This window comes from Globicephala melas, chromosome 14, assembly GCF_963455315.2.
Source record: "Globicephala melas chromosome 14, mGloMel1.2, whole genome shotgun sequence".
Classification (NCBI taxonomy): domain Eukaryota; kingdom Metazoa; phylum Chordata; class Mammalia; order Artiodactyla; family Delphinidae; genus Globicephala; species Globicephala melas.
This window is the reverse complement of record NC_083327.1, coordinates 53,092,930-53,237,108: the sequence shown is the minus strand read 5'-3', so window position 1 is coordinate 53,237,108 and position 144,179 is coordinate 53,092,930. Positions and strand designations below refer to the sequence as shown.

Here is a 144,179-nt window from a genome sequence, read left to right as displayed (position 1 = left end):
CTTCACTGTAATTCAGGTATAGGAATGGTATCTCGGGCTTCCCTGGTGGCGCAGTGGTTGAGAGTCCGCCTGCCGATGCAGGGGACACAGGTTCGTGCCCCGGTCCGGGAAGATCTCACATGCCTCGGAGCGGCTGGGCCCGTGAGCCTTGGCCGCTGAGCCTGCGCGTCCGGAGCCTGTGCTCCGCAACGGGAGAGGCCACCACAGTGAGAGGCCCGCATACTGGGGTGGGGTGGGGTGGCGGGGGAGGGAGGAATGGTATCTCTCCATTAAGTTGTTTTGAAAGTCAAATGAAAAACAGAATTAAAGTGCTTAGCACATGTAAGTGCCTGATAAATACTTGCTCTTTTATTACCAGTAGGACTGTTAATACCTGCTAGAAGAAGAGACTGCAGTTCAACAGAGAGTCTCTTTTCACCAGACCCTTTAGCCAGCTCAGAGGCAAGTTAAGAGTCTCAGCCTCTCTCTCAATACTGGGGCCATTTCAAAGAAATGCTGCTTTCCACTCTGGCTTCCTGCCTTGTGTTGTTAGGCACTTTGATGGCAATGAAGTTTCCCTGTACTAAACCCCGAGTGACTTGAGGACGAAGGCCTATTTCATCTTAACTCGCACCAGGTCCCAAAAAAAGCTTTTCATGTAGTAAATCCTCCGAAAGGGGTTTTGTTTTGTGTTTTTGTTTTTTCAGTGATGATTAGGGCAGCATCTCAGGAGTTGGGAGGGGGTTGGGAAGTGGTAAAGACATTTCTTAAAATTCTAGCCTCTATCCTAGGTCCTTTGAAATACTTTGCTTGAAGTTCCAGAATTTAAGCCCACCCTGTCCAGCTGCAGGGAATTTTCCTGGCCCAGTTAGTAGTAGTTCAACCTTTTATTTTTTTGTAGCATATCTACTGCCTACCACTTACACATTCTTCTCTTCTTTTCTTTCAGGATCCGTCTTGAGAAATGTTCCCTGCTTGCAAGTTTCTCCACAATAATCAATTGCTATAATCAATAATGACAGCGATAACCTGTTGAGGTCCCATCGATTTGTATTTTTGCAAGCTCTCACTGCCTCCATGGAGAAAGCATACAACATCTCTATCATACTAAAAAGTCAAATTTAGACTGCATTACATCTATAGAAAATTTATAAATATGAGGCATATGTGAGTCTTCTGGTTAGGTGATGGAATTTACAGTCTTCCTGTTGTTCGGTGCTGACACTGGAACATCAGTACCCAGGAGTTTACTTGGGAGAGTTTCATATGGTCAAATATTACGCATACATTTGGCATCCTGGTGTATTTGAGGAGCAGTGTGTCTTCACACAGACAACTGGCATCTGGCTTGACTGTTAAAGAGTATAGAGGGAAACAGAGATGCCAATAGGAAATCAAATGAAAAGAGAAGCATGGAGAATGGCCTTTCTCCCAACCAGAAGAGAAATGGAAACACTATAGCTCCATCAGATAATCAGCTGTCCAAGTCTGAAAATTCAGTGTACCTTCAGGGTACTTTTACTTAAAATTAATCCAGAATGTTGTTTCGTTAAAATAAATGAAAAAGACCTAAACAACAGAGCTGATTTATTTTGAGAATTAAAGCCTCCAGGAGGAGGATGTGGTGGTAAATGCATGAGTTCCATCTCTAACTTACCAGCTGTGTGTCCTTGGGCAAACTGCAACCTCTCTGCACATCGGTTTCCTCATCTATAAAATGGGAACAGGCACACCTGCCACCTGACTGCATCAAGTAGTTGTGATTTGGAATTAGATCATGTAACATATACAGACGGTTCCTGACTTATGATGATTGGACTCCTTTTTTATTTTATGATGGTGCCAAAGCAATACACACGCAGTAGAAACTGTACTTCAAATTTTGAATTTTGATCTTTTCCTGGACTAGTGCTGTACAGTATGATACTCTCTCATGATGCTGGGCAGTGGCAGTGAGCTGAAGCTCCCAGTCATCCACGTGATCAGGAGGGCAAACAACTGATAGACTTTCAACCATTCTGTTCCCACACAACCATCCTGTTTTTCGCTTTCAGTAAATATTCAATATATTACGTGAGCTATTCAACACTTTATTATACAATAGGCTTTGTGTTCAATGATTTTGCCCAACTGTAGGCTAATGTAAGCGTTCTGAGCACGTTTAAGGTAGGCCAGGCTACGATGTTCAGTAGTTTAGGTGCATTAAACGCATTTCAACTTACATATTTTCAACTCCCGATGGATTTATTGGGACAAATCTCTTTGTAAGTTGAGGAAGATCTGTATGGCCTCATAAAATATTATTATTAGCTTCATGGAATCATTTTGTAAGTGGGGCATACATTATAATAAATACAAAATTATTATTAACTGTAATAAACATTTGTTGGCCAAAGAGAATACCTTCTTCTGGGAACTTTTGCCTCAGATCCTCCCTGCCCCTCCCCTAGCCCAGACATCATCTGTAGTGTAGAAGCCACCATGTTGGTATAGAATGAGTCTTCCTGGCCACAGACGATCGGGACAATGTTCCTGAGGCTCGGTCCCATTCTTACCCTCAGAGCATGTGAAGTCACCCCCACATCTATACAGTAGATTCCATTAGCAAATTTTGTTTTGCTCAACCTTGTTTAAGTTGGGTTTCTGTCACCTGCAACAAGAAAGGTTTCTAAAACCATAAGGGAGACAATAATGAGATAAGGATACAAAGAAAAGGGGAGAATTTCAAAATGGGAAGACTATCAAAAAGCAGGAACGTAACATAAGAAATGAGACTGCCTAGGGTATCTGGTTACAGCTATTGAAATCTCAGCATTGTGACTTACTAGTTATGTGACATTGAGCTGGTCACAACTTTAATCCTAATCTATAAAATGGAACTCGTTTGAAATGCTTATACAATTTTGGGTACAAATGAGATCCTTTCTCTTATTTCACCAGATAGGATTAAAACGAACTCAAGAATCTTATACTGGCTTCATCTTCTACTTCACCTTCTTCTCCTTCCCCTGCATTACCTGAGAACCCCAGGTTTACAAAAACCAATTAGGAGGGTCACCTAACTTCCAATCCAAAGCATGCAAAAAGTGCCATAGGTTGCAATGGCCTCTGGAAAGAAGGGAAAACTGTCAGCAGCACTACCCTCTCGGCACCGCACTCCACTCAGGCTGCCAGACCTGCCAGGCACATGCTCAGCTAGGCCCTTCCAAAGTCCCTGCTGCTCTAAAGCCTCCACGCCCAGACTGGTACAGAGGCCCATCTTTTCCAGACCCACAACCACATATTTCTTTCCAATCCCAAATATCACCTCAGAAGTCTGATTGATTTCCTTTTCAATCTCTGGAATTAACAACAACAACAACAAAAAAGTCTTAGGCCATTTCTTCCCTTGATTCCGGAGCTACCCATGTACCACCCTCCTTCATTAAACCTCTTTCCCAGAGTAGCTACCTGGTCTGTCCTCCCTTGTTGAAGTACCTCCACTTTAAGCCTTAACCAAATTATCCTCTCTACCCACTTCCTGGAGACCAGGAATTTGGAATTCCTCTCATAGCTCAGATCTTGAGGCTTGTTCCCCTTCTAAGACCATGAGCTCCTTGAAAACTGGGAGCACATTTTTATTTTTCTTTGGGTCAAACCATACCCACCACCACCAGCGACCAAAACCTAGCCAAGTGCCAGGCACATACTCAGCTCTTAAAAGTGCCTAATATGAAACCGCAAGATCTTTATCAAAAAAGAGAGTTGGTTTGTCCTGATACTTCTCCAGCTACTTCCTCGATCATATCGACGTGTGGCTCACTCTTCATGGGCAGGGGTCAGTCTTCTTGTTGACCTCAGAGAGGTAAGTTATGCTGCCTCCCCTTGCATTTTTGTTTTTGGCATCAGATGAGAACAAAGAAGCATGAAATGGAGGGTGTAAGGTGTACTCACGTGAAGGGCAATGCCTATTTTCATCATGATTTTCAAGCAGAATTAAAAAAGACAGCTTCTGTGCCTCCTTTTGGTAATATATTTTGCATTCAAGTTTGACTCTCCATGTACTATTTTATCCTCTACTCTCACCCAAGAAACTTTGTAAACATCTTATCTTTGGTCTTGGTGTCTTCACTGTAAGCAAAGAACTTAAAATAAAAGGTTGGATCGTATAGACATTATAGAGTCCTTTGGACCTGATACACCGTTTCCACATCATTTTACATCCATAAATTACTATGGTTGTGCTTCAGAAGTGAAATTTCTGGAACTACAACATATTCATGAATATAAATCTAGCTTTTGTTTTCCCTCAAAAACTATATTTCAGAAATGAGAGAATCATCATATACCGAAGTCCTTACAATATCTCTCATACTGCAGGGCACTTTCTCAATTGTTTTAGTTTGAACAAAAGTAATGTTGGCTGAAATTGTATCAGACAAGACTTATAGAGGTCACCTGAAAGAACTGATTTTTAAAAATTAGGTAGGAGGCAAAGAAACTTAATACAGATTTAACATTGTAAGTAGGCTTTTTGAAAATAAGTTATTATAATACAGAAATTACAAACAGCGTAAAATTTCCAGTATCGGCATCATATACTAAATTGAACAATGTTATAACTCAACAGTTAGGTGCAGGTAAATATGAAGTTGTTGGGAAAACTCTGGTAGGTGATTCAAAAGTTCTTCTAGTGATGTTGAAGATGTATGTAAAGCATTTCAGTGAAACTGTTTCATGAAAAGTGTGGAAAAAATCATTTCTAAATCAATATACTAGTTCATGTATTATTTCATATCAACATATTGACTCTAAAATCAATATATTATTTCAAATATGCATGAACAACTAATTAATCAATCATTATTATAGGCACAAATTACCTATTTTATCTATCCCTATAAGAGCTATGTGTTCAAATTGGCCACAAAACTGATTTTATTATCTTTTCATTGGAGAAATGAAAAATGGCCTAATACTTGGGGTTGTGTAATAATCAGACTTATACAATATATCAAAATGAAGAGAGATTTAATAACATCTACAGGTTTTTTTTTAACTAAGATCGAATCCCTGCCCTCCTTGTTTTTGCACTCAGTGTTGCAAAGATGTGGGAAGGATTTCACGATCCTTAAAAGTATTTTGTTTTCTTTTTCCTTCTCAAAATATATTGAGAAAAAAATTATCTTACTTTACCTTTATTATGTCTCAGATGTTAAAGAAGAATCTGATTTTTCTAACACTCCCAAATATATCCACTAAATTTGACTTATCATTATGACTTAACCTAAGTTTACATTTCATCTAATGTAAAATTGGGAAGAAAATGGACCCAGCCTCACAGGACTAGCATAGGTTAAATGAGATACTACACATAAGCCCAATCTAGTTGACGTCAATAAATTTTAACTGCTATTATTATCAGGAAAAGTACAGGGATCCAACTTCCCATGCACGAAGTTGATCAGAATTACCTGGCAGATCTCAGCATTAAGTCTTGTTTAGCAATACACAGAAAGTCAATTACGTATAGTCTATTAGTTCTGATATCAACTCACAAGCATGTGGACAAATTTTGAGTAATGAATAAAATTTATTTTCATTTTGACAGAGATATGTGGAACAAGACTTCTAGACAGAGAATTCTGCTGAACAGGTGGTGTGATTGGATATAGAGAATGTGAAAGTAAAGGCTAAGAGGTATGGTATTAATATTACACCAAAGAGTAGGGCTTTACTGAAATCTGGGGAAATTTGCCCTCCTGAATTCAAAACACAACACATTTGAAGCAGAATACACAAACGCAATATATTCTTAAAAGGCAACCAAATGATGCGCATTGACTACAGATAATTTAAGGGTGCTACCAACTTCCTAGCAGTGAGAAGTAACTCCCAGAAGAGGGAGGTTGGGAAGCAACTCCTCGGTAGATTTAATGCTACATGAGCAGTTGCCTAATTTAATTATCTGCCAGCTGTGTCTGGCACATAACTGGTATTCAATACATCCTTGTAGAGTTAATGAATGTTGAACACCTACACTTTCTAAATTAATTAGTAGTTTAAACCCATAAATTTTTTACCCATTCCTTAAAAAAAAAAAAAGAAATCCCCTTTTTGGACGTTTCTTAAGCTGCTGAAACATGAAAGAGCAAAACGGTGTAGGCATCTGTTTATGTAGGCCCATTTGATCAAGAGGGAAACTGATCACTAAAGTGAGGGACTGGTACATATTAATATTCCTTACTGGGCTTCTACTAACTGTACTGTTCTCCAGCTTGTCCTGCCCTGCCCCCTCCTCTCTCTCAATCTTGTTTCTCAGATCTCTGCAGGAAGGCTAAAGAAAGGAGATGATTGCAACTATGTTGGGGGAAAGACAGAATTGCTGCAGAAGAGAGAAGCAGGTTGAGGCAGGAATGTAAACGGGTTGTATGGCACCTGTGGCCTATATGGAGTGATACAGGCACACTTTTAAAAAGCTCAGACTTTTATGGAACCCAAAGTAACCACCATTCATTTCTTTGCATTCCAATAATGCATCTGACACGTACTGTACTCTTAATTAAAAGGCAAGTATATCTAAGAGGAATATATACAAATAATTGAATAATTCTTTTAAATTTAAATAGCACCCAAGACAAAGAGAAGACAAGTCGTAATGGGAAGTTCAGAGTGGGCAAGACTGAGAGGAGGCCTTATAGAGAAAGCTTCCATAGTGCAGTAAGGAACACCTGTGCAGAGGCTGTGCCGCACCTGACTAGGGAAATGAGGGCAGCAGAAAAGAGGACATGGAGGGGAGCAGAGACGTGAGTGGACACCAAATGCAATACGTAATTACCCCAAATAATAGCTTAGAGGGCAGGGGAGGCAGAAGGGTTCTTCAATGAGAGGAAAGAAGGACATCTCCTCTGGGGTGGCCTGCTGAATGTAGAGGTGTGATCTGTCCAGAAAAACAGTGCGGAAACTCCAGACTAGACCACACGCCCTTCCATTTAGTGTTCTGGAAGAAATTTTGAATAATTCTCAGGTCATTAAAATCCAGGGAAAATTTCAGGGAAATTATCCTACCCAGCACTTTGTAAAACCACTTACCATAAGAACAAACAAAGAGAGCTTGGAGATGTTTCTTTAAAAGGGTAAGAGGCATTTTTAAGTGCTTCACTCCACTTCCTCTCCTTACTGCCCACACTCCCTAGCCCTTGCCCCAAGAACACACACATATTGAAATGTAAAGAAATTAAAGAGTTCAGAAATAAAGAGCTTAAACCAATTTTAGTCTTCATAAGCCAACTAAATCTCTAGAGGCAAAAGAAGATGAGATGAAGAAATCTTGGCTCAAGTTCAGATTTTCTAAAAATTTCAATTGATTAAAAAGATTGGGGGCTTCCCTGGTGGCGCAGTGGTTGAGAGTCCGCCTGCCGATGCAGGGGACATGGGTTCGTGCCCCAGTCCGGGAAGATCCCACATGCCGCGGAGTGGCTGGGCCCGTGAGCCATGGCCGCTGAGCCTGCACGTCCGGAGCCTGCGCTCCGCAACGGGAGAGGCCACAACAGTGAGAGGCCCGCGTACCGCAAAAAAAAAAAAAAAAAAAAGTTTGAGAACACCCAGGATATTACAAAAAAATTCATGAATCACGCTTCAGAAACCATTAAAAATATGAGAACGTTTCACACTCAATATGCATGCAATAAAATAAAGATTATGTCATATTTCTCAGACAAGTTCCATAATATACTATTGCCCTAAGGTAAGGAAAGTTAAAATGATATAAAATGTTCCTTTTAATCATCACCTTGGCACATCAAAAACATATTCTCTGGAAGTTTGCTTTCCCTTGAGTAGTATTTAAAATAATTATCATTTATTACTATATGGTCTTTTTTTTTTTTTTTTTTTTGGCGGTACGCGGGCCTCTCACTGTTGTGGCCACCCCGTTGCGGAGCACAGGCTCCAGATGCACAGGCTCAGTGGCCATGGCTCACGGGCCTAGCCGCTCCGCGGCACGTGGGATCTTCCTGGACTGGGGCACGAACCTGTGTCCCCTGCATCGGCAGGTGGACTCTCAACCACTGCGCCACCAGGGAAGCCCTACTATATGGTCTTTTAAATACAGAATGGAGGTCCCATGATGTAAGCATTATTTATTGCTGCTTTTTAGCAGCTAATGAGACACCATCAGTGCTAACAAACAGAGAGGCTGAGTCAGGGAGATTACCTTCCCAAGAGAGAAAGTTATTTTCCAATCTAGATACTCTATTAGAACTCTGAAGTTAATAACTTTTCTTCTAACAATACCATCAGAAGGTTCCTCTGTTTCATAGCCATCACCGTCAAATCACACCGTTTTGGGAAAATATAAACCCACTAATTTATGTATCTAGTCATCTTTAGTTTTGATACGTTAATGTCAAATAAAAGTTAAGCTGTTTGAGAGGAAGAAAAGCCTGCAAGTCGGAATAGTCTGATGAAACAAATAACATTCCGTGTAATTACAAATGGTTCCAGCCATTGACTGTGGTTATAAACCCCAAGCTTGTATCTGTAGCAGTGACTCACTGCCTTGTGTTCTGTTCTCCAAATTTTAGCCTTTCATAGCTCTGATATAACAAGCCTCTTCTTAAGGAAATTCTCCAAGAAAGTTGGATCAATTTAAATCAATTTCATATTAATAGGTAAAGCAAAATAGCAAGAGACAGATCCCAGATGCAACCCAAAAATTATTTATAGAAGAAATATGATTGTGAAGTCAGCATTTGGTGAATAGTTACTGAGCTCCTACTACATGCACAAGACTAGGCATGATGGGGGGTAGAGGGGAAATACAAAGATTAATAAATCCCATTTCCATTTACAGAGGTTTAAAGACAAGGCAACAAACAGCAACAATGCCCTAATGGTCATGATCACCATACCATGCTAGCTAAAGCATTTGATTCTCATGAGAAAGAGACTGAAATCTAATTCATATGGGCTTTTGAAATTAGAGATAGCATGACGTCTATAAATAATTAGTTAGGATTAAGAGGTTCTAGAGTCTAACCTCAATCTGCCACCAATTGAGAGTTGGAGATAAGCTGATTAAGGACACAGGAGACATCACAAAGGGATCAACAGGAGGGTATTCCATTGTGCAGATCCAAAAAACACAGTTTTGTGGCATTACCCAGAGCCAATCAGGCCCAAAGGAGACTGAAAGTATCAAGACTTAGAATAGACTGAATTGTAAAACAGAACACTACTTTACCTATTTGCACTGATCAGGTTACTTGCCAATGAACCTGGAATTCTATGGGTGTACTGGACCAAGAGAAAGACTACACTAAAAACCAAAATACTCTACTCTGTAGTCAAGAGTTAATTTCCAAGACAACCAGAATTCCCCTATTGGTTAAATATAGCAAACTCTTCTCCCCTTGTTGGCTCATCATTTGATGCAGAAAAACCTTGGCCTGGGAATCAGTCACTCGATGTCTGATGTCAGCTTGACTCTAGTTTTATCTCTTCTTTTCTCCCACACCTGGCCATAACCCCCCCAAAACCAAGCTCCAATCACACGAAATCTGCCATTCTTTCCTTAAATAAGCCATGCTTTCTCATGCCTCCATCCCTTAACAAATGGTTCTATTTAGAAAGTTCTTCTTCCCTTCTCATACTGTAAGACTTGGATTAAGTATTACCTCCCATGTGAAAATTTTTCTTATTCCTTCTTTTCCACTTAAACCTGGGCCCAGAAGAGTTAATTGCTCCCATTACAATCTGTTCATATCTCTGTTATAGCAGGTTCCCACTCTAAAATAATTATTTTTTATGTTTGGTTTAGCTCCCCCTCCCCCACCTCAAATAGGTCATGAACAAGGACAAGGACAGAGACCACATTTCTCAACTCTGAATATGTGGACCTAGCATTTGGCAGACTCAAAAATTTTTTTGCTGACTGAATAAGTGACTCTATGTGAAAAGCCAAGTTGGCATTGAAAAGTTATATGGCAAACAAAGAAAAAAAGCAAGGGAATTAAATATTCTTAATGAACAGGAGGTCATCCAGCCATTCTAGCATTATGCAGTCAACTCCATTCTAGACCATTACCTCACACAAGGACCAAGGTGACCACAGCTTCCTCTCCCTTAGAGTATGTTTAAAACCTTCACAGATTACTGCAAATAATGCAGCTCTTCATCAATCCTCAGTAGGCAATACAACTGAAGAGATTACTTTCCAGGTCTGTACTTCTCAGTGAAGGCTTCATGCTTAAATAATCACATAGGAGGGCCAGTCTCATCCATTACACATTGATTACCACTAGTATCTGTTTATCAACACTGCTAGTATCGACATTCCTAGCATGGTGTTTTTAAATTCTACAGGTCAATGCTATAAGCTCAGAGCCAGCCCTAACTGCATGGAAAAGCATGATCTTGAAAAAAATAACTTAACTCTCTGTGTTTTATGAGTTTATCTTTAGAAAGTGGAAATATTACAATGAGAGTTTTAGAAGTATCTTAAACATGAGGAGATTTAGGCCATAAAATTAATTACTAGAATCTAGATCTGATTCTCAATCCAAGCTTCTTTAGCTACCTCAAAAGGCAGATCTCCACCTGCCTTACAAATTCATTGTGAGGGTAAAATAAGGCAGAATGTGTTGGTGGAATAAACATACGTGAGAGTTCTTTGAAAAGACTCTACATAATGTACTTGTTATTAATTAAGTAGAAAATAGGCCACAGTTAATGTGACCTACAGTGTTCACCCCAAGCCTGTTCTTGAACATTCAGCTCACACATAGTAATTAAAAGGTACGAAAAAGAACCATCATCTTGTTTCTTTCTACATTCAAACCCAGGTCACGCCTATGAGATCCCTGGCATTCTCCATGCCCATCAGCCAGGGAATAACCTTTCCTATGACATGTCTACTGTGTCCCAAGGTTTTGGCATAAAGCCTTTGGAAGACACAACAGACCAAGGGTTTTCTATTTCTCCATGACAAAATCACAAGTATTGAATCCCGGCAACTAGGGCAGTAATTTTAAAGCTCCTTGAGACTATGTCAACACTGACATATAAATATATAACACTGCAATAATTTTAAATGAGAAAATTTCCCTTCTAAAGCAACATCCCTCTCCATCCTACTAGATATATGCTCCTCTTTGACAGAGTTTCTACCTCCACACAGGATTAAAGGATACAACCATGCTCAAAATGACACATGAGATTTTATTACTCTGAGAAGCACAAACAAAATTAAATGAATATGAGAATACCACCTCCCCAGGCATACTTCACAAAAACATAGTAGTCAGAGAAAACTCAACAGACAGCTCTACTAGTTTGCTTAGTGATGTCCCATGTATACAATCACTTTTTCCATTCCACCACTTAAATAACCATGAATCGAGGAACAACTGTTCAAGAACATACCACCCTGAAAGTCAGCTCAAAAACACAGTTCCAGAAAGCACTCAGTCCTCCTGCTGCTTACATCACACTTTGGAAAAAACTCTAGAGCTAGGTGAAGCATCCTGGATAAGTCTCCTAACTCAGAAAATTTGCAATTATTCATTGCTAGTATTTAGAAATGTAATTTATTTTTATATATGGACTTTATGTCCTAGGAACTTGCTAAATTAACTTATTAGTTGTAGGAGATATATATGTCTTGTAGGCCTCAAGCTACTTAAGTACCTGATTAACTGTACTCTCCCACTAACCTGTGTAAATTCTATAATTTAACTCTCTAACAGAGTTCCTCTTATTTTCTGTTTCTAAGTTCTTGAGAAAGTTCCAGCACCCAACTGATCATCCAGTACTAGGGAGAAAAAAATATGTCCTATTTTCTCTACTAGGGTACCAAATGAAACAATCTTGGCCAGTGTACTGAAGCCTGAAGCAGCATCACCCCTAGTGTGTCTGGAACCCAGTTACACTCAGAAGAAAGGAGTTATAAGTCCTTTCTACTGGTCTCCAAACTTCTCATCCTACATACTTACATTGGAATTATCTTTATAGTTAATTTATCTTGACATTCCAAACACATAACATACAGAGAGTGTGCAACGAGGAAAGAAATCTTGTAGTGTTGCAAACCAGAGCCAACAGCGTTTACATCTTCCTCTCAGGTGTCTGAAGTTCAAAGTAGGCAATGTGATGGAGTTGACATGTTAGGAAAAATCACTAATTTGTTATGTGTTTTTATCTTACCCACATAACTCAGATTTGTGATCAAACAAATGTGAGGATAACTCATAAAACTCTCAAAATTATACTTGGACTTTTAAAAGATAATTTAACACCTTTCTGGGAAAATATCTCCCTCTTTCCACCTCAATTAAATAAGCAATGCAGAAAGTATTTCATAAGTAAGAAACAGTTCATGGAGCAGATTAAAATGTAAGATTCCTTTTCACACAGACAAACTCTAGCACATACGAGATTTGAGTGAGGGGTCCAGAGTACATTGGGGTAAACTTAGAACTCTTGTACAGTTTCTAGAACTGTATCATTTGGCTCCACCAAGATTGGCAGAGCTCACATACTTTCTGAGTCACAAATTAAGAATGTGTCATTTTTACCTATTTGTGACAATTCTGGTATCCAGTTATCAGCTAACAAATAAATCTTGGAAGTAGAACCACTGAATTGGTCAAAGTCCCTGAAATTTCTAGAAATCACCAAGACAAATGCAGAATTTCACAGTCACCACAGACTCAAAATATCATAACAAAATGGTACAGATGAATCGGTTTGCAGGGCAGAAATTGAGACACAGAAGTAGAGAAAAAAATGTATGGACACCAGGGGGGAAAGTGGTGGGAAGGGGGGTGGTGGTGTGATGAATTGGGAGATTGGGATTGACATGTATACACTGATGTGTATAAAATGGATGACTAATAAGAACCTGCTGTATAAAAAAAAAGTTAAATAAAAAAAATATCATAACAAAAATAAAGAAATAAACAAGCATATGGACCAGCCACAGCGAAGAGCAAAAGGCCTCAGATTGTATTCACTGTGTGCTTCATTTCCTCTAACAGTTAGGAAACCAGGTGTGGTACTTAAATGAAAATGAAAACTAAATCTACGCAGAGAATTCAACCACTATGAGCAAGTAATTATGATTAATCACACCAAATAAAGTTTTTATAAGACTAAACTTGAATCATCTGAATAACTACCTTAACGGGCTATTTGTTTCTTGCACAGCTTCTTACATTTTGAGATCATATGATTGTATATAACTTAAATGCTTCTTAGGACTCGTAAACACAGTGATGAGTTATTTTTAACTTCTCTCTTCTGAGTAATTTAAAAACATGGAATATAAATTAATAAGTTAAGAAGCCAGAATTTGAGCAAACTGGAAAAATCTCAAGATATTGAATGAATTTCCATACAGTCATTTTAAGGCCAGAATATACTGATGGAAAGCAATTAATGTGTCATCAAAATGCATAATCTTCTGTAGCCTGAGATAACTGTTTGAGTTTTAACATTTCAACCCCAAAGAAGGTAACCAGTGCTCCTTAGGCTTCTATGTAAACAATCAAGTTGCCACACTAGATTGCCATGCCCTTTGAGGTTGAGGACCCTCACGGTGCCAGGCAGATGGGACCTGACCCAGTGTACCCAAGAGACATTGCCCCAAATATCTCTCCTCAGTGTGAGAGAGCACATCTGTTTCAAAGGAAAGCTTTGAAGAAGATGGATTCAGATGCTGTTTCCCATATTAACAAACTAACACCCACACCCCACATGTATGGAGTCTCTCTCAAAGTTGTTATTTTAGTCACAGAAATTGCACAGATGAATGTCAGGATGAACCAGTCTTATGTACTAGAGCAAACAGTGATGTACGGATGTCTTGGTTTTCTAAATTAAATTAAATATCAAGAGACAAACAGATGACATGAGATAAAGACTTACATTCATACACACCCACGTACATAAGCATTGCTACCAATGGCACTGTAAATCAACTAATTGCTTTCAGAGAAGGCTTTGATCAACAGTAAATGTGTTTATTTGTATATGCATACCTATATTTCCCTTAAAAATTTTTTGGGGGGAGGCAACAGGTTTTCAAGCAGAACAGAATTCTAATCAGAAATGGATGGAAGCTTTGCTCTACTTGCACAGCATGGTCTTTTTGGTCAATTCCAATTTGTCTAAATCACAATTCATTCAAAAATTCAACCATCCATCTCCTGAGCACATACCCTGTGCTAGGCACTGTGGATAGAAAATCAAGAAACAGTTCTGCCTCAAAGAAGTTTCCCAGGAGAGACAAGTGAGAAAGGGTTGTCATGAGAACTGTAGAAACTAACAGAGAAAGTCATAAGGTCTAGGCTGAATTAGGGAAACAAAGAAAAAATGTTATTTAGTTTCCTGGCAGGTAGTAGTGAAAAGAGTTCAACAAGAGGAAAGATGCTTGAGCATCTTGGAGGATTAGCTGGAATTTGACAAGTAGACATGACCAAGGATAGCGGGGTATAGGGCCTGGTAGTGCAAACAGCATGTGCACATTCACAGAGGCAAGAAACAGCACAGCATGTTCACGAACCAGTAGTTGAACTGTCATTGGATTTAAATACAGAACAGTTGTGTTAATATATTCTATAATTTCCTTATAAATAAACCATACATTAAAGCCACATTGCGGTTTTTCCCCAACTTTTAGTACTGAGAAAAAAATCCCATGAATTTTCTTTGAAATTTTACAAGATCATCCAAAACACATTCTAGGGGAAAGTTACAAACACAATTACAGTAGATATAAATTCACAAATGACTTACAGTTGAACTTCAATGAGGAAGAAACTCCTCCAATTTATTTCTTTTCCATCACCCTTGGATTTCAGGTTAAGCATTTAATTCAATTCTTTGCTCAGAAGCACCATATGGTAGAAGTTATTCCTGAAGCACAGTGCAAAGATTAAGAACTTTGGACCTGTTCCCACCTGGGTTTGAATCTTGCCTTTGTTTCTCAGTAACTATGGGACCCTAAGTTTCTTACCTTTTTGAGCCTCCGTTTCCTTGTGTTATACCAACACACGCCTCAAATGGATAGTCTGATAATTAAATGAGATTATATGTAAAGAGCTTTGCAAAGTGTCTGGCATGTAGTAAGATTTCAATAAATGATTTAAAAATAAGAACAAAACAAGACAATACAATACTGGTCTGTAACTGCAAGCAAGACTAGGAGTTTATGTAATTATCCAAGTAATTGTGAACTAATTCTCATTTTTGAGAAAACAGCTATTTTAGATATTTAAAAGGATGTGGGTTTCAGATGAAAATGGTTTGGGGGTTGATTTTTCTAGCAAAGTAAGTTAATTCTCTTTTTTCCTGTAAGTGTATAGAACCAACCTAAACTTCTGCTCTCATTAAACTCCCTAAACTTCTTGAATTTTGGTTGTACCAAATTACTCTTTAGTTAAACGCTGCTTGTATTATTATAAATAGATGAAAGAAAAAGTACCTATACACCAAAGAGGGGGATATTGAGATATCTGAGAAGCCTAAAAACTCATGAACAGCATGGCACACTTATAAAAGGCAACCAGTAGAAGCCCACGTGAGCAGTTTCCAAGAACACCTTAATAATTAGCACTGTCAACTGACTGACTCTTCAACTGATGCAACTGCACAGTATTTTTTAACTCTAGCTGTATTAAAATCACCTGGCGATCCCTTTATGCTCCCTGTGCCTTCTGGTTGAATTGGTCTAGATAGCAGCCTTGGTGTCTGCATTTCAAAAATTCCCCACTCAATTCAAATGTGCATCCAAGATTTAAAACCACTGGTGTGGCATAATGCCCTCTTATAATACTGAAAACAAGAAAGAGAGAAAAGAAACTATTTGTTATATACAGGGACACGTGAAGATGGTCATGTTCTGATTTTTGGTTCTGTTAATTTTTCAAGGAAAAAATAATGTCATAAAATGTCTTTTGTTTAATTTAATTCAATTTAATGGCAATGTTTACTGAGTGCTTGCTATGTACACTGTACATTGTGCTAATAACTGTCAGGAATATTTTTTTAAAGTCAGTGACACTGTTCTTGGCAGAGGAAATAATCTGATTGGGAAGACAACATTCACACACAAAAACATAATTAGTGATAGCTATAACATAATAATATGAATAATTGAATGGTCTGATTCTAGAGTCTCAGGAAGGTCAGGAGAAATGACCAAAGTGGCTGAATTTCTAGGGAACGCTTCAAGGACATTGGGGGAAACTGAGACAGATCTTTAAAAGGTAGAATTGTAAAAGCAGAGAGAAAAGAAGTTCAGCATTTCTTTTGGGGGATGTACACTGGGAAGAATCCAGTTTTCAAGTCATCTTTCTAGCTGGGCTTATTTATCACTGTCTAGTTTAAAGACATACCCAGCCTGCCCCTGGCCTCCAACAAGGCTCTCCTTTCTTCATAATTTGGTGCCTGTGTAGGATATGAACAGAACACACCATGATAATATGACAGCCATGGCCTCTTTCTGCAAAGAAAAAGTCTCTGAGATCAGCTCATAGGGAAAAGCAAAACCAAAAACAATGGAACAACCCTGTAGAAATCAAGACATTTTTAACACCTTGAGTTTCATTTTCACTCATTGCCCAGGTGGGTTTCCTGACTTTTTATTTTCTTGGCTAATGTTCTTTAGTTTACCATTTGTCTTCCGTCTACAGTCTTGCTCACTGGATTTGGTTGTGTCCTCCCTTTAAAATGCTGGCAGTATTTACTTTAAAGGTTTTAATACTGGTTGAGGATTTTTCTTCTTTAATTTGCAATTTGTGGTTGGGAAATGATCTGCTTAATATTTTCCAATATAATATTCCTTCTTGCACTTCAGTGGGTCCATTTACAAAATATTTAATGTCATTTGTGTCTTTGAAGAACACTGTATTCAGTTAGAACAAAAGCGAGTTCCTGCATTGAGCTTGTGATGGTTTATAATTGGAAAACTACTAACTTAACTAGGTTTGTGAACTAATACAGAATAGGAAATTGTTGGACGTACACTCTATTACTTTTATTCATTAATTTATTTATTCAACAAATGTTTACTGAGACACCCTCTCTGCATCAGGCACCAGGTTAGGCACAAATAAGGCTCAGCTCCTGCCTCCAGAAAACTTATGATTCTTTTCGGGGTGGGGAGGAGATAGAAAAATAGAGAGTGCAAACAATGTGAATAATGGCATGACAAAGGTAAGCACAAGGAGCTATGGGAAGCCCAGAGGGAGGATAATCCCACCCCTGAGTGGTGGAAGCGGTTTGTACAACGGCCTAATGTCACAACAGATCATGAAGCTCAAAGCATGGAAGAAGTAACCCAAGATAAAACTGAAGAGATGAACAAGAACCAAGTATGGAAGTATGTGGTACCGAAAAAGCATGAACTTACCTCTATAGACAATGAGGAATCATTGAAGAAGTTTAAGTAGGAAGATGCATGATCTGGCTTAATATGGCTGTGATTTGGAGAACAGAGTGAGGACAGGGAGAAGAACAGATTAAATAGATGCAGTGATCTGAGTGAGAAATAACGAGACTATGAACCAAAAGAGTAGAAATTCATACGTAGAAAAAGGGATGAATTTGAGAGGCAGGAGAAGATAGAATTGACAGAATACACAGAATGATCCAATGAGGATAGATATGGGAATGGAAAAAAGGCAGTCAAGGATGATGTCTAGGTTTCTAGCTTGAGCAACTGTCCACTGTGGCACCACTAACTAAACATTCCTCTCTTACACTCATTGTGGCTTAAGTAAATTTTGCCCAGAACTAAGCTAAGCAAATGTGTTTAAGTAGTAATGGGAATTTAAGTAATTCACTCATGATTCAATGAATAAAATGGGAAAAATTTCATTTGTAATTCTATTTGGATGATATTTGTATTGAGTATTTCTTAATTTGAATCCATTACTTTTAAATAAATCAGCACAGGAATTAGAGACCAGAAAATGTACCCTTCTCATGTAAGCAATCTAAGGACATCTTCCTCCAACTGTGAAAACCATAGACCTCTGAAACCATTTGTTTAACCTCTGAGACCAGAAAAGGGACAACAGGCAGGCATCACCTTGAACACAGCCAGGATGTCAACTGACTGAATAAATCCACTGTGTCAAGGATTGGCCTATTATAGCTTACTGATGCTACAGGCCTTCATGAGTACAAAGAAGACATGGAGACACATTCAGGGCCACAAGGAGCAGCCTTCCTCATATTAAATATGTTATGCTACCTCAATATCAAAACTTTTTCTAATGTTTGATATGCTTAGAAAATAAAGGAAATTGAAATGGCAAGAGACGGAAGGAAAATGGTAAATGGGCCTAGTCTCCTATGAAATAAGAATGGGTAACTACCTATCGCATGAATAACTAATAACTAACTAAACCACTTCCTGGCATATGTTAACCAGTACTATGTGTCAGGAACCAAGTCAGATTCCTGCTTTAGTGGAACGTATAGGCTAGTGAAAAAGACAGACGTTTAATCAGTGATGAAAGTCTGCTGAAAGTTGAGGACAATGGAAGTAAACAGTAGAGGACCTCACTTAAGGGATCAAATCTAGTGCAAAGGGTCATAGAAATCTCTCAGAGCAAAATTTCTCTGAGCATATTCGTGCTCAGACTCAGGTAAACTGGGATCGGGAAAAGGAAGAGTACTCCAGGAACAAGGAAGGCCTAGAAACTACCACTGATAAACTCAATAATGTGCCTCGGAGAGCCTCATAGACAGAGATGATGATGGGATATCAGTTTGTCAAGGTCTGAACGCACATCAGATAAGTGAAGCTCTCTAAATAAGCTGAGGCTTCCAAAAAGAATGCTCAGCAAAAATCATGTTAAATCTTGTTAAAACATCTTGTTAAACATCTTGTTAAAAAATCTTGTTAAAAACAAGATCAGTGGATGAGAGTGAATCTTTCACCTGCTTCTGCATTATGCATTGAAAACAGTGATCTCTGAATTGAAACCTAGAGAATAATTTAAATATGAGGGTATGAAATTCCCAAATGTTAAAAAAATAAAATGAAATAAGAGTCTCTTGGTTCATTTCTAGAACACTGGGAAACCTGATATAAAGTAGATCAAAATTGATAGTAGTTAAACAATTTTAGACAATACAGGACATGCCTAAAGACCAATTTTCAAAATGAAAAACAAATTATAAAAAATGAACATGATCATAATTTGGGGCAAGATTCCACAGTGTGGTAACCAAGTCTCCAAAGAAAAGAACACAGAGCAAATGGTTAACTGATATTACATTATTACATTTATATTAACAATATACAATTGATGTTACATTACAATTCCTAATATTGAAAATACCCAATAATATATTGACAATATATTACAATATATCACAATAATATCATCTATTGTATTACCCAGGTTTCAGAGAAACAGAAACCTGTTGACATATTTATATGTCAGAGTCACCCCTAAGTAGGGCTATAATGATGCAGCTGTCCAGCTTCGGTGGTATTGGCATAACATGCAGAACCGTCTGTAAACTATGCTCAAGATTTTTCTTCTTTGTTCAGCTGGCTTTAAAGAATTCCACTGGAGGTCATAGGCGTGAATCGAGGATGAGGACTCAATTTTGAGGGTCTGAACAATATGCTAGAGCAACTTACCAGTACCTTCTAGACCTGCCCAAGCTTGGTTTCTTATATATCATTTTCACATGATGATAGACTGCGCTGTACACACCCAACTTCGTGGGTCAGACAACATCCAGTTCATGATGGGAAGCTCAAGCCACATACTCACTTGGTGTCCTGTGGTTGAGCTTTCAGTCTTTACATGGTGCAGTAGTAAATAAGCTTTTTCAAAAGAATAATTACTGGGCTTCCCTGGTGGCGCAGTGGTTGAGAGTCTGCCTGCCGATGCAGGGGACACAGGTTCGTGCCCGGTCCGGGAGGATCCCACATGCCACAAAGCGGCTGGGCCCGTGAGCCATGGCCACTGAGCCTGTGCATCTGGAGCCTGTGCTCCGCAACGGGAGAGGCCACAGCAGTGAGAGGCCCGCATACCACAAAAAAAAAAAAAAAAAAGAATAATTACTTGTAGAGGAAGGCACAGATCTGCCTCAAAAGCCTAGAGATCTACTTGCCAGAACTCCATACAGCATCCCTATTTGCTATGTACACATTGTCACTGGATCTCCTGGATCATAAGGCTCAGGTGGTGGAGCAGCAGGCCCTGAGGCTGGAATTGCTGCAGAGCCTTCTCTTGCTCTGGTTCACATTCAAAACTGGCAGCCTTAAGGGGTAACTCTAGACATAGCTAGGAGCATGCTCAAATGTGGTATATGTGACCTCAATTTTTGTTTAGAAACCACACACCAAGCACTGTACCTCTTTTTTTTTGTGGTACGCGGGCCTCTCACTGTTGTGGCCTCTCCCGTTGCAGAGCACAGGCTCCAGACATGCAGGCTCAGCGGCCATGGCTCACGGGCCCAGCCGCTACGCTGCATGTGGACTCTTCCCAGACTGGGGCACAAACCCATGTCCCCTGCATCGGCAGGCGGACTCTCAACCACTGCGTCACCAGAGAAGCCCCCGTACCTTCTTTTATTCATGGCGGATGGTGCAAGGTGCAGCAACTTATCTTTCACCTTACTCTAGACCATTAAGCCCCCAGAAACTTCACTGAAATGCTGGGCCTCTGAATTTTTGTGGGATTTATGTCCCACTCTCGTTTACACTTTTTTTTTACTAAGGCATCTGATTTCTACTTTCTGCTCCTTAGATACAATCAACATGATATTATGTAGAACACCAGTGTAATGTTTTGTTCAATGTCATGACAATCTATTTCTCTGCAAACTATCTTACAGCAGAGAGCAGAATTGACATAGCCCAGACTCAAGTGTGTGAAGGTCCACTGTTGGCTGTGCCAGATAAAATCAAACCGCCTCTGGTGATCCTTGCAAAATAGTTTGGAGGGAAAGGTATTATTCAGGTCAATAGCTATATTCCAAGCTCCAGGGCCTGTGTTTATTTGTTCTAGTCATTTTGGGACAGCAGCTGCAATTAGAGTTACCACCTGTTTAAATTTATGATTCACAGTCATTCTCCAAGATCCAGTCAATGTCTGCATAGGCTAAACAGGTGAGTTAAATGGGCACGAGAATGCGCACTCTGCACCTTTCAAGTCTGTGATAGTGGCACTAATCTCTGCAATTTCCCCCAGGGATGTGATATTGCTTTTGGTTTACTATAGTTGTAGGGGTGGGAAATTCCAGGGGCTTCTACTTTGCTCCTCCTATTGTAATGACCCTTTTCCCATGGGTCAGAGAGCCTAAGCAGGGATTCTGACTGCTGCCAATTATACATTCCAATTTCTACAACTATACATTCAGGGGAAATAACCACAAAATTGGTCAGTTGAACAACTGAGCTCACAGTGAGTTAAACTTGGGCTCAGATTTCATCTGTCTCCTGACCACCGAAAACCCCTATTTTAACTGGTGGGCTATGGTGGGTAGTTTAGGTCATAGTAATTAACATAATTAAGAGCCACTATCTAGTAATTCCTGCAAGACCTAGGTATTTCTTTTTCCTTTTCCACGTGCACCCTCATTCTATCAAATGGCTGCAGGTCCCTTTGGGAAAAGACTTGCAGGAATTCTATGGTATTTACTAGAAGCAATAATGAAGGGTCCTTGCTCAAGGGGGCCTGGACTTTCCTTCAATCAAGGGACTCTGAATCTGTGAATTGGATTAGGTTAGAAAACTTGGTGAGTGGCCTTTACTCTCCACTGTGGCAACTCAGTCAGGCTTTTGACTACCCGAACTAGAGTTTTTCTACTATATAGATCAAGCAATACTCTAGTATACTGCTCATTCCTATTTCATTCCTAGGGACACCATGATCAATTAGCCATCACCAAAGATCTCTGCAGTCCAATGCACTCTGATGATTACTATGTCCCTGTTGCCTACACCTTCGGTAAAAAGAAACCCCATATCATGGGGAGAAAAAAGAAGGAACTGTCCTATCGGGTCCTGGGATTTTCACAGTAAAAATGATTCTCTCTTTGGCTACCTCATGCAGGTCTGAGGTTCTGATTTATTCTATCTTTATGGTCCAGGAACTCCCCGGCCAAAAAATTAACAAGCAACTATACCTTTTTACGGTCATAGTTTGCTCATCTGAAAGATGTAAATAATATTTACCTCCCTCAAATGGTAGTTGTAAGGATTAAATGTGATAATGTATAAAAGTAATACATTTCATGATGCAGAGTATATAGAAAAAATTTGAGAAATATTAGCTATTACCATTACTCTATAAGAGAAGAATATTATGCATCAATTTTACACACAAAAGTGCACCTCAGCCACCACACACTGTCCAGAGTAGCAGGACAAAAGCATGCAAACTTCCAGATGTCCCCGGGTCAGTTTTTGCCACTTGTCTTTTCTGAAGCAGCTGTTCTCCCTCAAGCTGACTGAAGTTGTATACCTCTGGCTCCTCTGGCGGGGCTACGTGCATACCCCTCAGTGCTGGCTGAGTTTGTCCTCAAAGCAGCTTGACTCTCTAACCTTAAGTAAACTCAGCGATCCAGGGCCTATGACAAATGCACAGTAAGGACGACATTACGACAGAGGAGCTGCTTGATTTATTGTGCCTTATGAAATAGAACCCTCCTCACATCATGGGAATTAGTGATGGAATTTTTAAAAGAATAACAAAATGAAATCATGAACGGAAGAAAAAAATGCCCGGATCCAACTCAAAAAAAAAAAAGTTTCTAATAAAAAATGCAAACCAGATGCAGTTAGAGATGACTGATAATTAAGGATGATAAATGACTAATGTTTTCTATTGAATTATCCAGTGCACACTATTGTTTCTACATGAGGGAACAATTTACATATGGCTGCTGGGATATCTTTTTACCTAAATTTGATTTCACAGGCAATTCTCCCAATCCTAAAGTGCCCTCCATCACTGAGTCCTATACTCCCCTCAGGAAAGTGACTATCTTACCTTTCCAAGATCTCTTTTATAATAAAAAAGAATAGGATAGATTATGCATAAATATCCTCTCCAATGAGCATAAAATGTACGCAACGAAGCCACAATAAGTAGGATACAAATGCTGTTTCCTTGCTGGGGATGACACATTAGCATGAGGCTTCCCATATTCCCAAACCAATCTACCTTGTGACTAAGGGTGTATATTGTTCAGGCACACATAGGAGGTGAGGTGCACGGTCTGTGATTAAACCTTTTTTAAATCCCAGAACAATCCCTCACTCTCGCTGTCAATTTATCATGACCACAGCCTGTTTTCTGAGCTCCTAAAGAGTTTTAGTCTATATTACATAACACAGTTTTAGTGTTATGCTGCCTTTTACTAGTAACCATCGTTTATTCTGTGCTAATATTATCTCAGCAACTAGATTACCATAAGGTAGGGACTTGATCCACTGCCCCCATCCACTTAGTACCATGTGAGCATGAAGGGTATCCTCAACAAATACTCAGAGGATGTGTGCTCCATCCCATATGTCCATATATATGCTAATACTCAACTGAGACAACTAGATTCAACCCAGACTTGGTTTATGTAACTTCAGGATTTTTTAGACATGAGGAGATTATGTTAACCACATAAGAAGCAGAGTTGTAATGAAGAACAGGCTAATAGTCAAATGATTAACACTCTCTCTACCCCTAGAGAATCCCACTTAAAGTTTAACATTAGCCTTTCCCAGTTGAAGTTGCTATAGATCAAGTATTGTCATTTGAAGTTTTCAGCTGAGTTGTTAAGTCTCCACTCTCACATAGGGAAGAAAATAATGTTTACTTTATATATGTTGAAGGAAAAACAGCCCCAATCTGGGAAGAAAAGAAATGTCTTCTAAGAGGAAACTTGATTCCTCCCACTCACCACTCTAGGGCCAGTAACACTTTCTGTCCAGCCAGTAAGAGGATTTTTTTTTTTTTTTTTGCGGTACACGGGCCTCTCACTGTTGTGGCCTCTCCTGTTGCGGAGCACAGGCCCCGGACGCGCAGCCTCAGCGGCCATGACTCACGGGCCCAGCTGCTCCGCGGCATGTGGGATCTTCCCGGACCGGGGCACGAACCCGTGTCCCCTGCATCGGCAGGTAGACTCTCAACCACTGCGCCACCAGGGAAGCCCAGGATTTTGGTTTAATTCAACTTATTACCTGAGGAAAATCTATGGGGAGGGATTTAGGGGATTTTTCATTGGATTCTTATTCAGTTCATTTAACTATCTTGGACAATAAAACTTTCGTTACATTTGCTGCCTTGCTTGTAAAAGAGGAGGAATTCTGTTTTCCAGGTAGAGGTTTCCAGCAAACTTTAACAGAATCAGATGAAAGAAACTACATAAGAAAGGAAAGTGATCTGTTGGAGCCTCTTATCTCATTTTGGTTGTCCACGTGTCTTGTTTGATTTCCTAATCATACTCTTCAAAGCCCAGATGTTGCACATCTGAAACAGAGTATGTTGGACACTGTGGTGATGACAATGTTAAAGGAAAGTCACTCTTCGGTTCCACATCAGACAGCCAAATTGCTCTGTTAGTTTTAAATTTAAAAATTGACCCCAGCTGCTTCAACTTCTTTTGGCTCCTGACTGAGAACACTAAATAAAGATAAATAATTAATCAGCCTATTGGAAAGAAAGTAAGCAAATGTCATGTGATTTAGAGACTGAGGTTACAATAGTTTGGGTCACCAGAAAGTTACTGCGTATCTTCTTTCAGACTTTTCTGCAGAAGTGTTGGGTTAAATAGGACAGACACCTGGGCCAAATCCCCCGACACAGTCTGCAAAGTTTGGTTCTGCCTATGGGATCTATACCTTTGTGGTATTATGGCCAGAGAAAACATTACTCAGATTTACTTTAGATATCTGCAAAACATTCTATTAACTAACAGTCTGATTTTTGTGGAGGTGATAGGGATGGAGGGGAGTTTCTCCCTTAATATTCTTAAAGCTGATTTAAATATTTGACTTGTCACAAGTGGAAATGATTAACTAACAGAATTAAATCCATTTTGACTCAGACAGTAATCAGCCAACTAGTAATTATAACTAATAGTTGAACTAGGATTAGAAGAAACACATATAGGACAATTAGTCACTCTTCATTTATATGGTATCTATATTACAAAAGCAACAATTTTGTGATGTAAATGTATGGGTTATAATTATCAGTACTTTCTTAGATAACTGCTAGTTATTTGGGTTTAAAGACAAAGGGGTACAAGGATGCTATTTTGGAGTTTTGTAGAGTGATAATTACTAGCTCTTCTCTTTTAGTTGCAAGTTACAGAAACCCAACTCATCCTAGCTCAAACTAAGGGAATACGTGGCTTACATAACTGGTAAAGCCAAGGCATGAACTGGCACTGCTCGTTCCAGGGATTCTATCAGTGTCATCCAAATCCTGTCTCTTTTCTCTTGCTCTACAGTTTCTTTGTTTGGCTTCATTTTCAAGCAGACACATCCAATGATGGCACTATATTGGCACAGTTACTGGCATTATTAGGCACACAGAGCACCTAAAGCTAGGGAGGTCTGAAAGAAGGGCTCTCCTGTCTCAGGCTGTCTCTGCTTGGTCAGGTGTAGGGCACATGCTCAGCCCTGGAGGGAAAGGAAGGGTCAAGTCAGAACTATATGAACCAAAATTGGAAGACAGCTGGCTCTCATAAGGAAATGTGGGTTCTGCTACCAGAGGAGATAATAAATATCTACAACCTATGTCCTCTTTTCCTCAGTTTTTCCCTACCTCCTACTCCTACCTCATCAACTTTAGTAGCATATTAAGCAGGCAGAAAAAGGGGATGAATGAAAGCTAGGCCAAGACAACTAAGACTCATGTGTCTTCTCCATCTTCCTCCGTCTTTGCAAGAGTGACCTTGGAGACTCTGTGGTCCAGATGGGATGGGACCAGATGGAGAAGCTCTCCCCGACACAAACTGGCCTCCGTGTGAGCAAGAAACAAGCTTTATTACATTAAGTTACTGAGATTTGGAAATTTGCATGTTGCAGCACCTAGGGTTAATTACCTAACATATTACTATTTCTTAGCAGTAGAGAGATGAGAGGTACCATTTAAATAAAGCCTTACTTATGGATCTCACATAGTCATTTACTCTCTGACTTCTTGAAAACGGAAACTTGAAAGTTTCCTTTAATAAGAGTTAAAAGCAATTGTTTTAAGGTGTCCTGCATATGTCTCCATGATTAATTTATTAATCAGGTTTTCTTTATACAGAGCATTTAATTGGCATTTAGGACTTAACTTAGGAAACTTGATTCCCAAAATACGATGTTCTGTTTACATTTAAATGATTTTTTGAGTTTTTATTGAGAATCTTTCTAAAATGTATTATTCCTCTTATCAGCCATTATTTTTCAAAAATTAAGAAATTTTTGATGATGTAACATCACCATGAAAATTGATTATTTGTATTTACTTCAGTAAATGAAGAAATGGATTGAATGAGCACTGACCTTCAGACTTTTTCTGGCAGCCCGTCTTGAAAATAATTCTTTAATTACTTGCTCTTTGTATTTTTCCCTAAATTCTGGTTCAGGCAGGATCCAGTTAATTAAGGATTCTGCCTAATTAAGTTCCTATTTATCTGGGTTTCACTGAAATAAGAAATTAAGAAGTTGTTATTTTGGATGCAGTGTAGAAAACATTGTAGAAAAACAGACATTGTTCCAGGGATCTAATAGTAAAAAAAAAATGGGATAACTGCTAGACCCTAATGTCTTTTCTCTCCATTGCAACGGCCCTTCTGATAATTTCTTTTAGCTATAGCTACTATTCAAACTATTTTAGCTTATATATACTTATCCCCACCCCAAGAAGTCCATTTTGCTGAGAGAAACCTACATATCATTTATTCATTCAACAAACAGCATGCTCCTATAATAAGTAAAGAAGTCTGTGCCAGTGGGGCACAGGATTATAAGCAATTATGGTGTAATAAGTGCTAAGTACTGTGTAAGCTACATGCACAGGAGTACATGCAGCAGAAGCGTAGACAAGACCTTCTGGCAGAAGAGATACCTCAGCTTGTCCTCAGGACTAGCCTGGTAAAAATGCAAATTTAGGGCATTGAGGCAAAGAGCACAGGCACAACAGAAGTAGACAGAGGAAGAAGGATTGGCTGGTTTTACTTATTAATATAATCAGCCTTGGAATATTTAGGAATCCATTTGCAAGCATGGGCATCTTTACAAAAGACGATTTTTAAGGCACAAGTAAGTTGTGCCTTATCTCTTGGAAGGACAATTCACAGCATGTTCAATGAATCCTTGGTTTGAAAACTCGTTGTGCACAAATTGATCCCAGGAAGCTGAGATACGGCATTGTTACCCCTGCAAGGACTGTTAGGATCCCCAAGAGAGGTAGCCAGAGGGCAGGTGGAAATCCGTAGGCTAAGCTGATTGGCTCCACGGGTTAGCATGCAACTGATAAGAATGAAACTGGGCCTCAGTCCTGTGCGGATCAGTGAGCTTTCTGCTGATCCCCAACTGTGGGACCTCTGACTGTGGAGTGGACCTTTGTCCCAGCTATGTCAAGACCTAAGTGTGGTACAGATCTGCCACCCTCATGAAAACACCACTTAGAGACCATATTTTCTTGTGGATAGGTCGGTAATGTATTTTGACATGAAGGGTGGCCTATATATGGAGGATATATATTGTATTCATTTCTCTATCACAAACAGCATTGCTTAGGGAAACTACAGGGGATCTCATTGTATTTTTTACCTTTCGTTTGATCTCGATCATTCCTTATCAATCTGTATCTAGTCACCAGATACAGGTTTGTTTTTTTAAGTGTGATTAATTCACATTTACCCTTCCTTGTTCTGAAAGGATTTTAGGTAGTTTAAAAGATATATAAACACAGAAGGATAGCATACATTAAGAGTAAGCGATGAGAGACATGCTGTTTAAAGAAAAAAGTGGCTTATAACACAGTTACATACTAATGTACCAATTTATTAAAATGGAAAGATGTATACATGTATAGAAAAAGACTATAAAATATTCTGGGTTTGTTATTTTTGCTTTTCCATATTTTCCAATTAGTCTAAGATAAACAAGAACAGTTTTACAATTATAGTCTTTTTTATAAAGTACATAAGAAAGGAATAGGAACACACACACACACACACACACACACACACACACACACACACACACACACACACACAGAAAGGCAAAAGCACATATCCTGTAAGTTACCTGACTGACTAGTCACAAATAGGGCCCAAACTGTCTAATAGCTACTGTGAGCATGGAAACTTGGTTAGCAACAATTTCACATTGTTTAAAAGAAATCAGTTGTTCAGGAAAAACACTGATATTCCTGATATTTATATCCAAGAAAAATATCTCCCTAAGACACTAAAAAAGAATAATATACTCATAATAAAAAAGAATCAGTTTATTACCTAACCACTCAACTTTTTGATACTCACTAACTGTATATAGGATAATAGAATAGGAATTATTTTATATTCATGTCACAGGAATTGAGTATGAGGCAAGGAACTATTTCCAAAGTGGGTTTATGTTGTAACTTTGCAATTCGTGTATCCATTTGAGAATGGATAACAAGAGTGGGTCGCGCATAATGTCTCATTAGAGGACTTCATTTATTAACTAGAGAAATGAAGGAACCTGCCCTGACATTTAAAAATAGAAAATGGAATTATCCACGTGTATTTGGTGTGCTAGGTGCAGTGATTCAGACTATATTTTATAAGAGAGTGGTTTTAGTAATCTCTCGTTGAGTCCTCACGAGCGAAGACTCAGGGAGAGTGCCCATTCTCCTGGCTTCAGAGTGAGCAAAAATCCTTCTGAGGTGGTACTCAACTGGGGCACACAGCGTTTCTACTATGACACAAATCTGCATTTTCAACTATGTTCAGGATCCAGCCATCAATGGCTACAGGGAAAAGCCTCCCAAAGAGGCACAGAGACAGAAGGTTACTCCTAGAAATCCTGGTAAGGGGAACACTAATACGCCTCAAATAGGATCCTCTATGATCTGAGCCCCAAATGCTCAATCATTACATTCAACTTTTATAAAGATTGAGGAAGACAGATAATTTCTTCTCCCAATTCTGTATAAATTCTAATTCACATATAAAGTGTACAAAATTCAGATTATTTCTATCTACACAAAGGCTATAATTTAACAGATGAGTTCCTGGCACCTAGTTTAAATTTAAAATCCAATGTTTCAACTTAATAGCATTTATTGAACACCTACTAAACTTAACACATTCTATTAGGTGCTGTGGCGTACACAAGAACACAAGTATGTGACTTTCAGAAATAATAGTGTTTTCTTTTCAGAATATAAGTGCTGAAAGTAATTATCAGGCTTCATGCGCTATGTTCAACATGGCTACATGACCTTATACTGAAGAACAGCATTAGTTAATCCTTAGAACTCCCCAGGAACAATGAAATAAATATTTTTATCAGCTGGGATCCCAGCAGATGCTATTACATATATCACAGTGGTTTTTACAGTGATTCCTAAACCTGCACTAGACTAGGTGCAAGTGATTCAAGGAAAAAGACACAAGACACTAAGCAGTGTTCACATCACACAGCTGGACAGCATGGAGCTGGGATTGTAAATCAGACCCTTGAAATTTGGTACCTGCCCCAGCAGCATCAGCATCACCTGAGAACATCAGCAGTGCAAATCTCAGGCCCCATCAAAGACCTATTGAGTCAGAAACTCTGGCCTGGGGCCCAGCAATCTGTGCTGTGACAAACCCTCCAAATGATTCTGATACATGCTGAAATTTGAGAACCACTGATATGCCAAGATGTGGAGAAAACTTTAGCTGATACTTGATTTTTCCAGCTGTGGCCATTATGTTCTGAACCTGATCTGACGTTACATCTTAACACTAAAGGCCAATTGTAATGTGCCTTCTAATCCCATATTCTTCTCCCCAACTCTCGGAAGAGTTCATTTTAGCTTCTGAGAAAAAAAAAATTCTCCTTCACTGATCAGTATGCCAGCTTTTATTCTTAGAACCAAGCCTGCATTGAATTATCTGCAGAGATTTCAAAGATCTTTAATAGCCCACCAACATATGGGAAAATAAACTACTGACAATGTGTCAATGTTTTCTTTTGCTTTTTTTTTTTGCTTTGCTTTTCTGTGATTGAGTTACTGAAAACAATGCATAGCTTTTGCAATCCTGAGGTCTGTGGACTTACACAAGATCTACTAAAAATGTCATAAATTCAAAGCAATTTGGTAAAGGAAAATAAGAATTCAAGCTATCACACGAATGCCAATGGCCCAAGTGGCTTATGATTAAAACATGACATCGGGACTTCCCTGGTGGCGCAGTGGTTAAGACTCCGAGCTCCCAACACACGGGGCCTGGGTTCGATCCCTGTTCAGGGAACTAGATCCCACACGCATGCCACAACTGAGAGTTTGCGTGCCACAACTAAGGAGCCCGCCTGCCACAACTAAGGAGCCCGCCAGCCATAACTAAGGAGCACACGTGCCACAACTAAGGAGCAGGCAAGCTGCAACTAAAGAGCCTGCCTGCTGCAATTAAGACCCAGCACACACACACAAAAAAACCATGATGTCTATTTTACATGATGTGTACAGCTAATTAGGAAGATTTATCAGCATCCAAAAGAAGCCCCCCAGAGGAAACAGGGCTGCACGCATTGATTAATGATAACCAGTTCTTACTTAAAGTGGAAAACTACTACACTCCAAACACTCATGTCTGGCAATGAGACTATTTTTTCTGAAGAGAAAAACTGATCAGAATTGAGGGCATAATAAGGCCATAAATGACACTCACTTGCCTACCTCCTCCATATATTCTTCACCAACTCAAGTCGCATCAACTCCACAAAGCTTCACTCACTGGCATTTTATTTCCTTCTTTTACAGACCAAATTATTGTAGCCTATGAGTCAGAGTGTAGGGCTGAATTATCAAAGTGGTTGGAAGTCAGACCAGTTTGGATCCTCCACTTACTAGGTGTATGGTTATTAGGCAAGCTCAACCTCTATCGGCCTCAGCTTCCCCATCTGTAAAAATGTGGGAAATAATACTACTAACATCACAGAACTGTTATAAGAATTGAACGTAGTAAAACATATAAGATGCTTAGCACATTGTTTATATAAATGCTGAATAAGTGGTGCTGTTATACTGTCATTATCGTTCAAATTTGGTTTATGCGTGATGATGTAACCAACTAGAATGTTAAGTTCCTGGAAGAAAAGCACTAGGTCTATGATTCCTATAGGAAAAAAGGGAAAAGTGGAAAAGAGAGAAAGGGGGAAAGGGAGGAAGGAGAGAAAAACCATACAAACTTTCCCACCGACTGGCTGATTCCTGAAATTCTACCTTCAGAGGTTCATTCCTTTATTTTTGGTTTTTGATCTCACGAATCCATCTGGTTTTGCAAACATCTCTCCCTTAGGATGAATGTAAGATCTGAAAGTCAATTTTTATTCAAATTTTGGAGAAAGAAAACATGTGAGAATACCAGGTACGTGATATTGGGCCAAAAAACAAGGGAAGAGGGTGTCTGTGCAGCAAGGATAAGCCTTGCAGCTTCCAAAGTTCTCTGGACCCTAACCACAAGCAGCAAACTGGAAACTACTATGGAAACCAACATGTCTCTTGATTCTGATGTAGGAATCCTAGACAGAAAGCAAAAGAAGTGAAAGTTCCTTCATTCTCTGATGGGCAGCACATCTCCATCACTGTCTCCAGAGATTAGACCCCCTTTCCTGACTGACTTTCCATCCAGAATTCAGAAAAGGAAAGGGACCCATGGCTACTATTTATTGTGTCATCTGTTGTGTTTGCTTTTATTTTGATCCATGTGGTTCTACTTTTGTAGGACTCTCTAACTGCCCCCAAACCCTCCCAGAGGGATCCACTGGGAAGTAGCCATACCTTAACTCCTCTATTTGACTCTTCAAAAACAAAGGTAACTTTAACAGGGCATTTATGATAGATCCTTTTTTGTTTCAATGAAACTAGGAAGAAACCTTCATTTACAGAAACCAAAGGTATCACTATTGTCAATCTCTCCCTCATGTCCACAGTTACAGCCTTCAAAAACAAAAGAAAAACTGTTCCTTAGAAGTTTCCAATAACCAGAGAAGACGATGCCTTTGGATGCTGGCAGGTCCTAGATGACAGGTTCCGGAAACAGCGACACCCTGCTGGCAGCAGCAGATGGAGAGCTCCCAGCATGAAGCTGTTAACAAAGGGGAGCTGGGATAACATGCAGCTTCGCAGCTTGCCAGCTGTCTCCAATTGCAGGGCTCAGACATAGGTCCAAAGCAACTAAAACAGCAAGAACACTTAGGTACAACTCAATGTTGGAGTTTTATTGTTTCTTAAGAAGTTTGCCTCTTTTAAGAAAAAGAAACTATGTAGACACCAGAGAAACCCAAATGATCATTGCTTTAGGGATGTTTTCAGAATTCTCCCAGAAACAGTAAAGGTACAGTCAGTAAAAGTTTGGCATTTTAGTGGTTGCTCACAACTTTGTCTCTCTGGCATCACAGACAACACATCTGCTCAAAGGAATTTCCTATATCTGATCACAAACTACCAAGCCATTGGTTTACGGCTGCCTAACATTTGTAGCCTAGTCCTGCTGTGTGTTCAGTCAAGCACAGCCTTACAGGTAGTTGGGGCAAAGCAAGAGAAGGGAGGAAGGTAACTCATTTACTCAACATCTTCTGTGACTTGGCATTGTTTGGTGCTGATAGAGACCCTTCACTCATTCAGTTATCAAGGAATCAGAATGACTGGATTTCACCAGCTTCCAGGCACACACCTTGATACCTTAAATTACAGTGACTCCAAGTTCTCCCTCCCCAAACTGGCAGACTCTCTCCTTTTCCTTGGTCCTCGAGGACCAAGAATCCCCAGATATGCTGACTCATCTCCTAAATGAGTCCTGGCTCTTCCCATAGGTCAGGAACTCCAACAGCCCTCAATTCTGGATAACTCCACAACTGCTGGTCTGGAGGTTGGTTCCTACAAAAGCCAATGCCAGACCGCAGTCACCACCATCATAGCTGTAGTGCCTGGAATACGGTCACTCACAAAGTGAGAAGAAACAATTCTTTTGGGATCCACTTTGTAAAACTGGAAAAAAAAGAAAAAGAAAAAAAAGAGGGAATGAAGAAAGTCTTTCAGTCAAAATTCTAACAGATGCTTTTGTGGGACTTGATGAGATGAGTTTTAAATTCATAGGAAAATGCAAAGAGAAATAGTCAAAATGCTCTTTTGAATAAAAACAAAAAAGAAAAGAGAAGATGACTTGCTTTTCCAGATATCAAATATCAAATCATATTCTAAAGTTACAGTGATTAAGATAGTGAGGTATTGGTCCAAACACACACAATTCTATCTATGGAATAGAAAAAGTCTTAAACAGACCTGTGCATAAATGGATACTTGGTTTATGTCAAATGTTGCCCTGCAGAGCAGTGGGGAATGGATGATGTTTTAAATAAATAGTGCTAGGAAAACTGGATATCTTAACAGAAAGAAAATAAAATTTGATCTCCTTAACTCACACCATACACTAAAATTATTTCTGAGTGAATCAGAGCTCTAAATGTGAAAGGCAAAACAACAGATTTTCTAGAAGATAATATAGGAGACTAACTTCATGACCTGACTTAGGAAAATAAAGTATTTCTAAAACAGGACACATAAAGTTCTCACCATGAAGAAAAAAATTGTTCAATTTATACGTAACAAAAATGAAAACAGCTGTTTATCAGATAGTAATATTAAACAAGTAAAAAGCCACAAATTGAAGAAAGGTTCAGACTCAGAATTTTTTAATAACTCCAATGAAACAATTTTAAAAAGATGGACAACACACCCCCAAAAATGAGGCAGAGACTTAGACACATCGCAGATGAAATCCAAATGATCTATAAACATGTGAAGAGGTGTTCATCTACTAGAAATCAGGAAAATAAAAATTACAAACAATAAGTAATGGTTACACAATTCTGTGAATATACTAAAAATCACTGAACTGTCCATTCAAGAAATGAGTGAATTGTGTGGTATGTGAATTCTATCTCAATAAAACTATTATTAAAAAAAATTGTTTAAACACAGCACATTTAGCACACATTTATCAAAATGACTAAAATTAAAAAGATTGTATTGGTGAGAATGCGGGGCAATTAAGTTCTTAATCACTTCTGGTGGGAAGGTAAATTGGTACAACCGCTTTGGAAAATAACCTGGCATAATCTGTTAAAGTTGAAAATACGCATACAGTATAACCTAGCAAGTCAACTCCAAGGCATAAACCCGACCAAATGAATGTATGCGTTTACCAGCAGACACAAAAAAATGTTGGCAGCAGCATTATTCATGAATGCCAAAATCTGTAAATAACCCAAATGTCCATCATTGCTAGAACTGATAAATACTGTAAACTATAGTATATTCACACAGCAAAGAACATGAACAAACTTTGGTTAGATGCAACAATATACATGAATCTTACAAAAGTGTTGGGCAAAACAAGCTACCAAACCATGGTGTTTGAAGATGCACTCTTAGGTGGTAAATCTCTAAGGTAAGCAATGAAGTGCTTACCTGAAAGTCAGGATATCGATTCATTCAACAGGCACCAGGGCAACTGTGTTGGGAAAGTGGCACATGGATGACTTCCTGTTTGGGCAATATTCTATTTCTTGATTTAAGTGATGGTTACATGAGTCATGTGTGTTTACTCTGTGATAATTTATTGAACAATATACTTATGTTGTACACATTTTACTATATATATTTTACAAAACAGCAATTATTTTAAAAATAAAGTTTTGAAGGGAGTTGCTCAGGCCCCCCAACATTCCAGCCATTAAGCAATGCACCTTGTTTTCACCTTGGCTAGTGGAGCCAATGTTCTGGTTGTTCAGGTAGAGGGCACTTCAAGCCTCACCTCTACTGCACCATGTAGTTTGCCCTTTGTCTCACCCTCAGGGTAGGTCTGACAATTCACCCGAGGTTTCCATCATCTCTAGGCAAGAGAATGTAGTATTCCGACTGAGGAGTATATTCAGTCCACAGAGTGTCACGCCAAACAGCATGGGCCTGTGATTCACTCACTACAAGGCAGGAGAGGATGAATTCTGGCCCTCAGGGCACCCCTGGCTCACCCTGGCCAGCCGGGAGAGGCCAGCCTTGGTACTGGCCTGCAAAATGTGTTTCTTCCAGAGGGCTTCCTTGCTCACCTACTTTTACAGTCTGGCCTTGATCCTGTTCCCTGGAGCCATCCAACAAGGGAGGAGGTCTGAATCCTAGTCCCTTTCTCTAAGGAGTCTGCACTCCTGTGTAAATGTAAATGTGCAGGCAACTCTGCCCAATACCATCCGAGCTCCACCTGTCCATAGTCTGAGCATCTGCCTCAGCATCCATCCTTTTTTACCCACAATAAGTTCATGAAATAGGTACTATTATCCTCATTGTACATATAAGGAACAGCTTCAGAGAAACTGTACAATCTGCCCTTGACTGCATAGCTAAAGAGTAATAATAATATAATTTTGATGATAAAGTATTATCTTTTGAGTACTTACTGGGTGCAGGCACTGTCCTAAGCACTTTACATGTGTTAAATTTATAATCCTCACAACAGCCCTATGAGATAGGTACTATGATTATTCCCATTTCACAGTTAAGAACACTGAAGCCCAGAGAGGATTAAGTAAGGTGTTGATAGTAGTGAACAGAGGCATCAGGAATTAAACCAAGCCTACTTAATCACAATTTAGCCAGCGGTTGTCCAGAATTAAAGGATAGATTATTTTGTTTTCTGGTTTGGAGTCTTCCAATGTACCAAGAGAAGGTCACTGTCAGTGGATAAAACACAAAGGGGGCATCCTTTACATTGCTGGGTAGCAGGGCTACATGAGGACTCAGGCTGGTGGGATTCAGCTCAGTCCTGCCTGCATCTTACAGGAGCCCTGTAGCTTCTCCAGGCCCAGGCTCAGTGGACATCATGACAGAAGAAACAGATGACGGGACCAAGTATCATCTCTCCTCTACAGTACTCTAGTTAATAAATTCCCTTTATATAGTAGGTGGTCTTGTCAAGCTATTTACTTAACAGTAAAAAAAAGCTTCAGATTCAATCATTTGGGTTTTTAGAGCTCCTTTTCATAGGCAAATAGTTCACATCTTTTTGTGAGTGAACTATGGTCAGTGGTTTCTAGCTTTGGGAACTAGTTTCTACCCTTTCACTTTCTCCTTCTGTCATCTCTGTCCCCTAGTGAGTGTAAGTGGTGACTCTGTACTTATCCGCAGATGAGGATCTCAGCTGAATCCAGATGCTCCTAGACTCAAAGCAGGGGCCCCACCCCCGCCCAGAGGATCAGTCTTCACCTCCAAAGTAAATGCAAGTTCTGTTCTAGTATCAAGTTAATTATTCTTTGTAACTATCCCTGCTCTGCATCAAAGGTAGTAAGCAAACATAAAACAAGGCTTTGAAACAAACAATTAAGTGACAATGAAAACCACTGGGCCTCCTAACGTACATGATTTTTTGGCCTGCAGAAACCATGTTTTTGACCTGGTGTTTGCTCTCAAAATAGAATTTGCTCCTTATGGTTTATTGGCCATTATTATCTTGTCAGAAATTGTCACAGTTTATTAAACAGAAAGTTTTAAAAGATTGTCTCCAATCTTTAATTGTGACTTTCTTTGTATATTGGAGGCAAATTAATTTTTTCTTATAACACTGCCTTTCAGCTTCAGGAGGCAAGTTGATTGGGAAATGCAGTCTAATAGCACTTGCCTCTATTTCCCCTACACAACCTCAATCCAGGAGCCCACGGCTCTGGGTGACTCTGGCAGCAGTGTAGTTAATGTACTCTAATTCCCATTTTGAGAAGAGAAGATACTAATCCTTCTGGAACTGTTCCCATGTACTTAAAAGTGGACCGCAGAGCTCTGGTTTAATCCAGGGTGTCAGCTGGCACATAGGCAGACTTTCAGAGATGCCTTGGGCTGTCCTCAGATACCCCACAGGTCAAGGGTCCCAAATTGTTGCCTGGTCCCTCCGTCCCTCCACTGCAGGCCCACCTTTGCTCAGTAGTCAGCACCAACATCAGCCCTCACCATCACCTCCTCCCTCCCCTCCTCCCATGCTTACAAGCTGCCACTTCTCCCAAAGTATCCTCTCCAAATGTTGCCGACCTCTAGCTCTTTCTAATCCACTGGGTGAAGGAGACCATCAGTGGCATCTTCAGGAATGTTATATCAAATAATATTGTAGGAACAGCCATGTCAGTGAAACCAAGCAGGACCCTGTGAGGCTCTCCTGAGAACAAAAGCCTTTCCACGTCCCCCATTTCTTGTTAGTAGGGAAAAGGCCTCAGGCTCCTAGACCCTCCCTGAGTTCTAAAGGGCAGATTCAAACAATTACTAATTAGGGGAGTGATATTTCTGAGTCCTTCTACAAGGAATAAGGGTCCTATCCAGGTGGAGCATGATAACTTCAAGCTGAGCATAAGCACATGGACTCAGAAGTCTGATTCCTGCAACGCCACCCTGTTACCTCACTACCATCCAATCAGAGGAAGGTCACACACACTGCCTTCCTCTTCCCAAACTTTGCCTATAAAAACTCTTCCCTCAAAATCAGTGGGGAGTTCAGGCCTTTTGAGCCTTCAGGCCTTTTGAGCACGAACCAACATTCTCCTTCCTTGGCCCTGAAATAAAACTTTATCTGCTCCAAACCCCGATGTTTTGGTTTGTTTGGCCTTACTGTGCATCGGGCACACAAACTAGGGTTCGACAACATCAGTAGGATGGTCTCCCTCCTTGCATGGTCCCCACTCGACCCACCTCCACATGTTCTGATCCACCATCTCATCCCTCACTCCTACTCCTAGAACTCTGACCTCAGTTCCACTCTGATGAAACCTTCAAGTCCCAGACCCAGAAGGCTCAAATCCTCCCAGCTTTCTGGCCTGGACTCTAAAAGCTTTTGCTCAGTGATTGTTTATTTTTCCTTGGCTTGGAATGATTTCCAATGTCATTAAGAATGACAACTTCAGTCTAGAGACCCTTGCCACTCAAAGTGTGGCCACAGACCAGCAGCATCGGGCTCCACCTGGAAGCAGGATGGAAGTACAGAATCTCAGGCCTCACCACAGACCATCTGCATTTTCACAAGATCCCTAGGGGATTCACATTAGGATTTGAGAAGCTCTGGTCTAGAAAACAGAAACGCCTGTTCTAACACAAGTTTAATTTATTCTTTTTTTTTAATCCCCAATTGCAGGATGTTTTTACAAAATCAGAACTGTTGCAGAAATATTTTCTTAATTTATGTTCCACTGAATTTGGTTAATTAAAAATAAAAGCTAATAAGACTTTCCACATTCTCAGGAAAATTTAGTATTTTTGTAATTTCTACATTGTATAATAAGGTTTAGTCTAGATATCTAATCCTTGACATATCTCCCCATATTAATTTATACACAAAGTTCACTGAGTCTCTATTTTATTTTTAACTAAAAATAACCTTTTCTTGTTTTCATGTTATAAAAGCAAAACATGTTTTTATAGAAAAATCAGAAAAACACATAATTGGAAGGAAATAAAACAAATCAATAAAATAAAACTACACAGAGATAACCACTGTAAGACACTGCAATATTTCTGTGTATATGTAACATCATTACAAATAACATAATAAAATGCAATCACATGGTACATACCCTTTTTTAATTTATCTATCATGGACAACACATGTCCAATAAATATTAATCTACAATATTTTTTAAATGGCTGAAGAGTATTGATTATTTATTTAGGACATTAAAACAACCAATGTTTCACCAGGATCCATTTCTATTTTCTTCCAAAGGCATTTAAAAAATAAGTAACTACATGTTAGCTATTCTCTGGGCTTGATTCAATTGATTGTTTATAAGGCAGTATCATTTATTCATTTGATTAATTTGTATCACCTTCAGTCCTTTGTGTTCACTAATACAATTAAGAAATACATCTGTGGGAAAAGTGTGTGAGTTTTTATGCAGCTCTATGAATAGATAAAACCAAAATCTGTCCACTAAGTAACATCCTTTGAGGGTCGTTAAGTGGATTAGCCTATACTAACAGTATTGTTTTCTGTACAATAGATTGATAAGCTATACATGTGTTCTTTCTTTCCCTGGGGTTAATTTTGAACTCACTTAGGATGTACTAAGAGCACATGAAAACCAAAGTCATAAGTTTAAAAACACACTGAGGTTAAGGTTGAAGTTGCCACGGAAGTATCACCTACCTGTATCCTGGTGATTATTGATTAATATTAGCCTTTGCGAAGACATACATATATATAAAAAACTACAACAAGGTACACGATAAAAGTTATACATAACATTTAAACAACCTTAAAATCTTTTACACCTGGCTATGGAACACAACCCAGTCAATGAAACAAAGTGGAAAGTTGTGGTGATTCCTAAGTGCCATCCCTCCTCATTAAAAACAAAACTGGTTTTCCACAACATGAAACATATTTAGACGCCTTTGCTCAACCAGAGTTCTTTGGTTTGCATCAACAGAAAGGAACTGTGGCTATCTTAGGCAAATAAAAATGGAATATATTGTAAGAACATGGAATAGCAACAGAAGAAAAAGTTGAACAGCCAAGCCTCAGACAGGATGGTAATCCAGAAACTCCAGGATCTAGGCAGCAATGGTCCTCTCAGCTCTTATGATAGACTAAATGAGCTTCAGTATCACAATCAGAGGGTGCCTGATTGGCCTTGCTGTGGTCACACACCAACTCATTTGGTCACTGGAGGGGAGAGGACCTTGATTGACAGCCCCACCAATCTGGAGGCCTCTGATGAGGAAGACGTTATTATGAAATAAAAGGGAAATGGGCCTCTGGGCAGGCAAGACCAACAGCTGTTCACAACAGCCATTATCTTCTAACAGTGTAATGACTACACACTGGCTATTGGTGGCAAAGAAGGACACCAACAACTTCAAGTATCAGACGGAACTGGTTACAGGCATCAGCAACTGAAAGAACTGACTGATCCTTGGTTCATTCTGAGGATTGTGAAGCGTGTAGGGAAAAAAAAAGAAGCCTGTGGTTTACTGATGTATAATAAATGGTTTTGGAGGGAGTAGGCCATTTTAGTTTAAATAAACAAATAATTAACCTTGATAACAAAAGTTTAAGAACTATGTTAATGACTTTAGTCATCTTTCTTCTCTGCTATTAGACAACAGTTGTTACATATGTGGTATGAATGGAAACTTGTTTTGAGTTTGGAGCAGTGCTTATCAAATTTTAATGTCCATATAAATCACTTGGGGATTTTGTTAAGATGCAGATTCTGATTTGGCAGGTCTGGCATGGGGCCTGTGATCAGGCATTTCTAACAAGCTCTGGGGTGATAACAGCAAAGGACCAGAGGGCTGAGCCTCCCCCGTACCTTGCGGCTCCCCCGTGGCCGTGGCCGTGATTCTCCTCTCACATCATGTGCTCCTTCATTCAGCCCCTGCACTACTCACCAGCACTTCCAAGTAACAAGAGGCTACTTACCTTTTGGCAACTTTTAGAAAGATATGGTGAGGAAGAAGATCGAAACTACCCACAAACGTGAGTCTTATGGATTTCGTTTATATAAGTGCAATGGACTGAATATCTGTGTCCCTCCCAAATTCATTCTTTGAAATCCTAATCCCCAATGTGAAGGTACTAGGAGGTGGGGCTTTTGGGAGGTGCTCAGGTCATGAGGATGGAGCCTCATGAATGAGATTAGTGCCCTTATGAAAGAGACCCTAGAGAGCTCCCTTGCCCCTTGAGCCGTGTGAGGACACAGCAAGAATATAACAATCTATGAACAGGAAGTAGGCTCTCACCAGACACCGAATCTGCGGGCACTTTGATCTTGAACTTCTCAGCCTCCGGAACTGTGAGAAATAAATTTCTGTTGTTTATAAGCTACCCAGTCTGTTATCCTGTTATAGGAGCCCAAACAAACTAAGACACCAAGTGATTCCCTTTCCCCGAGCACAGAAACTACAATCCATTTGTCCTCTGATCTAAAAGCAGACCACAGTGGTTTATGTTGCATTCTCAAAATGCTGCTCAACTCAGAAATCTAATATACTGACTTACATCAGCCCTTAAAATGGGGCATTGTCTGTCATCAGAGTTGGGAGATTCATCAAAAGAAAAAAGGGAAACTTTGAAACAAATCTATTGTGTGCCTGCTGGACAGAGCCCAGGCCTTGTCCTCACCTCTGGCAGTGACTGGCCACATCCTGTGAGCAGGGCCAACCCAGACCCTCCGGATGTTGTGAGGTGCTTTATCTGCACCTTGTCACAGATGCACTGAGTGACAGAACATGGAGTGAATGGTCTATTCTCTCTGTAGAGACAGAGTCAACAGTGTTCTTGTAGCACACTTGGCCTTACTTGCCTGAAGGAGGGTGAGGGCACCACACACACCCCCTCTGGCATTTCACTTCCCTCAGTGGACACCTTGAGTTGGAGAGCCAGTGATAAGATAAAAGTAAAACAGAGACAGCAGATGTCAGGTTCTGAGGCGAAGCATTATTTTTAGAGCTTGTAGGTAATAGAGTAGCTAACCCTAAGGGGAAAACAATTCCTCAATTTTAAAATTTGAGTTCTTGACCTAAGGTTTTGAATTCAAGAAACATGATAAAAATCTTGCAACCAGGTCTAGGTTGGGTCTACAGCATGAAGAAAGAAAGAAAAAAACAAGCTGCTCACAAAAAGTAAAAAGTGACAACACATTTGAAGTAAATCCATAGGGCTTATCTAATTTTTCTCTGAGTCTTGATGGTCCTTGTCCATTCATTTTCACTAGAATGCTGGTGAGCAGAGGGCTCGTGAAAACATCATGGCCAGCAGAAACAGCTCTCACCCACATTTCCATTGACCATGATTTTTTTCCTTCCTTTTCTCCAGATAAATTTTCTGAATATATTCTCAGAGCTGTCTTTGGACATGACAATGTGCAGTTCTATGTCAATGGAGAACAGGATTTAATTCCATACAACCAGACAATATGATTAGGTATTGAGAATACCAAAATGAATGGGCCAGAGGCCTTATCCTGGAAAAACCTACAGTCCATAGGAGAAAAGAGTTAATAGCTATTGGTAGACCGTAATGGTCCAAAGTACAGACGTCATCAGTCAAATGCAGGTTCAAATCTAACATTATTCACCATTAAACCACTTACTTCATTTAGTCTCCATGAATTTCAGTTTCCTCATCTGTAAAATGGCATAGAATGGCCATGAAGATGAAATATTCCATAAAAAGCACTTATTACAATGTCAGCCTATTAAATATTTGGTATATTTGGGTAATTATTATTAGCATTGCAGCTCACTGAATTTCCTCATGCTCAGCCTCTACCTTCTATCCACTAACTGTTTCTCCTACTACTCATGTTTTTGGTCTGTTTATAAGAGCTGTCATAGACACTCATTTTAGCCACACGATCCCTGGTCCAAAATACATTGAGAGAATAGGGAGGAACACCCTGAATTGTGTGATGTATGATTGGCTTGTACCACCTCTGGGATCTTTCTGGGCCCAGAATCTTAAAAGTGAAGAGAAACTTAGAAATCTAGTAGCTAACCCTGTTTATAGTACAGCTGTTACCTGCCACATCTGTGGCCATCAACAGGGAGACAGAGTGGTGCTGATAGACAGCAGAGGTGCAAGGACTCAATAAATCCAGAGGCATAGAAGGGAATAACCTCAATACCCAAGGTAGGCTCCTAGACCCATCTGAGGCACAATAACAAAAATCCATCCAGCTCCATCATCTGCACTGGACATATCCTTTTGAAATACTACTGGGGAGATGCAGCTGCCCAGCTAAGCCTCTCAATCCTCACCTGCCCTTTAGCAAAGATGCTCTAGTAGAAAGACTTTGAAGACAACCAGGGCCATAAGGAGGTAATCTCTTAGGCCACTAGGGCTTGACCTATGTGCCTTGAGTTCCATTGCTGTGAAAAAGCTAAAACCATCTCACATACAGATGGCAGGTTTGATTGCCTGAAGACAGTGGTGTAAATGACACATTTTCTGTGTTTTTCCTGAAGACTAATTGCTCCCTGCACAGAAGCATTTTAACTATTTTAATTATCACCAAACCCATTACAAAACTCCTGGTGTCTGTGCATTTAAAGCAACTTTAACCAAGCTTGTTTTGTTCACTGGTCACTATGATTTCTCCTAGAATTACAGTGTTCAGACCTCTGATTTATATTCAACACTGACCAAAAAGCCACCAATCCCTTCCAATCAGTGGGGACTCTAAACTTCTCCAGAGATCCCCTAACAGAGCAAGGAATAGAAACAGTATGTCCACCCAGATATCCCAAAATGATTCACCAAAAGACTCTCCTTGAAAAGTATCTTATTTTTCCCTAATATATGGAAGATAAATAACTTCAAAGAAAACTTAACACATAAGACTTAATTCCCAGCATCCGAAAGTCAAGACATAAACCACAGACACCATCAGACAGTTACCTGTGGAATAAACTTTATTTCCTGCCACAGAGGGATGAAGAGTAAAGAGGGAGATAGGGGGCAGTAAAGTCTTGCAACCTTGGACACTCTCCCAGGCATCCTGGGGCTTTGCTTAGGCTGCTTTGTAAAGGAAAATTAATGCTCAAAACAAGTTTATCATTTATTGAGTATGTACATATTAATAATTCTCTTAAAAAAATAAAAGAAGTCTATGAAGGGCATAAGATGAGGGATCCTTTGATAAAATGGCACCAGAATTCACTGACCAGAGGACAGCGGTCTCGTCCACATAACTGCAGGGCTATTTGTCACTACACAAGGCTCAGTGGGCTGCCTACCCGGAGCTGCTATCTGCACTAGACACAGCCTTTCCGGGGCCAGGTGCAGGCACACACACATCAAAGCCCGCCTTATCTCCGTCCCTGCTTCTTATCTTCTGCGGATAAACAAGGGCTCCAGCCCGGCCTCTCAGGCCAAGTCCCCTTCACACATGCACATTCAACGGCACACCGAGTCCGCATTCCTTCCAGAAGTACAACTTCCTCCCAAGTAAAGGGCACGCTTTGCCTCAGGGAGGATGGTGACCTCCACCCTAAAGAGACAGTCCTCCAGCAATCTATTTTTTCTCCCAAACCCACATGTTTTTCAAAGTAACCTTGACCAAATCTTTTCTCGATTGGAAACCACTCCACGGACCAGAAAGGAATCAAGCAGCCCAGGAAATAAGCCTCAGCTGATCCCAAAGGTGGCCGATCAGGCAGCTAACAAAAGGAGTCGCATTCTTTGCTTAGTTATGCACCTAAGAAAGGGCACTGCCTCCACTAGTTCATGGGAGGACTCAAGAAAGAATCTGAAAATTGACAGGAAATAAATCTATCCTTTACCTTTCCCTACTGAGCCCAACAGCCCCTCTGCGTCTCTTCATTGGAAGTTTTGAAATCAAGTGAAAGACTTTTTTGGATGATAGCCTGCAGGATTTGACTCTCTCCCATGACAAATATGCCTGACGGGTTTAGCTTTAGGCTCTGGGTTTTCTCTTCCCTTAAAGAACAATCTTTTAAAATGCATTTATATACATCACGTCAATAGACTCTCATTCCAAGGGAGATAGATAAGGAAACATTATTATTATTTTTAGGTTAACAATGAGAAGTAGACACAGATGAAGTCAGAGCTGTCCTGATGGTGCTGGGAGGGACCCTCTCACTTCTGGTTCTTTTGTTACCGGCAAAGCCCATCAACAATTCCTGGGAAATAAAAATAGAATCCAGGTAATAAAGTCTAACCTTTTGTTTTTCCTTTTCCTTTGTGCTTGGTCTAGTCTCACTTGCTCACAGGCTGCCGCGTGCAGAGGCCTTGCCCGGCCCTTCAGACCAGAGTTCCCGGTGACAAAAGGCTTCGCAGACACCTCATTCGGGGACCTTGGGCAGAAGCGCTGCGCTCGACACCACAATTCAAGATGGCGGCCGGCGTGTGCAGAAACGCTGCCCGCCCCGCCCACCCCACCCCCCCGTCCCCGCCCCCGTTCCCGCCCCGCGACCTGGAGCCCCAGCAGCATAGTGGCGCCTGCGCCAGTGCCCGACCCGTGAGAGCTCTGCTCCACCCCCTACCCCGGCCAGGAGAACCCTGTAAAGCAGCCCGGATCAAGGCCTGTCAGGGAGGGCGTGGACTCTAGAGCACGAGCTCTCACCTCTCCAGTCTCTGATCAAAGAATAAAACTGTTCTTTGCTTCTGAACCGAGCTCGGTCTCTTTCTATTAGCTCAAACGACACCGGGCAGGAAGACGCTTGTTGGGGCCCAACTAGAAAGGGTCGGTCACACTTTGTTCCTGCCATGTTCCACATGTGTGTTGCAATGATGGCTTCACATTTGGACTATCCTATGTTGTTTGACATTGAGCTAAGCCATCTGTGACAGTGGTTGTCTCCAGGGCAGGGAGCTGGGTGGCTGAGGCACCCACTGGGAGGGAAAGACGGGAGAGGGAAACTTTTCACTGGGTATATCCTTTTAAGCTGTTTTGGATTTTAAACCATGTAAACTTATTGCCTATTCACCAAATTTTAAAAAAATGTTTAAAGGACTGTGGAACTTTATAGAACACAGAGGAAGCATGAAAAAGATAACTGTAGAGCTTTATAGGAGGAAACATGAACATTCAAAGAAAATGGTTAAGGGATGAAAAGAAATATACACTAAGGGACTTCCCTGGCAGTCCAGTGGTTAAGGCTCCACGCTTCCAATGCAGGGGGAATGGGTTCGATCCTTGGTCGGGGAACTAAGGTCCCACATGCCCCACGGTGCAGCCCAAAAAAAGAAATATACACTAAAGGAGAAAATTTTTCAATTCTTTTAAGACTGACTATATCTCCCAGCCTATCTCCCCACCATTCCTAACCTCACTAGTTCCTCAGCAAGAGAACAGTATTATACTGAAAGTGGCACAGTCTAGCTTTGTGTTTGATATTTTTGCTTGTTTTTTTTTTTTTAAGTACCAGAGTTTGGAACTCAGAATATGATTTTTAATAGTGTAACAAAAATTAGCTTAACCAAAGACTATGTATATAGCTTCTCAGCCCAAGAAACAGGCTTTTTATCATCTTTTTATCCAAGGTGGTTGGTATACATCAGGCATTCAGTAAATGTTGAAGGAGAAGCAAGAAGGGAATGATAGAGGGAGGGGACTGGAGAGGAAAGAAGGATGACAAACAAATGCCCTCCCTCTCATCTTTGTTACTGATGGGTTTTTAAAGGGTCATAAGAATTTGGTGACTCAAAAAAAAAAAAAAGACTGTATGCTCTGGGTAGGCTACTTCAAGGAGATGGGAAAGACAAGTGCTCGGGGTTCTGAACCATTTTCCTTCAGGGAACACTACAGGTCTTAGATATCAGAACAATGGACCCCAAGGCAAAGCTCTGAAACAAGCAACAGTGTTTGAATCACAAACCGTTTTTTATTTATGAGAGATTCCTTGAGGTTGATCAATAAAATATCCTTTATGTCTATTGCTAGGATTTCAAAATAATGACACTTCAACAGCTCATTTGTCTTGGAGTGAAGAAGCAGCTCCCGGAGACAGGGTTTGTGTTTGTCCTTGGAAATAAGAACAAGAGCCGGCAACTCAGGAGTCTTTATTTTTGTCAGCTTGCTCTTCTGCAAGCTTACACCGTCAGCACTGTGTGAAGAGTGAAACCAATAAAAAGCATCTCGCTCAATGCAGGAGGCCAACTCAAGACTGTTTCTCGGCTCTGAAGCAAGTGTCTGTCAGTCAGGGTCAGGGAGGTTTCTGCTGCATTTAGGTGGGAAATTTTTCACACAGTGTAACTGGGAGCCTAAGAAGGGAGGCTAAGATGAAGAAACTGAGGCTCCCAGGTAGTAATGCTTTGCTTCAGGCCGCCTTAAGTATGTGGCTTGCCCCACTGAACGGTCATTAACTGAGACCCAGAACCAAGAAAGGAACAGACCCTAGAGCAGTGGCAAAGCCACAAACTCCACCACCATAGGACCTTTGTCAAGCATCTCAGCCACAGGGTGCCATTTTGCAAGAAGCTACAACTTCCTAAAGAGCCTTGGCAACAGCATAAAGGGAACGATCCTCGTACGGAGGAAACTTCTCCCAGTTCAGGTCCAAACTCTGTAGAAAGGCATGTAAGTCCTTTATGATCTGGCCCTCATTTCCTCTCCAGCTTCATTTCTTCTCTTCACCCAACACTTTTAGTTTAGCTCCAAGTATCCAAACTACTTGAATTTTTATCCAAATGTGCTTTTCCCTCTGCCTCGAATCCCCCTCTCGCCCTCACACAACCTGATGTCAGCTGGCAACTTGCACTGCTTCTTCTTCAGGAGTCTACTTAGATGTCACCCTCTCCCACCCCTTATATTTTAAAATGTAGATTTTATGATTATTCAAGTAAGCTGAGACCAACATATTAGAATATGATTGCCATTGAAAAGATAGCTTGCTCCTCAAAGTTCCCCAAAGAGAGCATGTCTTGCCATGCAGGGGCACACAGGTTGGTCAGAAGGCAGAGGGGAGCTCGGGGAAAATGTGGGCAAGAGCCTTTACTGGGGTTCCCACAGGAACAAACTGTGAAGTAGGGTAAGCAGGCTTGAGATTGGCTAGTTTGAATAGTTTCAGTGGGCTCTGGGGTGTAGGGTCTGTCCTTAATTGTCTGTATCTGGCCCTTGAGTGATTATGACATGGGAATAGTGGCCCAGAGTGTAAGGGGCTGAGAGAGGACGTAGGGGTATATGGGCTCTGAGCTGCTTAGTCTGCATATGAGCGACACACTAGCAGGCGAGTCCTTCACCGCCTCTAGGAATTGGCTGGCCCTGGAAGGAGCAGTCTCTCCAAGATCAGCAAGGTCCCACATGTCAAAATATCAGAAACACATGGTTAATACACCCTACACTATTCGAAGTGGTTAACTGCTCCTCTTATATTCACCGTGGACTAATGCTCTGGTAAGACTGGCGACTATTTGAATTGACTACTTATCTCCTTGTTTACTACCACTTGCAGCCCCACCGGCTATAAGCTCATTGAGGACAGGGGCTGTGTCTTTTTCATTGCTAAGAATGGCAACAAAGTATACAGAGATCAACTTGATAGGCTTCGAGGTCTAACCCTTGGTTCTGGTGCACTAGGTGACATCACCTGCTACAGGACTGAGTCTCCTGGACCACTCACAGCTCGTGGAAACGTGTCATGTCTTCTCCAAGAAGCCTTGCTCATTACACAGCACTCATCTTGCCCTTCTTTCCTCAGGAACCCACTTAGCATCATGCAAGTTACTCTCTTCGGGTTTAGAAGCCAGACTGGAGGCAAAAACAAAGTTCTGTTGTTTTCAGGTTCTTGACCTGTTTTTCCAAAACTAAGAAAGAAAACAAGCTAACAAAGGCATAAATCAAAAAATAAATTTTTATTCTCTATTTTGCTCCAAAAGATAAGACTGTTTGTAGAATTAAATGTCAAGGGATCTTATGACATTTCCTGGCAGAATTTGTGTGAAGCTTTCGACCAGTTAGTTTAATCCAAATTAGTAGGAGCTTCAGAAAAGGTTTTTGGCTCATCCTCAGCTGGGAAGAGGTTTTGTCATGAACTCTGCCAAATGCGTAAGTATATATAAAAAGGGAGTAGAGGGAAATCAGGATTTTGGCCCAACTTTTTTTAATAACGAAGAAACAAACAAAACCCCCAGTTTAATTAAAAATTTCCCCATTCTGGCCTACCCTGTAATTTTTATGTTGCTACCCAAAAGTTATTACATAGTTACTTAAAAAAGAGAAAGGGGAAGTATTTTTAATTTTAAAGGATAAGGAGAAGAGTGAAAAAAACTCTTGAGTTTTTCTTTTCCTACATCCAGAGTTCAAACAGCATGGCCTGTGTTTCTTTAGCAGGTTTCTCTTAGAGGCAACTAACAGCAGCCTATCGGTTTTTAAAGTTCTAATTCTACGATGAGGCTCACTGATATATACAACAAATGGAGTGCGTGCACCCATCCAGTCGGACAGAAGCACATCACCCCAAAGCCAGTGTTGCTCTCTGCAGCTTCTAGTAGTACAACATAGTAATTTCATCTCATTAGTAACTCGAATATAAATTTCTTGTAATAACTTTGGAATTGCCTGATCCAGTCTCATGGGTATTGGGTCGTGCCAATTCTCTTTGCTAAACATACATACCATGCAGGGGGACAATGCAACAGAAGGAACCTTAGCTCTGTATGGGGTATGTTAACTCAGTAGTTCTTTGTCTCACGCAGGGATCTTCTGCTCCTCACGTTTGCAATCACTATCCAGCTTCGGCCTTGAATACTCAACAGCCTGCTGTGCAGGTCTCTGTGCCTGTTCCATAGGCTTCTCATGTTCAGGATGTCTGTCCGATCCTAAACACATCCTCTTTCCACTATTTTCTATGCCAATTTGTGTCATGCCATCCATGCAGTCACCCAGTTGGAACCCTGGATATCATCCATTACTCATCCCTGTGCCCAGTCAATCACCAAGACATGCTCATTTCATCTTCTTAATATTCTCCATTCAATCTTTACTACCACTGCTCTAGTTGAGATCCTTACATCTCCAACCTGGATGGATGACTGCAACAACCTTCTGACAAACATCCCAGCTTCTAGTGTATCTCCCTTCACTCCAAACTATTACCACTGGAGTGATGGTGTTAGACCAAGCCTGATAATATCTCCTTCCCACTAAAAATCCTGAGGTAGCTTCCCTTCCTCCCCCAGAGCAGAGGGAGGCAAGGTTAGAAACCCCTCCTGCCATAATCTCTAGCCTTACTTCGTTGATTCCCAGGTCACACATCACCCTTCAGTGATTCTAAACCACATGTAGCTCCCCTACGCACCATGCTCTTTCTCTGCCCTGGCATCAACCAATCACCAGCAGGCAAGCCTTAGAACACGTATCATAGGGAAAATAGAGTAGCACATATAACTGCTACAGGGAAAAGCAGTTACCATTAAAATAAAATAGAAGACAATTTTTGTTTACATTTTTTGAGATCTAGAGGAAAGTGTAGGGAGAAGAAAATTAAAGATAATAAATCAGATGAAATATTGATTATCCGGCTTCAACATCAATAATAAAGCACACTAGGTAGAGGAGTCCTTTTGGACCAGATTGTCACAGCTCCCTCTTTGGTGCTGGTTTTGGAAACCTTCCCAGCCTGAGACTCAAGCTATTAATCAACAGCTGTCTCTGAGTTGAAACCCACCAACTAAAAGACTTAGGTGTCTGACAAAGGACAAAACACTGCACTAGTCAGAGCCAGCTCTGGAGCAATGTACTAAGCCTTTCTGAGAAGGCTTGGTAAATGACTGCCAGAGAAAACACAGAACAATGTAGAGAAAATTTCCAGAGCTCAAAAATTCCAGATGCCTGTGGATGGTAGGGAGCGTGGAAAGTCTACCAGATACCTTGACTATCAGCCCATGGTCGAGTGGCTTTTGCAATGAAAGGTATAATACCGTTGTCATACCAAATACCAAATGGTCCAAAAAGCCAAACATGTGACACGAATTAGTCTCAAGGGCCAAAGTGACGTGGCTGGAGTCAACTGCAGAACAACACTGTTGTAACCCGAGAAAGCGCCAACAGCTCTGAGAGTGGGGCAAAGATCTAAAATAATCAATCTGCCAGAAGCAGGCTGGACAACACTCCATGCAATGTGGTCTCCTTCACCACAAGGCAATCAGAGTCTACCTTTGGCAGGAGTCACAAGTCTGGCAGCAAATGGTAACTCTGCATCAGAAACATAGTCCTTTACTTTGTGTCCTGTCTATACAATGGTGGATGTGCTGCCATGTGTGGGACAATGATGGCAATCTGGGTGGTGCCAGCCCAACCAACAGCTTTACTCTAGTTGGTCTCATCAGAGAATGACCCAGACAGCTCTGCCGGCAGCCACAGTCTGTTTCTACTATTTGTAGCCCCTAAGGAAGGGTATCTTTAATCAGCTAATCTGTAGTTTCCCAAGTGACAGAACAAACCGTAGGTCATTAGCAACAGCCTAAAAGTCAGTAAAAATATAACAAGGCTCAGCAAAGAGGGTATTGGCTGGAGTTATGAGAACAGCTTTTTCTGCCCATGGACCAGGCCAGCCACATCCGTTTTCAGGTCTGTGTACCTGGCGCTGAGATCGAGCAGCCACAGCAGTCCACCACCACTGGGTTTCAGTTTGGCCAATCCATCAGTGAACGAGGCAGAAGGCATTTAGAGCAATCTCCTGATTGTAGCCTAAATGTATTTTTAGCCCACCCTAAATGCAACCTTTATGAATCAAGGACACCATTGAGCCACTCCCTTTGTTTCAGGCAGTGGAATGGGGGATAAAACTTTCCCCAAACGGATAGCTGGCACCTTTTCATCTAAATTCAAGATGCAACAAGGGCTAAGCCAGCTGCATTCTTGAATATACCAATTCCATTGGACAAGTGAGGCTTGTTGGGCCCTTCTATCTTGGTAGTTGTGAGTCTGTCTGATCCACTCCACTTTGGAAGTATCAGGTTGGATGGCTCAGGTGTTCAGTTTTGAAAAGAGCCCAGTAGTTAGCTAATAGTTAGCAGACTATTAGCTAGAATAGCCTTCTTCCCTTTTCAGAAGAGGGAGGAGGCAGGGGAGGTGGAGACACTACCTGTATCTTTCAAGGGTGCTCACACCCCACCAAAAGACGGTCTACGATGCAGGGGGTCAGTGCCCTCTTTAGTAAGGTGTATAGAAACCCAAGGCATCTATGGAGAACTGTCTCCCAAGAGGTAAAAACTATAGAAAAATAATGCAAAAAGAAGTTTTGCTGTTTGTGCTGGAAGCACTCAGACTTGTGGTGAGATACTCCAGCCCATGATTTATAAATAAACAGATATTAAAGAGGTTTTACAGATTTTTAAAGCTCATCAATACCAGCTCTGACCATCCTGATCCACTTCACGAATGTACAACACATTAGATACAATACTTGGGCAGCCCATCAAAGCCCAACCCAAGTACCATTTCATTTCCAATTTTAATTTTCTCCTCAGCCATTTTAAAAATCTGACTAATTTCACACATAAGCCCAGCTAATCTCCACTGCTGGATGTTAGACAAAATAGAGTTCTTCTGATAAGCCCTCAGGAGAAAGTCAGGAAGGCTTGATTAAAGGAGAGATTTTAAAGTCATAGAGGTCAAAGGAGATTCCTTTTTAGGTGATTCAGTTTGGCATCACCGCGATATAATTATCTTAGTAAGAACATTCAAATTCTAGAACAAAAATATACTAAGCACGTCCTAATGTCCCAAGAAATAGGGCTAGCAGTTACATAAAGTGAAGCTGGCTTATCTTAACATTCATCTTTTAAGCCTATTTTGTTCCATGGCCCAGGCTTCTTAAGAGACTGCCATGAGAATTTAGCCTCCATCCCCCTAAGAGCCTGTCTACAATGGCTTATAAAGCAAGGGATAAGAGCCAAATTCCAGGTTGGCCTCAGTTATGTCTAAATGTCAACTTGCTTATCCCACATAGTGAAACATATGAACATCCTGAGGCAGACCTCTATTAAGGGAATAGAGTCAGGTTTGCCCAAAGAACATCAAGGAATGTGCTGTCTCCATGATGCTATGGCTAGATAGAATCGCAGATATGTTTATCATTCCATTACAATTCTTTACACTCTAGACCTTATGTTCTTAAACCACTCTGTTTTAGAGACGATCTCAATGTTTTAGTAAAGTACAAACATCATCAGTCTAGTGTTATTGTGTCCATGTGTATGTTCTGGATTAAGGCACTTTTTTTTTTTTGGTTTGGATTACAAACCACATTACTTGATAAATATCTGAGAAAAATGGGAGTGGGTGAGTTGGAAATCAAAGTAGACTTCGCTTGTTCTATGAATACAATCCTTCTAAGACAGAAAGATTCTTACAAGTGTTTAGTTTTCTAAATAACTTTATAATGGAGAAAACCCATGCTCTTGTAAAAAGAGCCAAAGTCCTTATTCTGGTATAATTTACTCCCTTTTGGTCAAACAGGCAAATCAACAATAAGGTCATCAATAGTCTCAGCAACACCAACCTCCAATTCTACCCCTATGTTCCATTAATGAATTTATACAGGGCCAGTGCCTTGTTTAGTATTAGAACCATGAACATCAGCTTAGTTCCACGGTGGTTTTACAAGGGAGATTAGAATGGTGTAGAAAGATCATTTCCCCCTAAAAATGTCACCTTTGATTTTCAACACATAATGTTTTATTACATATCTCTTTGGATTAGCAATACTTGATAATATTTCCAGCATGGGTTAGTTCTCTTAACCCAAAAGGACTAAGGCCTTTGATTCAAGAGTCAGATTTGCTTATATTGGCATCTAGATAACACAAACTTAACATCTAATTTCCTGATGTTAAAAAAAAAAAAGTCATCCCTGATTGTTTAATTATAAGAGTATAAAACATATTACCTTAAAAGTTGTTTCTGTCCCAAACTTTTAAAGCACATTTTTCATCCAATAATGTAAACACATTCACTACAATGCATTTGGTATGTTAACTCATACTCTACTTTTCCCTACCGAACTTGAAATAAAGTTCTTTAGTTGTAATCACCATTCTTCTTAAATATGTAGGGTATATCAATTTTTTTTTTTTTTTTTTTTTTTTTTTGCGGTACGTGGGCCTCTCACTGTTGTGGCCTCTCCCGTTGCGGAGCAAAGGCTCCGGACGCGCAGGCTCAGTGGCCATGGCTCACAGGCCCAGCCACTCTGTGGCATATGGGATCTTGCCGGACCGGGGCATGAACCCGTGTCCCCTGCATCGGCAGGCAGACTTTCAACCACTGCGCCACCAGAGAAGCCTTGAATTTTTTTTTTCTTTTTTCTTTTTTTTTCGGTACGTGGGCCTCTCACTGTTGTGGCCTCTCCCTCTGCAGAGCACAGGCTCCGGACGCGCAGGCTCAGCGGCCATGGCTCACGGGCCCAGCCGCTCCGTGGCATGTGGGATCTTCACGGACCGGGGCGCGAACCCGTGTCCCCTGCATCAGCAGGCAGACTCTCAACCACTGCGCCACCAGGGAAGCCCAGTCCTGAATTTTAAGTGAGTTTCCACCATAAGGAAATAATGGTAACACTGACTTACCTCCCAGAGTTTAAACAGTTTGAAAATGTTTCATTGCTCAATCTCTGTACTTAAAGAATTAGTCATAAGGAAGTTAGTGGCGAACAGGCCTAAACCTGGGTTACCTTGGGCAGGAAGTGGCTAGAAATTTGTAGCAGATTTTAAACTTTGGCTAAATACCCCAAAGACCTCCTATTCCACTATTCCTTCCCAACTATCACAGCAAAAAAAAAAAAAAAAAAATCCACCAGAATGGATGGGAAGGAGGTTACTTATGATGAAACACCACCAAGATGGTTACATCCGTAACCGTCTGTATTTTATGGATGTTTTAATATATGCCAGCAACAAAATTATAGAGTCTGTCATATTATAAACATTAAATAGGCCAGCCCACAGACCACCTAGGGTTCACTCACAGATTACACTGTAAATTCATACTACAGGACTACCTAAAATGTAGGCATTTTGCTAGGTGATATTCCTGCCAGTAAGTGCATGAGGAATACACATAAAACTAAAGCAATCCCAGAAATGATCTTCTCCAACTTATGCAGAAGTAGTAAGATCCTGATGCCAGAAAATAAAGTCTCTTTTTTTTAGAATAAGAGGACGTGTTACCTGCACTAAAATCAAAATCGGTTGAAAGTGATCGGGTTTCTTTTTCACTTCTGAGTACTAACCTCAAAACAACTGCACAAATTCACACTCTGAGTCCGGTGACATTTCAGGAATGGGAGACTGAACTTATTGATATATATGAAAATAAACCTCACAACAATGAAGAATTAAAGATTAGAAGGCCTCCACTAATGGTAATAAGAAATAATTTGAAATATATTTTTTTAATGTTGGATAATTTTTAAGAACAAAGTGACTAAAATTAATGTTGCAACTTTTCCAGATCTAATTTGGAACTAATTTGGACTAATTTTTGTGACAACCAAAAAATGGGGCAAGGCTAAAATCTCATTCCAAATTTAGTCAGCTACAAAGTTTCAAACTCACCGCCCATATAACCTCAAAAAATTTTAAATAAGTCAGTTTACAACAGAAATACTGAAAATAAATCATCCTTGAATACTTTTAGATTTTCCCCAGTGTACCACAAATCACATCCAGAAACCAAAACAAAACAATCACTGAAATGTTTGAGATCTGCTGCTGAAATTCAGAGCTGCAGGACAAGAAAAGGAGGGAGAACTAGGCGGATGGCCTGCTCTCTCTCTCTCTGCTTGGGCAGCACTGGTCTTCCGGAGGTCCTAAGCTATGCACATTCAAACTGTGAGTCCATAAAAGCCAGCAGTAACACTAAAATAATAATAATAGCATAAATAAAAATAGGCTCTGGTTAAAGAGAGAGGATTCGTTTACTGCCGTCCTGCTGAGGTACTTTGACCACCGAGAGCAGGAAAGCTATTAGCATCCTGAATTAATGGGTAGAGTGGTTTTCAAACAAGATATTTTCATGATGGACACAATGTGGACTCAGCAAAGTTTCTCCTTCAAGAAAATACAGCTTCTATTTCAAAGAGCTCTGATTAGACTTAATGCCATTAGGGAACCATCAAGGATTTGTGTTGTTGTTACTGCTTTTAACTATCAGTTACTTTCTAAACCAAAAATTGTGGGTAGTTAACTTGACCGACAGTCAAGGTTTAGGAATGCAGAAGCAAATCCAAGGTACAGACGAGCTTCAGATGTGGACAGGCCTCAAGGAGTTTGGAATCTTTTTAGGTTGTCAGGACCTAGCCTTTCTCATCATCAACATTATCATTGTGTTACTAACTTGTCTGGGATTTATAAATAAAAATTCATTTCCTTCATCACATCCCCTCTGTATACTACACGATTTTAGGAATCCTCAGTAAGCTTTATTAGTGACAATGTAAAACAATTACAATCAAAACCAAAATTAAACAAGCCTACCTAATGAATAAATTCTCAAACACTATTAATGCCTATAACATATCCAGCAGATATCTGTTTAAAAAGTCAACACCATTTGTAAATTAATTACCAAAAATATAACTGTTTTCAATTTCCATAATACTTGAAAGCATAAATATAAAGTTCAAAAGACCACATACAACAGAATAGTCTATAAAACAAAGCTAACGTTAAAAGAATTGTTCAGTTGACTTTATAGCATTTATTTTGTTATATAAAATTATTTAAAACAGTACATTTTCTGTATCATACATGAAAGTTCACATCCAGATGTCTTTTCTATCAAATCCTTATTCTTTCTCCATTGTCAAAATCCTAATTTTCATTCCTGGCTAGATTTTTCTTCCTTGGCAATTCTTTTTGTTACCCCACTGAAATATTTCTCACGGAAGGAATTATGACCTTGGTACGGCAGAAAGTGATCACTCAGCAGATGTAAATACTGGTCCCGGTTCTGGTTGGTTGGAAAATACAGAAAATAAAGATGTTTGAGTTATTTCTTTCGTTAGCCTGCAACCAAAGCAGTCATTTACTTTAAGCAAAATCTCACTCTCTGGTACACAGTTGTTTTCCTTTATTACATGAACAAGAAATACACCACCACTTTATATCTGTATCATGCTTGGGTATCCAAAGTGTTTTCACTTACTTCACCTCATCTGATCCACACAACAGTCCTCTGGACAGAGAAGACAAAAACTTTTACTGGGAAAACAGAGACCCAGGGAATGCAAAGAGAATCATCCAGGCAACTCGAGTTGGGACAACCACCTGCATCTTCCGATTCCTAGTTCAGCACAAACTGAAACCGTCTTTGACTATAAGAATTATCAAGCAAGGAAGCTTCTACTCCAATGGTGTACAACAACAAATTATTACATTTGTATGATGTCATACAGATCAGTAAAACTGTTTGGGAGTACATGCACGTTCAGTTAATGAAATAAACTATTCCTGGCAACTTTAAGTAACCTCAGTAGATGAAGATACAGGATAAACAAGTGATTTTCACACTTTTAGACTTCAGAGACAGGTGAGGACTAGTGCTTAGACTGACATTTGGAAACTGGAAATATTAACCTGGGCTAAAATGTCATGTTTCAGCTTAGAAAATTGAGGATAAGAAGACTGACAGACAACATTGAAACATCAGCTTCTCAGCCAATTTCACTAGCCACCTTAAACTGTGAAAAAAAATCTAATTAGAAATAAAATCTCATTTCCCATGCATTTCTGTAAATTCATATTCAAATGTACAGGGATTAATGTGATTCTGAGAATAGACGGGAGACATAATTAGAAAATATGAAGCCTAATTATTTATCGGTTTCAGTATCAAAATGATATCTACAAATATATCTGGAATATAACAATCCTCAAAATAGTTTTGTATTTTTCCTCATTCCTGTATGAGATGAATACTTTCATTCTCTCCCTCATATCTAATATTAATAAAAGCCCAGGTTTAGCCAAAATAAAATTATGTTGGCTGATTTGTTTATTCAGAAACTATTTTGCCCCAGAATGTTTTTTTTAAATTACACAAAAAAAGAAATTATTAAACATGCCCAGATTTCCTGATTCATTTAAAAAGAAAAAAAGTGGCTATTTAAATTTTATGACACTAAGTATACTACAGTTCCAAATTCTTGCAAGCACGTGAAAGCATGCCAATGGTTACTAACTTCAGGCTATATAATCCCCAAAAGATAAAAAGTTAAAGAATACCAAATGAAAGGTAGTATTTATGGGGTATTTATTATGGGCCAAAAATCATCCTAAATGCTTTACATGCACTATCTAATACAAACTCATCAGCTCTAAGAGATAAGTACACTCTTATTACCATCTACAGATGAGGAGTTATTTAAGAGTACAAGCACAAGATAATACAGCTGGTAAGTGACAGAGCTAGGATTTGAACACAGGTCTACCAGACCCAGGGACTACACCCTTTAACTATAATATAATGAGGTTTTTTTCCCCAAAAGAGCTAACTCTTGCCTCAACTCAAGAAGAAGGAGTATCTCAGGGAATAAACATGTGATGAACAAAGGCTCCCCAGAAAGGAAGAGACCTGGATCAGAAATGCTATTAACTTTGTTCTAGTAACTAAGAGGATTATTTCAATGATACAAAATTTTCATACTAGAAGGAGATATAAGGAGCCACAGGATGCCTGAGGGATACCATAACCCTAGCAGTACTGTCGACTGGACAGGAGGACTCAACGTCCACATCTCCAGACTGGGCCTGGGAGAGCAGCAATACAGGATGATGGTCCAGCATTTAGCCTTGCCTTGTGCATGGCAACTTTTATCAGAAGTCTGACTGAAGAGTCATAGGAAAGGAAGGGATTTGCCATCATCTGCTCTTCCAGGCGTTCTACATTCTGTCCTTATATCAAATAAGATCACTAGAAAACTTGCCTACTTTCTGAACTACATTACCTTAATCCTGGCAGAAATACCTTTACTTGGTTATATGTAAAGCTATGTCCAGATGTGACATCTCTCCTGCTACATTACTTCTCACAGCTCTTTGCATCATTCTCCACCCAGTCATCAAAATCAGAAACCTGGGTCAAATCGCTCTCCCTTTTCTTCTCACATTAAGTCAGTCCTAAAATCTTAGATTCTGCATCCTAAATTTCTCAAATCCACTCCTCCTCTTCACCCGTAACTCCACTATTATAGTTTAAGCCTTCCTCATCTCTCCTTGCTTTTTTCCTAAACTGCCAGTTGCCTTGCCTTTGTGGCTCCCTCTCTATTCTCCATAATGGGATCAAATGCAACTTATTAAAATGCAAATCTAATATTCCAGCATTCTGGCTAAAATCCAAACGGGTTCAAACTTTCCCTAATTCTGAGGCTTTTCCCTTAACATTTGGGAGTGAGATTCAATTGCACATCAGTTTGCTGAATGTCTTTTCACTTTCCTCTTCTGTACAAGAGGGATCAGAACACTGTCAGGCAGTGAGATCCTTCCCAGCTTTGCCTTCTGTCCTCTCTTCTCCCTGTGACTCCTCTAAGCCATGCAAGAGCACCTCTACATCTCAAAATGCACTGCAGACTACTTCAGTGAATGTCCTGGGGCTGCAGTGGAATGACAGGACAGAAATGTGTGATCCCAGAGTGCTAGATTAAAAGGTAGAGGCATGGTAAGACAGCTGAAGACCAGGATGGGCCGGGGACTGACTCAGGCTCAGTTACTTGTGTGCCTAACCCACCTAAACTGCCAATTATGCAGCTCACTGGGGGAAGCAGGAGAGAAAAGCTGAAGCACAATAGAAGGTAGGTATCCTCATAGACAAAAGTGGGAGCTTAACCAAATAGCTTGTCTTTGACTTAAAGGATATACATAGGACAAACTGAGGATGAAGAAGAGACTATAAAGACCAGAGGCAGAGACGGAGAATGAACAGCAGAAACCTGGAAAACCCAAAAGTAATGATTAAAACCTATGCTAATTAATGTTTATCAAGAAAACATATACTACCTATGGCATTCTTTATCTAACTAGTTTAGACTTCAAGATTCGCTCAGAACATATAGTAGTAAAAGCAAAATAAGCCCCTAAAAGACCATATATTCAGTGCTACAGAGACCCAGTGACAGAGAAATACATGCTACAGGAAAAGTGGGGAAAGACTATTAACCTTCGAAATGCAACCTCTGGGGGCTGGGGGAAATGCTATTTATCTCCCAGGGAGTAGAGAAGAATCAATGTGAGGTATGTGTTTGGGTCCTATAGTGGAACGCCTCCTTCTATAAGATTGATTGCCCCCTAATTGTGAAATAAGACATTCATAACAAAAACTCCTGGAGAATCCAAAAGCTCCAAATCCCTTGTGCAGCCAGGGACCTGGCAAGAGCCGTTCTATTACTAGCAGCGTTAAGTCCTGCTTCGGGATAAGCCAGACACTCCAGAGACTTTGGCTACCATTTTCATCTAGGTGGAAAAGATATGGTTCATAAAATGTTCCACATAAAACATTCAGTACATTTATGGTCCACATATTATCACATACATATCATATATGTAAATATCATTACCTATGAACAATACACATTTAACATATACTCTGGTCCTTATGAAAAATACCATTTGCAGCATTCAGAACTTATGTTAACTTGATGCTGAATAAAACGGCAAGCTCGCTATTTTTTTCTCTTTTCACTCTCTCTTTCATCCTATCTTTAGTTTAGTTTACCAGGGCTCACACTTGAGATGATGATATTCAACTCTACATATTTTTCATCACCTTTTGATAACTCTTCTCTATTCACATTCCCTGCCCATCTCAACCAAGAATATCTGCAGATTTTTTTTTCAACTCAGTATCTCAAATGCCAAGGGTTTACTTAAAAGGAGAAGAGTATCCTCAAGCAACACAATGCTTGATATCCCTCACTAACTCAATCTTGCCCCAATGTTTGATTTCTGGTTTCTCTAACACTTCCAAATCTGTCTATCACTATCAGTCATGATATCATCTATGTATCATGAAACCTGAGTTCTGCCAATCTTTAGTAAGCAAGAAATACTTCATGGAAAATAAAAATACACAAAGAATTAGGAAATGCCAAGAAAGAAAACTATGGCAATGAAAGATTACAGACCACTTTTCCCAAATTTCATAACTACTGGTTAAATTTTGGCACATGGCAGTACTTAAGGAAATATGAATAAAATATTAAGATTGTTGATTACACTATCTACTGTTTATCATTTTTATAACCAGAAATCAAGAATTTCTGTAGGAAAATCTGTGCTAGCTACAGATGGCTACATAATGGAAATACACAGCTTTCAGACCTATCACTTAACTTTGTAAGACAAACAGCAATTGTAAATATGACAAGAAACATACAAGTTCTGATTCAAGAAAGCAACTGATACATATTTGCAACTATGTGTTTTACATAAGTGAATTATTTAATTTTCTGCATCTTTTCACAGATTATTATCTAAATTTTGCAGATATGGAAAGAGACTAAAAGAGTCTAAATAATCTGCCACAAGTCACACATCTAGTAAGCAGTATTTCCAGAATTGTAGACTAGATCAGACTTCAAAGCTCATGCGTTTTCCATCACAGTTGTTGTTTTTTTTTTAAGTAGAAATTACATCAAAACAATGGTTAAAGAGTTAACTTCCCACATGGTAGATTAGTGGGTCGTTCAAAATGGAGTTTGACATTTAGAGGACATTCTTCACGGAACAGCAACATATTTGGTAGCACATATTTCAGATCTAAACTTTTAGACAGAACCCCTTTAACCACTGTCCCACCCAGCCAATTTCCTGTCCTATCAGTACTGCTAATTCTAAACATAAACCACTCGAGGAATTTTAACACACTTGCCAAAAAAAATCAAAGGAAGCTTTACAATTGGTAGTGTACTTTTATGTGTACAGTGCCCTCTGCTGGCTGAAGCAGATAAATCCTTCTGTATAGTATTTCCCGCTGTGGATAAAGATAGTTTAAAGCAGAGCTGACCATCATGCATCCGACTGTCAGGAGCGCTCTATTTCCCTCACTGTCTCTAAGTCCTGATTGCTGTAAACACCTAGAGTTACAGAGCAGCAACATGATGGCCATTTTCCTTCAGAGGGCACTGGCATTTATTCACACCATTTCATTTTCAGAAGAATAGTGTGGAAATATACAAATACATATTTACCTTAGTGACTGTAAAGTGTATCATTGTCATTTATGTCCATTTGCAAATTATTCTCGAGAAAAATAAAGGAAAAGTACATAAACTAGACCTTATTCAAGTTAATCTTTATTTTTACAAATAACTCTACATCAAAAGTAGAGCATCAAAAAGAACACAGGAGACATTGAAAGGAAAGTACTTCAGCCACTTGTAATTTAATAAATGTTAATCTAAAGGGGAACAACTTTTCAAGAAAAGAAAAAAAAACTGTATGTTTTGTAGTTACATCTGAAGCTGACACTTTTTTTTTTTTTTTTTTTTTTGCGGTACGCAGGCCTCTCACTGCTGTGGCCTCTCCCGCCGCGGAGCACAGGCTCCGGACGCGCAGGCTCAGCAGCCATGGCTCACGGGCCCAGCCGCTCCGCGGCATGTGGGATCTTCCCGGACCGGGGCACGAACCCGTGTCCCCTGCATCGGCAGGCGGACTCAACCACTGCGCCACCAGAGAAGCCCTGAAGCTGACACTTTGAATGGAACGAATGACACTCTGGATTACACTGGGAGAATACATATATGTAAGAGCGTCCTGAACATCATAAAACTGCTCAGACTTTAAAGAAACTAAAGTTCACAACTCCATTTAGGTAAAACTATCCTTCTAATTACTGCCTTCTCCCAGAAATCTGCCATTCTTTGTTATCATCTCCCTTAAACAGAAGGAAGGTGTTATGATTTTCCACAGTATGGCGATTCAGCTGCTTTTTTGGTTTGCTTCTCATGAGAAATGAGGCCTAGGTATGATAGGATTAAAATGTTTCTGTACCACTGACTTTTGAGGAGTGATATCAGGGTAATGATAAAATTCAGTGTATTTTGAAACAGAAAACTTTTAGCCAGCCTTAACTATCTATTCCTACTCTTCTTTCAAATGGATGATTTAAATGCTGTTGAATTTGATTGTTTTTTATTCTAGAGGGGCCCAAAACAATCACTGAACAATTACTATTCATTCCATAAATATTTACCGAGTGGTGAGCAAAACAGTCAAGCTCCATGAATTCACAGTTATATACTAGCGGGAAGAGACATTAAACAATGTATACCCAAACATGTATTTACAAACCATGATTAAACACTGGGAAGAAAAGGGTTACTATAAGAATATAAGGAGACACCTAGTTAGATGGGGGAGAAGAGAATGCATAAGAAAGGCTTCCCTAAGGAAGTGACATTTATCTGAGACCTAAAGGATGAGTCAAATTTACTCATAGAAAGAGACCAGAAGAAAGCATTCTAGGGAACACAATGAGGGAGGAAACAATGTGAAAAGACTCAGACTTGAAAGAGGTAAGTACATTCTGGGAACTGAAAGCAGGCTAGTGTGGCTAAGGCTTGCAAAACTAAAGGGAAGGTGGCACAAAATGAAATTGGAGAGACAGGCCAGAAGCCTAAGATCGGGCCGGCCTTGAAGGTTATGTGAAGGACTCTGAATTTTAGTCTAAATTTCACAAAGTTATTGATGACTTTTAGGCAGGGGAGTTTCATTATCTGTTTACATTGTGAAAGATATTCCGGCTACCGTACAGGAAACATAATGGTAGGAGAAATTCCAGAGGCAGGGAAACCAGCTGGAAGACTCCTGCAGCAGTCCAGGAAAGCGGCACTGCGCCATGTCCTTTGGGAAGTAGGGAGGACAGGTAAAGATACATGCACCTACTCAGCTACCCCAAGCCAGATTTCTAAAAGTTATCCTTAACTCCTGTCTCCCTTACCCCAATTATTCAATTAGTCATTAGGTCCTGGCACATCTACCTCCCCTGAAGCTCTCAATTCCACTGTCTCGCCCACAATCTCCAGTTTCTACCTTTATTAGTTGACAGCCGCATCATCTTCACATGACCATGCCAGAAGCCTCCAGGCTGGTATCACAGGCATCTTTCCATAATAAAAACTTGCCTGCATGTTAAAGCCCGGGTGACCTTCCTAAAACAAGAACTTCTGTCACTCTACTAACTCACATTCCTCAGGGCTTGCCATCACCGATAGGATAAACTTGAAACTCTTTGGTATGTAAAGACCTTCAACACTAGGCAGGCCTTTGGTTTTCCACTTCTCAAGCCACTCCTCCCCACATACTTAGTATTTCAGTCATGCTTAAATGTCTAGGGTTCCCTGAATGCACCATAACCCCTCTCATGTCTCTGTACCTTTGCTGAAAATGTTGGTCTCTTGACTCAAGCACCATCTCCTCAGGTAGGCGCTCCCTGGTGTTCACAGAGCAATATGCACTGATCACTACAGAACCAAACACGTGATGCTGGAATGGGTTGGGTCATCGTTTCTCCCACATGCAAGTTCTCTAAGGATAAGGACTATGTTTTATCAGTCTGTTCTGTCTCAACACATGACACAAATGGTCCCACAAACACATGCTGAGTGATGAAAGCCATGGCTTTCCCCTCAGGGAACATGCAATCAAATCAGAAAAAGAAAACATACTAAAATATGAAAAATACATGAATGTAAAAATCAGTAAAAGACAGTTTTCTCATTTCTCATACTACCTTTTCCATTCACTCTCAACAAAAACTTACATCTTTCTTTACAGAGAAAAAAAAAGGAGTCATCAAGTATGAATTTTCTCAACTTCCTTGCCCCCAGTCCCCCTCTACTACAAACTGGATCCCCTTGCTTAACTCTACGGTCTGTCTCATCACTCCCAACCCACATTCTAACTGAAGCCAAAATTCTCTCTCACGGTTTCCCTTTACTGCCAAAAGAGTTACTTTCAAAGAACCCCCCAACAATATACCTAAGAATAATCATCAATTTATAAAAATTACTGTTTAAAAACAAGAGCTTTCCCCTAGAAAGGTGTCACTTTGGGGATGAAGCTGAAAACCATCTGGAAGAAAACCAAATGGCTATTTTAATTATAGGTCAGGTTTAAGTTGTCCTTTCACTTACTGACAGCTCCTGATAATGAGATAATGATTTCTTCTACCTCACTAGTATTAACCTTAAGTCATTTATATTCTCAAAGTGGCAGCAGTTTATACAAAACAGCAGTTTCACTGCAAACACTTGAATACAAATGGCTTACGAAACTTATTCTATGATAAGTGGAAACCAATGATGCTGTCATCGTAAGTAAAAGCCAGCAAATTGGTGATGCTCACCTAATTCTGTCGAGGATTCATGAAACAGATTAAAGGTATAATACACATTCTTTAATAAGGTGAGAGGAAGAAGGCAAAGAGATGGAAGAGGAAAACAGTGAGTAGATTTTCCTTCTTATAATCAGCAGAGAGTGAAAATGAAATGTAAATGACAGTGCTGAACATAATGGACCTCAGTTCAGCTTCAGGGTAATTATCCATGTCCGGCTTTTGTTTAAAAATCCTGCTCCCCTTATCAAAGCTTCCCAGTGTTCTACATCTGGTACTGGACAGTAGCTATAGAAACCACTTGTGCTAAAGTTATACAACTATAAACAGCACTAGGCCATTTCCAAACCAAGGACAAGCAGGTCAAAAGTCTGGCATCCAATACTGTTAAGGAAAAAAACCCTCTAGCACTATTCTTAATGGGAGCAAGGTAAGGGTTGGAAATCTTCATCCCTAAACTTTGTATTTACATATAACCTGTACTTGTAAAAAGTTTAATTACTCTGTAAGATATTAAGTTACCTAGAATTTGTTAAAATATTTTAATATATATAAAAATCTTTATATCTAGAGTTCTGAAAATGAGTGACACCTAATGATTGAACTTTGACATCTGGCACTCAACACATAATTTCTTTCTAACTAAAAAAAACCATCATGGATATCTGTGCTATCATGTTGATACAGAACTATGAATACTTCCTACATACTCGCCACTAAAACCTATAACTCCATAAAATTCAAAACTTAACCTCAAACATTAAAATACAAGTCAACACAGGGGATAAAAATGTAATGACAACTTATTAGTTACTATATCTAAAAGTCAATTAAAGTTAAGAAGAACCTTACTTACCTAAGCAGCAGAGGATGAGTAACAGACCAAAACACGCATAGACATGAACATACATACTCTTGCTTTAATGTGGAGACAATTCATCTCCTAGGTGACTTCTTAAAATCATCAACAATCCATTAAAAGAAAAATTAATTAAAATACACCTGCATTTATATATGCAAACATCAAAAACAAACAAAATTATTTTGCTTAAGGATGAATTCGATAGTGATAATATTACAAAGGAAAGTAAGGAAGTGATTACCATAAAAGTCAGATTAGTGGTTATACCTGCAGGAGGAGGTGTTTATGATCAAAAATAGCCACAAAAGGGGATGCTCCAATACTCTGTAATTCTGACCTTGGTGGTGGTTACAGAGATGTTTACTTTATAATTATTCATTAAACTGTACCCTTTAGGTTTGGGGCAAAAAAAATACACATTAAAATCTCAGGGTTGGGTTCTTGGTGGGTCATGGAGTGAGAAGAAGACACTAGTTTGTGTCTGAATTTGAAAAACACTAGAAATATAGTTCTAAATTAAATAACCATTTGATAAATAAATAAAAATACAAAAAATAGAAAATGTGTCATTTGAGAATTATAAAAAAAGCTCCAGAGGATTATGCTGACTATGAACATAAACTTCCCATTTCCCTAAACCATTCATGCCTTGGACCCCTAGATCATACTTTATATTTTGCAACTGACCTCTGCCTAAGATTCTGTAACAACAGTTAAAGACTGTTTTACTGCCATGGTTTGAAAATATGAGCATTAGAGCTGGAACATTAAGATGGATGCTCTCTCTGCCTTCAGAGAACAACTGCTTTTTCCTGCAAATAAAAGAGCCATATCCAAATAGCATCATAAGTAGAAGGATCCAGGTATCTTAAATGATTCCTTCTTGGAGCTAGTAGGGGATAGACTTTTGCTTTTTCTTGGTTTACCAGAAATAGTAATTTAAAACTATTATGATAGCATTAATTTAACAAAACATCCAGTTTGGCAAAGTCACTTAGTTGCAGAAGTATAAAAGAAAAAGTCAAGTGATGACTCTCTAAAATTTAAATTCAAGGAAAAGTACCATTAACAGCAAAAGTGATTCATTCAGAACTAAGTAGATGGCATGATCCTTAAAACTGAATTAATACAATATGATATGCAGCATCAGGCTTCTTTCTGTTTTTATAAGCCTTTTTTAAATATCTCAAGTTGAAATATAATTTATAAATAATGCAAATAGCTTCCTTCTGATTTCTAATGCAAAATAATTTAAAAGAGTCTCTCTTTCTCCATCTCTCTCCCTTGCCCTCTCTCTCTCTCTCACACACACAGAGACACACACACACAGACACACATTTTGATGGTAATGAATACTGTATTGTACTATGACCTAGACTCAGTTCATATCCAACTATCATGTTCTGATTTAGTGTCACCCTGTCTTATTTTTCTCACTGATAAATGAAGTAGCATCTATTTCCCACCAGGCATGTTATAAGATCGAAATACTTCATACCTAATCTCTAATCTTTCATAGCTCTAATCAAAAGGAAAATACCCAACCATCCTGGCAAAAGACAGGCAAAAAACAAAGTATTTCAGAAAGAAAGGTCAACAGGAAGAGACCACCTTTAATTCAAATGGCTGCCAAAGGAAAAAAAATTGACAACATGGATCCTGGGAAAGGATAATGCATAATGGAAACAGGCACAAGCATTATGTCAGCAAAACACCACAGGTTGTGATTAGTAACACTACTATCATTATAATATGGAAACTACTTATACAAAGACTAATTTCTTCCACTTCAAGCCATTCATAAGTCATTTTCTCAAACAAGTGACCTCAGTTTCTCTTCTCTCTCTTATTTAAAACACCGTTGTTGTTGTTACAATGTTAATGGTTCTTTTCTCCCTCCACAGCTTTAAAATCTTTCAGTCCTTTAGTCAAGTCTTTCAGTTTTGGCCACCTTCCATCCTGATTAATGAAGCATTCATAGGCTTCACGTTACTGGACTCTTTCATTTGGTCCAAAATAAAAAATTACATTAACTTTCATCACCTGCTACTATGACCTCCCAATATTCTCTACTTTAAATCATGTGAACTATACAGGCTAGCTATAAAAAAAATAACAACTGGTTTACACAGTATTATAACTTTAGTCTAAACTAATGTCCATATGGTATCTAAAATTAAATTTATCTATACTTCAGTACTTCTCAAACCACCAGCAGTGTAAGGCAGGATGTCCAGTAAATAAGCCACAAAACAAATAGGGCACATGACGGCCCATTTAGTGCAATGACAATTTAAGATAATTTTCTTATATTTAACCAAGTACTATAGCATATAAAAGTTGCATTAATGTTTAAAAAAAATTTCAAGGAAGTCTTGAAAATGGCTGCTTTGGGTACTCATTTGTCTATCCAAGTATATTGGTATAAAACACTGAGAGAGTATTATTTTGGGTACTTCACTGAAGACAAACTACTACACTTGATTTCTGAACTGTTCTGGACAACTCTAGAGAGCAGCATTTTTCTCCTATGAATTTTATATGAGAAAAATGTTTTATAGGAGTAACCACTGTGACCACAACTATATATAGCAGCATTGACTACATGTTGTATCAACAGGAAAAATAAGTTCTAGTAAAAACAAATCATTCTGCCATGGCCCCATGAGTGATGAGAAAAAACTGGCTTTAAAAGAAACTTGTAACATGCTACTGAAGAACATTTGCCTTTTAATCTTGGCATATTCTAAAGGTAGAATTGTGTTTTGGTGAAGAGGCAACATGATCTACAAAAAAGGAGAGAATTTCAGGGACAAAGAGGAGTTTTGGTCTCAAATTGGCCACTTCCTATTTAAGTGGACTGGGCTAGGCCTTGGCCACTTCCTCATCTCTAACAGAGGCAAAATAATAAGGTCAAATGGATGTGAAACCGCTGTAAAAAATAAAGCATTAAACAGTGTTATTTGTCATTCACTTAGCTTTCAGACTACATCAACAGGGAATAATGACAGAAAACTAGCTTTTCTTAATCAGGCATCTTCATAATTTTAACATGGTTAGCAAGAATTTTCTCCTTTACTACTAATGTTCAGTAAGTCTGAAAACTATAGCCAATAATGTAAAGATACAAAGTTTTATGAAATATCTATATTCTTTAGATATTTTTACATTTATAACTTATGTTTACATTTTAAAAGGGGGGGGAGGGAGAACACTTTAATAACAACACATCAAGTGGGTCAAAAGTTATACTGAAGTTAAACCTAACAAGTAACAAATCAAAAATGAAGAGACACAGTATACAAAAGTGTAAAAATCTAAAATTAATAGTCTTCCACTGCCAAAATCAACAACACTGAACAAGGTCGAGAATAATTTGTTAGATGTGCATGAGAACTGTTTGACAATTTTATGTCATCACTTTCATTATAAAGGACTGGGATCTTGCTGCAATTATATACACTCCTCTCCATACAAACAGAAGGTAGAAATGAAGTAATTAATTAAAAGCCAAACACGACTAATTTAACATGACAAAGTAATTTCAGTTATAATAAACTCCATACAAGTTTAAACTCACTGATTAAATTTGATCTTATAAAGTGAAGGCCATTTCAAAAAATTACTTGAGCAAAAGGCTTGCCTTGTTTTATAAATTAATTTGAAAGGACAAAAGTAAAATGATAAAAAGCAACCAAACAAAAATTAACACTGCCTTTATAGGTTTAAAAATATCTAAGGTGAGTGACCTTATTTATCATTTTTAGATAGGAAAAAGCATTCTCAGAAGCATTCTTAGATCATTCTCTATTTCTTCTTCTGTGTATCAAATTTGCTTAGGGAAATATTATAAATCTACCAAAAAAATATACTAGACTTTCTTAAACAAATTAAACTCAGGGAAAAGCAAATGTGAAATTGTCCACAATGGGTCTTAATTTTGTCACTAAAACAGAAATGACTGGTTTATTATGGGGCTCCATTAATTATTAAAGCCTTTTCTCTAGATTTTTCTCCTTCCAATTCTTTGGAACAGTGCTTCAAGCCCTCATAATCATCATATGGTGCAAGTACTTTTTATGGAGGCCACGAAATAAAGATTGCTGATGTCATTCACTGTACTTTCTAATATCAAGACTTAAAACTGCAAAATATATAGGTAATATTTGTATTTTTAATGCATTAAAATAAACACTAAACAAACAACCTAACTTTACACCTCAACAAACTAGAAAGGAAGGAAATAAAGATCAGAGAAGAAATAAGTGAAATAGAGACTAAAAACATAATAGAAAAGATGAATGAAACTAAGAGCTGGTTCTTTGAAAAGATAAATAGAGCTGACAAGCCTTTAGCTAGACTCACTTGAAAAAAAAAAAGACTCAAATAAGTAAAATCAGAACTGAAGAAGAAACTTTAAACTGATACCACAGAAATAAAAAGGATCATAAGAGACCACTATCAACACTTATATGCCAACAAATTACACAACCTAGAAGAAATTCCTAGAAACACACAACCTTCTAAGATTGGGTCATGAAGAAACAGAAAATCTGAATAGACCAATTGCTAATAGAAATTGAATCAGTAGGGGCTTCCCTGGTGGTGCAGTGGTTGAGAATCTGCCTGCTAATGCAGGGGACACGGGTTCGAGCCTTGGTCTGGGAGGATCCCACATGCCACGGAGCAACTACGCCCGTGAGCCACAACTACTGAGCCTGCGCGTCTGGAGCCTGTGCTCCACAAGAGAGGCCGCCATAGTGAGAGGCCCGCGCACCGCGATGAAGAGTGGCCCCTGCCTGCCATAACTAGAGAAAGCCCTCGCACAGAAACGAAGACGCAACACAGCAAAAATAAATTAATTAATTAATAAACTCCTGCCCCCAACATCTTTAAAAAAAAAAAAAAGAAAGAAATTGAATCAGTAATCAAAAACTTCCCAACAAACAAAAGCAGAGGACCAGATGTCTTCATTTGTGAATTCTACAAAACATTCAAAGAAGAATTAATACCATCTTTTTCAAACTCTTCCAAAATATACAGGAAGAGGGAACACTTCCAAACTCATTCTACGAGGCCAGCATTACCCAAAACCAGACAAGGATACCACAAGAAAAGAAATTATAGACTAATATCCTTGATGAATATAGATATACAACTCCTCAACAAAATATTAGCAAACCAAACTCAATGATACATTAAAAGAATCATACACCATGATCAAGTGGAATTTATTCCAGGGATGCCAGAAGAGTTCAATACAAGTCAATAAAACGTGATACACCACATTAAAAAAAGGAAGAATAGGGCTTCCCTGGTGGCGCAGTGGTTGAGAGTCCGCCTGCCGATGCAGGGGACACGGGTTCGTGCCCTGGTCCGGGAAGATCTCACATGCCGCAGAGTGGCTAGGCCTGTGAGCCATGGCCGCTGAGCCTGTGCATCCAGAGCCTGTGCTCTGCAACGGGAGAGGCCACAACAGTGAGATGCCCGCATACCGCAAAAAAAAAAAAAAGGAAGAATAAAATTGTATGATCATCTCAATAGATGCAGAGAAAGCATTTGACAAAATTCAACATCCATTTATGATAAAAATTTGTATGGAACTGCAAAAAAGCCCAAATAGCTGAAGCAATCTTGAGAAAGAAGAACAAAGCTGGAGGTATTATGCTCCTTGATTTCAAACTATATTACAAATCTATGTCAATTCTAGCAGTATGGTTTTAGCATAAAAACAGACACATAGATCAATGGAAGAGAATAGAGAACCCAGAAGTAACTCCACACTTTTATGTTCAATTAATTAATGTATGACAAAAGAGCCAAGAATATACAACGGGGAAAGGACAGTCTCTTCAATAAAGAGTGCTGGGAAGACTGGACAGCCACATGCAAAAGAATGAAACTCTATCCTCTTACATCATACACAGAAATTAACTAAAATGGATTAGAGACTTGAAGAAAACACAGGTGGTTTCTTGACATCGATCTTGGTGATGATCTTTTGGATATGACTTTAAAAATAAGGCGACAAAAGCAAAAATAAACAAGTGAGGGCTTCCCTGGTGGCACAGTGGTTGAGAGTCCACCTGCCGATGCAGGGGACACGGGTTCGTGCCCCGGTCCGTGAAGATCCCACATGCCGTGGAGCGGCTGGGCCCGTGAGCCATGGCCGCTGAGCCTGCGCGTCCGGAGCCTGTGCTCTGCAACAGGAGAGGCCACAGCAGTGAGAGGCCCGCGTACCGCAAAAAACCCCAAAAAACCAAAAAAACAAGTGAGACTACATCAAACTAAAAGGTTTCTGCCCAGCAAAGAAAATCATCAACAAAATGAAAAGGCAACCTACCAAATGGGAGAAAACATTTGCAAATCATGTACCTGATAAGGGTTAATATCCAAAATATACAAAGAACTCATACAACTCAAAAGCAAAATATTAAAATTAAAAAATGGGCAGAGGATCTGAATAGACATTTTTCCAAAGACAACATACAGATGGTCAACAGGCACTTGAAAAGATGCTCAACATCACTAATCACGGAAATGCAAATCAAAACCACAATGAGATATCATCTCACACCTATTAAAATGGCTGTTATCCAAAGGAAATAACAAATGTTTGTGAGGATAAAAAGGAAAGGGAACCTGTGTGCATTTTTGGAAGGAAGGTAAATTGGTGCAGCCACGATGGAAAACAATATGAAGACCCCTCGAATTAAAAACAGAACTAACATATGACCCAGCAATTCCACTTCTGGGCATTTACCTTATAAAAATGAAAACCCTAATCTGAAAAGATACATACACCCCCACATTCAGTGCAGCATTATTTACAACAGCCGAGATATGGGAGCAAGTTGTATGTTCATCGATGGATGAATGGATAAAGCAGATGTGATATGTATAATAGAATACTCCTCAGCCATAAAAAAAGAATGAAATCTTTCCATTTGCAACAACATGGATCGACCCTGAGGGCATTAAGCAAAGTGAAATAAGACAGAAAAAGACAAACACCATATGATCTCACTTATATGTAGATTCTAAAAAACAAAACAAACAAAAAACGAAGCTTATTAAGACAGAGAACAGACTGATAGTTGTCAGGGGGTTAGAGGAGGGAGGCAGTGGAGAGGGTCAAAAAGTACAAACTTCCAACTATAAAATAAATAAGCCATGAGGATGTAATGTACAGCATGGTAACTAGTTAATAATAGTGCATTGCGTATCTGAAAGTTGCTAAGAGAGTAGATCTTGAAAGTCCTCATCATGATAAAAAAAAATTTGTAACTATGTATGGTGATGGATGTTAACTAGACTTACTGTGGTGATCATTTCATAATGCATACAAACATTGAACCATGATGTACAGATGAGAAATATGTCAATTATACCTCACTAAGAATGCTAATGTCACTCACTTTACTTTCTCATTTCAAGACTAAAACTACAAAATCTATAGGTAATATTTGTTTTTTATACATATTACTCATGTGGCTGGCACATGTTAGTTATTATTCTTATTATTAATAACTCATATAAGTACATTAAGTGCTGTGATTTCTAAGAGCTGTAATGTTACTATCTGAATTATCAAATGTCTTACTACTTCCCTCAAAATATAAAAGACATGAGAAGTGACTGGGAGAGTATGAAAAAAGCATACTCTAACATACAACAGAAGGCTTTTATTCAATGTGACAGATACTGATAATCAGTGTTATGGACTGAATTGTGTGCCTCAAAATTCATATGTTGAAGTCCTAACCCCCAATATTTCTGTACTTGGACATAGGGCCTTAAAGGAGGTGAATGAAGTTAAATGAGGCCATCACTGTGGGGTGGCAATCCAATAGCACCGACGTCCTTGTAAGAGGAAGAAACATCAGCAGTGTGTATGTACAGAGGACACAAAGAGAAGGCGGCTGTCTACAAGCTAGGAAGAGAGGTCTCATCAGAAACCAAACCTGCTGGCTTTGGACTTCCAGTCTCCAGAACTGTGAGAAAATCAAGTTCTTTTATTTAAGCCACTCTGTCTGCAGTATTCTGTTATGGCAGGCTGAGTAGACTACAGTTAATTTAAAAAGTCAGTAAAAGCAGGAAAAAATTAAAATGCTTTGTTAATATATTAAACATCTTATTTCAACTTAAAAAATTGTATATTCAGGGACTTCCCTGGTGGTCCAGTGGTTAAGACTACGCTTCCACTGCAGGGGGCATGGGTTCAATCCCTGGTCAGAGAACTAAGATTCCACATGCCACGTTATCAATCTTTTGATACAGAATTAAGACCTGCAAAGATGTCCAGTTTTGGCTTCTGTAAAATGAAGCAAGAACTTAGACTCTTACAAAGCAACCTCAGTACAGAAACCTGGATTGCAGTAACTTTTTCCCAACCTGTTATAGTTATCTCAACCATTTCCAATACAAGACTCTAAATTTTTCAGCAATTCACTTTGTCCTATCTTTCTAAAGCATTCATATTTGTTTCTACAGAAATGACAACTTCATTCTTCCATTCACATTTCACTGGTCTAACTAGTATTTAGATTATATAAATGACATAGCAAATATAACTGGCATAAACAGCTCACAGGAAAAACACAAGTGACTCACAATAGACAATTCATCTGTAAGTACAGAAGTGTACAAATATAGTAGAGACCAAGTAACTCACTAGCTCAAAGTATCTGACCTATTCTAGGCATCATGCATTGTGTTTTAGAGCAGGAACAGCCAGTACTGGCTAATCAACTGAGTTTGAAATGAAGTTAGTTAAGAGGGCTTCTTGGTACAGTCCTCCCTTGGCATCCACAGGAGATTGGTTCCAGGACCCACTGTGGATACCAAAATTGGCAGATGCTCAAGTCTGAGAGTCGGGTCTCGGCATCCACGGGTTCCGCACGCTCAGTTTCAACCAGCTGTGGATCGTGTACCACATTTAGGATGAGCAGTTTGGCTGAATCTGTGGATGTGGAACCCTCGGATAGGGAGGGCTTACTGCATATCCAAATAAACGGTGGCCATTTAAAATGATCGCTTTGGAAGGTTGTGTCACTGTGTCAAACAATTTGAAAACTCCTCTTTTGGAATTTCTGAAAACTGCTTATGTTTTAAACGTTTAATGGTAAACTGTCATCCTTGGAACGAGATGTGACTTCCAAAAAACATTAAGTGACCTGTCTGGTATAAAATGTGAGCAGCAAAGTCCAGGAATATAATTTGAAGAAAAGCAAGGTGTACTATAAAGTAAAATAACTGTTTAATATATTTCTTCTTTAAATGTAAATCTAAAAGTTTTAAGAACATGCTGAATAACTATGACATAAGTATATTGAGTACAAGATGCCACTCCAAGAATATCTGCTACTTGCATATAAACTTCTAGTATTTGTTTAAAATGACTATCAGACATTCATTTTAATTACATCACATATACCTTTACATATGTATGTACACAAATACATACATACACATATATGTAAGAGTGGACACCAATCAACTTTATACACACCCACACACACACACATACGTATATGTATATATACACATAGCTTAGCCTTCAGAAATGCCCTGATACTGGAGCCCAATTATTGAGGAAATTTTGTCACATTGAAGATTCTGAACCTTACTCTTATAAAAATGAGTCACGAAAATTTTTGCATCAAGAAGTGACTTAACGAATGCAGTGTTTTAGGAAGATTTATTTAACATGTAGGAACTAGAGGTGTGAAAAATGGAAGGAGAAAGGTAATTTAGGAGATTATCAGCATAAACCAGGTATATGGTAATAAGGGTCTAAATTAGAGACAGACAGGAAATGGAAATTAAAAGGACAAAAACAAGAAATATGTAAAATAATATATGCAAAAGGGACTGTACAAACATTAGTTTTTATTATTGTGAAAGAACCCGTAAGCTGTGAAGTAGATGAAAAATATCAAATGCAGAGTAAGGATGAGTAAGACAAAATCCTCAGGCAGTAACACCCTGTTCTTCTCCGCTTGCCCTACAAATCCAAAACAAAGATGGGGCTTACTCAAATTTCTAGTGAATATGGAAGAGCTTTGGTTGTCAATCAAGATAAGTACAGCCCAGTGAGCATTCTGTAGATTTAATTAAGCTCCAGTATGAGGTATTCATATCAATTCTGATCTGGATATGAAGTAACAGATGTTTTGTTCTTTCTTCTCAAGCTTAAATGAATTATGTGTGGGGGAGAAAGAGAAAGAAAAAGAGAGAGAACACGTGTTGGACCCTAACAGATGGGGGCAAATTACTTTCTCCTTTATTCAAAGTGACATTTTCTCTTCAGTACAGTCTGCAGTCAAGTAGGTTCTGCTTTTGGGGAGAAATGGTAACTAGTACATCGCTAATTAGACAATGGTTGTTTAATTAAGAGTGCTCTGTTTTATAACTGAGTTAGCCCAAGGATGTCAAATAAGCCTGAAAAGTAAAGGTCAACTTTTATTTCTAGTCTTCAACTTCTATATTCTATTCCTACCCTCTGAACTCCACCAAAGGCCACAAACCTGCTCAACTTTTACCTCTTCCTGAACTCGTCAATATTTTTTAAAAAATCAAGGACTAACGTTTCCAAACTTCATTAGAAGAAAACTAGAAAAATCTACTTCTAATTCTTCCAGAATTTATCTGAAAAACACTAGGATAACTTACCTCAAATCCCTTCACCTTTTCCATCGTTATCAAGCGCCTTGATGTGCGACCGGAAAGCTTCTGCTCACAGTTGCTGATGAGTTTCAAGCAAGGGTGCCAGGGTACCATCTCTTCAGTGTATCTGAAGAAAGAGCAGCTGACTGTTAGGGACACTTACATGTGCACCCCGCAAAGGATCATCATGGGGGTTATCCAGTGTGGTATGGGACGTCCTCCCACTACTTGCTGTACCATTTTATTTCACATATGCTAATTGTCCATATAATCCATAAACAATCTGCATTTATGAAAAGCAAAGTATTTAACATAACCACATCCAAAGAAAGTAATTGAATGTTTTTACCTGTATAATGAGGATGAGAGAGAACACAGGTATGTTTTATTGAAGAATGCCAAGCATTTAAACCACAGAAATACAAGATGACAATTCTACCCTAAAGGATCCCACGAGAGCACATGAGACAGACAGAAATACATTCCATAACAACCCCCTAACATTCATGAGGGACTGATTCAACTGGGGATGATTATAAATTCCCAAAGTAAAGCCCACTACAGCATATATCCCTTTAAAATGAAATGTCCCTGCAAAATTTTTTATGACATCTTGAGACCTCTATTAACCTTGTTATATAAGATTATTCAGCTAAACTACCACTAAATTAAACACTACAGATGACATCAATCCTCTGCCATGAAATAAAACCAAAGTTATGATAAAGAGCAGTGGTGCTTGCTGCTGTACAGCACATGTACTTAGTGAATGAAGATGACGACATCTAGAAAGCAGGACAGTCAGGGTGCAGTAGTTCAGAACTTCATGTCTGATAGGTTGTTGGCACTAATCTTGGTAGAAGAAACAGGTAACAAATGTGGGGGAAACAGTTACGGAGCAGAATTCAGAAGAACAGCAGGAGAGAGGGCTCACTAGGTAGGGGCACCTTTAAGAACACTGTGATTGCCAGTTTTTATTTTTCCTTTGCAAACCTTCATGTTTCTAGATAAACAGCCTGCAAACATTTCTTATACGGGATATCTTAAAGCTCTGATCCAAAATGGGAAAGGTGCTGATCAGCGCTTCCTGTAAAGGACCACCATCCGACCAGCCAATTCTAATGCATCAACACTGTCTTCCCCACCACTTGTTCACTGATTTCTCTAGGTCCCTGTGACCTTCAACAAGCTCTCCCTCATTACCTTGACCACATGCTCAAAACTTTCATCACCCACTTACCAAGCAACATTCATAATGCACTTCACTTCATTATCAGTGGAAGGAATTCTCTTGAAGTCATTCTCTGCCTCCCTCCTTAGGGCTTTCCAACAAATAATGGCCATTTCAGATTTCATCTCACCTAATAATTCTCTAATGCTCACTATACAGTCAGAAATGTTGTGCTCCTATGACATTAAGTTGATGTCAAATTTGGAGTCTTCACACAAAGCATTTATGATATGAAAGAATACATTCTACACCATAGTTGACAGACTTAAGTAATGGTAACAAAGAGAAGATATAGTTTTGACCTTAGGCTTGCAAACATCAGGGTTTAGAAATGTCTGAACTTGTCAAATTTAGTAACATACCCTTTTTTAAAGAAAAAAATCTTATTTCTTGGCAAAGGAAAAGGTATTTTTATTAAATTTTATTTATATACCTTTTATTGACAAGGTATTTTTATTAAAATGTTTCTTAAATGTATATAAACATAAATTCCTCATGCTTATATAATTTATATAACTATAAAACCCAAAACAAATTTATAAATTAAATCAAAGTACAAAACCAATACAATTTTAGTTAATATTTATGACATGAATAACGCTAAACTGGTGAAACTAAGTCATTGGCATTTGGCTTAACAGCAGAAAAACATTTACATGTTCTAGATCATTTTTTGACTTGAACTTTGAGTTTAAGCATGAAAGGACATCATTTAGGTCATCATTATCATTAACAAACTTGTTTTTAACCACTACTCTATTATATGAATGAGCCAATCAATTTAACAGTGTACTCCCAAAATATCACACTAAAAAATAAAAAACAGCAGTTAAAAATTATTTACTATATATTTACTAACATATTTCATACTAATGGACTGTTTGCAATCTGTTAAGTAGAAGCTATAAATCTGTACTATGCCTAGACTATTATGATAGTATGGTATCTTATCTTAATTCCCTGTTTTTAGTACTATTCCCCTATAATCTAAGCCTCTATTTAAAATCTAAATCAGCCAGAATAGGTAAATCCACAGAGATAGATAAGTGGTTACTAGGGACAAGAGCAATAGTGACTGCTTATGCATACAGGGTTTCTTTTGGGGATAATAAAAATGTTCCAGAGGGCTTCCCTGATGGCGCAGTGGTTACGAATCCACCTGCCAATGCAGGGGACACAAGTTCAAGCCCTAGTCCAGGAAGATCCCACATGCCGCAGAGCAACTAAGCCCATGCACCACAATTACTGAGCCTGCGCTCTAGAGTCCACGAGCCACAGCTACTGAGCCCGCGCACCACAACTACTGAAGCCCACACGCCTAGAGCCCATGCTCCGCAACAAAGAAGCCCACGCACCGCAATGAAGAGTAGCCCCCACTCATTGCAACTAGAGAAAGCCCATGCGCAGCAACGAAGATCCGACGCAGCCAAAAATAAATAAATAAAATAAATTTATTTAAAAATTGTTCTAGAATTAGACAGTGGTGATGGTTGCATAACTCTGAGGTTATACTAAAAACCATGGAGTTGTACACTTTAAAAAGGTGACTTTCATGGTATACAAATTATATTTCAACCTTTTTTAAAAAAGAAAAAAAAAGTGTATAGGTCCCTAGCTTTTCCATCAATCAATTTTGACAGCCATTTATTTTCCTGTGAATCTTCATGACTCAAGCTAACTATTTCCAAATGTCATTAGAGTTTCACTTCCCATTTGAGAAACGGATTTTGTGCTGATTGATTTCAGCACTTACTGAAAACAATTTAAAAGAATCACTTTTCTCTGTTTCCTGTATGAAAGATGAAAAACAACACGTTTGTTTCTGTTTTTTGTGGCTCTGAGCCACCACAAAATTCATTTTATCACAATTAAACTTTATCCCCAAATCTTACTTTGGAGTACTTTATTAGACTTCTTCACTTTGTCATCATTTTTATCACAAGCACTAGCAGTTGGATTTCCAGTAAAGGACAGCCTTCACAAAGAAACACAGTTTCTAATCACTTCAAGAGCATTATCTGTGTATAAATGACAATTAGAAAACAACACATAGGGATATGTGGAACCTGGGCAAAAAGCTACACTCACTCAACTGCTTAGCAACTCCTATAATATCAAATACATGAGTTGAATGTATGCCCTGCCCAAATGAATGTTACACAGTTCTTCAGGGTCATTTGCAAATAGTTGAAATTGTGAATAATAAACTCACAAATACCAAAAGTCAAGAATAATTTTATGTGGTAAGTCTCTATGAGTAATAAGAGCAAACTACTAGGAGAGCACATATGAAGGACTGATGAATTCTGCTTAGAAGGTTTCAGAAAGTGTCACAGAGGTGGTAACAATTAAGCCAGGCCTTGAAAGATGACTAGAATTTTACGGCTGAGGAAAGAAGAAACAGTATATCAAGCAATGGGTACAGAATAAATAAAGGTTGAAGGACATAACATATACAGAGTGTCTTGATGCTGGCCAAAAATACAGTATACTAGAGTGGGGAGAATCTGGACTAGAGGAAGCAGAAGTTTGTTGAGTAGCAGTTTCTTCACCACAATTTAAATTACCAAATAGTGAGAAAACCCTTTTTCAATCATCAGTTCTGACAATTCTTCACAAATAACTAAGCTGTTAGGTAGTATTTTGTTTTTATCGTCTTATACCTTTCAAAATGTCTTGGGTTTAAAAAAAATAAAAATGTTCTGGGTTTAATGAATAATACCTTAACTTGATTATAATGTGCGAGTCTTATTTTTAAACTTCAATCATATAACAGGATTTGGCTGAGTAAATTAATTCAATAGTAGGACTAAAAGCCTACATTCACTATACCAAAAATACAAAAGTTTTCAAATTAAGCTGTGCTAAGGTACAATTTTAAAATGAATTCTTTATTCTTAGTCTAATAAAAAGCTATATATGCAATACAACATAACCAAACTAATTCTAAATTGTTTAATTCAGAAGCAAGAACGTTATTTCAAACTTTTGCAGATGACTTTAGTTTTAAGTTCATCTAATACTGTGTTATTTTAAAAAGAGTAAATACTTTGGATTATGTTTACTGCAAAAGTGAAAATAGTTCATTCCCTAATATAAACGCAAGACAAACTAAGTTCATTAATAAGATCACTTTGAGTTAAGGGGAGGAGAAGGCACAACAGAAGTCTAGTTATGAACATCAGAAGACCTGACAAATAAGTCAGGGAAGTAAATGCCATAGGAGTCTTTCCATGTGTGTCCTAGCCTGGATGAAATTTGTCCTTTGATAAAACATCTAAGGTAAAAAAAAAAAAACAAAAGTGACAAAAACGTGCCTTTTTTTACTTCTAAAAAATCCCTTTGGTTATATGGACTTGGAAATTTCCCCTTGTCGAAAATTATTAAAAGAGAAGTCACTGAAGAAATACCCAGTGGCCATTTTTTAAGGTCTTCAGAAATACTAAAATAGTTGAAAGTGCCTCCAGTTTGACTTTTTATAAAAAACGAAGAAATAAAAGAATTACAGAAGATATTCATAGCCACATTTAATTTCAATTATAATTAAATAATAAACTACAAAATAGTGGAAAGTCAGAAATGCCAGAATATAAGAAACACACAAAAACTCATGAGGATATTTCAAAAGGACAGAGGAGCCACCTCAGAGGGACTCCTGCTGATCATAAATCTGGGACAATTTGAACAACAAAATAATGATAGTAATAAATTATAACCCAATGAATAATATAGGAATCTATGACTCCATACCAGTATAAATTAATAAATTAATGGGAGAGAAGGGAAAACTAATCCTTATAGTAGAATGCCAACTTAAAATGCAGAAGGAATGATGGAATAGAAAAGTCATCATTATGGTGGTTGTCAATGTGAGTAGTCACCTGATGAAGAACAAGATATTGGTGTAATCTTGTGATACCTCCCCCTGGGAAATAGTAATCGAGAAGAACATGATAACTCACAGCGGAGAAACCTGACAGAGAACAACATGACCAGATGATCAAGTTTAAGACCTCCAGTAGAGGTTGGCTCTGTGTGTCCCATAATGCAGTGCACTAAGAGCACAGTATCATTTTTGTGGTATTTCTACCAAAAGCATTGCCTGAGTCTGGTCAAGGAAGAAACATCAGATGGACCGGGTTAGGGGTCAACCTTCACAATATAAGCCCTGTACTCTATAAAACTGTTAAGGACACAAAAGATAAGGAAAGATTGAGGAAATATTCCAGACTGGAGGAGAATGACATGATGGGTCAATGCAGTACATTTTCCTAGAGAGACTGCAATCAGTAACATCTGACTGGGGTCCATGATCTGGACAGCAGCACTATCAATGCTGACTTCCAGACTTCAGGGGTTGATGGTGATTTGACAACAATGCTCTTGCTTCTGAGAAATGCAATGAAATACGCAGGGGTGATGGGGCATCATATCTGCAACTTCTCAAATAGTTCCAAAAATGATTAATGATAATGGGCATGTGATTAATGTAATGGGTGAGGAAAGGGGGGTAGAGGAGGTGTATGTTAATAGTTGGAAAATTTGGATGGGGGAGAGATGGGAGTTTTTTGCATTTGAAACTTTTCTGTAAATTTGAAATTTATTTCAAATAAAATTTTTAAAATTCCAGCTCTGAAAACTTGAATTAAAACAAAAAGACAAGTTAGTTTGCTGCTGGAGTTCAGCTTGTCTAAGGCAGAAACCACTTTTGAATAAAAATAAACAAATATGCTCTTCTCTGAAAATATTTTTTTTCTCTGAAAATATTAATAAAACACCATCTATCACTTCACATACCAGACACCTGAGATCTTGGCAAGATCTTGAATTATGTGAACAGCACTAGGAATAACGAAAACAATAAACTAGCTAGCTTTTAACTTTAGACAAGTCATTTCACTCCTTGGAATTAATTTCTCTTATTTCCAAAATTAAGAAATAATTAATTTCTTAACAGAACATAAGCCCTGTGTTAAGGGGTATGGGTATGAATGTGTACAGTCTTATTAGCTGATAAACAAGATGCAAAACTAAAGTTAGGTCAGGGCTTCCCTGAGGGTGCAGTGGTTAAGAATCCGCCTGCCGATGCAGAGGACACAGGTTCAAGCCCCAGTCCAGGAAGATCCCACATGCCGTGGAGTAACTAAGCCCCTGGGCCACAACTACTGAGCCTGTGCTCTAGAGCCCGTGAGCCCCAACTACTGAAGCCTGTGTGCCTAGAGCCCGCGCACTGCAATGAAGAGAGTAGCCCCCGCTCGCCTCAACTAGAGGACGCACATGCACAGCAACGAAGACCCAATGCAGCCAATAAATAAATAAATTTATTTTAAAATAATAATAATAAAAAAATAAAGTTAGGTCCTGGTAGCTCCCAATGAAACATTTATAAAAGAAACAACAAAAAAGCATAGCTTCCAACTGCTGAGGGACCATCAACCATTATGAAAAGACAAACAAGAAAACACTGGTCTAAAATGCTTTTTGTACAATTATGTATAGTAAATATAGAAATTAAAATAATTTCTAAAAAAGATATCTATAGCATATTGAACAAATAGCCAAATTTTCAGCTTGACACTGCCTTTCAAATCTAAAGATCCTGTTTTGTCAACACATCTTGTCTTTCATTGTTGGTGTACACAGCTCTGTTTATAATTAATAACTACTGAATAATAAAACCCAAACCAATAATGTTGAACATAATCAGGGCTTTAAATATATGTATAGCTCTTAGTTTGTTTGGTCTTAGCTTTTAAAAAAGATTTTACTGCATTTACAGTGATCATAAGAGCCAATATATATTCAAGCTAACTAGCAGTAGATAGATGAATCACTCAGCTAAGTTGTTAAAATTTATCTAAGTTTATGGCCTGGCCAAAGAGCTATTGAACACACAGGCCCCGAGCTAAGTATGATATACAACAGGGGCAAACTTTTGCTCTTACAGGCCAGATAGTAAATATTTTAGCCTTTGTGGACCACATGTGTTTCTGACACATATTCTTCTTTGTTGTTTTTTTCTTTTCTAATAACCCTTTAAATAGGTAAAAACCAGTCTTAGCTCAAGTGCCTTACAAAAACAGGCTGAAAACCATATCAGGCTCACAGGCTGTAGTTTGCCAACCCCTGATGTAAAATAAAAAGTTCAAAGCAATTCAATCAATAAGAAGAAGGGGCCTGTTTTATGCAGCGTGTTGGTAAATGAAGGCCATCATACACATTAAACACAAAGATATTTACCCTGAATATGATTAGAGACAGGGAAAAAAAGTATGCTAGATATACAAATACCATAAGAAAAAGTAAAATTATTTAATATTTTAAATAATTAAAAGTAAAATTATTTAATATTACATACTCTGGTGTGTACACTGGTAACCAATAGACTAGTCTTCCACCTAATACGAGGGTCTCAGCTGCAAAGTTTAACAGGTCAAAAAACATATCACTCAGATGATAACTCAAGGAAACAGGAACGTGGCTTTCTGGACTAGACAAAGAAAACAAAATTTCAAAATCAGTGAAAAACTTTAAGACTATTAAACTAAGTTAATTAAAAAAAAGCAATATGCTTCTTCCCAAAGTAGTAACATACCATATTTAACTTTTACTTACCATTTTTCTATCCCCTTTGGTATTTCCTTTTGTGAACCTGTTCTTCTTGTAGACTCTCTAATACCATATGGAGCTAGACAGAAAACAGGTAACACGGATAGTCAAAAGTCACCTAATCACCACTGCAAAGCAGATGGACATCATGTGCCTCCAGATGTGACACCCTGAGAAGGACACATCACCTATGCAATATCCCACCTGAGAATGCATAACAAGAGGGACATTCTATTTAAAACACTGGGAGGGCAGGCAAGCAGGTGACTGTATTCTTCAAAATGTCAATGTCATAAAAGACAGAGAAAGGTTGTGAAAATGTTACAAACTAAAGGAGGGTTAAAAGATATGACTACTAAAGGCAATACCTGACACTAGGCTGGATACTGCACTTCAGGGAAAAACATGCTATAAAGGATATTACTGGGTCAACTGACAAAACTGGATGAGAAACTACAGATTAAAGAATTAGCGATTCACTGAAATTGGTAACTGTACTTTGGCTATCTAAGAGACTATCCCTATTCTTAGGAAATATACACTGGAGTATGGGGGGGCGGTGAAGGGCCATGATGTATACAACTTACTCTCAATTGATCAGGAAAAAAATTACGTATTTTTATAAATACACATAGAGAGTGAGAGCAAATAATAAAGTAGATTATTAATAAAAAGTCACTCAATTTTCAAAAGTATATTCATACTTGCTAATTTTTCTTTTGTTAGATTTGAAAATATCTAAGTTACCAAAGAACTGAAAAGGTCTGAGATGGAAGGGTTGAGATACTGTATGCCACTATATACAGATTTACTGCCAAATACTATAGAAAAGGTAGATTTATTCTTAGATAGGATGCCTGAAAAGCCCAAGAACTCACATGGCATGAGAAAACAAGTTCTCATGCACATTCTTGAAGCTCAGTGGGTTCACAAGCACAGTGGGTCACACCCAAATTTCTTTTAACTCTATAAAGGAGATGCCAGTTACAACGGGCACAACAACAACAAAAAAACATAAAAGCTTACACATAGAGAAATGGGAGATATCTGAAACTTTCTTCTTCAAATGTGATACCATAATTGCAAATGACATTTTGGCTCCAGTTGCTACACTAATAACCAATTACGGTCAAATATAAAACAAATATAAAAACAAATTTATGTCTTAAAAAATAAGCCGAAGAGAAAAAGGGATGACAAGTTAATACATATAGTTTAAAAAATCAAAACCACTTAGTTAAATTGGTGTCCTGCCCTACATTCATAATTTTTTCCTTCTCACTATGTGAAGAAGTCAGGGGTGAGGGGAATACTAATACAAGTTGGCTTTCTTTGTTGTACTGATAAATTTTGTAATTTAAATGTAAATGACTTTAGGAACCTAATCCTACTCCTACTTTTGTATAAAAATAAACTTACGATCAGTGATGATTGCATCAAAGTATGTGCCCTTCCTCCAAGAAGGTTTAGATGCATCTGAAACCAGGACATCAAGGTAATACTTCTCTAAACCATATTGACGAAGATTTGCCCTAATGTTTTCATCTGGTCCTCTCCATTTCTGGTTTTTCCTACTAGCCTTTCCTGAAGGGAAAGAAAAAGGAAGACAGAACAAACAAACAACATTCTTACCTCGTCATTTGGCTAAAAGTAACGTTTAACTTATCTAAACCTGTATTTAATCAAATAAAACTTGCTTTCATTTCAAATCTTAATTTTATTTATACAAGGAACAATTATTTTTATTTTAACTTATTGTAAAAAATGTTTCAAAAAGTAAACTGTACTGATGTCTAACTATCCTTTCACATAAAACTGCCTTAAAACACTCATTCAATAATTAATGCATTCAAAGCGTACTAATAAAGACACAGAGTTAAACAGAACATGGTCCCTTTCCTCTAGCAGTGTAGAAACACTGACGAATTAGATAAATGGAACAGAAATGAAGAGAGCTAACTTGGGAAATGCAGCAGCTGTGACCATGGACAGAGGAGGTAAAACGAGAACACAAGAGATGAAGAGTTAAAGTGGGGGACTCAAGGAAGAAGTTCAAAAGTTTTAGTTTAGGAGACATGAGTGGATGATGATACCATCAATTAAGATCTGAGAAACCAAGAGGAAAAGAAAATCTAGGAAAGAAGATGAGATTCATTTGAGATACATCAATCTTGATATACCTTGAGGTACCTACAGAAGCTTCAGAAAGAGATATTCAGCAGGTAGGTAGAGGCCAGAATACATATACCTGAGAGATGTCAGTATATAAACTTAAGTTAAATCTGTAAGAATGAATGATATTTCTGATTAACCTAGGTGGCAATTACATAAATGTTTGTTCGATAATTACTCTTGTTATTTTAATAAACTCTTCTGTATTATGATCTACTTCACAATAAAAACAAAACTTAAAAAGCAAAAGAAGAATGACATGACTCTGCACAATATGTAGTGTGATAAAAGGGGTCAACGAGATGCCTGGAGAAAAGCAACATATAAACAGACATTAAAGAAAACTGCAGGGCCTTCAGGAGACTGAGATCAAAACAAAGAAATCAGAGTACCACCCAATGAAGCCACTGTCTAGGAAACCAAGGGCTGCTTTATGAAGGTCAACACTGCCAAATACTGTAGATCTGTGGCCTTAGTAAGATTTTTCAGTAGGCATGCAAGCTGAAAAATAACAGGCAGAAGGCAGTTAGAGATGAAGAAGAGGAATAGCAAATAAACTAGTCTTTTTAAGAAGCACTTTGGGGGACTTCCCTGGTGGCACAGTGGTTAAGAATTCGCCTGCCAATGCAAGGGACACGGTTTGAGCCCTGGTCCAGGAAGATCCCACATGCTGTGGAGAAACTAAGCCCATGTGCCACAACTACTGAGCCTGCGCTCTAGATCCCATGAGCCACAACTACTGAAGCCCTCAGGCCTAGAGCCCGTGCTCCGCAACAAGAGAAGCCACTGCAGTGAGAAGCCCATGCACCGCAACAGGGAGGAGCCCCCTCTCGTCACAGCTAGAGAGAAAGCCCACATGCAGGAACGAAGACCCAACACAGCTAAAAATAAATAAATTTATTTTAAAAAAATGAAAGAAGCACTTTGGGGACTTCCCTGGTGGTGCAGTGATTAAGAATCCGTCTGCCAATGCAGGGTACATGGGTTTGAGCCCTGGTCCGGGAAGATCCCACATGCCGGGGAGCAACTAAGCCCATGCACCACAACTACTGAGCCTGCGCTTTAGAGCCTGCGAGCCACAACTACGGAGCCCACGCGCCACAACTAGTGAAGCCCACGTGCCTAGAGCCCATGCTCCGCCACAGAGAAGCCACTGCAATGAGAAGCCCGCGCACCACAACGAAGAGTAGCCCCCGCTCGCCACATCTAGAGAAAGCCTGCGCGCAGCAACGAAGACCCAACACAGCCATAAATAAATAAATTCATTCATTAATTAATTTAAAAAACTCAATCTCTTAAAAAAAGAAAAAGAAACATTTTGGTAAAAGGAAGAGGAAAACAAAGTAGTAGCTAGGAGGGTCCCTATAGAATTGATAGAAAAAGTTCTGTATTTTTAAAATAGAAGAAACTTGGAAGTATTTGAGAGTATAGTAAGAGATTAGAAGCATAGGAAGCAGAGGGCATATCTAACAGCATCTTGGATAAGCTCTGAGGAAACTCTACCTCAGTCAGAATTCTACCCAAGTAGACTGAAAGGTTATCACATAACTTTCAAACATAACTCTAATAAATAAAAATTCAAATGAATTATATAGGACAATATCCTTAAAGCAAACATACTGCTTCTACTAAAAGCAAACAGGAATAATTCTTCTTAGCACTTTGTCTACTCTAACATACTGCAGACAAAGACTATCTTTTTCTGGTTAGCCCATTTAGGTGAACTTTATAAAATGTTACTCATTCTCCTTATAGTACTAAATTCTTTATAGCAAGGTAGGAAAAAAGACAGTTCATCAAATACAATATATCAAATTACTTAAGCAAAAGAAAATAAAGTCTAATAAATTCTCACCTATATAATAATTTACACTGGGTGAGTAAGAGGAAAAGCATGTTTTATAGGCTGATTCTAGTTACAACAATGAAATACCAGCATAACTACAATTTCAAAATCAAAGAAACTTTACATTTTTAATACTATTCAGCTATGAAGAAATATTTTCAGTTTGATTCAATTTCATCCAATCACACTTCATTAGCAAAGCTTCTAGATTTTAAAGTATTTTCCAAAATTGCCTCAAAAGCAAGCAGATGCTTATCTCAAATTACCCTCAGTCTAATGCAGAATCTTTACTATTACTGTCACCTTAACTGTCTCAAAGATGTTTCGGTCAGTTATGAAATTAAAAACATGTATGGTACTCAAGGACTAGAAATTAGAGTATACACATATGACTGCTGAATAAAAGAACGGTGATAATTGTTAAGTAGAAACTCTGTTTTACTAACATGAATATGCTAATTAAAAATGACTAGTCCCTCTCCCACTTCCTTCCCAACCCAAAAGTTTTACAACCTTATTGATTGCCTACTTTTTAAAAATCTAAGACCAAAAATAGCTCTGAGAGGAGGGAGTTTTCCTACTCATCTTTGTGTTTCCCTGGGGGTCATTTTGCTCACACTGGATCACTTCATAAAAAGCAGATACCCAATGAAGTCTTATTGTTGTAAGAATAACTAAAACTATATCACAACACTTTAACATTAAAAATAGATGTATAATGCCATATATAACTATTTAAGTATCTTAAAGGCACATTTGGTACAAGAGCAAAGACTGTAACACTGTCTAGAACCACTACTCACCCAAGCCATGAACGGTGTTGTAGTCTATGTCTGTTCCATATACATATGCACCAAAATGAGCAGATGCTATCAGAAGGCCACCTGAAAAAAATCACACAATTGTGATCTGTTAACCAGAAAGTCCCAGACTCTTATTTCTTCCCCTATTTAATCTGATCCAAATTCTTACAAACCAGCTGTAGGCAGAGTACCCTAGAATGACACTGGTTCTGGCCATATTTAGTAGGCTTCAGAACCGAAAAAACAAACGCCTAAGCTGTGCTCATCACACTGGTCACAAAGCAGGGAATTAATATATGCCCTGGCATTATTACTTTAGACAGCACTACTTTGGGAAAATTATCCTTTTCTTGGTCAAAATAATGTGTATTTAAACATTTTCATCTTATTTTGAGAAGTCTATACAAAAGCATCTTGCTCCTTTCTTACAATGAACATACAAGGCTGCTACACAAAGAGCTGCCAATAAATAAGTCTGACAATTGGGCTTAATTCTCACTCAAGTCAGAGTTTCAAATAACTTAAAGAGGGCATAATTAATATATAAGAGATTAATTCTTAAAAAATTAAAATATGAGGACAACAAATAGTTACTCCTATTGTCAGTGAGGTAATTATCTGATTTTAAACTGTAGATACAAATTTCTGAATAACTGTTATCAGACATACACAAAAATAGTTAATACAATGAATTTTCTGTTTACTTAGTGCTGTGAACAAAGAAAGAACAGATGTCCTAACACGATTTGACTAGACTAAGTAATTTGGTAGGTGTGACCAGTTCACATATGAAGGAACATCCTTATAAAGATTAAAAATTAATGAAATCCTTTAAACTAAAAGGTATAATATTTTTAAATTGTTTAAGAATAAAAATTCACAAAGTTAAATATCTTAATAATTGTTCTTTTCAATGAACTTCACTTTTTTAATTATCCGAATTAAAAATGTTCTTAGTACTTGGGTAAGTCCTAATAGCTATACTGCAGAACTATCTGTCAGCCAAACTGAAATCAGAAGTATACAGAAAAATATTCTTAGCCTATGCACAAACTTGGATATGGGGAAATAACTAGGGCTCTTTCCATTATATCCTTTTGAAATGTAATCTCTAAAATTAAGATGGGTAGTGCCTCCAGAGGGTCAAGGTCTATAAATGAATGTATTCCTTCCATAGCCATTTAAAACATAGTTTGGTAACATGTACTTAAAAATACTTTGCTCAATGAAAAATATTATAACTACTACCTAATGGAGCCATGAATAAGAGAAATGGAAGACTAAAAGTACAGCAGAAACCAAAACCTAGGTTCCCTCATACTAACTACAAAAAGCATTTGTTTGAGGAGGTAAGGTTAAGTAAGCCCTCATAATTCTTAGCCTATAAATGGAACAGTCCATATTTAGGAAAGGTACTATATTTAGTAATGACTTGAAATACAAAAATCACTTCACCCATATTAGAGGAATTACTACAATTCTGCCAATTAAGGCAGATACTCACCTAGAAGAACTAGTTGTCAAGGGGAACAGAAAAGCTTTCCTGTGTTCCTTAAACAGAACCTTATCCATTTGGTTAGAGTGAGTTTTGAGAAGACCCAATTTAGAGTACACTGCTGAAAGGAGATGAATAATCTGTTAGACTACATCTGTTAGTTAACTTTGTGCCCTTTAAAAGCTTTTCAAGTTTCAAATAAAATCAATATAAATTAGCTTCTCTGAACTGGTCACTGGGTAATCACTGTTAATCATCTAGTTATTTTTTTAATTAAATTGAAGCATTTTCACGTTTAGTTATACCTCAGTTGGAGTTTCCCTGGAAGCTTTTTGGTGGAAGAAGGGGTGATAAAAAAGGAGGGGGTGAAGTGTTGAGGGGGCAGATAACATGACTCACCCGATTTCTTATTAGCTATCAAGTGTAAAAATACCACATATGTGATCTAGACTAGCAAATCAGTATTTTAATGTCTTATTACCTAAATAGTAACCAGTTTAAGGTTAGGGTAATATCTTACAGGTAAAAGGACACAATAACTGAATTATGATATAGAAACAAATTTATGAGTTTCATTTGTAGAGATTTAAGTGGAAAGCCTTATAAAAATGTGAAAATGAGAACTGGGCTTTGGTTTTGCCAAAAGAAAAGGAAGAAAAATTGTAATACTATGTCCCCTATGTAATCCTTAATAAAAACAAACAAACAAAAACAACTCATAAATTAAACTAGCAGCTTAGGCAAAAGGATATTGCCAGAAAACAGAGATTATACCAAACTATGAGACTCAGGAAAAGGGGTCTACAAAGAGTTGTGGATAAAATGGGAAGCAGAGATTCTCACAAAGACCTACAGAGATCCATTATCTGTCTGCTAACTTTCTCTTTTCCTCCTCATAGTCTCCTCTCAGAGGTAGACAGTGGGCTTCTCAACACCTTGCTCCCATGTCTATCATCTGCAATGACAAAATTTCAAAGTTTTACTCCTTTCCTTAAACCTATGAGCCACTTGAAGGTAGAACAGGCAAGGAGTACACAGTAGTCTCCTGGGTATATTCTCAACTACTAAAGGAGTAGACTCATTTGAGAGAGGGGAAAGGGAAAAGCAATCAGAGCTGGGGCTGCAGAGCTACATCACTGCACCTACAGACATCAGCACACACTTGTGCCAATTATTTTCATTATGAACAAAGAATTAGAAGTTTACAATTTTAACCCTCAATTACCTTGCCTGCTGCCATAATTTGCCAATAGTTGCAAATTATGAATATCTTGGAAATCAGCCAAAGAAGGAACTAGAAAATGAATTCATGGCCAAACTGTTCATCATCACCATTCAATATTAGCTATATCTAACATCTTTCACCAAAAAGGTATCTAAGTGCTTAACAAAATAATTAAAAAATGATCAACAGTATGGTTAATTGACTGTCTTCCATCCATCATACAATTTCCTAAGAATTTCATATACATATATTACCTCATTTAACCTCACAATATATTACTTATTACCATTTCACAAATGATGGAATTGAGGCCCAGACAAGTAAAGCATCTTGCTCAAAGTCATATAGTAACTGACAGAGTAAGGATTTAAAACTCACTCTCTTTGCTCTTATGGTACGCTATACTATATAACTTCCTTTAGGGTCAGCAGCAATTGAAGTAAATATTCATTAGCCTACTAATTAGATACACAAAAGTAAAATTTGTTATTAAACAAATTAAATTAAGTAAGGCTGCACACTCAGTTAAGAAGAGTTGTATACAATTCACGAGTCTTGTATCACATCACAGGCAGGCCTGTGCCATTATAGGTATTCAACTTATGCATGCTGATCATTCCTTTAGCAATGTTCATATTAGAACAGCAGTACTTCCTAATTACTGACAGTTTACCCACGATATACATCTTCCCCCTTGAGAAAATGGAGATGTACAACTTAAAATAAATCTTACTATAATGAGAATCAATGTATTTGCTAAAATGGAAATGAAAGTGTGTTTCTGTAGCTCATAATGTCATTCTAGACAAGAGAACAGACTGTCTAAAAGGAAAAGGAAAGGTATTTAGGGAGGAAAAGATTATATCTCTCCTTTCAACTTCCCAGAAGCTTTCTAACCTACTCTATAACCTTGAGAACATCACAAGCCATAAGTAGTCTGTGGGTAAAGCCTTCAGGAACCTAATAAACATCTATTTTGTACCTTTAGAATGGAAAAGGGATATCATACATTTGAATTAAAACAAAAATACTAAAAAAGGAAAAGAATATCATCCACTACTTATGAAAAACTACGACCATGGAGGAGGGCACAAGGCTACTTATTTCTCCAATCCTTCAGAAGGTACTACCCATCGAAGAGACAAAAGGTCCAGTAAAGAGGACAAACTGCTTAAGAACTGTGCCTATTCTCAATTATTAGCCATTACCAGTTATAAAACAAAAGCACCAAAAACTAGCTAAAGTCTTAAAGCTATGCTTAAACAACAAACACAAATTATGAAATGTATTTTAGCAGCATCTTTGCAAAGATCTTCCTCTTGCAATTTTCCATTAACTGTCCTACATATTGCAATTAATTTTCCATTAATTGTCCTATACAGTATAAACAGTCAAATGACCAAGATATGCTACCCACCCTAAGGAGCAGCCTTAAAGCAAATTAGGGGCAGGTCTGCTCACCCCTTACCACACTAAAAATAGTCACCACCTTGACTGCTATGGAAGTTAGCATTTCATAATATGCCCAGCCTCGTCTACATCAAAGGAAGGAAATTTTACCCATACCGGTAACTATTTTTAAACTTTATGGTCTGGTCTACGTGTATGTGTGCATACTAAACACGTACATGTATGTATCTCAAAGAATCACTTCACAGGAAAAGGTTTTAGAAGTCCAAGAACAAGATTAAGAATTAATAGAGGGTTACCATTTGGAAAAAGATAAATTAAATCAATTCCTCACGGCATACAAGAAAATAAACTCCAAATGCATTCGAGATCTAAAAGGAAAAAAATCAAAACTACTAAAGTACCAGAAAACAGAGCTGAATTCCTCTACAAATTGGATGTAGCGGGAAAGTTTTTGCCTGGCAAAAAAACAATTACATGCAAAGTCAAAACATAAAGGGCAAACTGGGAGAAAATATTTTACATATTTATATACATAAAACAGGAAAAAAGGGGGAGAGTGACTAAAATATAAAGTATTTTTTAAAATAAGGGGGGGGAATCAAAAAGTCTACAGAAAAATAGGCAAAAGATTTGGAGATAATTCCAAAAACGTTATAAAACTGGACCTTAAAATAGAAAAAGTGATTAGATTTCACTCGTAAGAGAAATACAAATGAACACTTCACTGAGATAACATTTTCACCCAACAAACTGGCAAATTTCAAAAGCCTGACAATATACTCCGCTGGTGAGGCTGTGAGGGAACAGGGGCTTATATATTGCTGGCGAGAAGGCAAGATGGTATAATGGAGAGTAATTTGGCCACATTTAACAAAACTACATACGCTTACATTCTTCAACCCAGCAATCCTAATTCTAGGAATTTACCCTGGAGCTATACTTCCAACACTGTGAAAGTATATATGTACAGATTATTCATTGCAAGCATTATTTGTAACTGTGAAATATGGGAAACTACCTATATCCAAGTTTAGGTGATTGTTTGACTAAATTACAGTACATAAACCCATGGAGTACAACTATAAAAAAGAACGAAGATAATCTCTATGAACTAAAGGAAGTGATTTCTAAGAAATACTAAGTGAAGTTAAGTGGAAAAAAAAAAAAGAAATCTGTACGGTTAGACCAGAATTTGTAGTATATGTGAAAACTCACAATTTCTAAAATATGTATATGTTTGGTTGACTCAAAATAAGGAACATTCTGGATAAAAAATAGAGGAGGGATAGTATTCTTCAAAATTGTAAGTTTTATAAAAGAAAAAGTAAGATTCTGGATATACTCCGCATCAAGGGATCAAAGAAATGTTAACAACAAAATACAATACCTGGAAAGGAAAACAGATGGTATAAAGGGACATCAGTGGGTCAATTACCAAAAATGGAATACAAACACTAAACTACTGTATTAAGAGTACATTTACTAACACTGAAAACTATACTGTGGTTATGTAAGAGAATATCCTTATTCTTTTTTTTTTTTTTGCGGTCCGCGGGCCTCTCACTGTTGTGGCCTCTCTCGCTGTGGAGCACAGGCTCCGAACGCGCAGGCTCAGCGGCCACGGCTCACGGGCCCAGCCGCTCCGCGGCATGTGGGATCTTCCCGGACCGGGGCACAAACCCGCGTCCCCTGCATCGGCAGGTGGACTCTCAACCACTGTGCCACCAGGGAAGCCCGAGAATATCCTTATTCTTAAGAAACATATTCCAAGTCTTTGAGAGGTAAAGGGATGTAATGGATGCAACTTACTTGTATATAAACATAATGAGAAAATAAATGATAAAGCAAATGATGCCAAATTTTAACAACAGTCTACTCTGGGTCAAGGATATGTATGTGTTCTTTCTTCTATTTTTAATCTTGTAACTTTTCTATCAGTTTGGCATTATTTCCTGTAAAGTTCAAAAAGTTGGGGAGGCACTCAGGATAATGAGGATAGGAAAGAAAGGAATAGGTATAGTAGTATGTTGGGGGTGGGATATATGAAGACAATGGTGGAATAGCAGAAGAGAGACTCACTAAGATTAATTCAACAACACAGGAAATAATTCCACCAGTTAGAATCTCTTGACCTTGATTCTATTTGCTCCTAATGACATGGGATTGTATTCCTCAAGTTAGTTTATGGTACAATAGCTGGCTGGCAGATCCTAAGGCTGAGAGAGGCAGCATTATGATAGTAAAGAGCACGAGCTCTGGAGTTAGACTGCTTGAGTTTGAATCTCACGAGATTTCTACACTGTATAACCTTGACCAAGTCACTTAACCTCTGTCTCTGCCATAATCTCAGGAAGATTTTTTTAAGTATCTCAATTTCAGTAGTTGTAAGAATTAAATTAGATAGTAACATTAGAGTGCATAGCTAGTACCTGACATGTTTACTATTCAACAAATAGTAGCTACTGCATCACCACTGCTTACAAAGTTTCTGATGAGTTTCTAATGAGTTTCTGATGGGGAAAGACCACTACAGGGAGAAACTCCAACCACGCATAATTTGTTCCTAAACGATCTGAATCATAATGAATTTAGCCAGATGAACCTAAATGTGAGTACTCCCTAAGTATAGGCAAGATTAAAAAAAATGGGTTGAAGCAGGAAAATGTCTTCAGAGTCAGATGAAATAAACTTGGACTTTTAGGACTTCCACACAAAGTTAATTATGAGGACATCCAATCAAGTGCATACAGAACCCAGGTCATAGCCTCAGCAGCCAAGCTCTAGTCCATTGATACTTAGTCACTTTTCTTATTTTCAAACTTCACATATGAACCTCCACAAACCAAAGGCACATTTTTTTTCCATGTAAGTATATAATTATCAATTTTAAAAGATGAATACTTTTTAAAATTCTGTCACTCAAGTCTTTCTTCCCCCCAAGAGTTTTCCTTTTTTTTTAACTTAAGCATAGTAAGAGTTTTCCTATTTAAATAAACTATATAGCTTTACAACATTTCTACAATGTATGGTATACTCCCCTTAGTGGTTTACTTGGGGAAATAAACCCCACAAAATTCTTTCAGCATCCTCTTTGGAAGTGGCAAAAGTGTTAAATATTGGCTACTATACAAATACGTGGTTGTCTCTTATCTAATGATAAATAAAGGATTATTTTATCTTTTAGCAAAACTATTACTATGACCTTGACTAATATAAACAAGCAACATCTCTACACTAGTTTAACAATTAAATTAAAATACCTGTTCCAACAAATGGATCAAATACAATATCATTTTCTTTCACTTTTCCATGGTTGGCCATGATGAATGATAAACCAGCATCCATGCTTGTATTTCCAATAAAGTGTCTCTTTTTGACACTGTATGACTCAATAAGCTCTCTCTGCCCATCTGCAATCTAGATTAGAGATAATTTTCAATTTGTGTAAATGTACAGAACAGATTTAAGATAATTATTCACAATAAACCCATAGTATCTTGATAATGAGAACTTCTTTCCATTTACCACTGCTTCACATAAATATGTGATTAAGGCAGTTATGGACAAATACCTTTATTTCTTAGTGTGTTCCCATTTACTTTTGCTTTTCAAAGCAAATTCGAATTGAATTTGAATGCAATTATTCCAGGGCTTGGTGGTGAGCTCTAGCCACCTCTTTTTTTCTCCTAAATAACAATATTCTGTAACATAAGCCACAGCTTCCTGCCTCAGGGAAGTGGGCAGAACTGCTCTGCAGTAATTTCATTTCTCTTCAGAATGGAAACCTAGATCAGAGAGCTCCACAAATGAGAATCCTGCTATCACAGCACTCTGCCTTTTCTCTGCTTTATTAAAAAAGCAGTTCACACTTTCCGATGAGTCTTAAGACTTCCAGGTACATGACCTCCTACCTGGGCCCCATATCTAACAATCCTCTTGCATTTCATCAGAATCTCTGGAAAAACAAAACACACAACCACATATTTTCCACTGATTTTAATTCATACAGTAGTTCTGACTCTTCAGCTCCTTTAAAGTTTTACATATAGAGTCAAATACAAAGGCTTACCACTTAGAATTTTTTCTTTTTTTTCAATTTTTTATTGAAATATAGTTGAATTACAATGTTAATTACCGCTGTACAGCAAAGTGACTCAGTTATACATATATATACATTCTTTTTCATATTCTTTTCCATTATAGTTTATCACAGGATATTGAATATAGTTCCCTGTGCCATACAGTAGGACCTTGTTGTTTATCCATTCTATATATACCAGTTTGTATCTGCTAATCCCAAACTCCCACTCCTACCCTCTCCCTCCCCTCTCCCCCTTGGCAACCACCAGTCTATTCTCTATGTCCCTGATTCTGTTTCTGTTTCATAGAATAGGTAAAAAGAACACTTGCTTACCCATCTACCAAAATAGATATTATGTGGATTCTCAGGGATGCAGTTTGGGTCCAAACCATAATCCTCCAAAATAGAGAATATATGTTGTGGCTTCTTTAAATTCACTTTTCCTTCAAATGGCAGAAATTCAAGGGCCTAAAAAATAAAAGTAATTCCAATGTCCTATAAAAATTTAAAAGAAAACATAGTGCTTATATAATAATACCAATCTTGTAAGTCTGGTATCAGCACTAAATAAGACAAAACATGAAAAGTACTTAGCACATAATGTGGTACAAAAGAAGCACTTAGCATTGCAGATATTATATATCAACAGTGGCTATATTACATGAATCTCATAGGTTTTTGGTTTTTGCTAAATTCACTTACATCTATCCGTTTGATTTTTTCTTCTTGTGTCAACGTTTTATTAAATGTGTGAATCTTTATTTTATATGTAGAATCTGAATGCAGAAATGGAACCTAAAATAAGAGCAGATAAATTCTTTAAGCTTAGTAATTCTACAGTATCTACAGATATGCTTACAGAAAACCACATTTCACTACGCACCATCTTCTCCACAGGGTAGTTTCTCAAAGAACTATATAGCTCCTCTGGAGACTTTCCATGACCCCACAGTTCAAATATAGACCTAGGAAATAAATGATTGACATTAACCTCAGTAAAAAAAAAAAAAAAAAAATGAGTTCATACAGTAATACGTAACAATTATTTCACTGGTTCTTTATGCTTGCTCCACTAAAACAATTATTGCCTATGTTTTCTAAGCTATAAATGAGAAATACGCATCCTGGAAACAAATATAGCTTAAGTCTAAATTAACACAGAAGTTGAACTTTACACAAGGAGGATTTATAAGTCAAGATTTTTTGAAGTTTTCATCATAATCATTTCATCATTTTTAAAAAATTTTTATTGGAGTATAGTTGATTTACAATGTTGTGTTATCACTTCATCATTTTTTAACTAGAACACAAATGATTCCATAAAATGACTTGTGATTTTAGTGAAACAGTAAAAAAGGTGCAGGAAATTCAATCATTCCCACTGTCTTCTGAATAAAACAAAAGGAAAAACGACCAGATAAAAATGTTACCATTAATATTTAGCCATTATTTAATAACATTTAGTAATAATTACTTTTATGACTATTACAAAAACAAAATTCTTAATACAAAAAAATCTCAAGCGTCTATCAGGAACAAAAAATTAAGCAAAATTTCATTGTAATCAATGAAACAATTCTTAGAATTAGTTGTAATGGAACTTGATCTATATATTAGTACAATTTTGTGCATCTGAATTCAACTACTTTATGATTGTAAGTAATGCTGCCGTTAGGACTGAGTATACTATCTTCTGAAAATGAATTCCTCCTTTCCCTTGTAATGAATTATAGAAAGAGGGCCTCTACAGTAATACTACCCTTACTTAGCTAACTAAGAGCTAACAATATAACTCAAAGTACCAGGGACTGTTCTAAGGCCACTTAGTATTAATTCACATATTCCTCACAGGAATCCTATTAGGTAGCTGCCAGTATCATCATCCATTTAACCAATGAGGAAACTGAGGCGCAGAAAGATTAAATAACTCTCTCAGGTCATATAGCAATTGGTGAAGCTAAGATTCAAACCCAATCCATCTGACTCCAGAATCTATACACTGCTTCTCAGATATAAATATGCAAAAATACAGGAACTCCAGGCCATTCAGGAAAGGCACAGACAATTCCATAAATCATAATTATCCCTAATGAACCATTATACAGTAATTTATAGGAACGAATGTTTGTAGTGATAACCTAGAATCAGTAAAAATGAAATAATACTCCCTATCCTCTTTTTCAGAAAGAATTTATATAACATTAATAAATTTATATTTAAATGGCAAAATAAAAATATTAGATATATAACATCATAAGCTTCAGTTATAATTGGAACACTGGAGTAACACCCTTTGTGATTTAGATTTCGGAATAAACGGTTTTCATATATATGACTGCACTATTATCCCTATTTTAGAGATTATAAAACTTACATGAATTGCCACATCTCGTGGGTGCTATATAAATAAGCATGGAGGTCAACTTACTAATATAATATCAATATGACCTAAAATATTTCACTGATTATAGCAGTAATAATGAAACCTTTCTGACAAATAAAAATGCTTTAAGAAACTATGCTTTGAGGGAAGAAGGGTAATAGAATGGGGAAAGATACACAAGGAGCACCAATGGTTCCTGTCATGGTTTATTTCTTTAAAAAAAAAAAAAAGCTGTGGCAAATATCTCAAAATGTTGAGATCTAACAAGGTAGGTACCTCGGTGTTTGTTATATATCACTGCTTGTGATATGCTCAAAATAGTCCATGTTAAAAATAAGTCAAATAAAATGAACTTTCAATCCCTATTCTACCACAAAAAAATCTGAATTTAAGTTAGCTTTGAATGCACTGTTCTAAAAGTCTATTAGCTCCAGAACAATTAATGCTACAATCAGAACTGTAAATTTTATCCTCTGAAAATGAATTCCCCCATTTCTATTAAATTTATAGAGATAAGGTCTCTGCAGTAATACTGTTCTTACTTAGTTATCACTTAAGGTATAACCTCAGCTATGCAAAATATACAGAGACTAAAAAGCAGCCAGGGACATTATTTCATAATGTTATACAACTATTACACAACTATTTATTGTACCATTACTCAAATATATTCATCAGAAGATATGAGCTTTGAAGGAAGTATACAAGTTCTGGTTCTCAAGTAGCTATTTTAAACCTATAAGCTTTATCTTTGGAATTCAAACACCCCTTAGAGCCATAAATTTTAATACACTAATGTAGAGTAATAATTATTCAAAGGATGTGTTTCTTAGTTCTGTTTCTGCTTTCTAGTCATTTTTATTGACTAAGACCCATCAACAAGCCTCAATTTACGAGATTAGATTTAGTACTGCAGCTAGTTTTCAATAGGATAAATCTAATATGGGGGTTGTAGTCTATTCAATAATATAGCAATGACATACTATGCTATAAAGTATTGCTAACCATGCTAACAAAACTAGATATATGTAAATTATTTGCACTGCATTATTAAATATTATAATTTCTAAGCAAAAAGAAGTTTTCAGAAATGTTTGGGGATGGGGGAGCATGTAAAAAAAAAAGCAATTCAAGGATAAGTTGTTCAGTTCTTAAAATGGTAGCTAAAAACGCAGTTTAATTTTCAAACCCAAAGATAGAATTTTCCAACAATAAAAAAAATGAAAGAAAGAAAAGAAATGAAAAAAGAACAGATACTAATGATAAAAGCTAGAAAACACTCAGGCAGGATAAATAAGGAAGGCACCATTATATTAATCCATATCAAGATATGATAATCAGAGTTCCTCTAACAAATAAAACAGAAAACATACTTTATGGTAGTCCTCATTTTTGTCATCTTACACTTCACCAATCTGTTCATCTAACTAAAAACCATCTATAAGAAAAACATTTTTAGGTTTTCAATACTTTGGTTATAATTAAATGTGGCATTTATCCTATGTAATAACACAGCATTTACATCTTATACCATATGCTTGCTTAATGTAGAAGTTTAAAAAAATTATTCTAAAGCAAGCGTTTCTGCATTTCACCACTGAAATTCTCTCAACCTCAGTTTCAGCAGATAACTCTCCTCTGTTCTCCTACCACCATCCAGTGGCAAATACATGTAACTACAAGCTAAGCTGAGCTCCCCAAACAATCAACCCCCTTCTACCTTCTGCCAACATAAGCAAAAAGTAGGACAGAGTAGTTATGAGAAGTCTGGTTTATACTCATGCAGGAGGACACTATAAGTTTTTCTTACTTGGCACACACTGTCCGTTTCATTAAGTTTCTGGCAATATCTTCAGAGGGAATGCTAAGAATCCAAAAAGGAGACTGAAAGAAACAACAATATATGGTTTTATGGCCTCATATGCTTTCGTTTAAGAAGTCAATAAGGAGAGATTCCTATCTGCTACTTTTATGTAAGAATATCTGATTTGACACTAACCAAAATAAAAATTGCTCCAATAGATAAAAAATAAATAAATAAATTATTTTAATAGGTAACCTGTTAAGATAATACAGTACAGTATCAGAACACTTTTATAAATGACTGTATAAATGAAAACATCAGCAAATTTAAGGATATTTAAACTTCAGGTTAATTTTGTGTTTGCTCTTATATAGTCTGATCAAGAATTAATGAGTATTTTACCCCAAAATATAATTTCAGAATTTTTTATTGTTGCTAATTATTTCTTATAACACAGCTATTTTATTTTTAACTACTAAGTAATGTATTTCTTTGAATGATCCCTTTTTTTCTAGGTAGTTGTGGCCACCCGAGGGGGTGGGAAACATAGTTATTGTCTCTGCAATAACTATGATGGAAAACTATACAGTATATTATTAAATTATCATTTATTTTTATTATTTTATCTAAGGAAAAAAGTTCCAAGTGCATCAGCAGGTTTTAATACCCAAGATTATAGGCACTTCTGTGCTCCACCCAGATAACCACTTGCCAGAATGCAGCAAAATGTAGCAGGATCCTAACCTCAGTTTAACACCCTCACCCAATTATATCCACACTCTCCCTCTTTCCCTCCTCCCTCAATAAGTGAAATTCATTCAGGAGTACAAGTCCAACACCAGGGGACTTTCAAATTAAGTTCTCTCATCTTTTGTGAAAAGTCCTCCCTGCCACACCCAGCCTTTATTCCAATATTCACACTACCCTACAGAAAAATTCAAAATAATCCAAACAGGAAAAAAGATGGTCATCTCAGTATTATTTTTATTAGGAAAAATTTAAAAGCAACCTGAATGAAATGAAATCATTAGATAAATTATGGTAGAGCTAATCGATGGAAAATATTACACATCCCTGTTAGTAATGAAAGCTATGCAGAAATATGTGCCTACATTAATGCTATCAAATGAAAAAGAAATGCAGAAGTTCACTGGTAGCATTACCACTGAGCGGAAAAAATGTATATGAAAAAAGACTAGAAGGCAGTATCCCCAAATTATAAGTCACGTCAAGGAAGAAGAATTGTGAATGATTTTTTCTTTTTCTATTTTCCAAACTCCTCTAATACACTGATAAACCATCAAATACAAAATATATAAATAAACTCACAATTTCACACATGCACAATTACAAATTTTAAAATGAGTACCAATATAAGCCTGAAATTCAGCTAAATTCTAAACTCTAATTATACCTCATCAATAGAAGACAGCCCTTTTTCCAATGAAGCAACAGATATAAATTATGGTATAACTGTTGAACTACAATTTAAAAACTAATAAAATAAGTGAATACTGGAAATAAATCTAACTTTCCAAAACCAAAATTTCTCCCAAATATCCTTTTTATTCAATTGCCCCTAAAAACAGACACAGGTAACCAAAAAAATATAAATTTAAGATTTTGAGCTCTTCTCTTTAAATTCAAGGTTCTATTTATAAGGATACTACATATGGTCTAATGAAAAATACAAATTCAACTTACCTTTCCATAAGTTTCCTGACTATTGGTGAACTGACCTCCAAAAAGTGAAAGCAGAGACTTTATTTCCTATATTGAAAATATCAGAGAGAGAATACATTTTAACACAGGGAACTTAAAGTCTATTAAGATGCAGTTATAACACACACACAAAGACACACACACACACACACACACACACACACACACAAAGAGCAGATTATCTACTTAAGGTGTTTAAATGTCAATACCAGACAAATTACAACTCTGGGTTCTAAAAAAATTTTACAGTCACAATCATGGTAAGTAATTTCGGAGAAATTTTAGAAAAAAACAAAAAAGCGTTGTCAAAAAACTTTGAGAAAATGCACTGAGTTTTAAAAGGAAAAAGCAGATTACAAAAACAATAGATTAGTAAATCTGACAATGGATCAATACAAATAAATTAGATAATTTGAGGATGTTCAGAAAAGAAATAACATGTTTGTAATGATGTTTAGGATCCCTGTGTTTTCCCTTTGAATATTAATATCATAAACATTTTCTTCCTTGGCATCAGGACTGCAAATTTTTCAGTAGGAAACAATACACTTTATGTTGGACATTTAGGTGTTTTCAACTTTATCAGTTTAAAACAAAGCTAAATACTTATTTTCACAAATATATGGATTTTTCCATTTGAGATTGCTTCTTTAAAGTAGAATTACTATACTCAGAGACGTGAAAAATTTTATGGCTTCTTAGCGTATATGTGGCCAAAATACTTTTTTTTTTAACATCTTTATTGGAGTGTAATTGCTTTAAAATGGTGTGTTAGTTTCTGCTGTATAACAAAGTGAATCAGCTATACATATACATATATCCCCATATCCCCTCTTTCTTGCATCTCCCTCCCACCCTCCCTATCCCACCACTCTAGGTGGACACAAAGCACAGAGCTGATCTCCCTGTGCTATGCAGCTGCTTCCCACTAGCTATCTATTTTACATTTGGTAGTCTATATATGTCCATGCCACTCTATCACTTGGTCCCAGCATAGCCCTCCCCCTCCCCGTGTCCTCACTTCCATTCTCTACGTCTGCGTCTTTATTCCTGTCCTGCCCCTAGGTTCTTCAAAACTTTTTTTTTTTTAGATTCCATATATATGTGTTAGCATACGGTATTTTTCTCCTTCTGACTTACTTAACTCTCTATGAGACTCTAGGTCCATCCATGTCACAACAAGTAACTCAATTTTCTTTCTTTTTATGGGTGAGTAATATTCCATTGTATATATGTGCCACATCTTCTTTATCCATTCATCTGTTGATGGACACTTAGGTTTTTTCCATTTCCTGGCTATTGTAAATAGAGCTGCAATGAACATTGTGGTACATGATTCGTTTTGAATTATTGTTTTCTCAGGGTATATGCCCAGTAGTGGGATTGCTGGGTTGTATGGTAGTTCTATTTTTAGTTTTCTAAGGAACCTCCATACTGTTCTCCATAGTGGCTGAATCAATTTACATTCCCACCAACAGTGCAAGAGGGTTCCCTTTTCTCCACACCCTCTCCAGCATTTACTGTTTGTAGATTTTTTGATGATGGCCATTCTGACCGGTGTTGAGTGATACCTCATTGTAGTTTTGACTTGCATTTCGCTAATGATTAGTGATGTTGAGCATCCTTTCATGTGTTTGTTGGCAGTCTGTATATCTTCTTTGGAGAAATGTCTATTTAGGTCTTCTGCCCATTTTTGGATTGGGTTGTTTGTTTTTCTGATATTGAGCTGCATGAGCTGCTGGTATATTTTGGAGATTAATCCTTTGTCAGTTGCTTCGTTTGTAAATATTTTCTCCCATTCTGAGGGTTGTCTTCTTGTCTTGTTTATGGTTTCCTTTGCTGTGCAAAAGCTTTTAAGTTTCATTAGGTCCCATTTGTTTATGTTTGTTTTTATTTCCATTTCTCTAGGAGGTGGGTCAAAAAGGATCTTCCTGTGATCTATGTCATGAAGTTCTGCCTATGTTATCCTCTAAGAGTTTTATACTGTCTGGACTTACATTTAGGTCTTTAATCCATTTTGAGTTTATTTTTGTGTATGCTGTCAGGTAGCATTCTAATTTCATTCTTTTACATGTAGCTCTCCAGTTTTCCCAGCACCACTTATTGAAGAGGCTGTCTTTTCTCCATTGTATATTCTTGCCTCCTTTATCAAAGATAAGATGACCATATGTGTGTGGGTTTATCGCTAGGCTTTCTATCCTGTTCCATTGATCTATATTTCTGTTTCTGTACCAGTACCATACTGTCTGGATTACTGTAGCTTTGCAGTATAGTCTGAAGTCAGGGAGCCTGATTCCTCCAGCTCCATTTTTCTTTCTCAAGATTGCCTTGGCTATTCGGGGTCTTTTGCGTTTCCATACAAGTTGTGAAATTTTTTGTTCTAGTTCTGTGAAAAATGCCTTTGGTAGTTTGATAGGGATTGCATTGAATCTGTAGATTGCTGTGGGTAGTAGAGTCATTTTCACAATACTGATTCTTCCAATCCAAAAACATGGTATATCTCTCCAACTGTCTGTATCATCTTTAATTTCTTTCATCAGTGTCTTATAGTTTTCTGCATACAGGTCTTTTGTCTCCTTAGGTAGGTTTATTCCTAGGTATTTTATTCTTTTTGTTGCAATGGTAAATGGGAATGTTTCCTTAATTTCTCTTTCAGATTTTTCACCATTAGTGTATAGGAATGCAAGAGATTTCTGTGCATTAATTTTGTATCCTACTACTTTACCAAATTCATTGATTAGCTCTAGTAGTTTTCTGGTAGCATCTTTAGGATTCTCTATGTATAGTGTCATGTCATCTGCAAACAGTGACAGGTTTACTTCTTCTTTTCCGAATTGGATTCCTTTTATTTTTTTCTTCTCTGACTGCTGTGGCTAAAACTTCCAAAACTATGCATAATAATAGTGGTGAGAGTGGGCAACCTTGCCTTGTTCCTGATCTTAGTGGAAATAATTTCAGTTTTTCACCATTGAGAACGATGTTGGCTGTGGGTTTGTCATATATGGCCTTTATTATGTTGAGATAAGTTCCCTCTATGCCTACTTTCTGGAGGGTTTTTATCATAAATGGGTGTTGAATTTTCTCGAAAGCTTTTTCTACATCTATTGAGATGATTATATGGTTTTTATTCTTCAATTTGCTAATATGGTGTATCACATTGATTGATTTGCATATATTGAAGAATCTTTGCATTCCTGGGATAAACCCCATTTGATCATGGTGTATGACCCTTTTAATGTGCTGTTGGATTCTGTTTGCTAGTATTTTTGTTGAGGATTTTTGCATCTATGTTCATCAGTGATATTGGCCAGTAGTTTTCTTTTTTTGTGGCATCTCTGTCTGGTTTTGGTATCAGGTTGACGGTGGCCTCGTAGAATGAGTTTGGGAGTGTTCCTCCCTCTGCTATATTTTGGAAGAGTTTGAGAAGGATAGGTGTTAGCTCTTCTCTAAATGTTTGATAGAATATTCTGGTGAATCCATCTGGTCCTGGGCTTCTGTTTGTTGGAAGATTTTTAATCACAGTTTCAATTTCAGTGCTTGGGATCGGTCTGTTTATATTTTCTATTTCTTCCTGGTTCAATTTCAGAAGGTTGTGTTTTTCTAATAATTTGTCCATTTCTTCCAGGTTGTCCATTTTATTGGCATATAGTTGCTTGTAGTAATCTCTCATGCTCCTTTGAATTTCTGCAGTGTCAGTTGTTACTTCTCCTTTTTCATTTCTAATTCTGTTGAGTCTTCTCCCTTTTTTTCTAGATGAGTCTAGCTAATGGTTTATCGATTTTGTTTATCTTCTCAAAGAACAAGCTTTTAGGATCAATTATCTTTGCTATTGTTTCCTTCATTTCTTTTTCATTTATTTCTGGTCTGATATTTATGATTTCGTTCCTTCTGCTAACTTTGGGGTTTTCTTGTTCTTCTTTCTCTAATTGCTTTAGGTGTAAGGTTAGGTTGTTTATTTGAGATGTTTCTTGTTACTTGAGGTAGGACTGTATTGCTGTAAACTTCCCTCTTAGAACTGCTTTTGCTGCTTCCCATAGGTTTTGGGTCATCGTGTTCTCATTGTCATTTGTTTCTAGGTATTTTTTTATTTCCTCTTTGATTTCTTCAGTAATCTCTTGGTTATACAGTAGTGTATTGTTTAGCCTCCACGTGTTAGTATTTTTTACAGATTTTTTCCTGTAATTGATACCTAGTCTCATAGCACTGTGGCCAGAAAAGATACTTGATATGATTTCAATTTTCTTAAATTTACCAAGGCTTGATTTGTGACCCAAGATATGATCTATCCTGGAGAATGTTCCATGAGCACTTGAGAAGAAAGTGTTATCTGCTGTTTTTTAGATGGAATGTCCTATAAGTATCAATTAAGTCCATCTTGTTTAATGTATCATTTAAAGCTTGTGTCTCCTTATTTATTTTCATTTTGGATGATCTGTCCATTGGTGAAAGTGGGGTGTTAAAGTCCCCTACTATTATTGTGTTACTGTCGATTTCCCCTTTTATGGCTGTTAGCATTTGCCTTATCTATTGAGGTGCCCCTATGTTGAGTGCATAAATATTTACAATTGCTATATCTTCTTCTTGGACTGATCCCTTGATCATTATGTAATGTCCTTGTCTCTTGTAACCTTCTTTACTTTAAAGTCTATTTTGTCTGATATGAGAATTGCTACTCCAGCTTTCTTTTGATTTCCATTCCCATGGAATATCTTTTTCCATGCCCTCACTTTCAGTCTGTATGTGTCCCTAGGTCTGAATTGGGTCTCTTGTAGACAGCATATGTACAGGTCTTGTTTTTGTAACCATTCAGCCAGTCTATGTCTTTTGGTTGGAGCATCTAATCCATTTACACTTAAGGTAGTTATCGATATTTATGTTTCTATTACCATTTTCTTAATTGTTTTGGGTTTGTTATTGTAAGTCTTTTCCTTCTGTTGTGTTTCTGGCCTAGAGAAGTTCCTTTAGCATTTGTCGTAAAGCTGGTTTGGTGGTGCTGAATTTTCTTAGCTTTTGCTTGTCTGTAAAGGTTTTAATTTCTACCTTGAATCTGAATGAGATCCTTGCTGGGTAGAGTAATCTTGGTTGTAGGTTTTTCCCTTTTATCACTTTAAATATGTCCTGCAACTCCCTTCCGGCTTGCAGAGTTTCTGCTGAGAGATTAGCTGTTAACCTTATGGGGATTCCCTTGTATGTTTATTGTTGCTTTTCCCTTGCTGCTTTTAATATTTTTTCTTTGTACTTAATTTTTGATAGTTTGATTAATATGTGTCTTGGCGTGTTTCTCCTTGGGTTTATCCTGTATGGGACTCTCTGCGCTTCCTGGACTTGACTATTTCCTTACCCATATTAGGGAAGTTTTCAAGTATAATCTCTTCAAATACTTTCACAGTCCCTTTTTTTTTTTTGTGGTACGCAGGCCTCTCACTGTTGTGGCCTCACCCGTTGCGGAGCACAGGCTCCGGACGCGCAGGCCCAGCAGCCATGACTCACAGGCCCAGCCGCTCCACGGCACGTGGGATCTTCCCAGACCAGGGCACGAACCTGTGTCCCCTGCTTCGGCAGGCAGACTCTCAACCACTGCGCCATCAGGGAAGCCCCTCAGTCCCTTTTTTTTTCTCTTCTTCTTCTGGAACCCCTATAATTCGAATGTTGGTGCGTTTAATGTTGTCTCAGAGGTCTCTGAGACTGTCCTCAATTCTTTTTTCTTTATTCTGCTCTGTGGTAGTTATTTCCACTATTTTATATTCCAGGTCACTTACCCATTCTTCTGCTTCAGTTATTCTACTGTTCACTCCTTCCAGAGAATTTTTAATTTTATTTATTGTGTTGTTCATGACTGTTTGTTTGCTCTTTAGTTCTCTAGGTCCTTGTTAAACGTTTCTTGTATTTTCTCCATTCTACTTCCAAGATTTTGGATCATCTTTACTATTATTACTCTGAATTCTTTTTCAGGTAGACTGCCTATTTCCTCTTCATTTGTTTGGTCTGATGGGTTTTTACCTTGCTCCTTCATCTGCTGTGTATTTCTGTGTCTTCTCATTTTGCTTAACTTACTGTGTTTGGGGTCTCCTTTTCGCAATCTGCAGGTTCGTAGTTCCCGTTGTTTTTAATGTCTGCTCCCAGTGGGTAAGGTTGGTTCAGAGGGTTGTGTAAGCTTCCTGGTTATGCAGGTTGGTTCAGAGGGTTGTGTAGAACTGGTGCCTGTGTTCTGGTGGATGAGGCCGGATCTTGGCTTTCTGGTGGGCAGGACCACATCCGGTGGTGTGTTTTGGAGTGTCTGTGAACTTATAACGATTTTAGGCAGCCTCTCTGCTAAAGGTGGGTTTGTGTTCCTGTCTTGCTAGTTGTTTGGCATAGGGTGTCCAGCACTGTAGCTTGCTGGTCGTTGAGTGGAGCTGGGTCTTAGCGTTGAGATGGTGATCTCTGGGAGAGCTTCTGCTGTTTGATATTACGTGGGGCCAGGACGTCTCTGGTGGTCCAATGTCCTTAGCTCGGCTCTCCCACCTCCGAGGCTTAGGACTGACACCCGGCTGGAGCACCAAGACCCTGTCAGCCACACGGCTCAGAAGAAAAGGGAGAAAAAGAAAAAAAGAAAGAAAAAAGGAAAAAATAAAATAAAGTTATTAAAATAGAAAAAAACTATTAAAAATAAAAAATTAAAAAAAAAAGAAGGAAAGAAAGAAGAGAGCAACCAAACCAAGAAACAAATCCACCAATGATAACAAGTGCTAAAAACTACAGTTAAAAAAAAAAGTCAGAACCCTAGGACAAATGGCAAAAGCCCAGCTATACAGTCAAAATCACACAAAGAATCACACACATACACACTCACAAAAAGAGAAAAAGGAAAAAAATATATATATATATATAAAATTTAAAAAGGAAGAGAACAACCAAATCAGTAAACAAATCTACCAATGATAATAAGCTTTTAATACTAAACTAAGATAAACATAAAACCAGAAACAAATTGATGCAGAAAGCAAACCCCAAGTCTACAGTTGCTCCCAAAGTCCACCACCTCAATTTTGGGATGATTCATTGTCTATTCAGGTATTCCAGAGATGCAGGGTACGTCAAGTTGATTGTGGAGATTTAATCCGCTGCTCCTGAGTCTGCTGGGAGAGATTTCCCTTTCTCTTCTTTGTTCGCACAGCTCCTGGGGTTCAGCTTTAGATTTGGCCCATCTCTGCATGTAGGTCGCCTGAGGGCATCTGTTCTCTGCCCAGACAGGATGGGGTTAAAGGAGCGGCTAATTCGGGGGCTCTGGCTCACTCAGGCCGGAGGGAGGGAGGGGTAAGGAATGCAGGGTGAGCCTGCGGCGGCAGAGGCCGGCGTGACGTTGCACCAGCCTGAGGCACACCGTGCGTTCTCCCGGGGAAGTTGTCCCTGGATCATGGGATCCTGGCAGTGGCGGGCTGCACAGGCTCCTAGGAGGGGAGGTGTGGATAGTGACCTGTGCTTGCATACAGGCTTCTTGGTGGCTGCAGCATCAGCCTTAGCATTTCATGCCCATCTCTGGTGTCCACGCTGATAGCCATGGCTCGCACCCGTCTCTGGAGCTCGTTTAGGCGGTGCTCTGAATCCCTTCTCCTCGTGTACCCCAAAACAATGGTCTCTTGCCTCTTAGGCAGGTCCAGACTTTTTCCCAGATTCCCATCCAGCTAGCTGTGGCACACTAGCCCCCTTCAGGCTGTGTTCAGGCAGCCAACCCCAGTCATCTCCCTGGGGTCTGACCTCCAAAGCCAGAACCTCAGCTCCCAGCCACCACCCGCCCCAGGGGGTGAGCTGACAAGCCTCTCGGGCTGGTGAGTGCTGGTCAGCACCAACCCTCTGTGTGGGAATCTCTGCGCTTTGCCCTCCGCACCCCTGTTGCTGCACTCTCTTCTGTGGCTCCTAAGTTTCTCCCTCACCACCCCTGTCTCTGCCAGTGAAGGGGCTTCCTAGTGTGTGGAAACTCTTCCTCCTTCACAGCTCCCTCCCAGAGGGGCAGGTTCCATTCCTATTCTTTTGTCTCTGTTTTTTCTTTTTTCTTTTGCTCTACCCAGGTATGTGGGGAGTTTCTTGCCTTTTGGGAAGTCTGAGGTCTTCTGCCAGCATTCAGTAGGTGTTCTGTAGGAGTTGTTCCACATGTAGATGTAATTTTGATGTATTTGTGAGAAGGAAGGTGATCTCCATGTCTACTGCTCCGCCATCTTGAAGCCACTCCCAAAATACTTTCTTAAAGGACTGTTTTAAATTATAAAGTGAGAGTATCAATTTGCCTTCACTACTGCTCAGTTGGATGTTGTACTGTTTTTGTTAATTAAGTAGATTAAAAAATAGTGCTTTTAACTTGTTATTTTAATTTTTTGATTACTAGCACAGAAAATTATTTTTACTATATTTGTTTACAAGCTGTATTTGGAACCATTCTTTTTCTAGAAACTAAAATCATTAGTAATGTATTATTTTATGATTAAAAGACTAAAAGATGAATAATAGAATTTTACCAAATGCCAGGAGTCCCTTTAGAGATTAACTCTGCTGTCTTGTCCAGTTAATTAGATGAATAAATATATGTTAAATTAAAAAAAAGAAAAGTGATTAACTAGGGAGCATCACTGTGGATTCATTATGTACAAGTTATGGTACGTTAACCTCCTTTCTGGATAAAATTACAGAACTAGAAAGAGAATACAAAAGCTACTTTAAAACATCAGGTATGCAAACTTGAAATCTGTTCAGATAGTACATATAGTCTATGAAGCAATCACTATGTACTGATAAACACAGGATATTATACAAACTTTATGATTTATACTACTAACAAATTTTGCCTCCCCAAATAACATAAAGCAGGTAGAATCCCACTCCTCTGTATAGGTCTTATAGAGGAATAAACCTAATGAGAGATAAGTGTCCCCACTGAGGGGTGCCTACAATCCCCTTTCGTTCCAACTAGGGGAAGGGACGAAAACCACGCCCATCATGAGCCACAGCCAGAATGAGAGAATGTACACCAGACCATGAAGTCCTCTACCTCAAGACCAAGAAGAATGGGAGGTTTGAACAACTAGTACCTTCTCTGTTTTCCCTTTTGTCTATGCAACAAATCATTTTCTTAATCCCTGGCATTAGAAGGTGCTGAACTCAGATGAATCACATGGACAGACCAAGAACTAGCATAGACTATCAGTAAATCAATGAAGGTAGTCCAAAAGTCATTTTGCAACATGGGTGACACAAATTTGAATAGAAGGCATCACTGGACCTCAGAGTCAGACCACAATTTGTTCTTCAGTTCTTCCAAATAGCAGCTGTATGATTTTTCTTTTCTTTACAAGAAGCTTAACTCCTTTGACCCTCAGTTCCCCCACCTATAAAACAGGAATCAGCTACCTCACGAGATAAGGTCTGTAAAGAATGGAGCAAAGAACCTAGGCTGTTATTAAAGGAATCAAGCTGATGATGACCAACACTATCCTTGAAGCCCAGTGAGTCAAGAAATCAAGTGAGACTGACAAAGTTATAATACTTAAAAGAAAAAAATGAAGTTATAGATTGTCTCTTGAACTAGAATGATTATTGTTCATTCTGTACTAAACCATATTATGAAATCAGCTTTACATTTAAAACAGGAAAGTGTGCTGCTCTTGGAATACATTGTTAGAAATTAGCAACAGGTTAAAGCACAAATGTTCTAAGAGATTTTTTTAAAAAGTGAGGATTATTGGAAATTTTACAACATAGAATTAGCACCATTACCTAAAATCTAAGCAATGATTTAAAGTGAGAGTAAATGTGATAATCCAAGTTTCAAATTTAAAAGCAAAACACATATTAAAATACAATATCAACCTACTTGGAAAAATCAAAACACAAGATTTTTATTCATCATATGGCAAACCCACTTTCCAGTTGAGAATCTTTTTATATCAGGAATAGAAGAATTTATATTAGACATTGGATATAAAAATATGGCATGATCTGATGCATACCTGATACATTAATTCATGAGCTTTTCAGTTCTTTTAGCCACTCTTTCATCCATTTAGTTTGCTTCAGAACCAGCAATGAAACCCAGGGGTCTGAACTTTACTTTTAGTACAATAAGGCAGCTGCCAACTAAAACTGGCCCTGATTAACTGCACAGAGGTAAAACCAGACCACACTTGCACTCAGTCTTTATTTTAAATCATAAAGGCAGCTACTCATTATAGCTTTCCTGCCTAGCAGTTCTCATACAGTAGATGGGTCCATAAGTGTAGACTGTCCTTTTGATTGCCTTCCCTGAAGAGATCCTATTTCACTCAATTCAATATTTATTAAACAACTAATATATGCAAGGCACTGAGCTATGTAAAGATAAATATATATTTATCCTGAGGGAGCTTAAGCTCTACTAGAACTAACATTTAATCCAGTAACTGAAAAGTGAGGTATACAACAGTGAGTGCCCTTAAAGAAGCAAAGAAGTATTGTACCAGAGTACAAAGGAAGAAAAGATTACTTCAGTTTTAGAAGAAAAGTTTCAATGGAAATTCATTTAAGGGGCTTCCCTGGTGGCACAGTGGTTGAGAGTCCACCTGCCGATGCAGGGGACACGGGTTCGTGCCCCGGTCTGGGAAGATCCCACATGCCGTGGAGCGGCTAGGCCCGTGAGCCATGGCCGCTGAGCCTGCGCACCCGGAGCCTGTGCTCTGCAATGGGAGAGGCCACAACAGTGAGAGGCCTGCGTACTGCAAAAAAAAAAAACAAAAAAAAACAAAAACAAAAAACAAACTCACTTAAGCCCTGAAACACAGGGAGAATCTGTACAGAGAGAGGACTTTCACTTCCAATGATGGCAAACTAGGTGATTCAGATTAAGCCTCCTGCTGAAAAGAATTAAAAAAAAAAAACCTGACTTCTGCTTGAAGGCATCAAGAGATTACAAAAATTACCAAACCAAGATCCCGGAGAGGACAGAAATCTCAAGGTGCAGCCACTCTCTCCCTGGGACATTTACCAATTCCAAAAGCAGCTGTGAGGGCGGACAGCCCTTTGGACAGCTTAATGGAGCTAGAGGAACAAAAAGAGTATAGGGCCAACAATGAGAAGGAAAGGAAGTTTGATAATCCACCCAGTTTAGACTGGCATCCCCAAAAGCTACACACACTAGCAGTATGTGCAAATCAGAACAGAAACAGAACTTAATGGCTGAAAACGAGTTCAAGTGATCCTAGTGTGTTAATGCTCCTATATTCTTCAAGAGGATTTACATCATCCTAGCTCTCACTTATTTTTTCAAATAAATTTTCAAATATATCTGGTATATATTTAACAAACACCCAGCACACACATGAAAAAGAACCAAGAGAAACAATACATAAAAGAAACAGACCCATAGGACCCCTTTTTTCAAGTACATACTTTAACATAACTGTGCTTTCTATATTGAAGGGGATGAAAGACAAAATTAAGAATTTTGGTAGAGGATTAAAAAAAAGGAAATTGCACATCTGAAAAAGAATCAAGTGAAAAATATAAACCTAAAATAAACAAATATGTGGGCAAATCTAAATGAATATTGACGATATAAAATCAGTAAAACGAAGAGTGGAATAGGAAAGACCCAAACAAGAGGGCATCATCATTCAGGGAATAATGGGGAAGTCTATTTTGGCTGCACTGTTTGTGGGAGGAGCGGGTGGGCGGATACAGAGGAGAAAACCATGCAACTGCAGGCCTTGAATGCCAGACTAGAGTTTCAGCCTTGGGACAATGGAGACAGAAAAGATGGCTGAGCTTTTGGAAGTTTAAACTGGCACAAGGGAAAGATACTAAGAAGAATTTAAGAAAGAAAAAACAGGTAAAACCAGCAAATACTAGGGATGCTATTTTTAAGACTGCAGCTTAACCACTCCATTCTCCCTGCATTATCTGACTATAGGCACTCACCGTCCTTGGCTTCTCTCTAGTTCCACCCCAGTATCCTCTAAGTGGTATCCTTTCTCTGGTACTCCAGAACTATCTTTTTAAAACACAAATGATTGCTAGTCACTTAGTGATTTAAAATGAAAAAATGTTTGTCACTTTCTGGCTTAAAAAGGAAAAAAAAGAAAAAAGAGTCAATGGCTCTCCATTAAACCTAAAACAAAATCCAAATTCCTTCCAATGGTTTCACAACACTCCAAAATCTGGATCCTACCCACCTCTCTAGCCTCAGTGCCCATTACTTCATCCTCCTTCCCCTCACATCCCCCACACAAACCACCACAATCAACCATCCCTCTGTGCCTCTATACTTGCTTTCATTTCTCAACGCACCTGCCCAGCAACACATTAGTCCCGAATCAATGCCACAATCTTCCTTCAAAACTCCCAAGGCCAGTGAGTTGAACACAACTGAAGAAAATCACAGAATCTTGGCACAATTACAAATACATGCTCTTCACCCTCAGCTGCGTTTTCAGCCTCGCTCTAACACCTGAGTTCTTCTCTACTCAACTGTTGTAGCTCATCAGCTCCCTCTTTGCTCTCAATGATTATTTCAGATTTTACTATTTTTCTCAGTTTCTCCATTCAATCGCTTGGTCCCCCATCTTTCAAGAAATAACCTTGACTCATTCATTACCCAGAAAACAGGCCCTGAGGCAACTACCCGCACCCATCTTAAGTCCCCTCCGCCCACACTCCCCTTCTACTGAAAGGCCAACACCTCCCACTGTGTCCTTATATCCATTTTCCCCTTCCCTTCAGCCTACAAACATGCAAATTTCTCCAAGAGGGATACAGATCCTCCCTTGACTCTAGGGCCCCCTCAAACTGTTAACCAATCCCTTACTTTCCCTTCTTATGTTAAGAGCAGTCTATCTCCCCTTCCTCATTTTCCAGTGACCACTAAACCAAGCAATCTGGCTTCTTCGCCTAAAACTACACAACCACACTAGCAAAATCCTAAAACTTTACCCTCTTGATTTTTATGGTCTCACATACTTCCTATTCTGACACTTGCCTATCTTCATGACCTCCTTTTCCCAATTCCCCTTAATATCAATGCTTCCAAGTACCTGCATTTGGCCCACCACTCTTTTGAAGCTATGCTTTCTCTGAATAATTTCATTTTCTCTCCTAGAGTTCATATGCAGAAGACTCCCAAATATTAATTACCAGTACATGCAGCTCTATCAACGTCTGTGCATACTCATATTCACTGCCTCCTGGTCATCTCCATTTGATGTTACACAAGCATAACCAATTCAGCATAACCAAAATTTAAATCATACAGCTGCCTGTGCTCTCTATTTTAAGTGGAAACACCCTTATATCCATCCCAGGAATCATCCTTGATTGGTCCCTCTTGCCCCCACCTTCAATCAATCATCAAGCCCTGATGATTTTATCACCTAAATATATCCCCAGTCTATTCCATCCTCTTACCCCCTGCCCTAGTTCAGGCCTTCTTAATTTATTAACAAGACTATTCCAACAGACTCAACTCCTAACTCCTTATTCCTCTCAACTCCATCCTCCGTACTTCAGCCAAAGTGATTTCTTTAAAAAAAAAAATCTGATTCTGTCACTTCCTTAAAATTCTTCAATAAAGTCCCCTTCTAAGATCCAGAGTATTTAAGGCTTTGCATTTTCTGAACCCTACCCTCCTCTCCTGCTCTCTTCTTGTCATTCTTTGCTACATATTTGGTAGTCAGGTAATAATGAATAGCTTGTAATTCTAATTTGCTTATGTCTCTCCTTGGCCTGGCTAACTCCTACTCTTCTTTTATGTTACAGTTCAAGTGTCATGCCGTCCTGGAAGCCATCTTAACGGCCAACATCACCCACCCCTCAGGTGGATCATATTTCCCTTCTATATGCTATTTCCCTACCTATCACTGCACTTACCAACATTATTTCATAGTGCTACGTTTATGCATCTGCTCACCCCTTAGCCTAAACAGTAAACTCCTTGAAGACAGAAACTTTGTCATCATTATATCCCCAGAGTCCAGAATATTCGATTACAGGAACTCTGAAAATGTTTCTTGAATGAATAAATAAAACAATTTCCCCAACTTTTCCATCATCTAACCCTACCACCCACCATCACCACCATTACGCCAACCCCCACGAAACCTGACCCGCATATTCGACACTTAAAACGCTACCCTGAGTACTTCTGTCAGCTGTCTCTATTCTCTAGACGAAGAGCTCCAGGAGGGAGAGGACCGGTCATATTCACCTGCCTGACTCCGGTACCTGGCACATGGACTGAAGAATGAATGAAAATGCTTAGCAAGGCTGAGAGGCTGTCTCGGACTTCTCTCTCACACCCTCCGCAGAGTTCAGACCAATCCCAGGGGCCGAGGGACTGGGGGGACGCGTGATCTCCCCGACAAGCACAGACCCCCCACTGCCCGCGGGCTCGGACGGCGTGGGTCGCCTCCGCTCGCACACCAATCTCCACCCCGCCGTCCTCTCCAGAAGAAAGAGGTGGAGGTCACTGCGGCGCTTACCGGCAGGCGGAACTCCAGGTGTTCCTGTGCCATGAGCAGAAGATACCTGTTCACGGGTCCCGGCAACGCCATCGCATCAGCCCGCGGCGCGCCTGCGCCACCGAGGGTGTCTCACTCTTTTCTTCCCCTACAGACCGCTTCCGCTAAGGCAGAGCCTGAGGAGCCAGAAGCGGAAGTGGGGAGAGTCGGTTCTCTCCGGAGGTTCCCGGCTTGCGGGATATGAGCCCCGCAGTTCCGGGAGAGGTTTCTTCTGCTGCCGGGTGCGTTCTGTTTGAGGTCCCGGTGTACCAGGAGCTGGTGTGAGAAGATGTGTTGTGTTCAAGAGCAGGTTGCGATGAGACAGTGTAGTTCCCAATGATCCTCCACCTGGAATGTACTTTTAACTTCCCCTACAACTCTTCAAATTCCAGGTCTTCGAAACTGAACTGAAATTTCTGTCTTTTCCCTGCAGCCTTCTCTAACCACTCCAGGCTTTGGGGACTGACTTAGCTGGACTTAGCTATACTTATTGAAGTATAGTTGATTTACAGTGTTGTGTTAGTTTCTGATGTACAGCAAAGTGATTCAGTTATACACATATATATATATTCATTTTCATATTCTTTTCCATTATGGTTTATTACAGGATATTGAATATAGTTCCCTGTGCTATGAAGTAGGACCTTGCTGTTTATCCATTCTATATATACTAGTTTGCATCTGCAGCTTTTTCAAAAAATTGTACTGGAAGGGGCAGAGAGGTTCAAAGTCTGCCTTCTAGACAGATGCAAAGCTCCCCAAGGCAGATCTCGTAGAGACCTGGCCCCTCTTGTGAGATTACTATTGTGTAAGCATTGGAGCCTCTGGTATAGGCTGCTGCTTATTAAAAAACCAGAGGTGTTCCTGGGAAGGACCAGGAATTGGAAAGGAGAATTTGGAGTTCTGGTTAGAACAGGTCACTACAATGTTGAGACTAGTAAGACACAGTCAGTGAAGAAAGAAAATTAGCGAGTTGACAGGTCCCAGTGGCAGAAGTCACGTGTAATGTCAAAGTTGCCCATACATCTGACTAAACATCTATCATTTGAAAAGGGTTTAGGTGTCCCTATGGTTTAGAACCATAGGGATGTGTGAACCAATGAGAGGGAGAAAAGCTCTCTTCATACATAGGAAGACTAGATTTTTGCAATGAGTAAAAAACAAGGGGTTTTTAAACAGTTTGGAGAGTAAAGTTTTATTGTTACAAGTCATATAAGAACTATGGAAACTTCACTATTGTGAAGCATTCCTGAGGGAGTTCTATTTCACAAGATTCCAGAAGGGTCCTCAGCATCTTCAGTCTTCATGAAGATAATTCAGGAAGAAGAGAAGAGAGGAAAAAACACTGGCTGCTCTCAGGAAACAAAACTGAACAAGTTGGGACTCTGAGACACCTGTTCAGACATAAGCAACTGCAGTGGATTTAAATATGATTCAGCTCCTCAGTCCGGAACCTGTGCTCCACAACGAGAGGCCACAACAGTGAGAGGCCCGCGTACCGCAAAAAACAAAACAAAACAAAACAAAAAACTATCACAACATTCATAAATAATGCTTTTGATACTATTTTAAATATGGTTCCGGACGCGCAGGCCCAGCGGCCATGGCCCACGGGCCCAACCGCTCCGCGACATGTGAGATCCTCCCAGTCTGGGGCACGAACCCGGATCCCCTGCATCGGCAGGCGGACTCCCAACCACTAGCGCCACCAGGGAAGCCCTATTTTAAACATTTTAAAGACAGGTTATGAATTAGCTTTGTACTGAGCTAATGTTATAGATGACTAGAGAGTTACCAAATAATTGAACTACTGAAAAGGCTGAGTAAATTTAAATTGTCATAATTTGATTATTGATCTTTACAAGAGAAGAGCCACTGAAAATGTAAGGTTCCAAGGGTTTTCCAACCTCCTTACTATGAGAGGGTATAATCTCATATAAATTAAATCAAATGGCTAATCACATTTTTAAGAGGTCCATAAGGCATTTGAGAATTCCTTAAATACCTTACATATTGTTATCATAATACTGTCAATTATATCACTGTAAGTTCACTAGTACAACATGTTGCACATGTTGAAAATTCCTTTTCTGAAGCTGATCACAGTAGAACTGATTTATAGAAACATGTAACTGCTAATCTGTGTGGATGCTCAGCCAGCTACTTAGCAAAGAAGTGCTGAAAAACTTGTAAATCTAATTTTGAGAGCCCGTAACCCCTACTTCCAAATTCCTCTCTCCACCTTCAGTGAACAAAATGGAATTTGGATGTTCAGTTGTTAAGTAAATAATAGTGGAAGCAGAACCCAAGGAAAGTACATGTTGGTCTCTCAGCCTAAACATCCACTATCTACCTGCCTAACATTGAGTCTCAAATACTCAGTTCTACTGCCACCTGCTCTCAAAATTGTTTCCCTCTCCACAGCCTCTTCTATGGACATTTTTGTACTTAACATACCAAATTGTACTCACTGGTTTTGTCTGATCTTCGTATTAGCAATTAAAGGCAGACTGTCCTTTCTCACTTCTATATTTCCTGATCCTGGCAATGTCTGGTACATGTTAAATGCTCACCGAATTTATTTTTTTTATTTTTGGCTGCATTGGGTCTCCGTTGTTGCATGCAGGCTTTCTCTAGTTGCAGAGAGCGGGGGTTACTCTTCATTGTGGTGTGCGGGCTTCTCATTGCGGTGGCTTCTCTTATTGCGTAGCACAGACTCTAGGCGCAGGGGCTTCAGTAGTTGTGGCACGCGGGTTCAGTAGTTATGGCTCCTGGGCTCTAGAACTCAGGCTCAGTAGTTGTGGCGCACGGGCTTAGTTACTCCACGGCATGTGGGATCTTCCTGGACCAGGGCTCGAACCTGTGTCCCCTGCATTGGCAGGTGGATTCTTAACCACTGTGCCACCAGGGAAGCCCACTAAATGTTTTTTGAATGAATTAATGAACAAATGAACTAAACAATATTGATTCCAGAGGTTGTAACTAAGTATTTCATTACTTAAAACTATGTTTAATATCATCCCCCAAAAAAGAAGGTTAAAAAAAAAACCACTACTCTTCTCAGCCTGTTCCTAAGATCAATACTTTAATCCTTATGTTCATTTATATTCATGTATATGGTACTGTTATACACTGGCACAATGTAAGATTAGCTTTCAGTACTTATTTTTCATTCACATTCACTATTGTTAGTAGATTAGCACCAAAAGACAATTCCTAAAGAAATATGTCTCATGAAATGATTTATCAATATATTAATGTTGCTATTAAAATTAATTTTCTCATCCAATCTATCTCTACTTTCAAATCAGGACTTTTTCATGATAAAAGACAGGTCTAACCACTTTTTAATTCTAATTTTCCTTTGGTATAATAAATAAGCCATAGAGCAACAGTTTCTGCCAGTTTTAATAGATTAATGTAACCACTTATGTTTCTTCCCAATTTACGTTCTTACAGGTAAAATTCCATTACAATGAATTCTCTTGGATAGCCAAATTGATTGTTATAGCAAACCCACTGTTACAGTGAAATTATTTTATATATATTACATAGCTTCAGGATCAATTTATTACAAAGATGCTAGGATTCAAGAAGTGAAAGCCAGCATCTGAAGCCTGAGTAAAAAGTGACACATATACAGTTCTTTCCATCAATAAGATCAGAGATCCCTGTGTAGTACGGTACTGTTTATTTTGAAATTTTGTGTGTAAAATTACAGAACAATCAAGAAATAATTTCTCTTTCTCCTTCATATAATAAAGGCTCCAACAAGTACTTCTTATACCAGTTTATTCTTCATAAATAAATCACTATTATAATTGACTATTGAGAAATTAAAATGTTTGAACTTTAAAAAAAATACAGAGCCCTTCTTGATTAACAGAATTTGTTTTAATGGGATTTTATCTATAGTATCTTATACCTTAGACAAGGAACCACTAAAACAAAGTCAATGACAAAATATTCATATAACTATATCACAGATTTCAGGAAACAAACATTAAGAAACAATTTAAAACTACCCAGTAATAGCTTCACATAAAACCCAATTGTAATTAGACTTCAAAGAGACCAGAATATTAGTTTATGTTGAGCTAAAATTAGGAAAATCTTCCACTGTTGACATTTTCATGTTCTTAGTTTGTCAATCAAATAATCAGCCTGTAATGGAAAAATAACATATTTTTTTATTCTAGTTATCATAGCCTACATGAAATAATTCTACTGGTACCCCTATTATAATAAGCCACAGCAGAATAACTGGATACTACATATTCTGTTCCTAAAAATATCTTACAAAATACTCTCAACATAACAGTTTTCAAACTACAGTAAAGGTGTTTATTCTATACTATATATAAATATGCAGATTTTTATCCACATTGCCTTTTTGTTAGATAGTTTCAATAAGGAAAATAAATATAATACTAAAGACATGGAAGAACCTGAAATGCATTTAACTAAGTGAAAGAAGCCAATCTGAAAAGGCTACAAACAATATGATTCTAACTACATGATATTCTGGAAAAGGAAAAACCAGAGACATTAAAAAGATCAGTGGTTACCAGGGATTAAGGGGGAGGGAGAAATGAATAGTCAGAGCACAGAGGATTTTCAGGGCAGTTAAACTATTCTGCATGATTCTACAATTGTTGATATATGTCATTATACATTCATCCAAACCCACAGAATGTACAACACCAAGAATGAACCCTAATGTAAACTATGGACTTTGAGTGATAATAACATGTCAACGTAGTTTCATGGATTATAACGAACGTATCACTGTGGTGTGTAGGATGTCGACAGTGGGGAAGACTGCGAGTATGTGGGGACAGAGGGTATACGGGAACTCTGTGTACTTTCCATTCAATTTTGCTGTGAACCTAAAACTGCTCTAAAAAAATAAGGAAAACAAAAAGTAAACTAAAGCCTTCTAGTTACATCATTTCAGATACTTTTCTCAATCATCATATATCTGAAAAATTATGTAAGATTTCAGAATAAACGGTAACATCTTTATCTTGATTTTTTCAGTCTCATAATATATACTTAAATACCTAGATTTAAGAAGAGTTCAGATTCCCAGGACGAACCATTAATAGATCTCATAACTTTGTTCATTCATTTTTTTCCCAACTAAAAAATCATGTAAGGAAATACAGTTTAAAAAGTATAAAAATGTATTTCTAATTATTTTTTACTATAAAAGCATAGATAGTGTAGAAACTTAGAAATACAAATAAGAAAAAAATATCTGTTTTTTATCATACTGATTTTTTTTAAGAGACCACACCAGCTTCCTACAAAATGTCCCACTTTTTAATTTCAAATATATACACCACATACATTAAATATATGGACAACAAGTTGAGGAGAGAGATAATAAGTTTGAAATATGAAGTTTCTAGAAATCAACTGCTTTTTCATTTCTTTTGTACTATGACTATAATAATAATCTGCATTAACTAATGGTAATTACTTAATTTGCAATTTGATGGTTTTTCAGATATAGCAACTATAGGTCACCTTATCATCATGGACACATAAAATAAGAAACATAAATTACTAGTCAAGTGGCCCTGGAAGGACAGAGTCATTTAATAACTAAAGCTTGACTGTCAGGTTACAAGCCAATAATCAGTTGAATTCTATTCTACTTTTGCCCTAGTAAAGCAAAATTCTGCAATTTTTTTAGGCTCAAAGCTTCAACTTCAGATCTAGTAGCTGATGCTACTACTTGCATCAATTTCTGCAATGAGGTTGATGATGACAGAGGCAGCAGATAACATTTACTGAGCCCTCACTATCTGCAATGTACAGTTTTAAGTGCTTTACATGTTAATTATTTCATCAATCCTCTTATCAACCCTAGATGTAGGCACTATTACCTATATGTCAGTAGTAGATAAAAAAACTTGGGCCTTAAAAAGTTTAAGTAACTTGCACATGGTCACTCAAGTAACTAATAGAGCCACAATTCAGAATTCTGAACTATTAATGCCATGAACTTCTATATCATATCCTCTGCTTACAATTGAGAGACTTGCCATAGTATCGCTTCCTACAGATTTGATGACCTGGAAAAGTACCCCAAATTAAAAATATTATTTTAGATATGTGCAAATAGAATGTTAAAACAGATGATCAAGTCTGTAAGTGCCCACTGTTGCCAAGAAAAGAAAAACTACAACAAAAAGGACAAATATTTTAAATATTTTTGTATGCTGCTAGCATAACAATAACACTTACTGTGATAAACCAATAGGAATTCACTCTATAAACCAATTTTGATAAGAAGCTAAGCTGATCGGCTGGTGCCAGAACATGAAGGTGCAAATGGGAAATGGAACAGAATGGTGGCACATGGAAACCCATTCTGAAACAGCAAGGTAAGAGATAATTGACAAATTAGTTCTACAACAGTTTAAAACTATATTTTCAGGTTAAAACACATAAATATTAAATATATCCAAAACAAGTTACCTAAGGTAGACAGATTGCCACTCAAACATCTCTTTCCCTGTTTTTCTTTATGAACTTGAGAGTATTCACACAGTTCATCTTCATGTTGAAGTTCACAATAAGATAAACTCTTCATTGAGAAAGGTTTTCACAGAATATTATGCCTCTGTATAACCCTTATGAATTCTGAGCTGGCATTATGTCTTATTACTTCAGTTCTTATCATATTAAGCTTTAATTCTCCTAAAAGATGTCTCTGCAGTGAATCTTAAAATTACTGAACGCTGAAGTAGAAGTAGGATTCCTTTTTCCAAGACATAGCCAGTAGATGGCGCACTTTCTCCTTTAATAAAGTGGTCATTTCCTTACCCTCACTAAAAAAACTTTATCATCACTTAAGTTTCTTGAATACTAAAAATAAGTTAGATGATAACTATTCATAACTATTTGCTTTATAAAATATTTACAAGAGAATTCCTTTGGTAAAAAAATTTTTTAATATGATTTAACCTCTTAAAAATCCATTTACACACAGTTTTGGAAGTCTACTTTGTAAGTGGAGCAAGGCACACCTGTAACAATAATTCAAGCCTAGAAATATTTGCCTGTTCAAACTAGAAGTAAGTCTCAATTTTTAAAAAAGACTAAAAATGACTGGGAACGTGGGAAGAAGGCAAGGAGAGGTGCTATAATGCAGCAGGACAGGACAGACTGTGGAATCAGATCCGTAACATATTGAAAAGCCTCTACCACCACCCAGAAAAGGAGACTAGGTTTTCCCTCTATGAAACAGGAGTCATATAATGGAATCAAGTAATCTAAAAGCAAGAAGTAACTCAAGGGTTCACTCAACCTTTTCATTTTAAAGATTTTAAAGATGGGGAAACCAAGATCTAGAAAGTTGAAGAGACTTCTCAAGGTCACAAAGTTAGGCAGTGGTAGAGCTAGAATTGAAACTCAGGGCTCTTGACAACCAGTCCAGTGTTCATTCTTCTAATGAGCACTTCTATGACTGGGAAGGGAACGTGTTGGTTTTGACCAAAGGGTCTCAAATACCATCTGTTCCTTGTCATTATCACCCTTGGATATAGTTCATAATAGTTTTCACAGGATTTTCACACATTCAATCTCATTTTAGCCTTCAAGTAGGCACTGCAGGTATTATCTTGGAGAGTTTAAATGACTTGTCTAAAGTAACACAGCCAGTACAACTACAGTAGAAGCAAGTAACACTGATAGCATTAGAATTCAGGCCTCTGAATTCCAGTTCAGAGGTGTCAAAGTAATCACTATACTTGCCTTGGTACTACTTTGATCATACAAGGCAAAATCGAAATCTTTTAAAAAGAAAAAATAAATAGATTAATTAAAACAGTTACCAAATTGAATATTGAATGCTTTTACTCAAACTTTGGTTAATGTCAGAGTGCAGTTCAACAAATTCAAGTTACTTTCATGCTAGAAGGGTAATAATATATTTTTAAATCACATAAAATAAATTTTTTCTAAGGAAATTCAATTTACTCACAATTTTATAGGAATGCACATATTGAACAAAGAGGACTAAGCAACTAATTTTACCTACCCACTGCTTCAATATACTTGTCTGTCCAAAACTAAATGTGGTGATTATTAGACGATGTTGAGATGTGAAAAAAAGTTTTGTTTATTAAATTTACCAATGAACAATATGTTCACTTTCAGGAAAACTGCATTTAAACCATGAATTCTGCCATCTCTACTTTCGTTTTCCTGAGGAAATAACATTTCAGAAAAACCAACTGCATATATTGGTTTCTATCTGGAAGTATACATACCTCGTATTTTTGAAGTCAGTGAAATTATTCCTTTCAAGAATGGTTTTTCCAACAGTTACCATGTTCTCAACTACAAAACAGTAAAGAAACTACATTACACTATAGGAGACATTAAGTTCACTACCTAGTTATTAACCCGAAATTTTAGGGTCCTAGTAAACAGTCGTATCAAATGCATACATATTTAAAGACATCCAGTAGCTCTAAGTTACGAAGAAATTTGCTTATCAACAACTGAAATGAAGGTTCAACCCATCACAAACTGTCACACATAAGCTGACTTTGAACAGCTGTTGAGGGATATTACCAAGTGACTGTTTAGGACATCTGATCCTACTGAGGTCTAATTCTAATCATAAGGAAACCAAGTAATTAAACAAAAACTGTTTGAGTTAAGAGGACAAGAAAACTTTGAATTTGTCTTTGAACTCAAATTAGGAATATGACATCCCTTTATGTTGGCCCAGCCATGACTAGCTAAATGTTTTGTTTTGGCTTCCAAACTCTTATTTGCCTTAGCATCTTTATTGTCTCAATGTTTCATGGCCTTCAGGTGGGAATATGCTTCCCCATTAAAAAAATTTTGGTAACCCAGGATCTTCAAAGCACAATGCCAAACTTTAGATCTCTTTTGTTTCTGAATGGTGTAATCAAGCATTTGAAAAGAGGAGAAGTGAGAGAATCTGCAGAGGGCAGTTGTTATAATGAGGCTTATAAAATCATTGCTAACAGTTTACCTCTCTAAGTCAGGCTTCAGTGGGAAGGCTTCCATGACAAGGCCAGTACCACAAGGTCAAAAAAAAAGCTCATGTTACTTCGAGCCAGACTGTATCTTGTTTTCTTTTAAAAATACTCCCAAGGGCTTCCCTGGTGGTGCAGTGGTTGAGAGTCCGCCTGCCGATGCAGGGGACACGGGTTCGTGCCCAGGTCTGGAAAGATCCCACATGCCGCGGAGCGGCTGGGCCCGTGAGCCATGGCCACTGAGCCTGCGCGTCCGGAGCCTGTGCTCCGCAATGGGAGAGGCCACAACAGTGAGAAGCCCGCGTACCGCAAAAAAAAAAAAAAAAAAAGACACAAGAAGTATTTCCAGACATAAAAAGGAACATTTTACAATGATAAAAATGGATCATTGAGAAGACATGACAATCATAATTACATATTCACTTAAAATCAGATCCAAAATACATGAAGCAAAACCTATTGTCTCTTTCCTATTTCATTGATATCTACTCTACTATTTCCTTCTTTATACTTTATTTTGATCTGATTTGCTTGCCTCTTTGCAGCATCCTAAACTGGAAACTTAGGTCATTGGTTTTGTACCTCCTTTTCTAATGTAAGCACTTACAGCTATAAATTTCCCTCTAGGCACTTCTTCAGCTACATTCTACAAATTTTGTTATGTTGTATTTTTATTACCAATCAGTTCAAAATATTGTCTTTTTTTCCTATTTATTTAGAAGTTACTTAAAAGTGTTTTTTTTTTTTTTTTTTTTTTTTTTTTTGCGGTATGTGGGCCTCTCACTGTTGCGGCCTCTCCCGCTGCGGAGCACAGGCTCCGGACGCGCAGGCTCAGCGGCCATGGCTCACGGGCCCAGCCGCTCCGCGGCATGTGGGATCCTCCCGGACCGGGGCACGAACCCGCGTCCCCTGCATCGGCAGGCGGACGCTCAACCACTGCGCCACCAGGGAAGCCCTTAAAAGTGTTTTAACTTAAAAATATTTAGTGCTATTCTAGATTTTATTATTTATTTTAATTCCATGGTCATCAGACAATGTATTTTATAAGATTTTGATCATCTGAAATGTATTGAGACTTATTTTATTGTCCAGAATATGGACTATCTTGGTGAACATGTGCTCATAACAAAATGTATATTCTATAGTTAGGTGAAGTTCTATTAATGTCAATTATAGTCACAGTGCTTGATAGTATTATTAAGTTCTTCCATATGCTTATTATTTTTCCAACTTTATAGACTGTATAAAAATATTAATTTCAAGGACTTTTAAAGTTTTATTATGGAAATATTCAAATATACACAAAATCAGTAAAAACAGTACATATAATGAAATCCCAAACACCCACCACGGTGCTTCAAAATTAGTAACATTCGATTTGCAACTGTTATAAAAACTTTTAACAAGAAAAGAAATACTAGAAAAAGAAAAGCAAGCATAAACACATTTCTCCCTCCTTAAGAAAAACAGTATAAAAGGAAATACTTAAGGCTGGTGGCTGTTGCCTAGTACTAAATACTGCACGTATATTGGCCTCTGTCTGTTGGAAGGAGCATGAAACATACTGATAGAACTGAAGATGACTAAGGAATTTCACAATATCTCGAAAAAACAGTTTAAAAACTGGTAATTCAGTAGTCTAAACACTAATAAACCACATATCGAGGTTTTCATCAAAGAGATTTTTTAGTCACCTTCAAAAATCTGGCCCAACTTATCTATCTTGCCAGCTACCTTAAAGTATTGACCAAACATCCCAGACCCTGATGACAATGGCTATTGAAGCAGGTTTGAAGTAAACTTAGCAATGTCTTAGTAAACCGTAGCTGACAAGTCACAGAAATCATGTATAGGAAAATACAGGATAATCCTGTAAGAGACAAGATTTCAGAATCTCTTTTTCAGAGGCTAAAAGTTCATCACTAAAATCTCATAATTAAACTTTGGTCCTACTTCATCTATACAGGAAATTACCAGGCAGGAAACTACAAGGCAGGTACCAATATGGTCTCACTCTCAGGTAATATGTACTCATATGCCATACTATAACTTATTTGTTTATAACTTTTTTAAAATTAATTTTTATTGGAGTATAGTTGCTTTACAATGTTATGTTAGTTTCTGCTGTACAGCAAAGTGAATCAGCTATATGTATACATATATTCCCTCTTTTATGGATTTCCTTCCCATTTAGGTTACCACAGAGCACTGAGTAGAGTTCCCTGTGATATACAGTAGGTTCTCATTAGTTATCAATTTTATACATAGTAGTGTATATATATCAATCCTAATCTCCCAACTCATTCCACCTCCCCATTGCCCCCTTGGTATCCATACGTTTGTTCTCTATGTGTGCATCTCTATTTTTGTTTTGCAAATAAGTTCATCTGTATCATTTTTCTAGATTCCACATATAAGTGATATTATACGCTATTTGTTTTTCTCTTTCTGACTTACTTCACTCTGTATGACAGTCTCTAGGTCCATCCACGTCTCTGCAAATGGCACAATTCCGTTCCTTTTTATGGCTGAGTAATAGTCCATTGTATATATGTACCACATCTTCTTTATCCATTCTATTTGTTTATAAGTTTTCATATTATCTTTCACTTTCAGAATCAAGAAAGCCATCATTTAAAAAGCATAAAGAGGCATTATCTTTTAGAGATTTAAAAAATTAAATAACATGGCGTCTGAGATTTGCTTAAAATCCACTGTGGGAGAAGGTTAATATATGTAAAGAAATTGGCCATGAGTTAATAAATGTTGAAGTTGGGTGATAAATACATGGAGATTATACTATTTTCTTTATTTTTGTACATATTTGAAATTTTTCATAATGCAAGTTTCAAAAAGCCATAATGCTCCTTTATCACAATACCTGGCTAAACTGTTTCTTTTCAATTGTCACTGCCGTCACTGATGCCAGTTCACGATGATATAACCATGAAGAATACTGCCATCAACTTACCCAGTTCTATCTGATCTTTCTTTAGATATCTGCAGTTTCCAATATGCATCTTTGGCACCACAAGATAATGATGAGGTGCTGCTGGCTTGATATCTTTGAAGCAAACTAGGTCTTCATTCTAAAGGAAAATATCATTTGTTAGTGAATTTTTAAAAAGAATTTCCTAATGCTGTTCTGGCATGTCTTAAACATCATACATAAATCTCAGTCTGATAGGGAAGTGGTGCTTATGTTACAACTAATCTCAATTGGGCAGTTTTGTGATTATGCATTATGTCCATAAAGACAAGCTTTAGCTTCCTTCATGAGATGCTTCCTTCATGAGATGCTTCCTTCATGAGATTCCTTCATGAGATGCTTTAGCTTCCTTCATGAGATTTATTCCAGAGAAGAAAAAGACTTATATAAAATCAATTTCCGGAAAACAATTATGAATGAAGTTCATTAAAACTTCATTACCATAATCCCAGAGTTCTTTTTAATTTCATTATATATTTCTCCATCTCTACCCTAAGGTTTTTCTACTCCTAATATGTACTTTTAAAGGTTCTACCACTCCTAATATGTACTTTTAAAGGTTCTACCACAGAATCATAGCAAGATTGATAAATTCTTTTTTACATTTACTTTTTTTCCAAAGTGCCATTTTCTTCATTTATAACATCATCTAGCATCTATATATCCAGGGGTTACATTTTTAAACATTTTTACAATAATTATAAATACTTTTTCTTTATGTTTACTTGCCACTTTATAGCATTAAAAAGACTCTGAAATGCTGAAACAAACTCTAGTATACTGTACTAAGTTATGTGTCCAGTCCATTACATGTATGGTATCAGTTTTCTGGTTTCTATACTCCACACATTAATGTAAGGAAAAAAGAAAAGGAAACAAAAAAGGGAGTCTTTCAACCTATTAACATTTGAGTTTCAAGTTTTTTCAAAAGAAAAATCTATATTCCCTAAATAACCTTATTCAATATCTTATATTAAAAAATTAGTCAAAATTAAATAAAATCAGTATCAATAAGCATAGTTTCCCAGAATGCACTGTTGCTCACTAGTTCTCCATTCCAAGAACTAAAATTCAGTTGGAACAAGGGCCTCATATCCATGCCCATAATCTTGATTTCAGTGAGAATAATGATGAAAGGCAATTGTACATCCTGTAACACGAACTTCCTTATCAGTATCCATACTGCTCATCTAAGCTTCAGGTGACTGACAAATTGACCTGCAGTGAGACCACAATTCAGTGAATGGGACTTTTTGTCTACTTTAGCCCCCAGCAGAGTCATGACTGAAATGGAGGGCAGCAAAAATACAGTATTATGTGTCCCTCTCCTATCTCAAGGCTTCTATAAAATGTCCACAATATCACTCTATTAAAATATTGCTTAAATATTGATTTTGTTGCTGTCCTCATTTACATACTTTCAACCAAGAGCTGCCAGAATGTGGAGGCACAGCCACACAAAAATCTCCATTATTTTTCCAGATATTGAGTGTAACCTGCCTATAAGATGAGAATAGAGAGGGGGAGAAATTGTAACTTTTAAGACCTTGAAGTAAACAGTGATCAACTGAATGTAGCATGAGCTATGAGGAAAGTACACAAACAAGAAATGAATTGAGGTGCCTGCCTACAGAAACGGATTTATGCTGTGTTTAAAGAGTATGAGAATCCTATTGCCCCCAAACTTTGAGGAAAAATCTATAGCAGCTATTGCTTTGCGTTAATGTATCAGGAAAATGAAAGGAAAAGAATCTGTTACTCTCTTCGGCTGATGCAAGACAAAGGTTTGAGGATAGAAAATTTAGTAGAAACAGAAAACCATGAGAGGTGACTAGGGATAATGTATGCAGCATACTCCCCCCAGCGCCAAGAGGAAATCTTCTGATATACTGGGGAAAGTGATGGGTTTCCTGCAATTCAGGGACAGAGACTCAGACCAAGTGGGTGTGTGTGTGTGTGTGTGTGTGTGTGTGTGTGTGTGTGTGTGTGTGTGTGTGTGTGTGTGTGTGTAAATTTACGTAAATATGTATACATGTGTATATATATGTATATGTGTGTTATATATACACACACACGTGTGTGTATAGTCCCAGAAGGTTGGTTGACTTGGGGAACCCCAAGAGCTAACCCTAACCCTAAAATAACAAGCATGACAATTATTTCCATTTTTATTATGGTTTTCCCGTCTAGTAGTAACTTTAAATATACATATCCATGGAATGTTTTAGAAAGGGATAAGATCAAAAGGGATAAGACAGCAATGTTTTTGAATGTTTAAAGTTTTCCATTATTTACTTAATGCTTCCAGCTGAGAAACAACTAGTATCGGGGGTCAAATCTAGTACAACAAAATTGTACTTCCCAGACTGATTCATAACACAACAATTTTATATGTCTTTATTTCCCCCTCAATTATGGCATTAACTTTTAAAAATCCAGAGGTAATTCTTTCTGGTACAGAATACATCCCGATTAGAATTATTTTGAGATAATATAGCTGAATTCTACCTCAAAGCAGGAGTAACACTTCTTTAGATTCATGGAACTACAAAATGCTAGTCTAAAGGATAACAGGAGAAAAACATTAAAGAAGCTCTTAAAAATCTGCTGTCATACATGACTCAGCCATAAGAATGAACCAAATGCCCAGTTCTGTCCTCATCTCCCAAAACCCTATTTTGAAAGGTTCTGTTTACTAAATGTCATGTGTGAATATTTTATTTTCCCAATTCTCGTTAATTAAAGAAACCTACCAATTGACATAACTGTCATCATCACCAGCAGATAAAATTCCTGTCAAAAGCAAAGCGATGACGTTTTATTTAGCCTATGCAATCAATGACTGAATTAGATTTCCGTTAAGCTTTCTAAAATACTGAAACTGGCTCTCTGATGTCTCTCATTGCTACTACTGATCTAGCCAGTATTTAGACTCTTCATTTAAAAGAAAGACTGGGGCTTCCCTGGTGGCACAGTGGTTGAGAATCTGCCTGATAATGCAGGGGACACGGGTTCGAGCCCTGGTCTGGGAAGATCCCACATGCCGCGGAGCAACTGGGCCTGTGAGCCACAACTACTGAGCCTGCGCGTCTGGAGCCTGTGCTCCGTAACAAGAGAGGCTGCGACAGTGAGAGGCCCACGCACTGCGATGAAGAGTGGCCCCCGCCTGCCACAACTAGAGAAACCCCTCGCACAGCAACGAAGACCCAACACAGCACAAATAAATAAATCAATTAATAAACTCCTACCCCCAACATCTTCTTAAAAAAAAAAAAAGCCACTACAAACCCGTACAGGAAAGCTATCCAAAGATCACTCATTAAAAAAAATAAATAAAAGAAAGACTGTCCTCCCATTCCACAGATAAAGAGGCAAAAAATATGAAATAATATTTGTACAAGGCTATTCTTTGCAGCATGATTTATGATAGCAAAAGACTGAAAATAACCCAACTGTCCATAAAATTCAACTAAGACTGGCTGAATAAATTACAGTAAATCCATACAGTGGAGTATTGTGTAGTTATAAAAAGGAATGAGGAAGATCTTTATACACTTATGAAATCATTTCTGGAATAAATTGCTAAGGTAAAAAAGAAAAAGCATGGAACAAGGTTAAGCTATCTTTTGTGTAAGAAGGCAGAGTATACATATAAACACACGCATACATATCTACTCACAAAGGAAAGATAAACCAAAAATATTTTTTAAAGGTTTGTTACGGGGAAAGAGGAACAGGGTAGAGATAACAAGAGAATGGATACTAGACTTCAAATGTACTTTGCTTTACAATTTTGATTTTAAAAGCATGTGAATATTTACCATACATTTTTGGACTCAAAAAAAAAAAAGTAGTCCTTAACAATGGAAAACAAACAGAAATGAGTGAACCTAACTATTTGTCATGTTGGTAGCATAATTACACAGAGAAAAGATAATTTCAAGTGACTTTAAAATACAGAATTTTGACTACCTATACCTAGTGATACCCACTAAAAGAGAATTTTTCATGTCAATTCAGATCATAGGCAAGCTTCTCAAGTGTAGGACATGCCATGTTCATCTTTGACCTCCAAGTGAGTAACACATATCAATAGTAAGCCTGCAAAACCTGTTCAGTAAATGACAGTTGCTTAAACAGAAAGATAAAACTACCCATATTCCCTTATCTACCCCTTAAAAAAATGGTGTGTCATTAGGGTTTTCATATACTTTTCCTCAGAAATGGATGAACTTCAGGCTTCCCTGGTGGCGCAGTGGTTAAGAATCCGCCTGCCAATGCAGGGGACACGGGTTCGAGCCCTGGCCCGGGAAGATCCCACATGCTGTGGAACAACTAAGCCCGTGTGCCCCAACTACTGAGCCTGCACTCTAGAGCCTGCGAGCCACAACTACTGAAGCCCGTGCGCCTAGCGCCCGTGCTCCACAACAAGAGAAGCCACGGCAATGAGAGGCCCACGCACCACAACGAAGAGTAGCCCCCGCTTGCCGCAACTACAGAAAAGCCTACGCGCAGCAACAAAGACCCAACTCAGCCAAAAATAAATAAATAAATTTATTTGAAAAAAAGAAATGGATGACTTTCTTAAAGTTGGAATTATGGCCATTGTTTGATTATAACAGCGTTTCTTAAACTTTTCTCATTATCACCCTCCTAAGGAACATTTTTAGACTTTTTCCTAATTGCCCTCCCATGATATGTTAATATCACAAATATACTGTGTATCTCTCATGTCCTATATGGCATAGCTGTACTTTATATATAAAGAGTAAACCATATACTTTCCTCCTTCACCTCCTTCAGGGCTTCATTCAAATGCCACCTTCTTAGTGCAGCTTTTCCTGACTAAAAATTTAAAATTTGCATCCCTTTTCTCTTTTTTCATTCCCATCTAATGAACTATGTATCAATATTTTGATATATATATATATCCATTCTCTATATTTTACTTATTATGTTGCTTACTATTTCCTGTGAGTAAGCTCCATGAGGACAAGGATTGTTGCACATTTTATTTACTGCTATATCCTAATGCCTCCAACAGTGCCTGACACACAGAAGGCACTCATTCAAATACTGAGTAATGGATGAGTGACTGAGTTTCTCTTTCTCAGGGACAAAGCTCTACCACCGTGGGCCATTTTAAACCTCTCTCCATTGGCGCCTTCCCATCGGGATTTAAATGCACCAAAGTCTTCCCTGTTTTAAAAAGCTTTCTCTTAACTCCATCTCCTCCTGTAGTTACCTTACCTTTTCCCTTCTCCCCAAGACTGCCAAACTTCCTTCAAAAAGTCGTCTGTATTTGCTGTCTTCAATTTTTTATCCTTCAGGTTCTTATCAACTACAATCTGCCTTCTGCCTCACCACTGCACTGCAGTTGCTCTCCTCAAGGTCAATGACCATCACTCTGGGGACAAAACCAGTTCTGATCTAAGTTGCCCTCTCTGCAGGCATATTGGAGAGTCACCTAACCCAGATTCGAGGATTAGGGAAGGCTGATGTTGCTGCCAATTCCTATCTTCCTAACATACTCCCTTCCCTTAGCTTTCCCAGTTTTCCCTCTGTTTCTCTCCTCCTTTCAGGTCCTCTTCCTCTGCCTCTCTCTTGTAGGGGCCCCTTCACTTCTCACTCTACATATACTTCCTAGGTGATCTCATTAATTTCCCTCTTTTCAATTTCCATCTGTAAGCTGACAGTTTCTATAATCTGAGCTAGAGATGCACATCTGTGCAGAGTCAGACTCCTAAATATCCTTAAATTGATTGGCTTTTCTTCATTCCCATTACTACATCTTATTTCAGGCCATCATCAGGCTGGATTACTTCAACAGCCTCATAACTGATCTCCATGCCTCCAGGCTGGTCCTCTCTAAATCATTCTCCACAATGGTGTCAGATAATCTTTCAAAGATCAAACCCTTTCATGTAACTTCTCAACCCCTTCCTTCCAACCCAGCATTAACAGTAGCATTAAACACTGTAGAGCTTCCCGTCACTCTTCAAATAAAGCCAAAACTCCTTAACATGAATTACAGTAGCCTTAATAACTTGGCCCCTTGTCTACCTCCCTAGCTTCACCTTTCACCACTCATCCCCTCGAACTCCATGCTCCAGTTAGACTGAATTTCTGTTCTCCTGTGGCAGAAACCAAACCTCTGAAGGTGCTCTTTACCAGGGGAATCTTCTCTCCTCCTCACCTGACCAATGCCTACTTACTTTTTCGTGTCTCACTTCCTCTGGAAAGCCTTCCCTATCCCTTCAAATCTGGGCCAGGTGCTCCTCGCACGAGCCCTGCAAAATACTGCAGGTGGTAAACCATCTCATCATACAACAGGGCACTGTTATCAGCTGCCTCTTCTGTCCCTTTAGATTATAAAATCCAGACAGGGACTATCCTTTACCTTGCTCACCAATGAATCTCCAACAGTGCTTAGAAGGAAGTCAATTTACTTTTAACAAATGAATGAATGATTACTACAAAAAACCACAAAGAAGCCCAGAAACTTTGGAGCTGATTCTTTCAAAAGATGTTTCTTGGGCTTCCCTGGTAGCGCAGTGGTTGGGGGTCGGCCTGCCGATGCAGGGACACGGGCTCCTGCCCTGGTCCGGGAGGATCCCGCGTGCCGCGGAGCGGCTGGGCCCGTGAGCCATGGCTGCTGGGCCTGCGCGTCCGGAGCCTGTGCTCCGCAACGGGAGAGGCCACAGCAGTGAGAGGCCCGCGTACCGCAAAAAAAAAAAAAAAAAAAAACAAAGTATGTTTCTTTAAAGGCAAGTCGAGCTGGTGGAAGAAAGTGCCTACCAGATCATCTGTTTTAAAATATCTGGACAAAGTCTTAATGCTCTGAAAATGTCCACATATCCTAACTGATAACACTTCTAAGGAACTGGACCCTTTAGTGGAAATCAGAATCTATTAAGTAATAGTTTGACCTCGGACCCACTCCTGCCAGCCTATTTTCAGTCAATCTAACAAACAGGTTTTCACAATTACCATTATCTATTTTCTACTGGTTTCTCTTCAGTACCAGTATTAAGAGTGCGGAATGTAAAAGCAGTGTCTAGAAAGGCGGGGGGAGGGGGGTCCCTTTTAATAAAATCAGAGGCCATACATGCTATTGTCCGCAAAGTACCTCGGCAGCTGCAGAGAGACTTTACCACTACATTTTCTCCCCTTAGAATAGCAAAGAGGTGGCTGACACTCCCTGCGCCTAGAGAAGCAAGTCTGTTATTAACACTAGGACACCCAGCCTCCCCTAGCCCCATTTATCAGGACCCTCCCCACCCGATCCACATCAGCGAGGTCCCCTCGCGGAGCCCCCAGGAGCGATCGGGTCCCCGGTCGCGCGTCACCGCCAACCTCACAGTACAGGAGTTCAGTGCTGGGATCCTGCTGCGCCGCGATCCGGCAGAACACGCACTTGCTACTGTAGTTCTCGAGCTCCGGCGACTCTGCGGCGACGGCGGTGGTCTCCGAAGGGGATCCCAGAGGTTCTGCAGCCGCCGCTGCCTCAGAGTCGGCACATGACTTCTTGAAATCACATTCCTGCTCCTCCGCCATCGCCTCCGCTCCCGCGCCGCCGAGAGCCTCAGGATTCTCAACAGGGCCTACGCAGAGTTAGCCTCCCGCACCTCCTAGATTTTACCTCGAGGCGTCGCCCCTCGCCTGGCGTTGGGGCGGATAGGGAGTTGGGCACGCTCGCTGATCCCGGGCCACGCCAGACCCAAGGCGACTGACTAGCTGCGGAGCCTCAAAGCCAGAGGCTCGCTTGCACGCCGGCTGCCACTAGGAGACGTGCGAGGACGCTACACAGAAGAGTGGTCGGCCGCGGCAGTTGCCCCTCCCTCTGCGTCTCGTTGGTAACTACGCAGGACTTCCGCCAAAACGCAGGCTCGCGCCCCACGTCGCGATGACGTCACGGGAGCGCCGTGTCCTCGGGGCGGAATGGAACCTGTTGACTGTACTGAACGTCGTTTCCCTGAATCCTGTAATGTAAGGTGCCCCAAGAGTGTATAACGATGTCTTAAAAAAAAGTTTTTAAAGTTTAATTTTTTAAGCTTACGAATTCGTAGGTTTTAAGAGAAAGAACAAAATATCTAGAACTTTGTTTTCAACAAGATCATAGTTGATCCTTTGTGTACGCATTTTCAGCCATGATAATTTTAGGTGCTAAGCTCAAAATGTGAAACTGAATTTCCCATCTGTCCTTAATTGTTGTTGTTGTTAACAGCACCAGCTAGATCGAAACAGCGCGCTTTATCTCATTCTTCATACACAGGTAATGCGGAATCCTGTAGTTTATAGTCTGAAATATTCCGGAACTCTACTGCCAGTGGCTCATTATGCCTCACCTGGATCACTGCGATATCCTTCTAATTTTCCTCCTTGTGTTTTCTGCCACTCAGGTAAAAACCGTGTGTTACCAACTCAGGTGCTTGGACTCTTAGGAGTCTCAGACTAAACTTTTAAAAGGCCTCTCGGGGCCAGGAAAGCCATGCCAAGGGATTATCACAGATTTTGCCTAACAGATTTGGATGAATTCCTCCCTTTTTGAGGTTCCCCCCAAAATACCTTGAAACTCTTGCATTTGTTTGGAGGTGGCCTTCCTTATTTATTGGATAAAGTTTCTGGGAACCTCTGAGTTTCCAATTTCTGGAGGATTCAGGTAGAGAGAAAATATAAATGTTTCAATTCTACTTAGGGGTGTAATTTACCAAACTGCTATAAATCATAATTAGCTTGAGGGGAAGGGTTTCCTTGTATCTGGAGAACACAGAATAAAAGCCAGTAATATCTCAGGTGAGACGGAAAAATTATAACCATATCCATCAGTTTACTCAATCTCATGTAATTAATAGTTTTATAGAGCCATCTGGTTTACCCAGTTCAGCGGTATGATTTGAAAGTTATCAGAAACTTGTACTTGTCAAAAAGCCCTTTCTATGAATCTTCCTGAAATGAAGCATTTTTGTTTTTTTAAACTTATTTTATTGAAGTATAGTTGATTTACAATGTGTTAATTTCTGCTGCACAGCACAGTGATGCAGTTATGCCTGTATGTACATTCTTTTTCATATTCTTTTCCATTATAGTTTGTCACAGGAAATTGAATATAGTTTCCTGTGCTATACAGTAGGACCTTGTTTATCCATTCTCTTTATAATAGTTTGCATCTGCTAATCCAGAACTCCCAATCCACCCCTCCCCCACTTGGCAACCTCAAGTCTGTTCTCTATGTCTGTAAGTCTGTTCCTCTTTTGTAGATAAGTTCTTTGTGTCAGATTTTAGATTCCACATATAAGTGATATCGTATAGTATTTGTCTTTCTCTTTCTGAATTACTTAGTATGATCATCTCTAGTTGCATCCATGTTGCTGCAAATGTCATTATTTCATTCTTTTTTATGGCTGAGTAGTATTCTATTGTATATATGTACCATATCTTCTTTATTCATTCATCTGTCAATGAACATGTAGGTTGTTTCCGTGTCTTGGCTGTTGTGAATAGTGCTGCTATGGACATAGGGGGAGGCGCACCTGTCCTGACGATGTCCCTGGTGATACCGGCGATTGCTTCGCTCACTTACCTGTTACTTTCAAAAACTTGCTTCCCATTCCCAAACCTTGGACTTGATATAGTTCCCTACCATGGAAGTGGGAAGAGCAAAACAAAGTATTTAAAATTGTCTGGAGTATATGTCCCGGTGTGGGAACAGGCAAAAATATAGGCACTTTGTGTGCACAGAGCTGCTACCTGGTGGGGTTCTGGATAGCTCCCCTGAGGAATAGCAATTTGCGTTGTGTGATAGTAAACTAATTTTAAATTTTATTTGTGAAATGGAGTGCTCTTTTCTAATTTCAAAAGGGCACCATATGGGCCAGTAGCAACCCTGCTTCAGAGCAGGCTCTGGAGTTAGACAGCTGTACAGCTTACCATCTGTGAAGACATGGGCTAAGTTTTTTATCTTTCCCTGAGATAGATATATATATATATATATATAGATATATATATATATATATATATATATATATCTGAAACACTCTGCTGCACACTTGAAACCAACACCTTGTAAATTAACTACACTTCAATAAAAATAACCAATATTGAAAATAATATACAATATGAATGTAAGTCACATTACTGTTATCAGTAGCAAACATTTATTAAGAGCCAACTCTGAACATCATACCATACTAAAACGAGCCTTTATTTGTCTGTGCTTTCCGCATCGCTTACTGATCCATTTCTCTGCTCTCCTTTGCAACCAAACTCCCCCCCAAAAGTTGACTATACTCTTCCGAATCCCTCTCTCCTCTCACACTGTCTCCCATCAAGCTTTCACTGCCATCATCCCATCCAAACTATGCTGTCAAGTTGACCAATGACCCCCATGTCACCAAATCTAATTGTCTCTTCTCAGTGCTCATCTTTTCAGCAAAAGTTGATTATTATCTTCCTCTTGATAAAGCATTTTTTTCCTCTTGTTTTCCAGCACAGCACACTTTCAGATTTCCTCCTACTTGATTGGTTGTTCCTTCTGCAGTCTCCTTGGCTGCTTCCACTTCTTCCAAACCTCTCTCATCACTAATGGGCTTTGGTCCTAGGTTTTTCTGTCCCTCCTTCTCTCTCTCCCTCCCACTCACACATAAAAAGCTGTACATATTTAACATATACAATTTGATACTACTCTTCTCTTTAGCTATACTCACTCCTTTGGTGATCTCATGCAGCCCAATATCATCCCATTAGTCAGTGACAGAGCAGAGACCCCAACCCAAGCAGTCTAATGGGAACCTGTGCTCTTAAATCATGGTACTTTGACGTGTACATGTGTTCAGATACGTCTAGTATGAGTCATGTTTATTAAATATACATATGTGAAAAAAAAGAAAAAAATATATACATATGAATTTGTAAGAAAGATACCTGAAAGAATACATACCAAATATATTTGCATTGTGATCTCTGGATGGGTAAATTATGTCTTGATGTTTTTCTTTTTTTTGGTTTTTCTGTATATTTTACGTCTTCAACAATGAAAATATAGTACTTTTGTCGTAAGGAAAACATTTTAACAGATTTTTAAAATTCAGAATTCCAAATAAACTTCATTTCCTTTAATCATTCTCTATTTCATAAATAATCTCATTCCATAAATTTTTGAGTTGTTCAACCCTGATGTCAAGAGCCATGAAGCATTTTTAGGCAGATTTCTTGGTGTTTTGGGGAGAGACAGACAGTGGAGCTGCTACAACCATATGTTTGATACAGTGCAGTATTTAGTCCATTTTGCAGTGAGGATAGGAAAGTGTGTTGGTGAGTTTGTCTTAATCTCATAAAGTATCATCTCGTCAGTAACACCCCTTTTCCACATCCTAAATAGAAATTTCCTGGACACAAATACAAAAACCTTCTCTGGCTTATATTTAGTAAATAGGAGTAACTTTTTGCTGTTTCACTAGTGTCTCAAGAATTTTAGATTTTTCTGAAGTTGAAAAAAAAAGCGTGGACACACTTCCCTCTCCTTAAGAAAAACAGTATAAAAGGAAATACTTAAGGCTAGAGTGGCTGTTGCTTGGTACTAAGTACTGCATAATTTTGGCCTCCATCTGTTGGAGTGAGTGAAATGTCTAACAGGCAAAAGAAGGGGAGGAAGGAGTGCTTGTGTGTGGGAAAGGAGGGAAATTTCCAGTTTCCAATTATTAAACTGCCTTATTTAGAGCTCTCTTGGAAGAAATACTGGCAAGTGGCCCAGAGTCCCGACTTGTGACTGTTTGAGCTTTGCTGAAGTACTTTAAGGGAAGTCCTGATGTGTTGTTCTGAAGTGGAAACTGTGTAAATTATTTGTAATGGAGAGAATGATAAAAGAAAAAAAAAATCCCATCTCCTTATAGCAATTTTCCCATTCCTGCTGTTTCCCTGGTAAGTTATTTTGTTTACTTACCTACAGAGTATAATGCAGACACTTCTGCTTTTTTTCATAATACTTTCCTGAAAGCCATGTCTTCAAAGCATTGAAAGTAATTTCTACTTTTATCAGAAATAAGATTATACTTAGACTTTGCATTTCTGATAAAGAATTCAGCATAAACAAAGTTTGATGTGACTAACACCTTACCTTTGTCTGGCATTTTGCAATTTTCTAAGGCACTTTCATATATGTAAGTTAATTTGATTCTCATAACAAATCAGAGAAGTAGATTTTATTACCCCTATTGTAGAAATGGAGAAAATGAGACGTAGGAAGATGAATCAGCCTACTCACGATCATTTAGTTGGTGGATGATAGAGGGATCCAGACCTTTAGTAGAACCAGACCAGAGGCACTTCTTTTCTCCCTCAAATCAACAGAAAACAGCTACCATGTAAATCAGCCCACCCCCATCATCTTGAAGTTAATGTAAATTTTCTTGTCAAATTCACACCTGTATTTTTTCATAATCTCAAGGCCAATAAATCTCATCTTCACCATTCATTCTTTTTCTTGTTAAAATTTTTTTTTTAGTTTTCTTAACTGATACCCAAAGCATCCTATGCTTCTTTTTCCCCTAACGTTTTTCCGTCTCTGACTCTGAATCTCTTTCCACTTTAAAAGCCACAGTTTATTTGTAAGCACCCTAATCTGTATCCTCAGCTTCCTCACAGAAACATACCTTCACCTTCTTGCCTTAACTGAAACCTGGCATTCCCCCAAGGATATCACTTCCCTTGAGCATCGACAAACAAAAACTACTTTTTCTCCCCACCTTCCAACATGCTGAGAGAGATTTGGAAGCAGTGTTGGCGTTCTCTAGCTTCTAACTGCCAGTCCAGGTGATCCCATTCCCACCTGTATGCAACTCCCCACCCTCTGCGCCCTTTCGAGTATCATGCTATAGCATGAAGCATAATCACATCGTGCACCAGCTTCTTGGTCACTCCCCCAGATTCACAGAGAGCTTCAGGACCTGGCCCACAAATGCCGCCAGACTCCCGCGTTATCTCAGACAACCTCAGCATCCGTGATTCATAGCTTCTCAATCACACAAAGGGATTCCAGTGCCCTTTGCCTCCATTCCTCTTTAGCACAACTCATTCCTGTGGCAAAATCCTAGCTTGACATTTACCCAGATGCCCTGAAAACCTAAACTTTAGTGACTCTTCACACCTCTGAAAGCACCTGTCCCAGCAACTTCCTGACTTCTTAGTAATTTCTGTTCTTGATCTTTCTTCAATGCTTTCTGTTGCATTCCTACCTTTACTTCCTTCTCTACCCAGCATAAACCCCAAAAGCCCATCATTTCCCAGAATTGCTTCTGGGCACCCACCATGCCCTCCCTCTATTTTTGCTGTACTGCCAACTAACTTGCTATCACCTATGGTTATCTAATTGGTTAAAGACATGGGCTGGGGAGTCAGACTCCCTCAATTTCTACCATTTAGTAGTGATTTCACCTTAGGTAAGTCATTAATTTTTCAGGGCTTCTGTTTCCTCAATTGGGAAATAATAATAGAGTACTTATCTCATGACCATCACAAGTTATTGTAAAGATTAATTGAGATAATATATGTAAAGTGCTTAGGATAGTACCTGATGCATAAGCGCTCAATAAATATTTACTATTTGGATTGGCCAAGAAGTTCATTTGGGTTTTGAAAAACCTGAATGAACTTTTTGGCCAATCCAATATTATTACAAATAAACTGCTTGATGCTGCTTCTAAAAAAAAAAAAATCACATAATCAAATTAATAAGTGCCAATACATGCCTAAATCTGCAAAGCAAAACACAAACATTTTTCACTTCTCTCCCTAGATATTGTCCACTTAAGGGAGATGCTTGAGAAAATACCCTTGTAGGGCCTGAGGACCTCTGATACCATCATGTTATCTATTTGTCCTCCTCATCAAAGGTAGATGGGATTAACAGACTGACTAATGTCTATTATTCTTAAGGTAGTAACAGCAAGGATTTTGTGTGACCGCTTCCCAGAAGACAGACTAGAAGAAGTAGGCATTAGACGTGAATAGACATCTCACAAAGGAGAAAAGATAAATGGCTAAGAAATACATTAACAGATGCTCATCCTCATTAATAGGGAAATACAAATTAGAACTACAATGAAATAACATTGCACATTCTTGAAACTGGCAAAAACTAAGAAATCTAACAATATCAGATGTTGGACAGTATATTCTAATAGGCATGTAAATGGTAAAATCACTTTGTGAAACATTGAGGGGTTATCTTGTGAAGCCAAATACATACTCTGTGGACCAGCTGTTCCATCCCAGTGAAGCTCTTTCTCATGGGCCTCAGGACAATGGTTAGAGCCAGACAACTCTGTGCACTGACAGGAGAATG

The 144,179-nt window shown here is 38.3% G+C and overlaps 2 protein-coding genes across 4 annotated transcripts; both read right to left on the bottom strand.

Moving 5' to 3' along the window:
• Nucleotides 1-54,569: 54,569 nt before the first annotated feature.
• On the bottom strand, nucleotides 54,570-117,916 carry TRMT11 (tRNA methyltransferase 11 homolog). Of its 3 annotated transcripts, none has more exons than XM_030853523.2 (13): nucleotides 117,806-117,916; nucleotides 103,311-103,376; nucleotides 101,613-101,686; nucleotides 98,303-98,384; nucleotides 98,122-98,214; nucleotides 97,753-97,887; nucleotides 96,599-96,755; nucleotides 89,206-89,286; nucleotides 85,804-85,968; nucleotides 84,391-84,463; nucleotides 84,134-84,265; nucleotides 76,551-76,671; nucleotides 54,570-56,635 (listed from the first exon to the last, which is right to left on the bottom strand). In XM_030853523.2, the coding sequence occupies exons 1-13, from the start codon at nucleotides 117,875-117,877 to the stop codon at nucleotides 56,504-56,506; spliced, it is 1,383 nt and encodes a 460-aa protein (XP_030709383.1). In that variant the 5' UTR covers nucleotides 117,878-117,916; the 3' UTR covers nucleotides 54,570-56,503. The 3 variants fall into 3 exon arrangements, with proteins under 3 accessions (XP_030709383.1, XP_069899559.1, XP_060139608.1); XM_070043458.1 differs by lacking the exon at nucleotides 117,806-117,916 and adding an exon at nucleotides 109,383-109,490; XM_060283625.2 differs by lacking the exon at nucleotides 117,806-117,916 and adding an exon at nucleotides 104,469-104,908.
• Nucleotides 117,917-121,499: 3,583 nt separating this feature from the next.
• Nucleotides 121,500-137,667, bottom strand: HINT3 (histidine triad nucleotide binding protein 3). Its single transcript, XM_030853535.3, has 5 exons — nucleotides 137,195-137,667; nucleotides 129,821-129,938; nucleotides 126,109-126,178; nucleotides 124,079-124,205; nucleotides 121,500-121,987 (listed from the first exon to the last, which is right to left on the bottom strand). Exons 1-5 carry the CDS (start codon nucleotides 137,393-137,395, stop codon nucleotides 121,955-121,957), a joined length of 549 nt encoding a protein of 182 aa, XP_030709395.1. The 5' UTR covers nucleotides 137,396-137,667; the 3' UTR covers nucleotides 121,500-121,954.
• Between the last annotated feature and the right edge of the window lie 6,512 nt (nucleotides 137,668-144,179).

Coding starts and splice junctions, on each gene's coding strand:
- TRMT11 (XM_030853523.2), bottom strand. CDS start 117,877: ATGGCGTTGCCGGGACCCGTGAACAGGTATCTTCTGCTCATGGCACAG. Junction 103,377..117,805: donor ACCTGGAGTTCCGCCTGCCG/GTAAGCGCCGCA, acceptor TTTTCAATATAG/GAAATAAAGTCTCTGCTTTC. Junction 101,687..103,310: donor GTCAGGAAACTTATGGAAAG/GTAAGTTGAATT, acceptor TGTTTCTTTCAG/TCTCCTTTTTGGATTCTTAG.
- HINT3 (XM_030853535.3), bottom strand. CDS start 137,395: ATGGCGGAGGAGCAGGAATGTGATTTCAAGAAGTCATGTGCCGACTCT. Junction 129,939..137,194: donor CTGAACTCCTGTACTGTGAG/GTTGGCGGTGAC, acceptor ATTTTCCTTTAG/AATGAAGACCTAGTTTGCTT. Junction 121,988..124,078: donor ATTCCTATTGGTTTATCACA/GTAAGTGTTATT, acceptor TTTCCATTACAG/GCTGATTATTTGATTGACAA.